Below are 144,179 nucleotides of genomic sequence, written 5' to 3'. Positions count from 1 at the left end.
TCAGACGCGATAAATTGTCTTTATCTTTGTCTTTCATTATAAAACATACCATCAAACAACGTCGTGCGCTGGAATGAAATCGCAATTATCTTCACTTTACCTCATTTGTTTGGCTCGAAATTAAAAACGGACAATGTGATCAGTGAAAACTAACATTTAAATAGGAATCTATTCTTAATGCAAATGGCACATTATTGCTTTAATACAACTAACTCCGTTAAAACCCAGCTAGTAAGCAAGAACTGCATGACGTATGTAATTAACTCAGGAACTCATCAGCAACGTCATAATTTAATATAATTATTCGACTGTGAGTAACGTGTTGGTAACAATAAAGACACAGAAATTGATTTAAGGTTAGCAACTATTTTAAACTGTTGCGATTTAGTAGTTCACAGCATCTTGCGAATGGTAGTGAGCTTTGGCAAAATTGCATTGATAATTTTATAGCGAGTGAGTAGAAGAATTAAAATATCACAGATATACTCTTGTAGGTCCTGTGGTTCTTGAGTTATGTTGTAAAGAGGGCTAAAACAACAACAATTTGTAAAAAAACCTCAGTAACAACGATAAATTACTACCAGGAACTGTTTTTGCCATCCCTGTACTTCGGAGAAATTCTTATGAACTACGATTTGCTTGATGGCCCTAATGTCATAAGTGTGGAACTAGCAATGTAAAGCTTTATTTAATGGGTCGAGTCGAGTTATTTGAACTGGGCATGCCGCTGGTGTTTCCTGTGTATCACAGACCAGCACATTGCATACGCCATGTAACTCGCTTTGCCCAAATAACACGATTGGGGTATGCGCTACTAGCGATATCTTCATCATAAGCTGTAATATCTGCGCTATACAGCCGCGCTATTGGCGTCAACAGCCGTGTTAATTGCATCATCGGTAGCGGTACTGTCATTCACAATTTCACTAGCGCCAATAACGGAGACATTAGGGGTGTTATCGTTGTTATCGGCGGCACCGCCACTGGCGTTATCAGTTGCAATATTACCATTATCGATATTTTCATTCATAATTTTACTTGCGTCACCGGCCTTGCTATTAAGAGTGACAACGGCGAAAACAGAAGCCTTATCATTATTATGGGCGACAATATCACCGGCGTTATCAGTTGCAGTATTATTATCAGCGATATTGTCATTCATGATTTACTGACGCCACCAGCTGCGCTATTGGCGCCATCAAGAGTGCTAAGGGCGACATCAACAGTTTTATCATGATTATCGGCGACACCGACACCGGCGTTATTAGTTGCAATAATATCAGTCGCGTCGATGTTGTCAGTATCGTTATTGATGTCATCAACAACCATGACAACGTTGTGGCTAGTGGCTTTTTCAGTGTCATCAGCAACGCTATGAGATCTCTTATTGGTGTTTACTTGTGACATTTCAGTGTCCATCGTCTGATAATAAATAAATTAACAATAATAATAATAATAATAATAATAATAATAATAATAATAATAATAATAATAATAATAATAATAATAATAATAATAATAATGAGATTGTGATGTTGCATACGTCTCGCGCGGTCTGTACGTTCGTACGGACGTTCATACGCACGCACATATTGCTAGTCTCGCTTCCAAGCTGGTTTGTGCTTCTTCGTCACGAGCTGAAACCGAGACCAACGCTTGTGCATGGCCGCAGGAGGACAAAAAACAAGACATTTAACGGTGTAGGGATTACACCGGGTATTATTTCTAATTTCATTTGGCATGCTTTTTGATTTTTATTGTAGTTCAGTGATCTTGCTTCTCGAGAACTATGGTTGCCAAAATAAATATTTCTGTATGTAGATTAAGGATCACAGCATACATAATATGATGACCTTATTTTCAATTATTATTGTTTTAGCATTTTTTTCTCAACGAAGTGGCACTTTAATTAAGGAGGATTTTTATCTTAAAAATGTGCCCACTTGGGATATTATGTGGGTGTATAAAAGTACACCAGGTTCTATTACACATCTTTAAAGCTAGTCGGGGAATGCCACTCGTCAGTATGTTTATCATCGCCCTGATATCTTCATGGCAGAAATCGCCATGGTCGTTTGAATCCACAGCCACGCATGGCCATTTTGTTCCGACCTGTTTAATAGTTTTGAGACGCATAATGGGCCGAGGAACATCTGACTGAGGCTATTGACAACTATTGACGAGTGGCCTACGCTGCGCTATAGTTCGGCACATATAAAATCAGAATTTTTGTCAGTTTTTGAGCTCAATACGCACGGTTCTTTCTCAATACGCAAGCTAACGACTATCATAATATTATCCTTTCAACACATATATTCAATCAAGTGCAAGCATCGAAATATGGCTTCTTTAGAATAAAAACAATTACGGAGATATTCATCATTTTCACCCCGGTATCCAAAGATTTATCGTCTGAATATCAAATCGTGCATAGCACATTCCCGTGTATTCATTTTAGTGTCTCTGTTGTACAATGTAATTATTAACCAGGCGATGTCGGTGTGCAGTGGGTCTGTGATGAGACTGATTTTCATTAATACTGGTTGCAGACACAGACCATAGGGTCTGCTCACACATTAGTCTGTTACTATTTAGTACATTGTAGTTATTGGGAAGTAGCAGATTTGACAGGGGTGTGAAAGAAATTACAATGCTTTTATAAAGTAGCGTACATGGCGCTGTGTAGTGATATTTGAGGTAGCATTTTGTCATGCTACATTAGTGGAACCAATGTTTTTTGGCATTCTTACATCTCAAATGATAAAACTAGAATTGGTTTCATTTTTGTATGCCCCCTATGCTTCACACGAGAGGTCGAAGGTCATAATGGGTTCAGCATTTAAAATGTGTTCTATTATGTTGTATCATACCTCAAATTGTTTCCCTCATTGCTAGGAATAAGAAAGTCAATTGCCATACCGTATTGCACTAGGGTGGTTAGTTCAGGAGTTATAGAGTAATATAGGTCAAACGTCAAATATCTCATGCACAGAGGCCAATTTTTTTTAAATGTACCGGTTCAATCGTAATTTGTCTAGAACTACTCTTCTCGGAAAACGAAACAGGAAAATAATTTGTTTCAGAAATGTATAACCTCAGAACCGGATGAAATAATGGGTCAAAGGTTATGCATGTACATATTTCTGTTGGACTGTGGCTGCATGTTATTGCGACAGTTATTTAGCATACTGCTTGAATTAGTCATCAGCTTAGCAATCCAGGACCTGGATACTGGCAATCCGGGACCTGGACACTGGCATTAAAATCCAAGGCAAAACCCTCAACAACCTGCGGTTTGCTGATGACATTGAATAATGCCAGATTCAGAGGAAGATCTTCAATCACTTGTTACTCTAGTCCACACTCAAAGCAAGAAATTTGGCCTCACTATAAACATGATAAACAAAGGGAAAACTGAAGTTCAGATCATCAACAAAGTCAGCCACCCAATAACCATTTTCATATAAAGTGACCAACTGAAGCAGGTCCAAACCTTCACCTATATACCTGAGAGGGGTCATTACAGAGAACTCAACTAGTAAGGAAGACATCAAACGGAGGATTGAACTGGCAATGGGAAGCATGCAAAAGTTAACCACAATATGGAAGTCAAACGAAATCAGTACTGACACAAAAATGGAACTTTACCAGGTGCTAATCTTGTCAATAGCAACATATGGCTCAGAAGCTTGGACGCTCAAGAAAAGAGAGAGAGGGGATTCAGGTTGGTGTTTGAGATGTCCTGTTTAAGATGGATCATGGGAGTCTCCAGAAGAGAGGCTAAGGAACACACAGAGAGGCAACAAACAGCAAGGTCACAATATTAGACAAAATCAAAGCCAAACAACTGTTCTACTTTGAACACATCGTGCGGATGCCACAGGACAGATTCCCTAAACATGCCCTTGAATGTAGAATACCTGGACATATAGGCCTAGAGGTAGACCCCTAAAACGCTGGCTTGCAAAGCAGCTGCCAAGAACTTGGGATTACATCAATCTATATACAATGCAAGGAGTATGGTCACAAACAGAGGCATATGGACTTCCATGGTGAAACGGCTGCTAGCTCAAAGGTTCCCAGTATCAGAGGGATGAAAGCAATAAGTCCACGTGGCTGCATGTACTCAGAAGAGGGACGTGACAATACAAATTGCGCCTAAATGTGAATTAAGTTTAATGTTCTTATGTTAAGGTTGGTCTGAACCCTGGAAATATGGAAACTTTCGGGCCTCATAACTTCTAAATTGTTGGTCCAAAGTATATAAAAGTATACATATTTAGAATGGCAAAGACTTGATAAGTTCATCTGTGAGGTAAAATTTGGGCCAAAATGGCACTTTTGGCCCAAAATCCCAAAAAATAACGGTTTTGGTCCACTTTTTTCGTGCATCGTAACAAAAAATTTCTTGGGCCAACATTTTTTTTTATTAATTTTTAAAAACTAGATCAAAATATCTAGGACCCGATTTTTCATTTTTTTGAATTTCGACCAACTTTGAGAAATTTGCACCAAAAATGGTCAAAAATGCAAAAAAATCATAAAAAAGCCCGATTTTGGCTCAAATTTCAAATATTTTTGGTGAAATTGGTCAAAATTCAAAAAAATAAAAAAACTGGTCCCAGATATTTTGATCTAATTTTTAAAAATTAAGAAATATTTTTTTTTTCTTTTCTAATACATCAGTCCCGATCAGAAAGTTTAAAGCGATATTACAAACCTCACTTTCAGCATCTGCCTGTTTCTCTATTTTACTTCTTTTTCCCACTTTTTTAATAGTGCGGCATTAGGCCGAATGCCGATTTTTAATTCGCGCAGAGCAGCCTGTGCGCGTATTAGGACTTTTGTTTCGCTGTATCTACAGAAGATAGCATGAGATTCTAAATGCTATCTTCAGAAGATAGACCCTATAGCGTAAAAAGCCCTAAAACGGGAACGGCTAATCTGCGCGATTTCAACAATCGGCATTCGGCCTAATGCCACGCTTAAAAAAAGAGGTGAAAAGGAGGTAGAAATAGAGAAACAGGCAGATGCGGAAAGTGACCGCCTGATAGGTCCTATAGCGTAAAAAACCCTAAAACGCGCACGGCTGTGCGGAAAGTTATGAATCTGTAATGTCGCTTTAAACTTTCTGATCGGGACTGATGTATTAGAAAAAAAATTCGTCGCTACACGATGAAATAAAAATTGAGAGAAATAAATGTAAACGTTACTTCTAGAGTAGAAAGATGCAATGACTAGGGATGAGATTTTAAATGCTATCTTCAGAAGAAAGGCCCTATAGCGTAAAAAAACCGTAAACTCGCATTGCTACTCTGCGCGATTTAAACAATCGGCATTCGGCCTAATACCACGCTAAAATCAAAGGGTTGGAAAAGAGGTATAAACAGAGAAACAGGCAGATGCGGAAAGTGATGAATCTGTAATGTCGCTTGAAACTTTCTGATCGGGACTGATGTATAAGAAAGAAAAAATTCGTCGCTCCACGATGAAATAAAAATTGAGAGAAATAAATGTAAAACGTTACTTCTAGAGTAGAAAGATGCAATGACTAGGGATGAGATTCTAAATGCTATCTTCAGAAGAAAGGCCCTATAGCGTAAAAAACCCTAAACTCGCACTGCTACTCTGCGCGATTTAAACAATCGGCATTCGGCCTAATGCCACGCTAAAATCAAAGGGTTGGAAAAGAGGTATAAATAGAGAAACAGGCAGAAGCGGAAAGTGATGAATCTGTAATGTCGCTTGAAACTTTCTGATCGGGATTTAACTCCACGCTAAACAAAAAGGGTAAAAAGAGGTATAAATAGAGAAACAGGCAGATGCGGAAAGTGATGAATCTGTAATGTCGCTTTAAACTTTCTGATCGGGACTGATGTATTAGAAAGAAACAATTCGTCGCTACACGATGAAGTAAAAATTTAGAGAAATAAACGTAAAACGTTACTTCTACAGTAGAAAGATGCAATGACTAGGATGAGATTCTAAATGCTATCTTCAGAAGATAGGCCCTATAGCGTAAAAAACCCTAAAACTCACACGGCTACTCTGCGCGATTTAAACAATCGGCATTCGGCCTATAGTGCCACGCTAAAAATAAAGGGTTGAAAAAGAGGTAGAAATAGAGAAACAGGCAGATGCGGAAAGTGATGAATCTGTAATGTCGCTTTAAACTTTCTGATCGGGACTGATGTATAAGAAAGAAAAAATTCGTCGCTCCACGATGAAATAAAAATTGATAGAAATAAATGTAAAACGTTACTTCTAGAGTAGAAAGATGCAATGACTAGGGATGAGATTCTAAATGATATCTTCAGAAGAAAGGCCCAATAGCGTAAAAAACCCTAAACTCGCACGGATACTCTGCATGATTTAAACAATCGGCATTCGGCCTAACTCCACGCTAAACAAAAGGGGTAAAAAGGAGGTATAAATAGAGAAACAGGCAGATGCGGAAAGTGATGAATCTGTAATGTCGCTTTAAACTTTCTGATCGGGACTGATGCATTAGAAAGAAACAATTCGTCGCTACACGAAGAAGTAAAAATTTAGAGAAATAAACGTAAAACGTTACTTCTAGAGTAGAAAGATGCAATGACTAGGGATGAGATTCTAAATGCTATCTTCAGAAGATAGGCCCTATAGCGTAAAAAACCCTAAAACTCACACGGCTACTCTGCGCGATTTTATACAATCGGCATTCGGCCTAATGCCACGCTAAAAATAAAGGGTTGAAAAAGAGGTAGAAATAGAGAAACAGGCAGATGCGGAAAGTGATGAATCTGTAATGTCGCTTTAAACTTTCTGATCAGGACTGATGTATAAGAAAGAAAAAGATGCAATGACTAGGGATGAGATTCTAAATGCTATCTTTCAGAAGATAGGCCCTATATCGTAAAAAACCCTAAAACGCGCACGGCTACTCTGCGCGATTTAAACAATCGGCATTCGGCCTAACATGCCTAACTTCACGCTAAACAAAAGGGGTAAAAAAGAGGTATAAATAGGGAAACAGGCAGATGCGGAAAGTGATGAATCTGTAATGTCGCATTAAACTTTCTAATCGGGACTGATGTATTAGAAAGAAAAAATTCGTCGCTACACGATGAAGTAAAAATTTAGAGAAATAAACGTAAAACGTTACTTCTAGAGTAGAAAGATGCAATGACTAGGGATGAGATTCTAAATGCTATCTTCAGAAGATAGGCCCTATAGCGTAAAAAACCCTAAAACTCACACGGCTACTCTGCGCGATTTTATACAATCGGCATTCGGCCTAATGCCACGCTAAAAATAAAGGGTTGAAAAAGAGGTAGAAATAGAGAAACAGGCAGATGCGGAAAGTGATGAATCTGTAATGTCGCTTTAAACTTTCTGATCGGGACTGATGTATAAGAAAGAAAAATTCGTCGCTCCACGATGAAATAAAAATTGATAGAAATAAATGTAAAACGTTACTTCTAGAGTAGAAAGATGCAATGACTAGGGATGAGATTCTAAATGATATCTTCAGAAGAAAGGCCCAATAGCGTAAAAACCCTAAACTCGCACGGATACTCTGCATGATTTAAACAATCGGCATTCGGCCTAACATGCCTAACTCCACGCTAAACAAAAGGGGTAAAAAGGAGGTATAAATAGAGAAACAGGCAGATGCGGAAAGTGATGAATCTGTAATGTCGCTTTAAACTTTCTGATCGGGACTGATGTAATAGAAAGAAAAAATTCGTCGCTACACGATGAAGTAAAAATTTAGAGAAATAAACGTAAAACGTTACTTCTAGAGTAGAAAGATGCAATGACTAGGGATAAGATTCTAAATGCTATCTTCAGAAGATAGGCACTATAGCGTAAAAAACCCTAAACTCGCACGGATACTCTTCGCGATTTAGACAATCGGCATTCGGCCTAACATGCCTAACTCCACGCTAAACAAAAGGGGTAAAAAGGAGGTATAAATAGAGAAACAGGCAGATGCGGAAAGTGATGAATCTGTAATGTCGCTTTAAACTTTCTGATCGGGACTGATGTATTAGAAAGAAACAATTCGTCGCTACACGATGAAGTAAAAATTTAGAGAAATAAACGTAAAACGTTACTTCTAGAGTAGAAAGATGCAATGACTAGGGATAAGATTCTAAATGCTATCTTCAGAAGATAGGCCCTATAGCGTAAAAAACCCTAAAACTCACACGGCTACTCTGCGCGATTTAAACAATCGGCATTCGGCCTATAATTCGGCACTATAATAGTGCCACGCTAAAAATAAAGGGTTGAAAAAGAGGTAGAAATAGAGAAACAGGCAGATGCGGAAAGTGATGAATCTGTAATGTCGCTTTAAACTTTCTGATCGGGACTGATGTATAAGAAAGAAAAATTTCGTCGCTCCACGATGAAATAAAAATTGATAGAAATAAATGTAAAACGTTACTTCTAGAGTAGAAAGATGCAATGACTAGGGATGAGATTCTAAATGATATCTTCAGAAGAAAGGCCCAATAGCGTAAAAAACCCTAAACTCGCACGGATACTCTGCATGATTTAAACAATCGGCATTCGGCCTAACTCCACGCTAAACAAAAGGGGTAAAAAGGAGGTATAAATAGAGAAACAGGCAGATGCGGAAAGTGATGAATCTGTAATGTCGCTTTAAACTTTCTGATCGGGACTGATGTAATAGAAAGAAAACATTCGTCGCTACACGATGAAATAAAAATTGAGAGAAATAAATGTAAAACGTTACTTATAGAGTAGAAAGATGCAATGACTAGGGATGAGATTTTTTAAAATGCTATCTTCAGAAGATAGGCCCTATAGCGTAAAAAACCCTAAAACTCACACGGCTACTCTGCGCGATTTAAACAATCGGCATTCGGCCTAATGCCACGCTAGAAATAAAGGGTTGAAAAGAGGTAGAAATAGAGAAACAGGCAGATGCGGAAAGTGATGAATCTGTAATGTCGCTTTAAACTTTCTGATCGGGACTGATGTATAAGAAAGAAAAAATGCGTCGCTACACGATGAAGTAAAAATTTAGAGAAATAAACGTAAAACGTTACTTCTAGAGTAGAAAGATGCAATGACTAGGGATGAGATTCTAAATGCTATCTTCAGAAGATAAGCCCTATAGCGTAAAAACTCTGAAACTCGCACGGCTACTCTGCGCGATTTAAACAATCGGCATTCGACCTAATGCCACGTTAAAAATAAAGGTTTGAAAAAGAGGTAGAAATAGAGAAACAGGCAGATGCGGAAAGTGATGAATCTGTAATGTCGCTTTAAACTTTCTGATCAGGACTGATGTATAAGAAAGAAAAATTCGTCGCTCCACGATGAAATAAAAATCGAGAGAAATAAATGTAAAACGTTACTTCTAGAGTAGAAAGATGCAATGACTAGGATGAGATTCTAAATGCTATCTTCAGAAGAAAGGCCCTATAGCGTAAAAAACCCTAAACTCGCACGGATACTCTGCATGATTTAAACAATCGGCATTCGGCCTAACATGCCCAACTCCACGCTAAACAAAAGGGGTAAAAAAGAGGTATAAATAGAGAAACAGGCAGATGCGGAAAGTGATGAATCTGTAATGTCGCTTTAAACTTTCTGATCGGGACTGATGTAATAGAAAGAAAAAAATTCGTCGCTACACGATGAAATAAAAATTGAGAGAAATAAACGTAAAACGTTACTTCTAGAGTAGAAAGATGCAATGACTAGGGATGAGATTCTAAATGCTATCTTCAGAAGATAGGCGCTATAGCGTAAAAAAACCTAAAACGCGCACGGCTACTCTGCGCGATTTAAACAATCGGCATTCGGCCTAATGCCACGTTAAAATAAAGGGTTGAAAAGAGGTATAAATAGAGAAACAGGCAGATGCGGAAAGTGATGAATCTGTAATGTCGATTTACACTTTCTGATCGGGACTGATGTATTAGGAAGAAACAATTCGTCGCTACACGATGAAGTAAAAATTTAGAGAAATAAACGTAAAACGTTACTTCTAGAGTAGAAAGATGCAATGACTAGGGATGAGATTGTAAATGCTATCTTCAGAAGATAGGCCCTATAGCGTAAAAACTCTAAAACTCGCACGGCTACTCTGCGCGATTTAAACAATCGGCATTCGACCTAATGCCACGCTAAAAATAAATGGTTGAAAAGAGGTAGAAATAGAGAAACAGGCAGATGCGGAAAGTGATGAATCTGTAATGTCGCTTTACACTTTCTGATCGGGACTAATGTATAAGAAAGAAAAAATTCGTCGCTCCACGATGAAATAAAAATTGAGAGAAATAAATGTAAAACGTTACTTATAGAGTAGAAAGATGCAATGACTAGGGATGAGATTTTAAATGCTATCTTCAGAAGAAAGGCCCTATAGCGTAAAAAACCCTAAACTCGCACTGCTACTCTGCGCGATTTAAACAATCGGCATTCGACCTAATGCCACGCTAAAATCAAAGGGTTGGAAAAGAGGTATAAATAGAGAAACAGGCAGATGCGGAAAGTGATGAATCTGTAATGTCGCTTGAAACTTTCTGATCGGGACTGACTGATGTATTAGAAAGATAAAATTCGTCGCTACACGATGAAGTAAAAATTTAGAGAAATAAATGTAAAACGTTACTTCTAGAGTGGAAAGATGCAATGACTAGGGATGAGATTCTAAATGCTATCTTCAGAAGATAGGCGCTATAGCGTAAAAACCTAAAACGCGCACGGCTACTCTGCGCGATTTAAACAATCGGCATTCGGCCTAATGCCACGTTAAAAATAAAGGATTAAAAAGAGGTATAAATAGAGAAACAGGCAGATGCGGAAATTGATGAATTTGTAATGTCGCTTTAAACTTTCTGATCGGGACTGATGTATAAGAAAGACAAAATTCGTCGCTCCACGATGAAATAAAAATTGAGAGAAATAACTGTAAAACGTTACTTCTAGAGTAGAAAGATGCAATGACTAGGGATGATATTCTAAATGCTATCTTCAGAAGATAGGCACTATAGCGTAAAAAACCCTAAAACGCGCACGGCTACTCTGCGCGATTTAAACAATCGGCATTCGGCCTAACATGCCTAACTCCACGCTAAACAAAAGGGGTAAAAAAGAAGTATAAATAGAGAAACAGGCAGATGCGGAAAGTGATGAACCTGTAATGTCGCATTAAACTTTCTGATCGGGACTGATGTATTAGAAAGAAAAATTTCGTCGTTACACGATGAAGTAAAAATTTAGAGAAATAAACGTAAAACGTTACTTCTAGAGTAGAAAGATGCAATGACTAGGGATGAGATTCTAAATGCTATCTTCAGAAGATAGGCCCTATAGCGTAAAAAACCCTAAAACTCACACGGCTACTCTGTGCGATTTAAACAATCGGCATTCGGCCTAATGCCACGCTAAAAATAAAGAGTTGAAAAAGAGGTAGAAATAGAGAAACAGGCAGATGCGGAAAGTGATGAATCTGTAATGTCGCTTTAAACTTTCTGATCGGGACTGATGTATAAGAAAGAAAAAATTCGTCGCTCCACGATGAAATAAAAATTGAGTGAAATAACTGTAAAACGTTACTTCTAGAGTAGAAAGATGCAATGACTAGGGATGAGATTCTAAATGCTATCTTCAGAAGAAGGGCCCTATAGCGTAAAAAAACCCTAAACTCGCACGGATACTCTTCGCGATTTAGACAATCGGCATTCGGCCTAACATGCCTAACTCCACGCTAAACAAAAGGGGTAAAAAGGAGGTATAAATAGAGAAACAGGCAGATGCGGAAAGTGATGAATCTGTAATGTCGCTTTAAACTTTCTGATCGGGACTGATGTAATAGAAAGAAAAAATTCGTCGCTACACGATGAAATAAAAATTGAGTGAAATAACTGTAAAACGTTACTTCTAGAGTAGAAAGATGCAATGACTAGGGATGAGATTCTAAATGCTATCTTCAGAAGAAGGGCCCTATAGCGTAAAAAACCCTAAACTCGCACGGATACTCTTCGCGATTTAGACAATCGGCATTCGGCCTAACATGCCTAACTCCACGCTAAACAAAAGGGGTAAAAAAGAGGTAGAAATAGAGAAACAGGCAGATGCGGAAAGTGATGAATCTGTAATGTCGCTTTAAACTTTCTGATCGGGACTGATGTAATAGAAAGAAAAAATTCGTCGCTACACGATGAAATAAAACTTCGGACAACTAAATCTACACCGTTACTTATGGAGTAGAAAGATGCAATGACTAGGGATGAGATTTTAAATGCTATCTCCAGAAGAAAGGCCCTATAGCGTAAAAAACCCTAAACTCGCACTGCTACTCTGCGCGATTTAAACAATCGGCATTCGGCCTAATGCCACGCTAAAAATAAAGGGTTGAAAAAGAAGTAGAAATAGAGAAACAGGCAGATGCGGAAAGTGATGAATCTGTAATGTCGCTTTACACTTTCTGATCGGGACTGATGTATTAGGAAGAAAAAATTCGTCGCTACACGATGAAGTAAAAATTTAGAGAAATAAACGTAAAACGTTACTTCTAGAGTAGAAAGATGCAATGACTAGGGATGAGATTCTAAATGCTATCTTTAGAAGAAAGGCCCTATAGCGTAAAAAACCCTAAACTCGCACGGATACTCTGCGCGATTTAAACAATCGGCATTCGGCCTAAAATGCCTAACTCCACGCTAAACAAAAGGGGTAAAAAAGAGGTATAAATAGAGAAACAGGCAGATGCGGAAAGTGATGAATCTGTAATGTCGCTTTAAACTTTCTGATCGGGACTGATGTAATAGAAAGAAAAAATTCGTCGCTACACGATGAAATCAAAATTGAGAGAAATAAATGTAAAACGTTACTTATAGAGTAGAAAGATGCAATGACTAGGGATGAGATTTTAAATGCTATCTTCAGAAGAAAGGCCCTATAGCGTAAAAACCCTAAACTCGCACTGCTACTCTGCGCGATTTAAACAATCGGCATTCGACCTAATGCCACGCTAAAATCAAAGGGTTGGAAAAGAGGTATAAATAGAGAAACAGGCAGATGCGGAAAGTGATGAATCTGTAATGTCGCTTTACACTTTCTGATCGGGACTGATGTATTAGGAAGAAAAAATTCGTCGCTACACGATGATGTAAAAATTTAGAGAAATAAACGTAAAACGTTACTTCTAGAGTAGAAAGATGCAATGACTAGGGATGAGATTGTAAATGCTATCTTCAGAAGATAGGCCCTATAGCGTAAAAAACTCTAAAACTCGCACGGCTACTCTGCGCGATTTAAACAATCGGCATTCGACCTAATGCCACGCTAAAAATAAATGGTTGAAAAAGAGGTAGAAATAGAGAAACAGGCAGATGCGGAAAGTGATGAATCTGTAATGTCGCTTTACACTTTCTGATCGGGACTAATGTATAAGAAAGAAAAAATTCGTCGCTCCACGATGAAATAAAAATTGAGAGAAATAAATGTAAAACGTTACTTCTAGAGTAGAAAGATGCAAAGACTAGGGATGAGATTCTAAATGCTATCTTCAGAAGATAGGCCCTATAGCGTAAAAAACCCTAAAACTCACACGGCTACTCTGCGCGATTTAAACAATCGGCATTCGGCCTAATGCCACGCTAAAGATAAAGGGTTGAAAAGGAGGTAGAAATAGAGAAACAGGCAGAAGCGGAAAGTGATGAATCTGTAATGTCGCTTTAAACTTTCTGATCGGGACTGATGTAATAGAAAGAAAAAAATTCGTCGCTACACGATGAAATAAAAATTGAGAGAAATAAATGTAAAACGTTACTTATAGAGTAGAAAGATGCAATGACTAGGGATGAGATTTTAAATGCTATCTTCAGAAGAAAGGCCCTATAGCGTAAAAAACCCTAAACTCGCACTGCTACTCTGCGCGATTTAAACAATCGGCATTCGACCTAATGCCACGCTAAAATCAAAGGGTTGGAAAAGAGGTATAAATAGAGAAACAGGCAGATGCGGAAAGTGATGAATCTGTAATGTCGCTTGAAACTTTCTGATCGGGACTGACTGATGTATTAGAAAGATAAAATTCGTCGCTACACGATGAAGTAAAAATTTAGAGAAATAAATGTAAAACGTTACTTCTAGAGTGGAAAGATGCAATGACTAGGGATGAGATTCTAAATGCTATCTTCAGAAGATAGGCGCTATAGCGTAAAAACCTAAAACGCGCACGGCTACTCTGCGCGATTTAAACAATCGGCATTCGGCCTAATGCCACGTTAAAAATAAAGGATTAAAAAAGAGGTATCAATAGAGAAACAGGCAGATGCGGAAATTGATGAATTTGTAATGTCGCTTTAAACTTTCTGATCGGGACTGATGTATAAGAAAGACAAAATTCGTCGCTCCACGATGAAATAAAAATTGAGAGAAATAACTGTAAAACGTTACTTCTAGAGTAGAAAGATGCAATGACTAGGATGAGATTCTAAATGCTATCTTCAGAAGATAGGCACTATAGCGTAAAAACCCTAAAACGCGCACGGCTACTCTGCGCGATTTAAACAATCGGCATTCGGCCTAACATGCCTAACTCCACGCTAAACAAAAAAAATAAAAAAGAAGTATAAATAGAGAAACAGGCAGATGCGGAAAGTGATGAATCTGTAATGTCGCATTACACTTTCTGATCGGGACTGATGTATTAGAAAGAAAAATGCGTCGTTACACGATGAAGTAAAATTTAGAGAAATAAACGTAAAACGTTACTTCTAGAGTAGAAAGATGCAATGACTAGGGATGAGATTCTAAATGCTATCTTCAGAAGATAGGCCCTATAGCGTAAAAAACCCTAAAACTCACACGGCTACTCTGTGCGATTTAAACAATCGGCATTAGGCCTAATGCCACGCTAAAAATAAAGAGTTGAAAAAGAGGTAGAAATAGAGAAACAGGCAGATGCGGAAAGTGATGAATCTGTAATGTCGCTTTAAACTTTCTGATCGGGACTGATGTATAAGAAAGAAAAATTCGTCGCTCCACGATGAAATAAAAATTGAGTGAAATAACTGTAAAACGTTACTTCTAGAGTAGAAAGATGCAATGACTAGGGATGAGATTCTAAATGCTATCTTCAGAAGAAAGGCCCTATAGCGTAAAAAACCCTAAACTCGCACGGATACTCTGCGCGATTTAGACAATCGGCATTCGGCCTAACATGCCTAACTCCACGCTAAACAAAAGGGGTAAAAAGGAGGTATAAATAGAGAAACAGGCAGATGCGGAAAGTGATGAATCTGTAATGTCGCTTTAAACTTTCTGATCGGGACTGATGTAATAGAAAGAAAAAATTCGTCGCTACACGATGAAATAAAAATTGAGAGAAATAAATGTAAAACGTTACTTATGGAGTAGAAAGATGCAATGACTAGGGATGAGATTTTAAATGCTATCTCCAGAAGAAAGGCCCTATAGCGTAAAAAACCCTAAACTCGCACTGCTACTCTGCGCGATTTAAACAATCGGCATTCGGCCTAATGCCACGCTAAAAATAAAGGGTTGAAAAAGAAGTAGAAATAGAGAAACAGGCAGATGCGGAAAGTGATGAATCTGTAATGTCGCTTTACACTTTCTGATCGGGACTGATGTATTAGGAAGAAAAAATTCGTCGCTACACGATGAAGTACAAATTTAGAGAAATAAACGTAAAACGTTACTTCTAGAGTAGAAAGATGCAATGACTAGGGATGAGATTCTAAATGCTATCTTCAGAAGAAAGGCCCTATAGCGTAAAAAACCCTAAACTCGCACGGATACTCTGCGCGATTTAAACAATCGGCATTCGGCCTAAAATGCCTAATTCCACGCTAAACAAAAGGGGTAAAAAAGAGGTATAAATAGAGAAACAGGCAGATGCGGAAAGTGATGAATCTGTAATGTCGCTTTACACTTTCTGATCGGGACTGATGTATTAGGAAGAAAAAATTCGTCGCTACACGATGAAGTAAAAATTTAGAGAAATAAACGTAAAACGTTACTTCTAGAGTAGAAAGATGCAATGACTAGGGATGAGATTGTAAATGCTATCTTCAGAAGATAGGCCCTATAGCGTAAAAACTCTAAAACTCGCACGGCTACTCTGCGCGATTTAAACAATCGGCATTCGACCTAATGCCACGCTAAAAATAAATGGTTGAAAAAGAGGTAGAAATAGAGAAACAGGCAGATGCGGAAAGTGATGAATCTGTAATGTCGCTTTACACTTTCTGATCGGGACTAATGTATAAGAAAGAAAAAATTCGTCGCTCCACGATGAAATAAAAATTGAGAGAAATAAATGTAAAACGTTACTTCTAGAGTAGAAAGATGCAAAGACTAGGGATGAGATTCTAAATGCTATCTTCAGAAGATAGGCCCTATAGCGTAAAAAACCCTAAAACTCACACGGCTACTCTGCGCGATTTAAACAATCGGCATTCGGCCTAATGCCACGCTAAAGATAAAGGGTTGAAAAGGAGGTAGAAATAGAGAAACAGGCAGAAGCGGAAAGTGATGAATCTGTAATGTCGCTTTAAACTTTCTGATCGGGACTGATGTAATAGAAAGAAAAAATTCGTCGCTACACGATGAAATAAAAATTGAGAGAAATAAATGTAAAACGTTACTTATAGAGTAGAAAGATGCAATGACTAGGGATGAGATTTTAAATGCTATCTTCAGAAGAAAGGCCCTATAGCGTAAAAAACCCTAAACTCGCACTGCTACTCTGCGCGATTTAAACAATCGGCATTCGACCTAATGCCACGCTAAAATCAAAGGGTTGGAAAAGAGGTATAAATAGAGAAACAGGCAGATGCGGAAAGTGATGAATCTGTAATGTCGCTTGAAACTTTCTGATCGGGACTGACTGATGTATTAGAAAGATAAAATTCGTCGCTACACGATGAAGTAAAAATTTAGAGAAATAAATGTAAAACGTTACTTCTAGAGTGGAAAGATGCAATGACTAGGGATGAGATTCTAAATGCTATCTTCAGAAGATAGGCGCTATAGCGTAAAAACCTAAAACGCGCACGGCTACTCTGCGAGATTTAAACAATCGGCATTCGGCCTAATGCCACGTTAAAAATAAAGGATTAAAAAAGAGGTATCAATAGAGAAACAGGCAGATGCGGAAATTGATGAATTTGTAATGTCGCTTTAAACTTTCTGATCGGGACTGATGTATAAGAAAGACAAAATTCGTCGCTCCACGATGAAATAAAAATTGAGAGAAATAACTGTAAAACGTTACTTCTAGAGTAGAAAGATGCAATGACTAGGGATGAGATTCTAAATGCTATCTTCAGAAGATAGGCACTATAGCGTAAAAAACCCTAAAACGCGCACGGCTACTCTGCGCGATTTAAACAATCGGCATTCGGCCTAACATGCCTAACTCCACGCTAAACAAAAGGGGTAAAAAAGAAGTATAAATAGAGAAACAGGCAGATGCGGAAAGTGATGAATCTGTAATGTCGCATTACACTTTCTGATCGGGACTGATGTATTAGAAAGAAAAAATGCGTCGTTACACGATGAAGTAAAAATTTAGAGAAATAAACGTAAAACGTTACTTCTAGAGTAGAAAGATGCAATGACTAGGGATGAGATTCTAAATGCTATCTTCAGAAGATAGGCCCTATAGCGTAAAAACCCTAAAACTCACACGGCTACTCTGTGCGATTTAAACAATCGGCATTAGGCCTAATGCCACGCTAAAAATAAAGAGTTGAAAAAGAGGTAGAAATAGAGAAACAGGCAGATGCGGAAAGTGATGAATCTGTAATGTCGCTTTAAACTTTCTGATCGGGACTGATGTATAAGAAAGAAAAAATTCGTCGCTCCACGATGAAATAAAAATTGAGTGAAATAACTGTAAAACGTTACTTCTAGAGTAGAAAGATGCAATGACTAGGGATGAGATTCTAAATGCTATCTTCAGAAGAAAGGCCCTATAGCGTAAAAAACCCTAAACTCGCACGGATACTCTGCGCGATTTAGACAATCGGCATTCGGCCTAACATGCCTAACTCCACGCTAAACAAAAGGGGTAAAAAAGAAGTATAAATAGAGAAACAGGCAGATGCGGAAAGTGATGAATCTGTAATGTCGCTTTAAACTTTCTGATCGGGACTGATGTAATAGAAAGAAAAAATTCGTCGCTACACGATGAAATAAAATTGAGAGAAATAAATGTAAAACGTTACTTATGGAGTAGAAAGATGCAATGACTAGGGATGAGATTTTAAATGCTATCTCCAGAAGAAAGGCCCTATAGCGTAAAAAACCCTAAACTCGCACTGCTACTCTGCGCGATTTAAACAATCGGCATTCGGCCTAATGCCACGCTAAAAATAAAGGGTTGAAAAAGAAGTAGAAATAGAGAAACAGGCAGATGCGGAAAGTGATGAATCTGTAATGTCGCTTTACACTTTCTGATCGGGACTGATGTATTAGGAAGAAAAAATTCGTCGCTACACGATGAAGTAAAAATTTAGAGAAATAAACGTAAAACGTTACTTCTAGAGTAGAAAGATGCAATGACTAGGGATGAGATTCTAAATGCTATCTTCAGAAGAAAGGCCCTATAGCGTAAAAAACCCTAAACTCGCACGGATACTCTGCGCGATTTAAACAATCGGCATTCGGCCTAAAATGCCTAATTCCACGCTAAACAAAAGGGGTAAAAAAGAGGTATAAATAGAGAAACAGGCAGATGCGGAAAGTGATGAATCTGTAATGTCGCTTTACACTTTCTGATCGGGACTGATGTATTAGGAAGAAAAAATTCGTCGCTACACGATGAAGTAAAAATTTAGAGAAATAAACGTAAAACGTTACTTCTAGAGTAGAAAGATGCAATGACTAGGGATGAGATTGTAAATGCTATCTTCAGAAGATAGGCCCTATAGCGTAAAAAACTCTAAAACTCGCACGGCTACTCTGCGCGATTTAAACAATCGGCATTCGACCTAATGCCACGCTAAAAATAAATGGTTGAAAAAGAGGTAGAAATAGAGAAACAGGCAGATGCGGAAAGTGATGAATCTGTAATGTCGCTTTACACTTTCTGATCGGGACTAATGTATAAGAAAGAAAAAATTCGTCGCTCCACGATGAAATAAAAATTGAGAGAAATAAATGTAAAACGTTACTTCTAGAGTAGAAAGATGCAAAGACTAGGGATGAGATTCTAAATGCTATCTTCAGAAGATAGGCCCTATAGCGTAAAAAACCCTAAAACTCACACGGCTACTCTGCGCGATTTAAACAATCGGCATTCGGCCTAATGCCACGCTAAAGATAAAGGGTTGAAAAAGAGGTAGAAATAGAGAAACAGGCAGATGCGGAAAGTGATGAATCTGTAATGTCGCTTTAAACTTTCTGATCGGGACTGATGTAATAGAAAGAAAAAATTCGTCGCTACACGATGAAATAAAAATTGAGAGAAATAAATGTAAAACGTTACTTATAGAGTAGAAAGATGCAATGACTAGGGATGAGATTTTAAATGCTATCTTCAGAAGAAAGGCCCTATAGCGTAAAAAACCCTAAACTCGCACTGCTACTCTGCGCGATTTAAACAATCGGCATTCGACCTAATGCCACGCTAAAATCAAAGGGTTGGAAAAGAGGTATAAATAGAGAAACAGGCAGATGCGGAAAGTGATGAATCTGTAATGTCGCTTTAAACTTTCTGATCGGGACTGATGTAATAGAAAGAAAAAATTCGTCGCTACACGATGAAATAAAAATTTAGAGAAATAAACGTAAAACGTTACTTCTAGAGTAGAAAGATGCAATGACTAGGGATGAGATTCTAAATGCTATCTTCAGAAGATAGGCGCTATAGCGTAAAAAAACCTAAAACGCGCACGGCTACTCTGCGCGATTTAAACAATCGGCATTCGGCCTAATGCCACGTTAAAAATAAAGGGTTGAAAAAGAGGTATAAATAGAGAAACAGGCAGATGCGGAAAGTGATGAATCTGTAATGTCGCTTTACACTTTCTGATCGGGACTGATGTATTAGGAAGAAACAATTCGTCGCTACACGATGAAGTAAAATTTAGAGAAATAAACGTAAAACGTTACTTCTAGAGTAGAAAGATGCAATGACTAGGGATGAGATTGTAAATGCTATCTTCAGAAGATAGGCCCAAAAAAAAAAAAAAAACTCTAAAACTCGCACGGCTACTCTGCGCGATTTAAACAATCGGCATTCGACCTAATGCCACGCTAAAAATAAATGGTTGAAAAAGAGGTAGAAATAGAGAAACAGGCAGATGCGGAAAGTGATGAATCTGTAATGTCGCTTTACACTTTCTGATCGGGACTAATGTATAAGAAAGAAAAAATTCGTCGCTCCACGATGAAATAAAAATTGAGAGAAATAAATGTAAAACGTTACTTATAGAGTAGAAAGATGAAATGACTAGGGATGAGATTTTAAATGCTATCTTCAGAAGAAAGGCCCTATAGCGTAAAAAACCCTAAACTCGCACTGCTACTCTGCGCGATTTAAACAATCGGCATTCGACCTAATGCCACGCTAAAATCAAAGGGTTGGAAAAGAGGTATAAATAGAGAAACAGGCAGATGCGGAAAGTGATGAATCTGTAATGTCGCTTGAAACTTTCTGATCGGGACTGACTGATGTATTAGAAAGATAAAATTCGTCGCTACACGATGAAGTAAAGATTAAGAGAAATAAATGTAAAACGTTACTTCTAGAGTGGAAAGATGCAATGACTAGGGATGAGATTCTAAATGCTATCTTCAGAAGATAGGCGCTATAGCGTAAAAACCTAAAACGCGCACGGCTACTCTGCGCGATTTAAACAATCGGCATTCGGCCTAATGCCACGTTAAAAATAAAGGATTAAAAAAGAGGTATAAATAGAGAAACAGGCAGATGCGGAAATTGATGAATTTGTAATGTCGCTTTAAACTTTCTGATCGGGACTGATGTATAAGAAAGACAACATTCGTCGTTCCACGATGAAATAAAAATTGAGAGAAATAAACTGTAAAACGTTACTTCTAGAGTAGAACGATGAAATGACTAGGGATGAGATTCTAAATGCTATCTTCAGAAGATAGGCACTATAGCGTAAAAACCCTAAAACGCGCACGGCTACTCTGCGCGATTTAAACAATCGGCATTCGGCCTAACATGCCTAACTCCACGCTAAACAAAAGGGGTAAAAAGAAGTATAAATAGAGAAACAGGCAGATGCGGAAAGTGATGAATCTGTAATGTCGCATTAAACTTTCTGATCGGGACTGATGTATTAGAAAGAAAAATTTCGTCGTTACACGATGAAGTAAAAATTTAGAGAAATAAACGTAAAACGTTACTTCTAGAGTAGAACGATGCACCGACTAGGGATGACATTCTAAATGCTATCTTCAGAAGATAGGCCCTATAGCGTAAAAAACCCTAAAACTCACACGGCTACTCTGTGCGATTTAAACAATCGGCATTCGGCCTAATGCCACGCTAAAAATAAAGAGTTGAAAAAGAGGTATAAATAGAGAAACAGGCAGATGCGGAAAGTGATGAATCTGTAATGTCGCTTTAAACTTTCTGATCGGGACTGATGTATAAGAAAGAAAAATTCGTCGCTCCACGATGAAATAAAAATTGAGTGAAATAACTGTAAAACGTTACTTCTAGAGTAGAAAGATGCAATGACTAGGGATGAGATTCTAAATGCTATCTTCAGAAGAAGGGCCCTATAGCGTAAAAAACCCTAAACTCGCACGGATACTCTTCGCGATTTAGACAATCGGCATTCGGCCTAACATGCCTAACTCCACGCTAAACAAAAGGGGTAAAAAGGAGGTATAAATAGAGAAACAGGCAGATGCGGAAAGTGATGAATCTGTAATGTCGCTTTAAACTTTCTGATCGGGACTGATGTAATAGAAAGAAAAAATTCGTCGCTACACGATGAAATAAAAATTGAGAGAAATAAATGTAAAACGTTACTTATGGAGTAGAAAGATGCAATGACTAGGGATGAGATTTTAAATGCTATCTCCAGAAGAAAGGCCCTATAGCGTAAAAAACCCTAAACTCGCACTGCTACTCTGCGCGATTTAAACAATCGGCATTCGGCCTAATGCCACGCTAAAAATAAAGGGTTGAAAAGAAGTAGAAATAGAGAAACAGGCAGATGCGGAAAGTGATGAATCTGTAATGTCGCTTTACACTTTCTGATCGGGACTGATGTATTAGGAAGAAAAAATTCGTCGGCTACACGATGAAGTAAAAATTTAGAGAAATAAACGTAAAACGTTACTTCTAGAGTAGAAAGATGCAATGACTAGGGATGAGATTCTAAATGCTATCTTTAGAAGAAAGGCCCTATAGCGTAAAAACCCTAAACTCGCACGGATACTCTGCGCGATTTAAACAATCGGCATTCGGCCTAAAATGCCTAACTCCACGCTAAACAAAAGGGGTAAAAAGAGGTATAAATAGAGAAACAGGCAGATGCGGAAAGTGATGAATCTGTAATGTCGCTTTAAACTTTCTGATCGGGACTGATGTAATAGAAAGAAAAAATTCGTCGCTACACGATGAAATAAAAATTGAGAGAAATAAATGTAAAACGTTACTTATAGAGTAGAAAGATGCAATGACTAGGGATGAGATTTTAAATGCTATCTTCAGAAGAAAGGCCCTATAGCGTAAAAAACCCTAAACTCGCACTGCTACTCTGCGCGATTTAAACAATCGGCATTCGACCTAATGCCACGCTAAAATCAAAGGGTTGGAAAAGAGGTATAAATAGAGAAACAGGCAGATGCGGAAAGTGATGAATCTGTAATGTCGCTTTACACTTTCTGATCGGGACTGATGTATTAGGAAGAAAAAATTCGTCGCTACACGATGAAGTAAAAATTTAGAGAAATAAACGTAAAACGTTACTTCTAGAGTAGAAAGATGCAATGACTAGGGATGAGATTGTAAATGCTATCTTCAGAAGATAGGCCCTATAGCGTAAAAAACTCTAAAACTCGCACGGCTACTCTGCGCGATTTAAACAATCGGCATTCGACCTAATGCCACGCTAAAAATAAATGGTTGAAAAAGAGGTAGAAATAGAGAAACAGGCAGATGCGGAAAGTGATGAATCTGTAATGTCGCTTTACACTTTCTGATCGGGACTAATGTATAAGAAAGAAAAAATTCGTCGCTCCACGATGAAATAAAAATTGAGAGAAATAAATGTAAACGTTACTTCTAGAGTAGAAAGATGCAAAGACTAGGGATGAGATTCTAAATGCTATCTTCAGAAGATAGGCCCTATAGCGTAAAAAACCCTAAAACTCACACGGCTACTCTGCGCGATTTAAACAATCGGCATTCGGCCTAATGCCACGCTAAAGATAAAGGGTTGAAAAAGAGGTAGAAATAGAGAAACAGGCAGAAGCGGAAAGTGATGAATCTGTAATGTCGCTTTAAACTTTGTGATCGGGACTGATGTAATAGAAAGAAAAAATTCGTCGCTACACGATGAAATAAAAATTGAGAGAAATAAATGTAAAACGTTACTTATAGAGTAGAAAGATGCAATGACTAGGGATGAGATTTTAAATGCTATCTTCAGAAGAAAGGCCCTATAGCGTAAAAAACCCTAAACTCGCACTGCTACTCTGCGCGATTTAAACAATCGGCATTCGACCTAATGCCACGCTAAAATCAAAGGGTTGGAAAAGAGGTATAAATAGAGAAACAGGCAGATGCGGAAAGTGATGAATCTGTAATGTCGCTTGAAACTTTCTGATCGGGACTGACTGATGTATTAGAAAGATAAAATTCGTCGCTACACGATGAAGTAAAAATTTAGAGAAATAAATGTAAAACGTTACTTCTAGAGTGGAAAGATGCAATGACTAGGGATGAGATTCTAAATGCTATCTTCAGAAGATAGGCGCTATAGCGTAAAAACCTAAAACGCGCACGGCTACTCTGCGCGATTTAAACAATCGGCATTCGGCCTAATGCCACGTTAAAAATAAAGGATTAAAAAAGAGGTATCAATAGAGAAACAGGCAGATGCGGAAATTGATGAATTTGTAATGTCGCTTTAAACTTTCTGATCGGGACTGATGTATAAGAAAGACAAAATTCGTCGCTCCACGATGAAATAAAATTGAGAGAAATAACTGTAAAACGTTACTTCTAGAGTAGAAAGATGCAATGACTAGGGATGAGATTCTAAATGGGGATGAGATTCTATCTTCAGAAGATAGGCGCTATAGCGTAAAACCCTAAAACGCGCACGGCTACTCTGCGCGATTTAAACAATCGGCATTCGGCCTAACATGCCTAACTCCACGCTAAACAAAAGGGTAAAAAAGAAGTATAAATAGAGAAACAGGCAGATGCGGAAAGTGATGAATCTGTAATGTCGCATTAAACTTTCTGATCGGGACTGATGTATTAGAAAGAAAAAATGCGTCGTTACACGATGAAGTAAAAATTTAGAGAAATAAACGTAAAACGTTACTTCTAGAGTAGAAAGATGCAATGACTAGGGATGAGATTCTAAATGCTATCTTCAGAAGATAGGCCCTATAGCGTAAAAAACCCTAAAACTCACACGGCTACTCTGTGCGATTTAAACAATCGGCATTAGGCCTAATGCCACGCTAAAAATAAAGAGTTGAAAAAGAGATAGAAATAGAGAAACAGGCAGATGCGGAAAGTGATGAATCTGTAATGTCTCTTTAAACTTTCTGATCGGGACTGATGTATAAGAAAGAAAAAATTCGTCGCTCCACGATGAAATAAAAATTGAGTGAAATAACTGTAAAACGTTACTTCTAGAGTAGAAAGATGCAATGACTAGGGATGAGATTCTAAATGCTATCTTCAGAAGAAAGGCCCTATAGCGTAAAAAAAACCCTAAACTCGCACGGATACTCTGCGCGATTTAGACAATCGGCATTCGGCCTAACATGCCTAACTCCACGCTAAACAAAAGGGGTAAAAAGGAGGTAAACAGGCAGATGCGGAAAGTGATGAATCTGTAATGTCGCTTTAAACTTTCTGATCGGGACTGATGTAATAGAAAGAAAAATTCGTCGCTACACGATGAAATAAAAATTGAGAGAAATAAATGTAAAACGTTACTTATGGAGTAGAAAGATGCAAAGACTAGGGATGAGATTTTAAATGCTATCTCCAGAAGAAAGGCCCTATAGCGTAAAAAACCCTAAACTCGCACTGCTACTCTGCGCGATTTAAACAATCGGCATTCGGCCTAATGCCACGCTAAAAATAAAGGGTTGAAAAAGAAGTAGAAATAGAGAAACAGGCAGATGCGGAAAGTGATGAATCTGTAATGTCGCTTTAAACTTTCTGATCGGGACTGATGTAATAGAAAGAAAAAATTCGTCGCTACACGATGAAATAAAAATTGAGAGAAATAAATGTAAAACGTTACTTATGGAGTAGAAAGATGCAATGACTAGGGATGAGATTTTAAATGCTATCTCCAGAAGAAAGGCCCTATAGCGTAAAAAACCCTAAACTCGCACTGCTACTCTGCGCGATTTAAACAATCGGCATTCGGCCTAATGCCACGCTAAAAATAAAGGGTTGAAAAGAAGTAGAAATAGAGAAACAGGCAGATGCGGAAAGTGATGAATCTGTAATGTCGCTTTAAACTTTCTGATCGGGACTGATGTAATAGAAAGAAAAAATTCGTCGCTACACGATGAAATAAAAATTGAGAGAAATAAATGTAAAACGTTACTTCTAGAGTAGAAAGATGCAATCATCATCTACATGCAACGCGTGCTAGTCAATGTTTTTTTTTAATTAGGCCTATTTCTTTTTTCTTGCTATCTTCTGAAGATGCTAGACTAAAAAAAGCTCCTGCATTGATTTACATGGGTAATATTAAAATTGAAATATCTCAAGAACCGAATACCGTAATGACGCTGAAACAAACTTTGCAATAAAGCTTTTACATATATTTCTCTAGGGCCTAGGCCTATGTGTTTTATGTCATTTTGGTGTTTGCCGGATTCATGTGATTTTGCTATCAACTGCATCGCATCTTTCTACTCTAGAAGTAATGTTTTACATTAGTTTCTCCAAATTTTGACTTCATCATGTAGCGGCTAATTTTTTTCTTTCTAATACACCAGTCCCGATCAGAAAGTTTATAGGCCTAGCAATATTACCATTGATTATAGACTCAACCCCGGGGACTCAACACTTTCCGCATCTGCATGTTTCTCTCTTTTTCCCCCTTAAAAAAAAATAATGCAGCATTAGATCGAATGCCGATTTTTTAATTCGCGCAGAGCAGCCGTGCGCGTTGAGGATTTTTTCGCTCTATCTACTGAAGATAGCAGTATAGTAGGCCTAGTAATACTTATCCAGATTCATTGCATCTTTCTTCTCTACCGTATATAGGCCTAGTAATGTTTTATTATTTTCTCTAAATTTTTACTTCATCAAGTGGCGAATAATTTTAAGGTATAAAAGTATTTCCGAAATCACTGTCCCAAAGTACCCCGTCCCAATTTACCCCAGCCTATCCTATTTGGGTGACAGAGCGTGTTCAAAAATATATGGGGTCTTTGGGAAAGAAACTTCTGACAAACCGGAGGAGGGTGAAAAAGGCAAGACGAGAACCAAAACATCAATTTTATATGGCATAAAATGCACATTTTAGTATTGAGTGTTCCTCACCGGGGTTCCTCAGGGTCAGGGGGCAGCAACCTCTAAAATTTAACAGAAAGTAGTGGACTTCCTCCAAGTTCCATTCCTCGTTTCCCCAAATCTAGTATGATTGCATCCCACCCCACCCATTCAAATATTACTCAAAAAAATTATTAAAACAGTGCCCTCACTTATTCTTGTTTTCTGTTTTGAAAAAATATTTACTAAAATATTCAGCATCCAATCAATGTTTTCCAAACCTATTCAGCAGCAAATGTACATTTTATAATACACAAAAAAAAAAACATTTAATGAAGTTTAATTTTAATATGAGTCCCTGGAAGTTTTAGTTTTAAAGCGTCAATGGAAGGAGCAAGGTTTAGAAACAATGACCCCGTCCATCTATTCCTGATCTCTGAAGTGGTGTGCATGTTTGTCGTGCGGTCGGTGGTGTGCAGCCTACCAGTGCAGTGGAATTTGTGGAAACCGGTGTTTGGTAATCGCTGATTTCCAACCGCCGGACCGACTTCATGAATAATTAATCTGATGACGTACATAACAGGTTTTCGAGTATTATCAAACGCATAGTGGGGAAATACTCTTTATTGGGGATGTGTAGCTCGTTCACGTAGCGTTTTCGTTGTCCCACTGGCCTACTTAACGTAGATTGCCTGGCGATCGGAGTGTTATCGTCAGAGCACCTCGGACTAGGGGATGTGGTGCTCGGTGGTGTTATTGCAATCATGCCCCAGGAATCATGCAATCATGATAGTCTGCTGGAGTAACTCTTAACTATTTATTTCATTAATTCTAGGGCCTAGATGTACATTAATTAATTAATTTATTTATTTATCATTTTATTTATTTATTTATCAATTTATTAATTTATTTATTAATTTATTAATCTATTTATTAATTTATTAATCTATTCATTAATTTATTAATTTATTGATTAATTTAATTAATTTATTTATTTATTTATTTATTTATTTATTAATTTATTAATTTATTTATTAAGTTATTAATTAATTAATTTATTTATTTATTTAAGTTATAGGGCCTAGGCCTATACTTATGGTACTTATGTATCTACATTTTGTATTTATTTGTTTGTGCGTGTATTTATTTATTTATTTATTTTTGTTTAATCACCTATCACATCTCGAACTATATGAATCAAGCAAGCATGTAAGCGAGCAATCAAGAAAGATCAATCAATTATAAAATCACATCTGTGAAACAAGCAAACATATTGCAAGACTCACTCATCCATCACTCACTCACTAATTCACTCACACACTCACTCGCTCACTCACTCACTAATTCATTCAATCAATCACTCAATTAATCACTCCACTATCATTCACTCACTCAATCAGTCGATCACTCAATTAATCACTCAATCAATCACTCTACCATCACTCACTCATTCACTCATTCACTCATTCACTTACCACTCACTCATTCACCACTCACACACTCACTCCCGCACCCCTCGCTCACTCACTCATTCACTCACTCACTCACTCACTCAATCAATCAATCAATCAATCAATCAATCAATCAATCAATCAATCAATCACTATTATTACACATATAATATAGTACTCACCCACTCACTCGATCACTCACTGGCACTCACTCACTCATTCACTCACTCAGTCACTCACTCACCAATCACTCACAGTCACACACTCACCCGCTCACTCGCTCACTCACTCATTCAATCACTCACTCAATAACTATTATTACACATAAAAGATAGTCCTCACTCACTCACTCACTCACCACTCACTCACCTTCTCACACCCCACACTCACTCACTCGCTCGCTCACTCACTCAATCACTCACTCACTCACTCACACCCCCCACTCACTCACTCACTCAATCAATCAATCAATCAAACAATCACTATCATTGCACATAAAAGATAGTCCTCACTCACTCACTCACACCCCCCCCCACACTCACTCACTCACTCAATCAATCATCAATCAATCACTCACTCACTCACCACTCGCTCGCTCACACACTCACCCCCCACTCACTCACTCACTCACCCCCTCACTCATTCACTCACTCGCTCGCTCACCCCTTCTCATAAATAAATAAATAAATAAATAAATAAATAAATAAATAAATAAATAAATAAATAAATAAATAAATAAATAAATAAATAAATAAATAAATAAATAAATAAATAAATAAATAAGGGGCTGTGCAATAATTATGGGCCCTGGAGGGAGGGTAAGATATTTTTGGCGAGCCAAAAGGGGGGGGCAAGCAATTTTTGACAAGCCAAGAGGGGGGGCATGCGATTTTTGGCACACATTCTTGGGGTGCCTTTCGGATATAAAACGCTCTAAAAAGGCTTAGGAAAACCGTACGGAAACGCTTAAATATGCAAATTTTCCTACTCGCTGTGCTCGCAACATGTATATAGACCATTTTAGGTTAGCAAATTGGGATCCCAAAATTTGGCATGTACAAGGGGGGGCAAATATTTTTGGCGGGCCGAGAGGAGGGGCCGGGGGGGACAAGCGATTTTGGCAGGCCGAGGGGGGGGGCAATTTATGGCGAGCCGTTTGGAAATTTTACCCTCCGGGCGGGGGCGGGCCCATAATTACTGCACAGCCCCTACATAAATAAGCAAGCAAGCAACCGTTATCAATTAATTTATTAAATAAAAACGATTTACACCACTCCAAAGTAACTATAAAGGAATAAATAAATAAACAAATTAACAAATAAACAAGCTTTACTTATAAAAAATAAACAGATAAACAAAGTAATTAACATAAAATAACAAACAAATAAACAAACTTATAAAGAAACAAATAAATAATTTAATTAACAAAAAGATAAACAAATAAACAAACAAATTAACAACAAGCTTATAAACAAACAAACAAACAATATGATTAACAAAAAATAAACAAATAAACAAACAAATTAACAAAGTTATAAAAAAAACAAATAAACAAAATAATTAACATAATATAACAAACAAATAAACAAACAAATCAACAATATAATTAACAAAAATAAATAAATAAATAAATAAACAAATGAGCAATAAACTTGCAAACAACATCTAAACAAACTTATAAAAAAACAAAATACAAACAAATAAACAAAGTCATTAACAAAACAAACATACAAGCAAACAAACAAACACACTTATAAAAAAAGTAAACATTATTAGGCCAAGTAAAAAATAAAACATGTTTCACGTCCGGGTTTTCGAAAAAAAGGAGGAGGAGGCGGCTTTTTATTTTCTATTTTTTATCGCAAAATTGGTGTAAATACCCATACTTAGAGCTGTTTTAGCGTATACAATAATGCCTGGAAAAAGAAGGAGGCCCTTTTTTATTTGTTGTTCTGAGAGTTACACCCCCTCCTATGATCACAAAACCTTCCTAAAATGTTTCTTGTATCTTAACAAGGCTATAGAAAGCATTCCAACTTCCTAGACATATTTTTTGAAAAGTTATAACTGAATTTCAAAAAATAAAAATATATTTGAGGAAACCTCAAAAAAGGAAGCGGGAGGGGACGTGAAACATGTTTATTTTTTTATTTTGCCTTAACAAAAAATAAACAAATAAATAAACAAATTAACAAACTCATAAACAAACTAATTAACAAACAAATAAACAAACTTATAAACAAATTAATAAAATCGTGTTTAAACAAACAAGTAAACAAACTTATCCAAAAAAAACACAAGTAGACAAAAAATAACAAATTATAAACAAAATACAGAAAAATAAACAAAGCCATTAACTAAAGATAAACAAACAAGCAAACAAACAAATAAATTAACAAACTTTCAAACAAACAAACAACATGATTAACAAAAAATAAACAAATAAATAAACATTTAACAAACTTATAAAAGATAAACATAATAATTAACATAAAATAATAAACCAATAAACAAAATTATAAAAAGTGAGTGAGTGATTGAGTGAGTAAAATAATTAACAAACAAATAAATAAACAATATAATTAACAAAAAGGTAAACAAATAAACAATATGATTAACAAAAAATAAACAAATTAACAAACTTATAAACAAACTAATTAACAAACAAATAAATAAACAAACTTATAAACAAATAAGTAAAGAAACGTTTCAATAAACAAGTCAATAAACTTTAAAAAATAAACAAACAAGTCAACATACACAAAAATAAACAAATAAACAAAATAATATAAAATAACAAACAAATAAACAAACTTATAAACAAACAAATAAACAATATAATTAACAACAAACAAATTAACAACAAACTTATTAACAAACAAATAAACTTATAAACAAATAAACTTTTAAACAAACAAACCAATAAATTAACAAACTTATAAACAAATAAATAAACAATATGATTAACAAAAAATAAACAAATAAATAAACAAATTAACAAACTTATAAACAAACTAATTAGGCTAACAAACAAACCAATAAATATACAAATTTTAAACAAATAAATAAAGAAACGTTGAAACAAACAAGTCAACAAAGTTATAAAAAATAAACAAACAAGTAAACAAGAATCAAACAAATAAACAAACCAAATATAAACAAATAATTAAAATAATTAATAAGTAATAACAGACCATTAAACAATCAAATAAACAATTGCCCGTGCCATGTGGTAGTTCATGCACACTGTATGTACTGGTGTACGTGTATCTCGGTATTTTAATACTGCACAGAATACCTAGAACGCTTGTGTAAACGTCATTTAATTAATTATTCATAAGTCGCTCCGGCGGTTGGAAATCAGCGATTACCCCGGTGTTTTTGCAAGAACATAGATCTTGAGGATTTGATTTGAGTGACCGCTGCCAATATTTAAGAATCTACACGAGTTCTCCGTGCTTGGATACTTGGAATATACACGCAAAGAAGTGTCACTATGTCGCTAGTTTGCTGATTTGGAGCTGTCGTTTATGGTAAGTTTAATCATGTAATGCATGAATGTGCAGTGACAGTGTGCTATGGCATACGCATAGGGTATATTGCTGATCCATTAATTATCCTTTTCTGGTGCATTGTGGGATTGAAAAGGGGGCAAATCGATCGCTAATTTGCTCCCTTTTCTATCCCACAATGCACCAGAAAAGGATAATTAATGGATCAGCAATATACCCTATGTACGGATAACAGCATGACAGTAAGCTTACACACAACCAACAGACTGACCATCATGACCATGATGTATAAAATCATGAACGACCTACAAGTTAAGCTGAATTTATACTCGATCGCTTTTGCAGAAAAGCGATTTTCACGCATGCTCAATGACAATGTTTACTTACATTTCGGATGATTTCCAGAGCGTCAAGCCGATCAATCGATTCAAATCGCCGAGGCAAAAACGACGTCGCTTTTGCAAGTTGAAGAAATCTCAACTTCCTGGCAGCGATATCGCTTGACACGTGAATGCGTTAACCAATCATAAACAACCATCTGGATTAAGGCTGGCATTTTCGGTCGGGTAAACGGGTACCGCCCGAGATTACATTACCCGGGTAGGAAATACCCTCCCCGGGTAGGGTAGGACTACCAATTATCGGACAATGCCAGTTACCGGACGATTACGTGGTTTGGACCATGTGGAGTCGTTTCTTCAAGTCAACGTGAATTTATATCGCATCAAATGAAAGAACGGATACTTGCTGCATTTAAATGGCTGCCTTGCAGCTGGTTCCGTTTATTATTATTTCGCAAATACGAACATGAATGGGATGAGTACGCCTCTTTATTATTAAAAACATGTTACTTATGAGGTAGCGTAATTTGGCGTGAAAACTTTGTAATGGTCTTGAGCTTTTCATAATTTACTAAAACTGATATATTTTCATTATTGTGTTGGTAAAACAGTGTAGTTTCTGCAGCAACATCTGATACGACCGGTTGCTAACAACGCTGCCGGCTGAATGAAGTGTCCGATAATTGGCTTGTAAAATCTGTGCATGCCCAATTACCGGACGCCCTCTGGAGTTATGTGAGCAAAGGAATTCCTCGATCTGAGAGTTGCTTTGAGAGCACTCAAATCGATGAAATGTCCAGTTTGAGAGTCTCTCAAATCCAGGAAAACCCTCATTTGAGAGTACTCACAGATCGAAGAATTGTCCAATATGAGAGTCTCAAATCCATAAAATAGCTCGTTTGAGAGTACGGTACTCTCAAATCGAGGAATTCTGCCAAATGAGAGTGACTGTGTCCAAATATAACCCAAAGTCATTAATAATAATGTGAAGGAATAGACACAAACTTAATGCATTTGAGTTGAGTTGAAAAATAGATGTGTGCCATTATTTTTGCGGGTGTCCGGTAACTGGCTGCGTAGTGTCCGATAACTGGCATAGGCGTCCGATAACTGGCAAGATGCCTCAATGTGGTTTTCAATCCATATATCTATAATGGCTTGTCTCATCAATTCAAATTTTATGTTACATTTAGGGCTGTCTTTGGTCATTACGTGGATGGTCTATGGTTGGGAAAATATTCTTCATTTTTTTAAATATTGAGCAAATTGCGTGTCCGATAATTGGTAGTCCTACCCTACCCGAATTAAAAAAAAAAAAAAAAAATTTTTTTTTTTTTTTTTTTTAAGTTTTTATTTTTTCGGTTTTGTAGTGTCCCTGGACCTAGATACATTTTGAAATCATTAATAGACTATGACATGAATACAAATTATCAATTTTCATATAAAAAATAACAAAATATCTTGAAATTTTTTTTTTTTTTTTTTTTTTTTTTTTTTTAGGTCAACCATGAATGATCCTGGCATTTAGGTCTAGGTCCAGAGACACTACAAAACCGAAAAAATAAAAACTTAAAAAAAAAAAAAAAAAATTTTTTTTATTTTTTAAAATTTTTTTATTCTTTTTCCCTCCCGTAAAATTCCCCGTTTACCCGGGTACAAAATTACCCGAAAATGCCAGGCCTAATCTGGATCTATTATTTTGCTAATAAATTTACCTTTCTCGATTATTAATTTTTGGTGATGAATTAATAAGCCAAATCGCTATTGTAACTTCCGGTTTTTTTAGGACACGTCTTTGCCCTTTGACCTATCTGGAAAATTCAGAAAAATTCGGGTTTTGTGCGTACAAAATATAATTTAAAACGTGTTACTAGAATAAAAAAAAACTTAAAAAACATTATTATTAAATGAATTAATTATTTAAATATTTTTAATGATAACATTATGACAATAATAAATAAATTATTAATAATTACAGCAATTTTCCCGATAGGTCAAAGGACAAAGTGTCCTAAAACTGCAAAAACTGTCCCACAATGCATTGCAAACTTCCAATGCCGATTGGGCTTATTCAAAGGCAAGCAATAATTATTGACAGCAACTGATGTTTTAAAATGTATTTTGTAGCATTTAGAATATTTTAATTGTCGCCTGCAATCGCTATTGCCGTGATAAGTGTAAATGCAAAAGCGATTGAGCGATGCATCAAGAAAATTCAGCGATTGCAAATCGCTTTTCAAAAGGTCATGTTTTTTATACTGGGTACCAATTATGTGGCGTGTGCATTTTTCAAGCAAATCACATGCTTTTACAGGTTTGGTGCTATAACTCAATAAGTTTACATGAGAACCCTATAAAAGTATATATATTCTGAGAGCATATACTCAAGCGATTTCAAAATGATACAATGGGAGTCATTATACAGGGTGACTCATATAATATACAGGGTGTAACAAAAAAATTAGGACAAAAATATTAATTCAGTTATGGGGGTCACCCCTGAACATACATTGATAATGTAAAGTTTTGACACATGTTTAAACATCTAACTCAATTGCCCACCCAGTCATATGGAACTTTTATCGGTCAAGTACTTTGATTGCGTAGATACAGGGCGGTCAAAAATGTGTCGATAATTTACATGAAAAATCATGGTCAAATTAACAATTCTTTGATTTTGAATATTACTAAGTAAAGATTGGCAGAAAATCATTTGGATGAAGCTTTATGCATATATTCAGATTCACAGCAACCGTATACTTTTCATATTAAACAAGAAATCTCACTTACAGGGTGGCCCAAACAACATATGTTGTATTGTTACCGTATAGTTAGAATGCAGAATTTCAAACTTAAATTGTGTGAACCACCAAATTAAAAAAAAGTTGAAATGTGTAACACTAACAATGTTGTAAGTTGAACTACTAAGTTGGCTACTAAAGATAAAGTTTTATACCTAAAATAAACATATCATACATCATACATGTGTATTGTATACAGGGTGATCCATACAGTGTAATCTTGTACACTTCGGCTATGCACTTCAACACTAATAGTGTTTATAGTCCTGTAATGGTCTACCCATATAAAAGTTAAATTCAGTGCAGTACATGTACTATGACAAGAATTTTGCGAGCTTCTTGTCAAACCAAGAATAATACAGGGAGCACCATATACATGTAGGGTGTTCCAAATAACATTTTGTTCTGGTATTGTTACCAACCTTAAGTTTTTTTTTTTAATTTCTGTTGGTTTTTAATGCATAATGCTACATTGTAAGAAGGAATTAAGAGTTCTTATGGATCACTAGACATTGTACCTGTATTTTTGATTCACTAATCAAGCTAATTAGGTAATTTAAATGTTTTTATTCTTTTACCTCAGTGATACATTTACTTGTATATTTTTTTAAAATGTATTATTTATTACTTTTGCTAATTACGGTACACCATTTCATTTCCGTAGTATCTGTATGCTGCGGTGGTTTAATTAATTTATTTAATGATTCCATTAATTAATTTGATTTAATTATAAATACTTCCAAAATATTATTTACTCATTGAACAATGTTTTAGTGTGCCACTTTAGGCTAATCATACCAATATATACTGTTCATTGTAAAATCAAACATTCAAACATCATCCTGCTCGTCTCTCCTGCTCCGCCACATCCTGGTCCGCCACCCCTGCCTAATTCCACTTAACGAGCTTTACTAATGTCAAAGTGAATTGTTCTAGTTTTTTTCCTCTGATTCTTTTAGCCTGCTAAAAAAATTAAAAAATAAGACCAAAACCAGGTCTCTGTGATGTAGGACTATACTGTTTCATTGTAAAATCAAACATCAAAACATCATCCTGCTCGTCTCTCCTGCTCCGCCACCACCTGCTCCTCCACCACAACCACCCCTGCCTAATTCCACTTAACGAGCTTTACTAATTAGTCAAAGTGAATTGTTTTAGTTTTCTCTTCTGATTCTTTTAGCCTACTAAATTGCTTACAAAATAAGACCAAAACCAGGTCTCTGTGATGTATCACTAGAAAAATATCACCATCTGAAGTGAGAAATTTTGTCTCTCACAAAACCACCATATTTGGGGTCCCAACTTAAAAAACATGACCAAAAGCGTTTTATCGCAATCGCTCGGCGATCGAGTATAAATTCAGCTTTACAGTTTCTGCCAAAGAAGTAGGGCAGAGTAGGGGTCATGGTAGCCCGAAACATCATGGCCCTGCCCCTGTTCCTTCTAGGCCATGATTGAATGCCGTAAGTACGTAAAAACGGGGCACAGTGAACTCACGTCGCGGTGATGACGTCACTCTGACGGCATCTATTTATAGGAAGAATTAAAAACACGGCGACGTAACAGTCACAAGTCTGGTCTTTTACATCCTCAAATGTGCTCAAATTTACGAACATGCACCAAATATGTTTTGTTTAAGTCTCATCTTCACGTGAGGAATGGTAGGAAGTGGTATTTATGAGAAAAAGTGGTATTTTATATGTGGTCGCATGTCATGAACTGGTCATCTTTTGTGTAACATAATGTAAAATGAGAAAAAAATCACCAATTTTGATTCACTTTAAGTTAAACACAACTTTTAATGAAAACATTTTAGACCATTAAAAGTATATATTTCTGGAAAGCTTATATTACAAGGATGCCGAATCAACAAAGTATAACATCATAATACAGGGTGGGTAAGAAATATACAGGGTGAAACAACAACAAAATTAGCATCTTTCTTGTCATGATGAACCCCATATTTTTCTTTTCTGAAAGCTATGTAGCTCAAAATAAATATGGATTCAGAAAGACATTGCATGGGCCCTTCAAGCAAATTAGGAAGAAAGAGTTTGCTATCCCTTGCGTTAAACATACAGGGTGGTCAAAAATTTTAAAATAATTTTACAATTTTAATGACATTATCAATCAAAACTTTTTAACTCCATTTCTGGCACTAAAACTAATAGCATAATTGAATTCCTCATCAAATTTCCTTAAAAATATGTGTACTTTTGAATAAGCAGGGTGACTCTCTGGCAAGAGATAAGCCACTTGGAAATGTTGGAGCGTTACATGCATACTTTGTACAGTAACATATAGGGAAAACTCTCTTAATTAGCATTTAATTAGGCAATTTATTAGTTACATCTTTTGTTACATTTGATCTACTATGAGGTAGATCTACAATCCAGGATGATATATGTGCAATTTGTGGTCCATGCTACTTGTACTTTTTAAGATACAAAGGTTTAAAGTTGGCCATATTTTCACAATTTTGTGTACAATCCTATGGGGCTCTCCCCCCGGCTCTCCCTTGGATCCTCCATTGACACATCTTACATATTGAAGTATAAATCTCAAAGTATATGTCCAATTGACTTGGGGTTTTTGTATTTGACAAAGAACATAATTATCTACAAAATGACACCAAACTTTCTACAATAGGTATTATACTTTTGGAATAAACCAAACTTGAAGTGTGAAGAAAGCGTTTTCATGTTACGGATCCTCCATTTTTGGGTGACCTATTTGTGACATGCGACCATGTGTACCCTGGACCAGATATATGCTCAGGAGTCTCAAACCTTCGTACGGAGAAGGACAAAGGAAATCGTACTGACGGAGGAGTACCTCGGGCTAGTGTCATGGTTGTTTACATGATTTACATTTTCGGCGTGCACAGGCAGTGTACGCTGAAAATGCGTACGGTAATAACATGCAACTCACTGCAGTAAAATTAAGTATTTCTTGGCCACACTGGAACATGCGTGTTGCATCCGTGTAGCATACTAAGCGTGTACACAATGTAAGATGCATGTATGCTTTCTTCTGTACCGCGCTATGTTCGTCATTCGTGCGTGTTTATCGTGGAGCGCTAGTTAGCGTTTAGTGTTCCAGTTTACATACTGTACACTAAATATTTTATAACCTCACCTCCTGGAACGTTTTCACTAGTCCGACTAGCGTCTTCAGCAGGATATCCAGACAACCTGGGTTCTCCTTCCAGCATAATTTGTGCATTGCAAAAACTGCTACAAATGCACTATTTGTTTTGTATAGCAATCCTCAAATTGTGCATGCAATCAAATTACATATGTTTGTATTGAAAATAAAATTAATAATAATTCTCAATAAAAGTACCGGTACCCAAAATAATGTGTCTGTGTCTATGCTGTGTCCTTTATTTATCAATGATTTCAGTTAACAGTTTCGCCATTTTCTCATAAATTTCACATTGATTGCATAAATTGCCCATGGGCGGAAGATTTAATCTCCAAAAGTCCAAGAAAACACTGGCAATCGCGAAAACACAGCCAGCTCTCTTCCATGTTTACAACAAACTAATTTCCGATACCAATTAATCAATAGTTAGTAAAAAGTTTCTAACCAATGCAGTGATTGGATCATCTCTACCATCCACAACACGATAATCAGCCAATCATGTTCTGGCTTTTATACATGACAGCATTTATTCTTCGTTACGTCATCGGGGGAAATTTCTTCAGGGCGCACACCAAATGTCAACATTTATTTTTAATTGCAAAAATATTCCATGTAAAATCAAGATATAGATTTAAACTGTTAGGATTTTAAAAATAGATCCCTTATACTTATTAAGATTCCTTACATTTATTCCAAATCCTTCCAATTTTTTATGTCTATTCTGTGCCATGCATTGAAGATGTCACAATAGCGCTGCGCATTGGACTCCGGCCGGCAGCCTGGCCCTGTGCACTCATTCGCATCGTGCATAATATTTGAGGGGGTGTTGCGTTATGCGAACTGATGCCGTACAATAGTAGGTTGTGTGTCTTGAGCTCGTCACCAAAAAAAGGTGGCGATGTTACATTTTGCCAAAGTCGACTCAAAACAAATGATGATATCTCTGTCAAGCAAGAAGTTATTGTCATGCTTGTGGTCTCATTTTATTGCTAAATAAAATGCACTTTCAACCCTGTAAAAAGAAATACTTGAACTTTTTTAATACCGTACTGACACTGTGCTTCATAGAATTCAGAATGGGCAGGGTGGCGGTGGTGGGGGATGTGGTGGTGGGGGATGTGGTACACACAAACTCTATGGGATTGGTACTTTTAGTGCGTACATATGTAATCTGCTTCTGTAAAGGCTGTAAATTGGATTTGGTAAAAGTTACTGTAAAATTTTAATTACTTATCCTATCATAGTCAAAGTATAGATTTTCTGAAGGGAAATTTGATGAGGAATCTAAATATGGACATATTTTTTCTGTATGGGTTAGGGGGAAAATGTTTAGGTTCAAAATATGTTGAATTGTAAACAAATCTAACATACTTTGGGACACCCTATATTCCGAGATTACCAAACAGCTGTGTGATTTTGGTTTCTTCCAAAGTCAGTTGGCTCTCCATATCCTCTAACCAAATGAATGTTGTTTACTTCCAGTTTAGTACTGTAAGTTGGTAATAAGCAATGCATTGAGCGACCCATTTTTTATCAAAATCTGTTTTATTCCACCCTGTATAACTTGCAGGTCACTCTGTATAATGAGTTGAAATGTATATTTGAATTGCTTATGCCTTCAGCTTTCCAAAAATGTATACTTTTGCTAGTTTAGGGTTGATGATTGTCGAGATAATCTAATTAGAAACCGGTTGGTGTAAAAATTCATAATATTTGTCATGTAACGCTAAGGGTGGCGAGTTCAGGACACACGGCCAGTATGGTACTTAAAAGCCATTATGAGCGATTTCTATCAAATTTTACTTTTGTACCCGAAAAGTTGTTGAAATGTTAAAATAACAGAAAGTAAAAACTGTCAGGAAAGGCTTACTGTCCATTTTAAGCTGAAATAATAAGATAAAGTCAAAGTGAAAAAAAACACCATTTTGGCCATTGAACATGGCATTATATGAATGCCAGTATGTCAAAATTGCTTTGATGAGTACATGAACAGCAACGCAATGAATTCAAAATGGCTCATAAAAGATGTAATGTAAGTTAGGATAGGCCTATGTGTACCTACAAACATACGTGTACGCCAAAAATCATCAGGCTTGAAAACATATACTCTAAAATCAAGTTTAAACCCTTAAGCACCGCATCCCTTGTGTTTAGACCCCCCTGCATCCTGGGTCCACCCTTCCTCAATTCCATAGCATACTGTAACCCTTTGCTATGTCATTTCCCATGACATTGGGTTGCCATGGCGATGGTAAACACAGGCACACAAAAGTAAACAATTTATGTAACAAAGCGTGACTATCCATGTATTTAGACAAATTGCTGTAATTGAGCCCAATTTTTGCAGCAAATGGACTGTAGCATGTATGGATGGATAGTTAGGATCTTAAACATGACAAATCTACAGTCCTGACACAGTTCCTTAAGGGGGTACTACACCCCTGGCCAATTTTGTACCTATTTTTTGCATTTTTCTCAAAAATTATAGCACATTGATGACAAGTAAGATGCATATTTTAGGGGCAAGGACTACAACTAAATTTCAGCAACTCAAAGCAAGTACATGTAGTTATTGATTTATTGATCAAATATTGGTTTTCCCTCATTTATGACTGTAACTCCACAACTGTTGTCTGTGCTGAAATAAAATTTCCAGTGCAGTAGTTGTAGTCCTTGCCCCTATAATATACATATCTTACTTGTCCCAATGCGCTATAATTGTTGAGAAAATGCAAAAATAGGCACAAAATTGGGCAGGGTGTAGTATCTTAACCCCAATATACATGTATGTCTATGTATTGTCTATGCTCAAAGAATGACCCACACACACTAGTATCACAGACTGACTTGTGACCATTGTGATGAAGGCACTAAGGCAGATAAATTCCCTGGCCGAGGGTAGCGTGGCATAAAAAAAGCCAAAAAAAAACCAACCGATACAGTTTTAAAAATTTGTTGATCCCTGGGTGTTGATCATTTGTTTTGCTGTACGACAAAATTAATTGTTTGTACAGGAAATTGGTGATAAAAGCCTTTACATTTGGCCGTGCGTCGTGAACTGGTGTTCTCAATAGGGTGGTGTTGTTTCATATTTTAGTAAAAAAATGACTTATTTGTAATAAGCAAGCACCTTTAATCCTTACTAATGCCATCAAATTTGCATTCATTTTAAAGCCTATAGTGTACTCCTTAATTTGATACCAAACATAATATTCTGATGTTTTTAATTAAAAAGTTGTAAGTAATTAAGTAAACGAAGACGCAGGGTGGTGCAATTGGGATACGGAAATTTTGGGATACGGCACCATGTAAAGTCTATGGGAGAAATGAGCACTCTGCTCATCAAGGTTTTTCTATATTACAACAATGAATAAAGTCTTTAAATAAGATACTGCCTAAAGGCCTAGAATGTACTCTTTAATTTGGTACCAAATTTGATGTTCTGAGATTTAAAATAAATAAGATTTAATTAAGTAAACGAAGACGCCGGGTGGTGCAAAATTGGCAGGCCGCGACAAATTTTATTTTTTAGCTTACCCGATCGGGCAGGCAATAGTCAAAAATTGGTTGCCCGAAATTGCCCGAAAATTAACCATATTTCCGGCAACAATTGTCAGCAAAGTCACATCATGCAGTGCATGTAACTCGTAGTTGTAAGTACGTCGAATTCGGCAGTTTCATTCTTGCGAAAAGCCGATACTTTCTCAGTTAAGTTGATACATAAATGAGTATTCATGAAACCACTATAATAATAAACATTTCATATGCATTCAATACTGTTTGTTTGTTGTGGAAAAAATTTTATGTGAAACTTTGTCAGTAAAGTCACAGCGATTTACGTATTTTGCCAACCACTAACACGTCTCAATCTCGATGTACATGCAAATACATGGCCAGCTGATGTCATTGACGTCATAAAAACTCATTATATATGCACGAAACAGTTTCTATAATTGGCTAAACTATAGTTTACTACCACTACGTCACTAACGTCATTTCATTAGCATATGTCTGGTATGGATATGTAGCATCGGAAAAATTTGAGGGCCGTTTCAAGAAGTTTTCTACTTGGTTTTGACTGTTTTTTACTTCCGTGAACACGCTAGGTTTGACAGAAATACTCTGTTTTGCATCTTCAAGCTTTAATTGGTTTTAATTTAGTCTTGCCCGATCGGGCACAGCTCTTCAGAGTTTTAGTTGCCCGACAAAAAAATTGATTGCCCCGGGCTATCGGACAGGAGATTTGTCGCGGCCTGAAAATTGGGATACGGCACCATGTAAAGTCTATGGGAGAAACAAGCATTCATCAGTTCATCATGGTTTTCTACATTACAACAATGAATGAAGTCTGTAAATCTCTACTTTTATACTAAAGATCTATTTGTTTTGTAATTAATTAATTAATTTTAATTAATTGATTAATTTTAATTAATTGATTAATTTTAATTAATTAATTACAATTAATTAAATATAATTAATTAATTAATTAATTTTATATTAACACAGATATTGGGACACCGAAATCTGAAGAAAACCATTGCAGGGTTTTTTTTAACTGCCATAAATCAATTGTAATTGATTTTAACAGGCCTGTATTAAATAGCCATTAAATGAATTCATTTAATTAATTATTAATTAATTATCTTAAAATTAATTAATTTTAAATAATAAATAAATAAATAAATAAATTTTAAAAAAAAATGCATGCTACAGACCAAAATTTAATATTTGCTCAGCCTCATTCATAATATTGGAATTTTGAAATTGGACATTTAAAATAATATGCACACATTTATATTATAAATTATTATATTTTTTATAATTGCTCACTGCATGTGAGCTAATAAAGAGTGTCAAGAGTAATAAAAATTCAGGTGAATTTGGTAGGGCTTATATAATTAGTTGATGACGCAACCTCTCTGGATAAAAACAACAGAGCCCGAAACATGCAACCTCTCTAGATAGTATATATAAGCAACAGAGCCCGAAAGTATTGCTAGAAAGAATCTGAAGTGAGTTAAACTTGTGGTTAATACCCATGATACCTGTAGTTTTTACATGTTTGAAGTCAACACAAGAGATTAGTTCTTTTAATTTTTTTAAACTGAACAAAATTTACGTCTTTTATGTCGGCATGTTTTGGTGTACTGTGACATCACACCACAGAAAGTACCCTATTTAGGTGTAACCTTATCAAAGTAAACATTTTTAGGATGGTTGTTGCTTGCACTTTACAAATGTATTAATGTTTTTAAGAATACACTAAGATTTTAGTATAAAGAGGCTCTTTTAGCAATTCAAGTATTATTTTTGTATTTTCCTCAAATTTTGATGGAAGATTTTGTAGCGTGTCATTCCGTGTATCAAAAAAGTACATCAAGTAGGGGTAACCCTATCAAAGTATACATTTTTGGGTGGGCTATTGCCTCTACTTTGCACCAATAAGGTTGTTTTTTAGATAGGTGCTATGGTTTGGATGTTACATGTTTTTGAGGAGGTGCTACTTTTTGACAACTTTTTCATGCATATTTGGATTTTTACCTGATTTAGACTTACCCCTACTGAAAATAAGATGCCATTTTTGGAAAGATTGGACTTTTTCCATTCAGAAAATGTTTACTTTTGCTATGATAGGATGTATAATTTGGAAGTTATGAATGTTTCAATGGAAAATGATGCGCGATCCTAGAAATTTACTAACGAAACGCAAAGGAACACCACTTCAAGACACACGGCCATTTACATTCATTTTGAAAATGAATAAATAAGCTGTATAACATTGCAATCAAATATAAAAGATACAAGAGGGGTGTTTTGCTTGGTTCTGGTCTTAAAGGAAGTATTGGTCAATTCAAAGGAAACTCTTCCTTTCCTGATGACCACCATACCAAATGGAAGGTGTTTAGCATGTTTAGGGCCTATAGGTTACAAAATGGTACATGGTACTGTATGTATCCATCAATTGCCATCATTAGTTTAAAAAAATTTTGCAGTATAATTGAAGAGCTTAGTTTCAAAACCCCTAATATACTGTACATCCACTTGCCCAATTTTGAGAACACATCAAAAAAATCACTGATATATGGGGGTTTACAACAAAAGCAGTTTATGGCATGATGTTTGGGTAGGATGAGCATCCTGCCAAAAACTGCTTTTGTTGAAAACCCCCATATATCAGTGATTTTTTTGATGATTTTTTGATGTGTTCTCAAAAATAGGCAAGTGGATGTAAGGGGTTTTGAAACTAAGCTCTTCATATGTTACTGATAGGAAAACTCTACATTGTGATGATGAGTGGGCGTGACAATTCAATTAGTCTTGTGACTAAAAAATATATATTGCCATTGAAAAGTGTTGTTTGTGGTTAAATTTGGTCTTTCACAATCATTCTATTTTCTATGTACAGTGTACGTATGAGAACATTATAAAATTACAGTATTACTCATGGAGGTTGTTTTTCTCCTCTTTATTTTATTGCTATTATGATGCATAGAATGTAGTTAAAATTGCAATGTGTCTTCAACTTTTTTTTTTTTTTTGGGTGCATATTTTGAAAAAGTGGTCCTTTTTCCAGGAGGGGGGGAGGGGGCAATTTTGTGAAAAGTGGATCTTTCCCAAATTTTTGACCTTTTTTGACCAAAAAAGCCTAAAAAACCTGATTTTGGTGACTGCTTTATACTTTTGCAAATTTGAGGGAGGGTGTGAGTGCGACTGCTTCCAAAGACACTTGTACTGCAATTAAAAAACAAATCCTACTTATTCATTCATATGATATTCCATTGGTGTGGGTGAGATACTGAGTGCTGTCTGGCAGATGCTCTGTGGACACACCAAGATATATCTTGTTTCGTAACGCTTTTAATTTTAAAAAGTCTCCTTCAGACATGTTCCATTTTTAATTTCTCATACATTTATGAATGCATTGAAATAGCAACCAGCAAAAACATAGCGCTGTCATCAATGCCATTTACTCGGTAGGAAGTTGGGCTGTTCCAGTTAAGATCCATCACCCCTATGGAAGACATGTCCTTTATCTTTCACATAGGGAATGTGAATTTCAAATGGGGTTATCTGAATGGGTGATTCAATTTGAAATCTACAACCCTGTGTGGGAGATAAAGGTCATGTCTTCCACAGGGGGCGTGTGGATTTCATTTGGAATAGCCCATTACATGCATCATTTGCTAGCAGTAAGCATACTAAAATATTTATGTATGGGATGCATTTAGTATAGAAAATGCATTTAACACTGTATAGTATATCCACATACATATTTTGCACAGACATTTTCAAGTAATACTTTGCCCCATGAATACTACCTGCTGATTGGCTACAATTTGATATATTGAGCCAATCAGAAACCTAGCTGGTACAGTGTATTACTATTAGTTACAGCTGAAGACCTTGAATATTTAGGGGCTGTGTAATATTGTGTAATAAACCAAGTGGTATATCACCCGCATAGAAAAAAAAAACAAGTTAAAAGGGTCTTTTTTACGTCCGGGGCACGATGCGCAAGTATCTCCTAAGTTAGGGTATCAATAATCACACAAATGTTACTCCAAAAGCGTAGCCAAACTCGTCACCAAGAAAGATGCCATAAAAATCATTAGAAATGAAGGTTTAATTATCAGTGAAATTGTACTCAAAACTTAGGAAAAGGGTAGGAAAACAATGGCATAGAAGTAGGCCTACATGTAGTACTTGCTTTGCCAAAAGTATCAGAACCAAGAAAAACAAAATTGAGTAATGCTCCAATTCACCTTGACAAATTGTTACAGTGCCCTATACCATGTATACAGGAGACAATTTGTCAGCATGCTTGTCATTGTTTTCATTGCTGTGCCCTGGACTATTGAAGCTGAAGTGACTGTGTAGGGCATAAGTAAACAACAGGTCATATGTTTCCTTTGGAAAGTGTGAGGTGAAAAAGTTTGAAATAAAGTTTGTTTCAGAAAGTTGTCACATTCATTATTTCAAAGTGAAAGAGTTGTGAAAAAAGTGTGTTTTATAAAGTTGCCATATAAAGAAGAAAAAGTTGTGAAAAAAAGTGTTTCAGAAAGTTGCCACTTTCATTTATTACCTGCCTGTACTACACAAAAGTACCAATTGCCAAAAACTGTGATACAGGCTGATTTGATTTCCCTCGAACAGACTTTTATTGCGGTAAAAAATAAATTCAAAATCACTCACAGACAAACAAAATTGAGAAGCGAGTCATTTGTCGCTAATATGGATGTTGCCAACAATTACTTATACATGTAGTATTCAACTTTCTTTGTAAATTTCATTGTTCTGAGCAATCAGTCTTTTACACTGGGAAGATTCTAGCTTGTTCCTAGTTGTTTCTGGTTATTTTAACCCTAAACCTAAACCCTGGCCCTAATAACCCTAAATCATGGCAAGGCATTAGCCAGAGGGGTGTCTTTAGGGTGTCCAAAATGGTCAAAAATACCTTATTCTACAAAATCAGGGTGTCCACTTCCTATTCACTCCATTATAAAAATCGGAATTTTAGGGTGTCCAAATTGAAAACAGGGATCCTGGCCTAATTTAACCCTAACCCTAAATTCCTATTTAAAAGTGTGTAAGAAATGAGCTGCTGTTCTTCCCTGCAATTTGACAACCAAATATACCTGGTCATTGCTCCCGGTCATTGCTGTGCCCTGATCTATTAAAGTTGATGTGTGTCGTTCTGATATTAGAGCAAGTCATATGTCATCAGCCTACTACTACGCTAATTGTGAAGTCATTTTTTGTAATTTTGAGAACAAAGTACAAAATATGGTTCAAACATGCATTTAAACATATTTATGAACCAATATTTGCACAAGAACAAATGATAATGATACAAATGAAAGGGAAAAATCCGAAATAATTAGGGTGATTTTTACATAACTGATGCATGCTTGAACCACATTTTGTACTTTAAAATAAAAATTACAAAAAAAATGACTTGGGAAAATTAGCGTAGTAGGCTGACAAGTGACAATATGTTTCCTTTTCAAAGTTGACACATTTATCAGAGTTCTTGCTTTTCATTTTTGTCATTGCTATTCCCTGGACTTTTGAAGCTGATTGAAACCGATGTGTGTCAGAATGAACTTGGATAAACAGCGGGTCATATGTTTCCTTTTAAAAGTTGACATAGTCATTCAAGGTGAAAAAGTTGTGAAAAAAAGTTTGTTTCGGTTAGAATCATAGGTCTTGCACGCAGTGTACCCTGGAGACTCTGTTACGCACCACATCAAATTTGGTCCTATAGTGCGGCGCCATCGGTGCCCCGATAGGCTCTTTCTATCGTCCCTAAACATTTTCATACAAAGTAAGGGCGTGTTTTCGTTTTTTATTTTTAAAATAAAAACGATAACACTATACAAATATGTTAATTATTAATTAGGAAGTTGTGAAAAAAAGTTTGTTTTAGTTTCAAAAGAATGAAGAATCACATACATGTACATATCCTTGAATCACCATAATACCTGCCAGTGGTGTTGCATCATAGGGGCATGTGCCCCCCCCATTGATTTGACAATAAATTAGAAAAAGGAAATTGCTGAAAAATGGCTTGCCCCCCCAGGATGACTCCTGCTAGTTACACCATTGATTTGACTGCCATTGAACAGGCTTTTAGAAATAGATTGATGCTCCAATTCATCTTTTACATATTATTGTAGCACATAAGACAATTTTGATATTTGTCTTCATGCATTTTAATATTGTCATTGCTGTACCCTGAACTATTGAAGGTGATATACCCTGAAGTAAACAACAAGTCATAGATGTTTCCTTTAAAAAAGTTGACACATTAATTCAAGGTGAAAAAGTTGTGAAAACACTTTGTTTCAGTTTGAAGGTTTAGCAGTTTGGAAAACATGCCATGCAACATAAAATAACTTTATTGCCAGTTTGTTCCAACCAACCAATATGTCTAGGGCCACTTTTCATTTGGCAAAACATGATTATATTTGTTGAATTCCGAATTTTAAAGGGGCATTTCATGATCCACAGCCTCATCCCTCATCCCCACTTTCCACAACAAAAAAAGTTAAGATTTTTATATCTGCCTCTGCCTACATTATGTTTATGTCAAAAATATTTCTTGTAGATCATTCATTCGCTTAGCAAAAATGTCATCAAATTTGTATTTATGCTCTATAACAGAACAAAATTACAACACAGTGGACTATGGAGCAGTCTAATGCACATAATCATGCATAACTCGCAACTTTTAACAAAATTGGGATCAACTGAAATTTTGGAATAAGCTTTTTTCATGGATATATAGACTACTGAAAAATGTCACAAAATGGATGCCAGGATCACAAAATACGCCTTTCAGGCTGCATTTTTCTGGAATCAGGTGTTAAATTGTCTTTTCAAATTTGGCTAAATAATGGATACATTTTCGCAGAAACATTGACATTAAGCTCTGCAATTTTATAGACTGCTCGTTGAGTCATCAATGCATAATGGACATGTCAGATAGTTTTTGGCAACCACCACAAAATAAATACTGTGAGGTACCTGTGTCTGACTATAACACTGTCAAGGTCCAATTGTGTGTAATAATAGAGACTTTTGAATACAGCGATTAATCGCTCGGTTGCGTGTGTTTGATAATGGACGTCAGGTAAATGAACTAATCAATAGCAAGTTTATTATCAATTTATACTTTTAATCAGATAAAGATTATTTTGCTTGATTAATTTGATTTACATTTTTTTTAACTTGTTATATCTAGAACCACCTGGACATTATACTCTGTATGTTTGGACTTTAAAAATACTAAAAGCAATGACAACTTGAAATTTATAAAAAGTTTTCAAACTTTTTTTCTTCACACCTGCGGGACATAAGGGGTTAAATGTCAATCTGGTGTTGACTGTAAACGTGACGTTGCGAGCAGAACTAATGCGTGATTTGAAATGGGAATCAGTTAGGACCATGCTTAAATTGGCCATGAATGCATGGATACTTGGATACCAGGCACTATTTCTTATTTTGATGGAGTATTTTAAAACAGCAGGACTACAGATTTGTTTAGAGTTTATGTTTCATCATATGTGGCGCAGATGTGGTGAGTTCATGTGTTTTCACAGTATTTGCTATATTGCATTGTAGTCGGCGCTGTCATCATGGTCATTTGTGTATACTGTAATTAGTACTGGGTTATACAACCATGATGTGCCAGATTCCTTAGGGCTCAAGCTTATTTGATGCAGGATGATCTCCTGAGCATTTTGACACCTTTTTTACTGAAATCGGCCAAAAAATGAGAAGGTGCCGGCCAAGGACAGGGGGGTCTGAGGGGGGTCTGAAAATTGTCATTTTGCATCAAAATTGTTATTCTATGCCCTATTCTATTGATATTGGTGTTGTTTTATATGTTATTGGTGCCAAGGAATCCATTTTTGAAAGTTGCATAAGATTCAGGGCATCCGTATTCTTGCTAACTACCGTTTTATGTCAAAATTGGGGTATGAGGGCACTTTGCTCTTAGCACGCACACGCTCTATCAACTGTAACATTTAGTGTTGTGGCTATGAAGATAATCATAAGTGGCACCTGATCAAGAAATTTGAACTTTTTACATAATACGGTTTGACTTTAACACCCATTTGAACATTTCATGGAAGCTGTCATTGAAATGTACAGGGTCAATGCACTTTCATACCGTGTACATTTCATTGGAGGGATTCATGAAATTACAAAAAACGGTGCCATGGTCAAACGAAAAAAAGCTTAAAGCCCAAATTTCTTGTGGAGGTTCCACCTATGATTATTTTTATAGTTATGGCAACAAAAATTTCAATTGGAAGAGCAAATTCGAATTTAATGCAAAGCGCCCTCAAACCCTAATTTTGACATAAAATGGCTGTTTCCGAGAACATGGATGCTCCAAATCTTATACAACTTTAAAAATGGATCTTTGGCACCAATAACATACAAAACAACACCAATATCAATAGAATAAGGCATAGAATAGTATTTTGATGAAAATGACAATTTTCAGACCCCCTCCCTCAGACCCCCTGTCCGAATAAGTTTTTGGCAGGCACCTTCTCATTTTTGGCCGATTTCAGTAAAAAGGTGTCAAAATGCTCAAGAGATCATCCTGCATCAAATAAGCTTGAGCCCTAAGGAATCTGGCACATCACCCTTTTTTACCCCTCTATAACCGACCCTACTGTAATGTATGAAAAACTGGTACTGTTACTGTTAGATACTTGTTCAGGATGTGGTGAATAGCACAGTGTAGATCTACATCAGCTATGTTTGTTTGTTTCTCTGGTTTTTATGGTCGCCCCTTGTGGAGACATGCTTGGGTCCTGATGGGACCAGGCTCAAACAATGTGCTTAAAGAGAAAGCCCCACCAGAGCAGTTCTTCTGGGGTGAACCAAACCTGCCTGGTTATCAAATTAATCAGTGACAAGGTTATCTCTGAATTTGACAGTTGCTAATTGATGTTATAATGTTATTGCATCAATCAGCACCTGTCAAATTCAGAGATAACCTTGTCATTGATTAATTTGATAACCAGGCAGGTTTGGTTAGGTTCACCCCAGAAGAACTGCTCTGGTGAACTTCTCTTAAGCCAGGATTTAATGCCAGATATATTGCATGCTATTTGCAATTTATGTGACACAATCTGGTTCATGGAGGCCAAAGGCAGCAAATTTGAAATTGCGATAAAGGCAAAAATGTGATGTTATTTACTTTTAAACTGTGCTAACACATTTACAACTCCTTTTATCTTTGTTAATTTTTGTAAGATGTGTAGGCCCTACAGTGCAATGTTTTTGTTCGATCTTCGTTCAGCGCAATGTGCACATACACTTAAAATTAGTTAATCAAGATTTATATATCATTGAAGGAAGAAATGTTCTAATGTGAACTGGGTCTGAGACTGTCTTTGCACTGAATGATTGTAACCTTTTGATGCCCCATTTTGTTATTTGCATCTGATGATGATGAAAGACATGATGTCAAGTTTTAAACTCATCCGTTTAATAATCAGTCATTTAGTCCATCATTGTTTTCATCACTTGTAATGTTATCATTAATGCTTTAGTATAGAGCCAGGGTTCAATTTACATTGGTTCTGTGCGTGTGCATGTAAAATTTTGCCTCCGCATTCAGAATTTTGTGATATTCAGCCCATATTCAAGAAAAACTGAAGTGGTGAATGTAACTTTTATTTTCTAAATCAACCCCTGTCTAGAGCACATCCATGTATCAAAGAGATTTCAATCGGAGGGGAGGGGGGCGGGAGGGGGGTCACTCCAAAAATCATGTGACCATGGTGACATGTGCAGCTGCATTTATCAACATGGGGGTCTTTAGCAATTGGGAGGGGAGAAAATTTGTGTGAAAAACGGTGTGTCTTTAGAAGGTAAAAATTCGTGGGCATATTATGCTACGTTGGATTCCTTTGAGGTTAAATTCCAAAAAATGGGATCTTTCAGCCTGGTCTTTCAGGGGCAGATGCTAAATAAAAACATTTTTGTCAAAGGGTTAGATTTTTCTGGGAAATACCATAAAAGAGCCCAATCTTCAAAATTTATGCAAAAAGCATTGAACAAAATGTAAATTATGTGCATATAGCAATAGTACTGTGATTTCCCGCCTTTTTCTTGTCTGGGTGACATAATTATCAAGGAAGTAATAACAAATAATGTTTGTCTAAGGAATTATAGGTTTGTTCGTCTTATTTACACATCTACTTGTGCATCTTTTTATCAGGTGCTAATCTTGTAAATAGAGGGGTATAATGGGCTATTCCAGTTGAATGCCATACACCCCTTATGGAAGGGTATGGAAGACATGACCTTAATCTTCCACACATGGAGTGTGAATTTCATTACAAATGGGTTTACCTATAAAATGGATGACTCCATTTGATATAGATACTACCCCTGTGTGAGAGATTTAAGGTCATGTGTTCCATATGGGGTGTATGGATTTCAACTGGAATAGCCCACCAATAGTTAACTTCTTGACAGCAGTATGCATTTATGTACATATTTAGTACATGTACAGTGTAACTGTGTATGAAGATCTCTCTAGTAGTAGCAAGGGAAGGGCCCGGGGGGGTCACTCCCATTGTGGCCTGTACACCATCCGCGATAATGAAAACGCGTAAAAAAGGGTGGATTTCAATTGGGTAGGCACGATCTGTAGCGATCGCATTTAGGGTGTCAAAAACATGAAAAATTGGAAAAAGGGTAGCAAAATTGCAATTTCTAAATCTGGAAATGAAATTTAGGGTATGAAATTTGATGTTAGGAATGAAATCCCTGTTTAGGGTGTCGTTTTAGCCAAGGGTTAAATCCTTGTTTAGGGTGCTTTTCAAAAGTTGATTATCGCGGATGGTGTACAGGCCACAATGGGAGTGACCCCCGGGGAAGGGGCATGGCCAAATTTTTCAAGACACCCCCTAAGTTAGTCCACTGTACCTGTAATGCTCCCTAATATTAAACAAGAAACCCTAAAATGTTGACTCATAGTCATAGCAAATTATTTTGAGTTAAAACAAATGTTGGCTGACTTGGCTCCCAACCATTTTTTTAATTTAAAAATTAAATGTATGCAATATATTTGTTGAATAACTCCTGTTAAGATTTACCTGACCATGTATAATGCTGACTGTGTAATGTTGCATCTTCTATTCAATGATTTGTCATTTGAATGTCGCTATGACAACGCGTTCTCCCAGTAAAGGTTGCTTCCGATAATTAAGAGAAAGAAGAAAAACATCACCTGCTTCAAATCATGATAAAGTCACATCATGTAAAGTCACATGATCTGATAGAATCCAACCAAAGTTAGAAATAACAAAGTTGAGATAGACACGGCTGTAGCATATATCTGTTGGTGCAGCCAGCCTAAGTTTTAGTACTGTGGAGGAGCAAAGTCAAATTTTCGTCCCCATTTGTTATATTTTGTCCCATTTTCAGTCATTTTAATGACACTTTACAGGGACTGTCTTTTGGAATTTGTAGGTGAGCATTAAATAACTCTTCTGGAACCTTCAAGGAGAGCTATTTACAGCATTTGCAACAAAATGTAAGAAGACAATGGTCAACTAAGAAGAGCTAAAAATCACTCTCCTATATCAGATTTAAGGAGAGCAGTAGAGAGCGATTGCTCTGGCTCTCCTCAAAAGGCAGTCCCTGACTTTACTCTTTGCCATCCCCATTTTATCCCTGAAAATTTTCTGCCCACCCCTACATGTACAGCTCCTCCTACATGTACAGCTTACGCCATTGGATACAGCAACATACAATGCAAAACATCAGAAAATTGATATGTTCCTAAAATTGCAACCAAGTGTATATGTTAGGGAGGGTAATTTGAACAGTAGTAACTTGCTTTTCAAAATGTCCGACTTTGGTCTTAATGGATCAGATTGTGTCACATATAATGACACCCTTCCCAGAGTCCTTTGCAACATGATATAGGCCTATCACCTTATTTCATCAAATGACACTGCCATTACTTTGTATAAGTTGCCCCTGTTTTCATGTTGAGAATATACTACTGGTTGTGTCGATAGTCAAGAAATAAACATATTTTGCAAGATCTGGATGTGCTCTGTTCGTTGAGGCACATTTCAATACTATCGACCCTCGTTGCACGAGCAAATCAGTACAGAAAATTGAAATGGAAGATGGAAGAAATGCATTATGGGAATTGTAAGATATCTTCTCTGTAATGGCATGACTTGATTATTTTCTTTGAATGCTGTAAAAGCAGGAAGTGGAATTTAAATACTGCGTAGTACATTTGTACATACATGTATGTTTAAGGTACATGCACAGTAGCCAAAGCTGGATACAGTCTAGTCTTGATCAGATATCAAATTTGATTTTTTTTCCCTGACAGATTTGGAAGTTTAAGCTAAAAGTTTTTGAAGGGTTTGAATGGCCATGGTCTTACGTCTAAACATTCCATGGTCCCTACTCCCTATCAACATTTTCAAGGGTGTACTACTACTATTGTTAGAATATCATAGATCATCATACAGGTATCAGTAGAATCACTATCAGAACATGGAAGTAATGATTACTTCCATGATCAGAAGCAAGAGTTATCAGAAGCTATCAGAGTCCAGTCACAGAGCCTGTGCTGTGAATGTGATAGCTCAACTATGGGTCACAAAGTGCCCCTTTAACACTCATTCTGTATATACATGTATGTATACATGTAAGATTTTCTATTATTGACAAGATGGTATATACATTTTGCAGAAAATGGAAATTTTGCAGAAAAGTTTCCCCCAAAAAGGTATGTGAACTAAAGTTAGCCTTGTGTTTTATAAAAATTCCTTTAAAAAGGAATAGGGCGAGCAAATGAGGAACTGTCATGATAAAGGTGTAGACGTTTCCCAATTCGTCTTTTGCATGATTGTTTTAAAAAGAAAATTAGTGCCAAAATATGAAGCAATGCATGAAGGACCCAAATTGTGTTTTTAAAAGTGTGTTTAAAAAGGGAAGAACTTTACATATTCCCTAAACTTTTTTTTAAGGAACCTGGGAGTTAACACTGAATCTGACCAATGACAAGCCCTTAGTCCGTAAAGTTCATGTATCATATGTCTGGATCACAATGCCAATTAATTACTGGAAGTACTTAGTGAATCAGGCCAGCCCTGGAGAGAGCCACGTATCGGACATAAATTTGTTCTAAAACTTGTGTGAGGACATGAACTTATGGGAACTCAGGAAATGATTGGTAGTGATGTCACCACCGGAATGAATGACGGACCAAACACAGGGCATACACATGTATACATGCATTGGACCTCTAGCACGTAGAGATCATATATTGTATGTTGATCATGTTGCATCTCTATTGATTAAGACATGCAAAACATGATGGCAAGTTTTGATTTTCTTCTACACTTCTGAACTTGGATTTTATATAGGATTTATTGTGAAGTTATTTGATTGTGAAAAATAGTTTTGGAAGTTAACACGTTTTGAGGTAAGAATTGTAAGATTGTTTCTGCACAATGTTTACTGAATGCTGTAATACATGTAGTAATGTTCTGATGACGTGGATCCTACCCCATTTTAGTTATCATTTGACTTAAGGTTAGCAACTATTTTAAACTGTTGCGATTTGGTAGTTCACAGCATCTTGCGAATGGATACAATACATCGTGTACCCCTAAGTTAATGCTCTGCGTCCTAGCCATAGGCTTCAACATAAAAAGTCAAAGTTTTGTGATATTTTCTCAAAATATCAAGAGCTATCTTAAGAACCACTGAACCAATACTAGGCTAAAATGTTTGTACTCATTTTAATGCATTTTTCATGTTGATTCCAAATATGGTCATGAAAATTTGTCTGTGAGACAAACTTTTCACCAAATTACATGTAGGAAGACACAGAGTTACCTAGCTAAATCAAATTACGTACCCAGTAGTTTTTCGGAGGAACTTGATTATTATGTTTATCTATTGTTTCTTGTTGGGTTTGGGTGTTGTCAATGTGCTGTCAATGCAATTGTCTTGCATGGTCACAAGGTATCGTATCAAGTATTGTACAGGTGGGCCAATTCTAAGATTTGCTCAGTTTCCTGGAAAATTTATTTCTCTACCCTGTTTTACCTTGATTTTGGTAGTGATGTTTTTTAATAGTGCTGTTGCGCCATTGTACGCATGTGTAAATGCTGTGCAGAATCTGAGCTAGGTTTTTATGAGCGTGGCATTGAAAATTCTCATTGGGTGGTGGAATATTCATCAGCGATTAGAGTTGAATTTTGAACTTTTCCACTCTCTCTTGCGATATTGTGGCCATGCAAGCTTGTAATTTGACTGTTGGAAAATCAAGGTCGGCATTTACTATGTCAGAATGAAACAGGACAGCAAGACTTTCTTCGCGATTGCGAATATCATTGAAGTACATATCATCGCGTGATGCTGTTGTTTAAAAAAGCTTCGCAACATCACACAATGTTCCGATGTGGAGTCTGAATCGGACTTATGCACAAATCAATTGTAGTCACGTCCCCCGGGGATGTAATTTTGGAAACTGTTACAAACATGTTACAGTCCCGGCTTAGTCCCCGCAGGGCGGGGCACTATTTCTGTGTACATCCCAGGGTACATCCCGGCGAAGTCCCCGCCCCTAGCCCCGGGCACCATGTTCGAAGTGTTTCCCCCGCATACGACCCGGCACAGTTGTGAGTACTCTTCTAAATACGTCCCGGGTACACTCCCTGGGTAGATCCTGGCCTGTTTGAGAGGCATTACATCCCCGTACACTCCCCCACTATGTCCCCGCACTGCTGGGACACATTGAGCTGTTACATCCCGGCCAAGTCGGCTCGGACCCGCTATTGCCAGGCCCCTGGGGGGGCCGGGACTACAATTGATTTGTGCATTAAGTCCTTTCAATTTTTCCAGCTTGGATTAAAGATTTCCGAGTTGGTAGGGTTGGGTGAGAGTTTGATATATCACGCCCAGGGGCCTAAATAAGGTAAATGATGAGGATAGGATGTACTTGATGCTTAGATTGTATCAGTTGCAGGGATGATGTCTTTATTTATAGATTGATGCTAGAGGCATCAGAAGTTGGAAAGATGGGAAAGTCAGGCATCATCACAGCTTCCAATGTGTTGTGATCAGATACAATATTTTAGGATCTTTGCTTTTAAAGACTTGTAATGTGTATGGTTGCCATTAACTTGTAAGCTTCTGGAATCTGTACTCCACAGCTATGTCTTGATTACCTTACATGGAATACCAATGTGGGAAAGTTAATCATCTTCATTTGCAGATGACATGTATGTTAAACATAGTTAGTCATTGGAGAAAGCTCAGATGAACTCAACATTTTGCGCAAACTCAAAGAACTTAAATACATGCACATTTAAACGTAAAATGTCAGTTTCGTAGTCATAAAGGATAATGGTTGAATGTTGTATGGTAAAAGGATTGAAAATGAATGAAAAAGAATAATAAACATCACAAAGATCTCCCATTTTTGGATCAGTAGCACTGCGCAGATCCTGGAAATTCTGTGATGGGAGCTGGATTGAGGTGGAACATATGCCTATGGGTGGAAGAATTCAATTTATACAATTTGTAATAATAGGTTATTTAAATGTAGTTTTTACTGAGATCATTGTCCCCTTTTAATTTTGAGTCATTCCAGCGCTTATAATGTGTGTGTTATAGCTCGCTGATAGTATTACATGTATTATTCAGCAGAAATTCATGCATCTCAGGGACATATAAATAAGCAGTGGCGGCGGCGCCATGGGGGGGCAAATGTCCTCCAGTCAGAACTCTTGCCCCCCCCCCCCCTGTTTCCCCCCAGAAAAAATCCAAAATTACGAAAATTTGCAAATTAAAAAAATTCCTGGCGCCGCCACTGTAAATAAGACAATGACACATGTACGCATACTTGTAGCTATTTTGGTTTAAATATTGATGGTCCTCAATTTCATGAAAATTTCGTTTAACAAAGGGGGGGGTTTCAAAATTTTATTTGAAAAAGTCAAATTTGTTATCGCTTTTTAGTAAGATTTGCCAAATTGTCCAAATTTGGTACAATTTCATGTCTTGTTTTTGTTAAATTTGATTTAAAGTCGGGTATTTTTTGGAGTCACACACCCCCACCCAAACCAAAGTTGAGACCTCCCTCCCGGACATACGAGGGGGTATCCAAAAGTTTTTGACATCACCCAGAAGCGAAGGAGCTATATCGATGAAATTTTGTCAGTGTAATTACTGGTCCTTATGGACATTATGGTCCAAAAATGGTCTCATGAGTATGTTTACTTTCTTTACAGGTGGCGCTAGATGGGCAGTAGGCGCATAACCTTTAAAATGGTGAAAATTGAGGCATGCAGCGTGATTAAGTTCCTGCATTTGAAGCGTTAGGCCTACAATGCTCAGAAAATCTATGATGAAATGAAAGCTATCTATGGTGATGATTGCCCATCATATGGTACTGTTGCTTTTTGAAAAAGGAATTTCCAAACTGGCCACATGTCCCTCACAGATGAGCCAAGAAGTGGGTGTCCATCACTTTCGGATGATGCGGCCACAGTGAAGAAATTCAAGAAAGTGGAGGATCTTATCATGAAAAGGTTATGCGCCTACTGGCCATCTAGCGCCACCTGTAAAGAAAGTAAACATACTTATGAGACCATTTTTGGACCATATTATACATAAGGACCAGTAATTACACTGACAAAATTTCATCGATGTAGCTCCTTCACTTCTTGGTGATGTCAAAAACTTTTGGATACCCCCTCGTAGCAATGTGACACTTGGACGATAGTAGGCTACAATCAAATCAAAATTAAGTATGACATAAAGATATATATATTTGTGTGTTCAGTTGTAATTAGACCTATTTAATTGAATCAAGCTGTAATGTCAACATGCTTTATTTGTTCATTCTTCACCCCCATACGTACATGTAGCAATATGATTTATATTATTACAAAGTCCATTATGATAATTAGTCTAAATGACTTGTGTCAGAGGAAATGAGTCAAGAAAGCCACTGGTCTCATTTAAATAAATTCCATGTGTATTGCAGTTCTTGAGTTATGACTAATATGAAGCCAAAACTAAAGTTTTCACTATTCTTCCTCCCTACCCCTACCCCAGGAAAGAACAAAACATGCACATGGGAACAAGTAAAACCCATTACAAATTACCACAGACACAGCTAGCTCAGATGCTGTTCCAACTTCCAAATTCCCAGATCACTTGTCATTTTGGGGCACTTGTTTACTTTAAAATATTACATAATTATAAAGTCACTGATAAGATTTTACAAATTCTAAAAATGATAAAATATGCTTTAAAAATACAATCCAGAAATGGACAAGTTGAAATTGTGTTTTAGTAATAGTTTCATTTTTATGGTGATTGTAAAAAAGATTTTGCTGGTACAGGTCTACAGTTGCACCAAAAATGGTTTTGAATTATTTTATTTCATATATTGTAGTGGATGCTTCTGTCTTCGCAGTAAGAAATGTTTATATAATAGCCATGGATTTGGAAATTCAATGGATACCAAACATGTACACTAAATTTGTTTGTTTCTTTGTTTGCTTGTTTGTTTGTATGTATGTATGCTGGTTCAAAAAAAGGGCCTTCTAAAACGAGTTCTAAAACAGAAAATAAAATTAATATGGTTAATGATATTTATACCAGTGTAAATACAAACATATATGAGTGTATTACTCATAGATAAAGTGATTCTAATTATGTACAAAGTCCATTAGAATATTACAGGATATAGTCAGCTTAGTTGTGTAGTGCAATAGAGTACCATCAGAGAAGATGTTACCCTTCCCAAAATCCTTTGCAACATGACGCATCACCTCATTACATCAAACGACACTCATATTAATTTGTACAGGTTCCCTTTGTTTTCATCTTGAGAATAGACTGGCTAAACATTGGTTGATAGTCAAGAAACATACTAGTATTTTGCAAGGCCTGGATTGTGGTCCCTTTTGTCACTGTCATGTTTATCGACCCATGCTGCACTAGATAGCAAATCAGTACAGAGAATTGAAATGGAAGAAATGCATTATGGGAAGTATCTTATGTGGAGTACCATAATCAGACTGCACAATACTTAGATTGCAGATGTTTTAGATGGATACCGGTATCCTGTCATCTGCATCACCTGATTGAGGTCATATATATGCGGAAATTGTATTTTTTACCCAACAATTCATTTTGATTGAAATGGTAAAAGTGGTGTACATTATCTGGAAGGAGGAATTGGTTTAGGGGTTTCTTATCCTTGGTTCTTGGTATGTTTGTTATCTTCTTGTAATGCATTGTACTTTTCAGGTTATGCACATGTTTTCTTTAATCAATTAATTAATTATAATTAGGCTGATTTGTTTTGTATACTATCTGTTACTATGTGTGTATACAATTGTTTCCATTGTCTTGGGCTCATCTGATGAATAATATGTTTGTTATCTTCTTGTAATGCATTGTACTTTTCAGGTATGTACATGTTTTTCTTTTTATCAATTAATTAATTTTATAAATTAGGCTGATTTGTTTTGTATACTATCTGTTACTATGTATGTATACAATTGTACCTATTGTCTTGGGCTCATCTGATGAATATATGTTTATTATCTTCTTGTAATGCATTGTACTTTTCAGGTTATGCACATGTTTTCTTTAATCAATTAATTAATTATAATTAGGCTAATTTGTTTTGTATACTATCTGTTACTATGTGTGTATACAATTGTTCCTATTGTCTTGGGCTCATCTGATGAATATATGTTTATTATCTTCTTGTAATGCATTGTACTTTTCAGGTATGTACGTGTTTTTCTTTAATCAATTAATTAATTATATAAATTAGGCTGATTTATTTTGTATACTATCTGTTACTATGTGTGTATGCGATTGTTCCTATTGTCTTGGGCTCATCTGATGAATATATGTTTATTATCTTCTTGTAATGCATTGTACTTTTCAGGTTATGCACATGTTTTCTTTAATCAATTAATTAATTATAATTAGGCTGATTTGTTTTGTATACTATCTGTTACTATGTGTGTATACAATTGTTCCTATTGTCTTGGGCTCATCTGATGAATAATATGTTTGTTATCTTCTTGTAATGCATTGTACTTTTCAGGTATGTGCATATTTTTCTTTCTTTTAAATCAATTTATTAATTATAATTATAAGCTGTTTTATTTTGTATACTATATGGCACTATGCATAGTATACATACAATTGTTCCCATTGTCTTGGGATCATCTGAATAATCATTCATATAATATACAAGTTGGGCTGTACATCTTTTAATCAAGGAAATGGGTGCAATGATGCACTCACACTTGCACTGATGTACTTACAGTACTTGTTCATTAGAATTTTAATTAGTCTTTGTTTCCAGTTTGTAAATGATGGGTATTGACTGCAGATGACAAGTTTCTATAAAAATTCAAAAATTTCAGAATTATACATTTTCATGACAGATCAAATGGAAAAGTAAACATATCTGTGAGCAGGCCCATGCACAGGATTTTTTTTTGGGGGGATAGGATTTTGAAAAAGTTGACCTTTTTTGAGGAGGGGGGCAATTTTGTGAAAAGTGGGCGTTCTTCCCAAAATTTGGACCTTTTTACCAAAAAAAAAAAGCATAGAAAATAATAGAATTTTTCTGTAGATAATACACCCGGCCTCCATATGGGCCTGTCAGTGAGTGACAGAGCATGTGTTTTTTTAAAAAAGGAAAAAAAGTTGTGCTGAAAAGCGGGCTTTTTAAAATCCCTCTCAAAACTGGCTTCATGATACATTACTTACACTAGGATCCACAACATGCTCATCTATCAGGACAAAATTCTTTAACCCCAATACATTTGTACATTCATTGAATGACCTTTGAAAATTTGGGTACAAAAACTCATACTCTGCAACTTGAGGTCAAATTTTGCACTATGATTGTTTTATTGAGGTTGCTGAACTATGCCACTAGGATGATGATATTGTGGTCCATAGTGTTACACGTATTTTCAAATGTCTATAATTACAGAATATGGATACGCAGCTGCAACATGACTTTCCTCTCTACACTTCATATAATGATAGTTTCCTTCCAACATTTCCCTAAAACCAAACCCAACCACTCTCTCCTTATAATACGCTTTACCCTTAATCCAAAATCATAATAGTTTATGGAAGTATGGATTACCAGAAACAATAATAATATAGTTCATGCACTCCTTTACACGTTCGTTGAACCAAGTGGCTGGTTTAGAGAAATAATTTGTATTAGGGGCTGTACAATACTGATCTGTAGGGGGAAAGCAATTTCTGGTAGGGCCAAAGAGGCAGAGGAGTCCGAGAAAGCAATATTTGGATGGTTAAAAGGGGGCGCAAGTGGTTCTTGGCAGGTTTAAAGGAGGAGCCAAGAGATTTTCATTCATTCATAAAATAAAACGTTGTAAAAGGGCTGAGGAAAACAATAAAGAAGTAAGAGCCTTCCAGAACTACAAAATTTCTTGCCTTGCTCACTACATGTATGTTCACATTGTATGTCCCAACCAATGCCACCATTTCAGGTTTTCAATTTGGATTCCAAAATAACTTGGCACAAATTTATAGGAGGAATTGTGTCAGACTGAATAAAGGGCTGGGGTAGAGAAATAATTTGTCAAAAGGTTTTGTCAAAGGTTTCAAATTTGCAAACAGAATTTGTCTGGCTATTGCTTACAAATTGTTAGTAGCATATTGAAACAAACTTGGCACAAAGTTTTGAAGGGTATTATGAGAGCTCTGCTGTGAAACATGGGCCAGCTAACCTTTCACACAAGGAGTGTGAATTGGGTTACCTGAATGGGTGACTGAAATTCACACCCCCTGTGTGGAAGATTAAGATCATGTCTGTCGTAGGGGGTGTATGATTTCAACTGGAATAGCCCAGTGAAACAAACTTGGCACAAATTGTGACAAGGCATTATGGGATGGTGACTTATCCAGGAAGTTGTTGCCTTTCTTGGGAAAGTTAGGAGGGGGTGGGGTAAAAGCAGGGGTTGAGTTGTGAAAATAACAGGCGTGCTACTAATCGCACTTCTGGAAATGTTTTAAGTAAGGTGGGCTGTCAGGTGTGCTATTAAATTGCACCCATAAAAAGTTTAGGAATTGAGGTGTGCTGTAAATCGCAATCGGACAGGCAATTTATGGTGTGCAATCGCACTCACATGCCTTAAAACTCAAGCCCTGCATAGGGCCCTAAATTTACACTTTCATGTATGTCCCAAGGTCCTTTAACCATATTGTCTCTCCACCTAGGTTATCAGCTTATGCTGGGAAGCATACCGACTTGTCCACTAATTTACCTTGCACTCCTATCCACGCACATTCTTTTCCATAGTCAACTAACTTTCAAACTTGTGTAACTCCCTCACCTGGTAACTCACCTTCCATCCATCCCTTAATGGCCCATTCACACTTAGGTGTCTAGTTCCGATATCAATTGACTCATACATAATTCTGCCTTGCAGGAACTGCTAAGATACAAAAGCTTGTGACAAATCCTTACATTGACTTTATCTGTACCCTAAAGGTGTTATCAGGGAAGTGAAAAATTCTGATTTTGCTTGTCTAGTGAACAGAATTTGTCACTAATTGTGTTTTTAACCAGGGTATTAGCAACTGAGCATGGTGTTTATCATGAAATATTTATAAACCAAAGGGGACAAATCAGTGTATATATCTAATCACAAAATGGGCTATTCAGTTGAAATCCACACCCCCCCTATGGAAGACATAACCTTAATCTCCCACACAGGGAGTGTAGATTTCAGATGGAGTCACTCATTCAGGTAGCTTCTTTTGAAATTCACACTCCCTGTGTGGAATATTAAGGTCATGTCTTCCACAGGGGGTGTATGGATTTCAACTGGAATAGCCCAATGGAATATATTTCTGATGGAGGTGATAAGGCACAGGTGTGGCTGTATGACTTATGAAATATTATCTCAATATCTATTATACTTGGAGGTGATTTTTACACTCTTTGAGATGACTTCATTTTCTTTCAGGTGATCTTTAAAGCAGGTACTTATATAAAGAAAAGATGATAACCAACAATTGGAGTGAGGCACTTAACCAGGGAAGATATCTTACCCTTCCCACAATACATTTCTTCCCTGTACTGATCTGTTATTCAGTGCAACGTGGGTTGACAGTGACAAGAACTACCTCAATAGCATGATCTGGATGAGCTCTGTTACACTGGCTTTCACAGAAGAACAGCAGTCCCCGGCTCAGATTGATGCAAGCGCCCTAGCCATGAGGGATTTGCTCCAACCAACGATTTGACACACAATCGGCTAATCAGATTATCGGTCTTTTGCTATGATTGTCAGACGATTCGGCCAATCAGGACCCCACTACCGTGTTTACGCTCTGCACGCTCTCAAAATGAATGTAAACAGGCGCCGTTCTTCTCTGACAAAACTGTAATTGAGGTATTTTTTGTCACTATCGAACCATGTTGCACTGAATAACAAATCAAATACAAGGGAGAATGTTTTCATTTTTGTCTGTTTCTGAATCAATCAAAAACTTTCAGTGTGTTTTGTCATGATCAATTTTTATGTCTGAATTGTTACCCTGTCTGCCAAGTTTATTTTTACTCTCCATGTGGGTGTCGACTGCAGATATCAAGCTTTTTTTTAATTCAAAAATTTCAGTAGTGTAAATTTTCATGACCATATTTGGAATCAGAATGAAAAATACATTATAATGAGTACAAACAAGCCTGGTATTCAGTGGTGTGTCCAGGGGGAGCTTTGGGGGCTTCAGACCCCCGCACTTTGTTAAAAATCATGTAAAATCGGCAGTTTTTTGGTGATTTTAGCCATTAAGCCCCCCGCATAACTCTGAAAGCCCCTCTGAGCCCCCTGCAGTGCTGAACAGATCCTGGACATGCCGGTGGTATTAGTTCATTGGTTCTTAAGATATCTCTTGATATTTTGAGATTGATATTTTGAGATGTCTCAAAACTTTTTATGTTGAAGCTTATGGCAGCATGCAGAGCATTAAATGTGTTGTTGTTGTTCTTTTCTGTTCATACAGGCTAGATGCCATCTCAGGATAGCAGCATAACCACCATGGCCGGATGGGAAACGGCCAACTCCATGCTCCTGCAACACAACACTAGCCACATGACGACGACAACATCATCAAACCATGACGACTTTGTAACCAAGTACATGACGCCCTCATACCTGTCACCTGCAATGACAACACCGACATCCACGATGAGCAACAGACTATCGGGGCTGTATACGCCACAGAGCCCCACATCAACAAGTAATAGGTTGTCTGTGTCATACGGGTCACCACCAAAGAGATTATCAGCGTCTTTCCCATCATTTTGTACCAAGGATAACATAGACCAATGCATCTCGTACCTTGATCAGGTGAGGAGAATTTTGAATTTTAGCAGAGAGCTTAGAGTCAAAGAGTATCAACTCAAAATTGCCCTGTGAGCAAAGAGATTAGGCCCAAAGAGTATCAACTCAACTGGTCAGTATGCAAGAGATAATTCTTGATCGGTTTTGACCTAAATTGCACTCCCCATATATTTCTCCATCAACCGTATTAGTTTGGCAAGATTTGGATCGAAACTGACAGAGCATTTCAGGGGCGTAACCAGCCCTGCCTTTCGGGGGGGGGGCAAGATTGAAAAATGTCCCAATTTCTGATCAAAAGTTGTAGTATTTATGTGCGAGCGAGAAGCTCCTTGCCGCGAAGCCCCTGAAGCTCCTGGTTTTTGGCATATTAGAAGCTAAAAATCAGTGTTTCAGAGTAAAAAGTTCACATTCTCTTCCACCTTCCCCTTCTCTCTTCCGTTTTTCTTCCCTCTTGTTTCTTTTCTTCTTTCCCCTTTTTTCTTCCATCTTTTTTCTCTTCTTTCCCCATTCTCTTCCCTCTTTTTCTCTCCTTCTCCCCTTTTCCCCTTGCCAATTTTTTGCTCTTCTTCCCAGTTTTTTTGTGGGGGGGGGGGGCAGCTTGATACGCCACTGGAGCCTTTCCATGGACATACCCACAAACAAAGAGCAAAGAGATTAGGCCCAAAGAGTATCAACTCAAAATTGCCCTGTGAGCAAAGAGATTAGGCCCAAAGAGTATCAACTCAACTGGTCAGTGTGCAAGAGATAATTCTGGATCGGTTTTGACCTAAATTGCACTCCCCGTATATTTCTCGATCAACCATATTAGTTTGGCAAGATTTGGATCGAAACTGACAGAGCCTTTCAGGGGCGTAACCAGCCCTGACTTTCCGGGGGGCAAGATTGAAAAATTTCCCAATTTCTGATCAAAAGTTGTAGTATTTAATGTGCGAGCGGCTTGCCGCGAAGCGTTAAACAGGTGGGGTCCAGGGCCCCCCCTTAGGGCCCCTGGTGGGATCCAGGGGCAAAGCCCCAGCGGTGGTCAAGCTCCTGGTTTTTGGCATATTAGAAGCTAAAAAATCAGTGTTTCAGAGTAAAAATTTCACAATGAAAGTAGTATAGACCTTCTACCCTTTTCTCTTCCCCCTTCCCCTTCTCCTTCCCTTTTTTCTCCCCTCTTTTTTCTTTTCTTCTTTCCCCTTTTTCTTCGTCCATCTTTTTTCTCTTCTTTCCCCTGTCTCTTCCCCCGGCCCCCTCACTGGTTACGCCACTGGAGCCTTTCCATGGACATACCCAGAAACAAACAAACACCCATACAACTTTACCCTATTTATAGTAAGATTTACAATACAAATGGCTTTGTAAATGTAAGCATTTATTTTAACATTTTAAAATACATTTGGAGCCAAAAAAAATGTAATTTACACCTCAAGTTACACAATTTTGTTTTTGTATTTTGTACACTAATGAAATGTGCATTTTATGTTAGCTATAGGCTAAATATTGCATACCTATTAAATTGTCAGTGAAAATTGAATGATGTAAATGATTGTAACCAGCGCAGTTGCCTGCATTACATGACATGTACATGCATTATTCAAAAGAGGATCGTATCATTGTCAGTGTCAGCTGTTTGCATATATTACAATCTAATATAGATATTCAATGCCTGGTAATACATGCATATTTTTTTTGGGGGGCTTTGGGGTGCGACCCCCTGAGTAAAAGCAGGGGGCAGCCAAAACGATCGGGCGACGGAAGAAGAAGGGACGGCAAAAAGAATTGGTAAAGAAAAAAGAAGGAGGAAAAAATGTGAAAAAGTATAAAAAACTGTGAAAAAATGGTACTATCCCTCAAAATGTGTTGCTTTTAGGGCGCTAGCACCTACATGTATAATCCTTATTTGAGTGATAATTAATGCCACACTTACGTAACTTTGACACTGCTACAGTATGTTTCAAAATATCAGAGTAAACTTGACACTCAGGGCTTTTGCTGAGGGAAAACTTACTAATCAAATCAGAATTTTGATTAGCATTTTTAAAAAAGATATTTCCAAAATCTTCCACAGGGGTAGTGTGGATTTTAAATGGAATAACCCATTACAGTTTGCATGTATATTTGTGACGGTCCACCACAAACCGCTCATAAAGTCGGCAAATTGTATTCTGAGCTACAGCGCAAAATGTGCATAAATGTTGTATTCATATGTACCTCAATTTGGTGCGACATGTTTCTCATTTTGTTAGTGCCAGTCAAACACCTTTCAAACAAATCATTAATCCTATTGTTGAAGAGGATAATAATCTTCTACCTATAGTATAGAATTCTTAAATAGCTCTAGTCTGTGTTTGCTTTGGCTAAATCCTTTTCAAGTGGTGGGATTTAAAAATTAACAATGAGAGGACATTCCTGAACCTTGTTGACTTGGGGATGATTTGAAGTGACCGCCAATTATGACTTTGATATTTATTACCACTACCAGCAATGTGGAAAAATAGACACCTTTTGCTGAAGGAGTAAAGTTCAACAAACCGTAACTGCACTTCTGGATATCTTTTGAAGTCAAATGATACAATGTATATTATTTTAAAGCTTATGATATATATTTTCTAAACACAAAATAAAACAAAATTGACTGGAGGCCGACTTTACGAGCGTTTCGTGGTAGACAGTCACATTTTTTCTTTTAAATTTTAGGATTCTGTGAACGGTGATTTTAACATCAAGATACTTGTTTATGTAGTACTATTATTATTTGAAAGGCCTATCCTTAGCATGCAATAATAATAGCAAGTACTTTCATAGTTAATTGAATATTATTATTCAATCTACTGGTAATTTGGGTGTCATTGACCTGCCATGCTGCAATCCCAGTCTGCAAAATATGACACTTTATCTGTAGCATCATTTTTTAAAGCAACAATGATTTATATCTTCCGTTCTTTTAAACATCTGATTTATACATGTATCTTCCGCTCTTCTCCAGTGTGCCTTTGTGGCTCAGTTGGCTCGAGCAATTGTGCTGCTGTCAGCGCCTTGTGCTGCTCACTGGTTCGAATCCGGCCTGATGCGCTGGTGTTCGCTTTTTTTCCATATTTATGTGCGCTGGCTCCTCTGGGGAAAGATTGAAATTAGTTCAACAATGAAATCTGTTTATTTTCTAATTTTGGAACAGACTTACTTTGAAAACAATCTTTCTAAAATGCTCATTGTCCATCAAACATTGAAACAGGTTCCCTACAATTAATTGTTTGAGATGTACATGTTACATGTATGTACCTAAATAACATGTGTATTTAGATCTAAGTGGATGGTTTCTGTGCTAAACAGTTATTTTAAAGTCATTCATTTGATTTTGAAACTTACTTCCCGTACACTCTGGTATATGTAAAAACTTTTGATATTTTCATTGATAATTTTTAGCGTGTTGGAGGCTTCAGGCCATATTTTTCCAGTTATGGTTATTTTGTGTAAATAATACAGTTTATTTCTGCAGGGTAATGCCACAGTAATACATTGATTGTATAGGAGAATAGCCAAGGGTCACATCTATATTTCCATTTGTATTACAGTTATTGAGCTATTTTTCCCCTCCCAGGAAAAATCATGCACATGGGGAAAAATAAAACCACCACAATGAGCCTTGGGATCTCACAAATTGAACCCATACCTTTCCCTGTGAGTGTGGGCTTTATTTTTCTCAATATTTGAGCACAAACACTGCTAACACTGCTTTTTAAAAGTGCTCAGTGAAAATTGAAAGTTACTTGTACAATTGGGTCACAAATCATAAATTAAAGGCACCCCTCCCCCTAAAGAAGACATCGGATTCCCAAAATTTTTCACAATTTTTTGCTCTGGGAATTCCCCCAAAAAGGTCATTATTTTCTATAGGGACACTGGGAATTCCCAATTTTTAAATAATTTTATTGTCAAAATGGGAATTCTCATTTTCCTTTGATAAAATTTTGGCCTGGGGATTCCCAAAAATGTATGGTACAAACTTACATATCTTCTTTATGGGGGGGTGCCATTAATTTCTGGAATAGCCCAATTTGAACCTTAAGTTGTGACAGCTTCTTGATATTAAAATTTCTATTACTAATTATTACATAGATATACACCATTCTATAAAATATAATGCATCCAGTAGCGATGATATGATTATGACAGACATCATATCCTGTGTGTCTAATGGCCATTTCCTAGCCTCAGTCTGAAGGCTATGTTCCTTAAAATAACCTAAATGTTCACATTGAACTTTGCACCTTGATCAAAAAGGGCATCAAATGCAATCCTTTGTAACCAGTGGTGACAGGAACAGCAAATAGAAAATGGACTCTGTCTTTAGGGATGATGGAACAGATATCAGGCTATTCCAGTTTAAATCCACCCCCTATGGAAGACATTAAATCTTCCACACATTTTCAAATGGGGTTACCTGAATGGGTGACTCCACTTGAAATCTACACCAAACAAAACCGTACAAAAATTAAGATATTTTATTTCGGAATTTTCTAAATTGCTGCTTGTGAATCACCCCAATTTACAGGCTCAGCGCCATCTGATACCCCAGGCTGATACCCTCTGAGATTATCCCAACTAGCTCAGCCATATACTGCGGTTAAGCCGCCTCGTAGCACCTTGCTGCACTTGCGCTATTCAAGGGGCGTCACAGTCTCTGAACTGATCTAGTTTACAAACTGTAGCAGGGTGCCTTAATATAATTTTACAAGCATATTTTGTTCAGATGGCTGCCATGTATCAGATTCTGTCCATCTGGTATGCACATTGGGATGAACAATATTGAAATGCAAATTTAATTGGTTTATTACATGTAATAACCTTTAATATTTGATTAAATTGGTGTAAATACACAATTACACATGTTAATAAAATAGTGCAAACTAATTATTAATAATTATTTGAAAGCAATTAAAATCAAACTGCATAATGAAAAAAAGAAACATGAACAATTTTGTGAGTTAGCAATTTCATTTTTGAGGGAACTTTGTCAAAATCCAAATGTCAAATTTAAATCTCAATTTACCATGTTTACAGGATTTATGTTTATTATGACTCATCAAAATTTATAAGAAAAAAATATGACTAGAGGTATGTAATTTTTTTTCATTTGCAAGCTTCTTTACTATTCCCCAAATTTAATTTGTGTGATGACAATGTCAAGATGTACATGTAGGGCACCTAATGTTGCTATACATCTAATAACAATAACAGTACAGGTAATATAAATTTGATATTAATTTAATATGTCCTTGCTTGTAATCTAATGTACATTATTATGCCTGCCTTAGCAACATTGTATCCATTGCCATGGTTACTATTAAAGGTCTTGTACACCTAAGGGATGCTCCATTAGATATTATTGGGGGGGCTAGGGAGTTTTTGAAGAAAAACATTTTCACCCACTAGTAAGATGAAAAAAAAATTGCCTCACTAATGAGTAAAAAAAATTCCCTACCCAACTCTGTATAAAAGGTATAGGCCTACATTAAAATTGAAAAAAAGAATTGAAAAAAATTTGCCCCCAAAGGCAGCGAAAAATAAATCTGTCGCCGAAACTCCCTAGCCCCCCTGATAATATCTAATGACGATGATGATGTTGCAAGCATAAAGAGCTTATTTTATAAACCACTTAAACATATTGAATATTTCATAGCCTGTTAAAATGATTATATGTTGTTCAAATATTGATATGTTTCCATGATACAACATAACAATAGCATGTTTGTCTTGTATATAATAATGTAATATTTACTTTACAAAAATGTTAATGTCAATCCATTGTGTTTTAATTGCTAGTAACATATTGTATGTTATGGGTTTGACAGGCAGGCCATACCAGATGTACATGGCTGGTTACAATTTAATTAATATTTGTTGTGTTAAGGGGGTACTACACCCCTCAATAAATTTGTGACTATTTTTGCATTTTTCTCAACAAACTAATAACACACTGGTAACAAAAGTTATGTATATTATAGGGGCAAGGAATTCAATTACTACACTGGAATTTCAGTGACCCAAGACAAGCTGTTCAATACTTATGATTGAAAACGAGGTACCGCTAGGATGTACCTCATTTCCTATCATATTTACTGAACCGCTTGTCTTGAGTCACTGAAATTTCAGTGTAGTAATTGGATTTTGCCCCAATAATATACATAACTTTTGTTACTAGTGTGTTATTCATTTTTGAGAAAAATGCAAAAATAGTCACAAATTTACTACAGGGGTGTAGTACCCCCTTAAATAGGACTCTAGGTTCTGTGGTTGTCATGATGCATTCAATGTTAGGTTTCCAAAATAGAATATGACCTACACAATGTACTTTTTAATTGTTTATTTTTTTCCCTGGTCATTCTTTTTGAAAATGGGAATGGTGAGCCCATTAGTCCGAATAGTCATTAGTACGAAAATGTTTGAAGTTTAATGCATTCACTCAGTCGGACATCTGGGAACATTGTCCCCTTTCCACAAGCGAGCGCATAGCATCCAGCTCGAAAAAAGGGGACCTGCACATGCGCACACTGGTTTAACATTTCCCCTTTGTGACGTCAGCCCGACCAAGAGAATTGTAGATCACGGTTTGGGTTAAGTTTACAGTTATGGTTAGTGTTAGGGATAGGGTTAGAATCAGTTAGGTTTAGTGTTAAGATTAGGGGTCAGCTTAGGGTTAGAGGTATCAACCTCTTTCACCAGAGCAATGCAAAACTGGAAAGAATGTGTGGAAGTTTTTTTGAGGTTGGGTTAATAACATACATCATTTTCCCTGTAATTTGCAAATTCAAAACATCTTTTCTCTCAGAAATCTTCCTGACTGAATCATGTTATTGTTAAGTGTACCTTCGGACATGATGTACACTGTAAGTTAAATAAGTAATGTCCGTACATGCATCATTTTATATTGTGGTGTTTTTTTAAATGTCAAATAAACCACCCTTCCTTAATATTTTATGAAATTTGTCAATATATTTTAGATTATGTAAACACTAATTTATAATTTATATTTAAACTGAATATTTTCTGCAATTGAATACAAGATGAGAGTTTGCTTATATCATGCAGGTATGCTATAATTACCATTGCCAATTAAAATTATCCAATGCAACCATGCTTAAGTTATATACGAAATAACGTATTGATTGTAGACTCAATTTGAGTACACTTCGCTGATGCAGAGATCTATTTGAAGAATGGACTGAAAGAAAATCAATTTTGACGAGATGAGGAATGAATGAAGATATTGGTTTTAATATTGGAAGATGTTGTCATCCTTTATTTAATAGTTTTCGTCTGTCATTGTGGTGGACTGGTGGTGATATTTTGGTTATGGTCAATTTACCAGGGTTTGCAATTTACCCCTGCTCAGTTGATGAAGACTGGGATACACCAGGATATACCTGGAAATTGATTCTAATAATTAAAATTGATAAAAAATATTGGAAGTTGACCTGTTGTTTTCATATCATCATAATAGTAATGGTCCATTTACCCATAGATTTTCATGATTTACCACCTGTTCAATATGCTCCGGCTCAGTTGGAAAATACTAATTACTATGATATAACAGGATAATATTATACTGGAAATTTATTTAAATTATAAAAATATCATGTCCATTTAAACATCTAAAGGATGTGGATATTGTGGATGAGCCTATAACTGGGCAGGAGCTAGGTAATGGTGTCGAACCTGCATTTGTTTACAGGACGGAGTGCCAATCTCTCTTTCGTTAGCGATTAGGCCAGCAGGGATGCAAATTGTGCGGGACCGGGGTGCACCGCTCCTAGGAAATGAGGAAAATTGAGGAAATAATGCCATGGGAAGAAAAAAGAAACAGAGGAAAAATGAGGGAGAGAGAAGAAAAGAAAAAAGAAGAGGAAGAGGGAAAAGAGGAAAGAAAAAGAAGAGTGAGGTACAAGATAATAGGGGAGGGCTGTGAGGAAGTGAAGCTACTGAATGGAAGAGAGGAAATCTTTAAAGACACTGGTTGTGCAAAATTTGGAGGAATTCACATTATTGTTCAAGAAATAAGAGCAAAAAAGAGGAAGGTGTTGGTGTTAGATAGAATATGGAAATGGGATATGATGAAATTTGCAATTCATCACCATGGAGGCATTCAATGTTATTTAACAGGAAAAAAATAAGTTAGATGAAGATAGGTGGAAACAGGGCTCATATCTGAGGAAATTTAGAGAGGCGGCAATCATATCTGAGGAAATTTATAGATAGGCAGCAATGAGGATTTTATGAGAACACTGAAAAGTCATGAAGGAATTTAGTGTACCGTATCAATACTAATGCCACTGAGAAGAGGACAACAGGAAAATATTGAGGAAATTTAAATTTAAGAAGAATCATAAAGCACCAGTGGCGTAGCCAAGGGGGGGGGGGCAGCTGTGAAAAGTCTTGCCTCCCTCATGGGATGGTGGCTGCCCCGACATTTCAGAATTTCTTGTGTTTCTGACCAAATTGACATTATATTTTGCCATTTTAACCTAAAAAGTGCCAATTTTTGAGCGCTTCGCACGAATTTATTCCCTTTCTGTAACATATTTCACCAGTTTAGCTTCAATATGGCAAAATTGTTCGCGAATTTGTAACATTACTGATTTTGTCGCCAAAAGGTGCCCCCTTGCCCCCCCCCCCCCCCCTGAAAAAGTGCTGGCTACGCCACTGTAAAGCACTGAACAAGTTGTGCTCTGACAAAAAATTAAAGTGGAATGGGGTAATGGAAAATAAAAGGGGAAAGGTGCCTCTGTCCGACAAAAATTGACGTAAACTAGTGTAAAATCACGAATTTTTGGCGCTACGCACGCACATTATCAACATAAAGCCTTTTTTGGAAGCTTGAAGACATATATACAGTCGCTCTAAAAATACACGCTATGTTAACATTCTCATCTTTTGAAGTACAGAATAAAGCTATTTTATGCATGGTATGATTGAGGAAATCTTGAGCCTAAAAACCTTGCTCCTGAGGAAGAAATCACAATTTGCACCCCTGTAGGCCAGACTCCACCGTGGAATGTTGCTGTGGGGGGATCACCACAGCTCCTCCACAGCAAGTCTGTTACCTTCCCAGCATTTAAGAATACCGGACCCATATACCTGGGTGGAGAGGAGTCTTGGACTTATTGCTTCCCTCCCTCGGATCCTGGGAACCTTGGAACTAGTCACATTCATATTCACTGGAAACTAATGGGTACCAATCATACCAATCATTTTAACAAATCCTGTACATGTACTACATGTAGGAATACACCAGGATATACATTAGGATCCACAACATGCTCATCTATTAGGGCTCAGTTCTTTAACCCCAATACAGTTGCACATTTATTGAATGACCTTTGAAAATTTTGGTACACAAACTCATTCTCCACAACTTGAGGACAAATTTTCTCTATGGTTGTTTAATTGAGGTTATTGAACTATGGCATTAGGATGAGGCTCTTGTGGTCCATAGTGAGGATATACCTGGCAGGAAGTGGAAATGCAGTTGACCAATTTTCAAGTGGCATATTGATTTTTGTGAAATCTCTTCCATTGCACATTTACATATTTCTTTAAATTTTACAACAAATTAATACTCACTAGAATTATGTTTCTTTCCCAATACCCTAATTGAAAACATGCACCGGAAAGTGTTTTGCTTCATAAGACAATTTGCTTCACGAGACAATTTATGTTTTTTATGAAGGTCATATACCGTATTTCGTCCAATAAACGCCCCCAGGGGCGTTACATTTTCCCAAGGGGGGGGGGGCGTTTATTAGAGGTCATTTTTAGCACGACAATTCCCGTTAAAATCATTAGGTAAGCTAAAAAGTCACGCTAAAATGACGAACTATGAACTTTTGATACTGACTTTTGGTTCACTTCCGGGTTTCCAATGCAGATTTTCGCCATTTATTGCTGCTATTATTGACCATGTGAGCAACTTGGTAAGCTTACTACACAAGATAGCATGGAAATATTGGAATTTTTGAAACATCTTGGTTAAAAAAAGTGGTGGGGCGTTTATTTGAGGGGGGGCGACTATTTGTGAAATACGGTGGTTTGCCTTTAATTACAGGTGATATCTTGAAATCCTGAAAGACATTCTGATACTGCATACATCTATTATACAATTTACTTTTTCATACACTCTTAGATGGAGAGCCGAGAACCAATCAGAGCAAAAGTTAGAAAAATGCAAACCATTCATTGATTGTGTATGTGCACAGGCGTGTACTATGCGTAGTGCTTTCAGATGCATTCATTTTTCTTGTGGGTTGATGCATTAAATATTTGCTTGTATTTTTCAACACTTTTAGTGACAATTTTGTTGTAAAACTAGTAAATTCCTCTTTACTGAATGAAATATGTTAATAATTTATGCTATCCCCTATTCGCTGCAGTAGTGCACATAATTAGTAACCATGGTTACTGGTTCAAGCCTGGGCTCATACACCTGTTCCGAATTTTGATATACATTGTACCATAGGCTTTGTGTTGTGATCATTTCGATCAGTGGTTCGTAATAAAGAAAGCGTGAGCCAGTTGGCGGTCATATTCTAACGTGCACTAAGACAGTGAAATGCTCGAGCAATTGTACAAAGCGTGGCTTGTGCATTAGGCACATCAACATCTGCATCTCAGTGTATGTGGCATTATGTTATACAATTTCACTCACAACAAATTATACCCATTTATTAACCTATAATTGATGAACTCAATTGGAAGTGTGTATTTTGTCCGTTGACCTGTCACTGGCCTTTTCAAATGATAGTAAATACAGGAACCTCCAGCTAACTTGCAACAATAGGTACCTGATGGACTTTCATGGGCAGGAAGTTATGCATGTAATTGTTATCACCAATGCTACCATCCCAATAGGCTGCTTTGTAGACCCTTTTTGAAACACAATGAATTCACCCGGGAATTCACCCAGCTTGACTGGCTTTATGAGAACCATGGCCCTTCCATAAAACACAACACATCCCTGCACAGAAAAAACGGACTCGCAGCATAGCGGTGTTCTGATGGGAGTGGTTCTTATTTTGAACTTGTGATAAGCATTGTGATATGAGTTGATATTGAAGTATGATTACTAAGAATTTTAAAAGGGGCTATCAAGATTTTTTTTTTTTACATGGGAGCAAGCGGAGTTGGAGTTATTTAAATACTTCACATTTTAACCAATTTGTTTGTTTATATTTCATTCCTCCAGGAGCTTACTACCCCAGCTCCCCCAACCTCTACATACCAGACACATCCAACAACTCATCCCAATCACCAGATGTATTTAACTTAATACAGATGGTCAACTGATTTATATGAACTCATACCGAAGCACATCAATTAAGTATAGGCAAGCAAGAAGATTTAGAAAATAATAAGTTGTACAAAATCGTAGGGCTGACAATTTCTCGTTCTGAGTGGAATTTCATGATGACAATCATCACAACAGATCTGACACATGACAACACGTTTATATGCTTTTACAAGCTTATTATATTAATATATCAATTAAGTCAAATTTATTTGGTTTAGACGATCGATGTTATGCACTTTGCATCAGCATACCCATACACCAGCATGCAGCAGCACTCGACAACGTGTGTCAATTTTCATCAATTTTTAGTTTAGCAGAATTAAAAGATCTCATACCCATGTGTTATAATCGCTACACCTCGCTATGGTGGTCGAGACTATCAACATTCTAGAAAATGAAAAAAATATGTCCCATGGTGATGATGTCTCATGTAAAACCTTTTTTCATATGTATTTGTATGGAGTTTTCTGTTTCAAACACGGATCTCTGTCTTTAAGAGAGGTTTTTTCAGATTTTCAGATATGAAAAGAAATAAATTAATAAAAACATATTTTTTTGGCAAAAAACATGAAACCCAAAAAAAAAAAAAAAAAAAAATAGCCTCATGGTCTATTTCCCAATCCCTCACTAACCCTAACACCCATAAATCTTACAAAATCTTATGTGGAAAACCATTGCATGATATGTATTGATGATGGCATTATGCGCAATCACCTAAGTCATTTTATGGGCACCAAGATAGACTAGCAATCCTACATGTATGCTATTAGGTGCTTATAAGTTATATAATGTAAATTCTTCATCATTTTCCAATTTTTTGTTTCCATCTTCATTCCTCCAAAAGCATGTTACTTGGGTTAATCCCTCTACATACCATTTTTCATTATATGGCCAACAACTCATCCCAATCACCAGATATTTAATCTTAATAAATGGTCAACTGTACAATGAACTGGCATACAGCGAATCACCCTAAGTCATAGGCAAGTTCAAGAAGATTTAGAAAATAAAGCTTAAATGAAAATGCTAGGGCTGAGCATGTGACTGAGTGGAGGTTTTTTTCTGACAGCTATCATCAATCCAAGATCTTGACATTAAAGTTGTTCGATTCAATATATCAATTAAGTCAAAATATTTAGTTTAGAGACCATGTTATGCATCTTTTATTTACATCAAAATACCCATACATAGCATCAGATATTGGGATTTATTGTAATGAAAATGAAAAAATGTCCCATGGTGATGATGTCTCATGGTAAAACCTTTTTCATATGTATTTGTATAAGTTTTCTGTTTTTTTTACAGATCTCTGTCTTTTTGGGTTTTTTTTCAGATTTTCAGATATGAAAAAGAAATAAATTAATAAAAACATATTTTAAGGACAAATCATGGAAAATTTCCCAATCCCTCCTTTTTAACACCCATAAATCTAGGACAAAATGGTACTCTGAAAACACTGCCATGCATTATTTGATGGATTCGAGGACACCCTAAGTCAATTTTGACCCATTTCAAGCGTTTCAAGGAAGGATTTTTAGACCTATGAATGTTTTTTCAGTAATTAACAAGGGCATCCCAGAATTCAAGTAGTGAAATCTTTCTTGCATATTAATCAGAACCGAGAACAATATTGATCCGGGATGAGTACAAAAAAGCAAATTATTCCTGTGATTTATTTATCTGGCACATTTTTCAGAAAATAATGAACCCTATATCAATAACATTTGTGCCTAAGCACCCATAAATCTTACAAAATCTTACAATCTGGCATTGCGCAATCACCCTAAGTCATTTATGTTCCTTGTTAGGGCTAAAGCTTAAATTTGCTCTGAGCATGTGACAAGCCCTAAAATTACCCCTTTTTCCTTGATTTTTCGATCCGTGCTTGTCAGTATTGTTGTTGTTGCCCCCATTGAATGCCATTTGCCACCCCTCCTATACCCTGGATTGAGGAAGACTAAACTTGTGCCTCTGATGCTCTACTTTTGTTAACCTTTCTTTGCATATCAGGCAAATGCGTGCAGACAGTGACTTCAACAACCTACAATCCAGCCACACACGTATCAAGGACCAATTAGAGCAGGTACAACGAGACAACATTGCCTTGGAAGAGAAAGAAAGACAACACACTATACAATATAAGGGGCTCAGTGCAAAATTCAAAAATGCCAAAGAAGAGGTAAGCTTTCCTATGTAAATAAAAATCCCCTTTAAAAGGGAAAGCCAACGTCAATTAGGACAAAAATTACAAGAGGTCTTGTAGGCCTAATTAGGACAAGAAAAAATTGTATGTATAAAATTAGATCAATGAGCCCATATTTATTGGTCGATCTACGAGTTTCAAAATATTTGATGAGGCGTAGTTGTGCGTCTCCAATATTTTCAAACTCATAGCATCAATTTATCATTATTGGATCCGATATTTTCACACACATGGATTCATCAAAACATAATAATGTAGAAAATCGGCATCAGGCGTTAATTGAGATCAGCACTTTCAGAAATCATTATTAGTGCACTTTGACTAATGCTCACCTCAATTTAATTAAATTTTCGTTTTCATTTTATTCATTTTGCTTGCAGTTGTACATTGTAGACCTGTTGTACATTGTAAACATGTATAATTACTGAATCATGTACAAACCACTCTTGACTAGTCTACCTACATTTTGTGTAGACATGACCAATACAACCAATAGTGAACGTCCCTTGTGATCAAACATGTCATATTTGGATGTAGACATTTTATGTTCTCTAATTGTTTACATGTACTTTGTACAGACCCTTTCATAGATGGTAATTACGTGCCAAGTAACAACAAAGAGCCGTGAAAAGCTCATAAAACTATATTTCTGTCAGGCACTGATTTTTATGATATAATAGTACTCATTGAAGTGAGACCTGTTAAACATAGGGTGATAAAACCAAAGGACCTGGCTCAGGACAAGTTGCTTGGTACCACTAATATTATATGATTTCTGAAAGTGATGAACTCAATTTACATCTGATGCCTATTTTCTACAATTGGCTGAGAAACTTTGTGGCTTTTGAACATTACTTGGCAAAAAATAATGAGGATAAACTTTGTTCATACTGGAGTTTCGGGTTGTTTTCATTCATATCGGCTAGTCCAATTGAAATCCATATGCCCCTTTGGAAGATACAACCCTAATCCTCCACAAAGGGAGTGTGAATTCCAAATGGGATTACCTGAATGGGTGATACGGCCCCAGGGATTTAAGGTCATGTCTGTATAGGTTTGAACTGAAATAGCTTGAGTGGTACCCCTCTACACCTCTTGTTATGGCCATTGGTGCAAACAGCTCTGCTAAAGCTCATTGAGGCTGCTGTTTCATGCGCACATCTATGTGGCATCTTTAAGCGCATGGTTATGTATGCCAGCACTTTGAGCGAATACCAGCGATTTGAAGCTGCGCCCAATGAAATGTGTACTGATGTCACTACCACATCAGTGCCATGGTATATACAGTTTGTCCACTCTGAAGTACAAAGTAACAACGCGCGCGCATATACAGCGCGTTAACAATGCGTAGTGCTGCGTCTCTGCTGCAGGTATGCGTGCCATCAAAGTCGGCATAATGTGTGCGTCCGCGTCTGTACTTTGTACTTCAGAGTAGACAGACTGTAGCAGCTCTTAACCTCATTTCAGAAATCTAACTATCTCAAAGATAGTATCTGATGTAAGATGGTTACAGCATCCCATATCATACAAATTTTACATTTTTTGCTTTTAATTATTTTATTATAGAAGTTATCAACCAAACCTACCAATTATTCAAGTACATCCTACATGCATTTTTTCAACTTTGGATTTGAACTTGCAAAATACTCTTACCCCCGTTTGGAAAACAATCCATTAGAATTGAATATGCAAAACTATATTCTAAATAGAATAATTCTGCTCTAATAACCCCCCCTCTCCAACATATACCATTCCCTAACAATAGTAACTGAAATGGTAACCTGAGCTTTATTCCTATTTACTTGAAACCAATCCTCTTACATCCCATGCAGTACGAATTTACACCTCTCCCACTGCAATAGATATGCTTTACATTTCCTAATCTTTCTTTGATTACTATATGCTAATGTTACAATTGTTTTAAAGTAGACAATTTTATCCAAAAGGTTACATTTCATCACATCACATCAAAGCTCCCATTGGGCACCCCAATCCTTTTTAAAGGAATTTTTAATTCCCCTCATAAAGTAACTATGTATCTACATGCCAGTTGCTATGCCTGATATCAGTCGCATGTTGATGTACTCATTATTTTGAGAACATCGTCATTTGAAGGAACTGAGCTAGTTTTAATATTATTTATGCAGTCAAGAAAAATTTACATTAGTTATATCTCAATAAATTCTAACAAAGACACCTGGTTTATACAGGCATGCGCTGGCTAATTGTCACATGATGCACAGAATAATAATTTTGCAGGCATGTGTTAAAATTTATGAATTCTGTGGGCGATAAAATATCAGTGTTACAATGAAAAACACTAAACAGTAATCATGCCAACATGTTTAATTTTGTACCAGTTTCACCAAATAATTATTTTGATCATAAGGCAGTTCATGATAATTATATCATAACAGATACACAAAGAGAAGAATATGGGCTGGGAGCATCATGTTCGATTGCTGAAAATATTAATATAATTATTTTTAGATTTGATGAACTGAAATTGAAATTTCCAGATGATTTCCAGATGATCGTGATGTCATATCACTTCAATTTTAATCAGCTATATCATATCATATATTATTGACTTCTAATTACTTGAATAAAAAAAAAAAAATTTTCGAAAAATGGGGTGTGGGACAATATCTCCCCGGTGTCGTCACTTAACTTAACATTACTTGGGCGATGATCCCGGTAATCAAAAATACCCCCTATTTTGGCGGCTTTCAAGAACATTTTCATTTTTACCCCTATTTTCGGGTACAAATTAGCCTTTAAAATACCCCTAATTTTTGCATTTCAAGTACACTTTTACAAAATTACCCCTTTTTTAACATTTCAAGAACACACACAAAAACACTTGTTCTGAACATTTTCTTTTCTGAGGAGAACTCTGTTGTCCTTTTAATATATAAATGAGGAAAATAACAGAAAAATATTATACAAATACATCCAATAGGATGCACCATGTGTTTTTTATGATACAGTTATCAACAATGTAATCTTTCCTCCCGTTTCTTTTTTTTTTTTTTTTTTTTTTTTGACTAAATAAAGCTTGAATAAACACACTGATATATGAAGACCAAATTAAAAAAGACTAGTTTGCGATGACATCCGTTAGCCAGACAAAAATTCGTGAATAGGTCAGCAACCAATCACGGCCGCCTTTGCCCTGATTCAGAGCAAACTAGTCTTTAAAAAAGTCCTTTAACACAAAGAACCGCCCATTTGCAACCTCAAAATCCCAAATCTAGTATCGAAAACTCAACGTCCCATCTGAAAAGTCCCATGGAATCAGGCATTTTTGGAAAAGTTGAGTTACTGTAAATTACATTATACATGAAACAAATAAAAGAAGTATTTTGCTGAATATCACCAAAGGATATTAGGAAGGCAAAAGTTTCACAAAAGTGAAATGGGAGTAAATTGAGCGAGAAATGGTAAGATTTCTTGGGATTTCAACATTATCATGATTCACAAAACTATACCCTATTTTTTAATTTATCTCAGTTTCAAAAACAACCCTATTTTTTTAAACATCATGGACATTTTATGTGTCATGAACAAAGTTTAAAAATAACCCTTTCCTGAAATTCCCATCAAAAATAACATAGTCAATGTAAAATCGACACGGGCATCTCCCATCAAAATATTGGGGTGATACAGCCCCACCCCCTGGATCTATTCCTATGAACAAGCACCAAGTCGGGCTCTCTGAGAACCACTATTTCCTTTATTCTAAATCTCTTTTCACCTTTTATAATTTTACAGGTAAAGAAACTAGAATGTTCAGTTCAAAGATGACTTGAAGAAAAATAAGAACATAAAAAGTCCAAGTTTTGAGATATTTTCTCAAGAATCACTGAATGAATACTAGGCTTGTTTGTACTCATTTTAATGCATTTTTCATGCTGATGCCAAATATGGTCATGAAAATTTATAATTTTTAAATTGTTTAATTTTTAAAAAAAATTGAAAATTTGTTGTCTGCAGTCGACAGCGCGTGGAGAGAGTTACAATACCAATAATATTCCATGTACTAAGTTTCTGTCAACCAACTTTTATACTTCTATACAGATAAAGAAACTAGAAGGTATCCTGAAGTCAAGGGATGTCCAGTTCAAACATGACTTGAAGAAAAAGGAACGGGAAATCAATAAAATGAAAGAGAGGGTACATCAGCTACTTACAGACAAAAACCAAGAAAGAAGAATAGGTGAGTGAGTGAGAATTTACAGTCAAAAGTCTGAAATCAGACTTCTGTTTACACAGAAACTCTGGCTACTTTTGTTTGGTATAATTTGCATATTCATTATTATTACAATGTGTTCATTTGCATTATTTGGTCACAAATTTTTATTTAAATTAAAATAAATATCTTTTTAAAAAATGTTTTCTTTCAAATGTTTTTTATGAAATTTTTTTCCAATTTTTTACAACAATGTGCATCAGTGTGAAGGCATTGTACTCAACGCTTTGCGCCGAGAACTGCGCTAGCTGAGTACTGCAAATTTCTATTTTTTGATAAGAATGATAATCAATGAATCTTGTTATACATGTAGGTATGGACATCCTCAACTCATTACAAAGAACTGATGGTAAAAGAGGAACATGGAAAACAGGAAAAACAGGAAGCAAGTAAGTACATTTAACTATTCTAGAAATACATACACCCCTGTGGAAGACATATCTTAATCTCCCAAACAGGGGGTGTAAATTTCAAATGGATTCACCCATTCAGGTAACCCAATTTGAAATTCACACCCCCTGTGTGGGAGATTAAGGTCCTGTCTTCCATAGGGGGTATATGGATTTCAAGTGGAATATCCCATTGTCGTGTAGCTTTAATTAGTAGGCGAGGTTGGATGGGATGTGTTTATATCTCTGGTAGAGGAAGTCACACTGTGTACGAGTTGTCAGACTCAAGATAATCCATATCCCACCCCTAATTCATGCACTCTTAGATAACAAGAACCAATCAGAGCAAGCGTTAGAAAAATGCCAGGAGTGTATTGTGAAATAATGCAGGCGCGACTCCGTGTATTGCAAGCATTGTTTACAATGCATTTATCTTTCTTATGGGTTTTCCAACACTTTTAGTGACAATTTTGTGTTATAAAAGAAATATAAGGAATTTTTTCTTGTGTATGAAATAGGTGAAGAAATGGGTATCAATTGTTACTCAAGAAATTGTACAAAATAGTGCACTTGTACTGCGGGGCTTGTGTATTAGACGTATCAGCATCTCAGTATATGTGCATTTTTGTACAATTTCACTCCCAACAAGTGATATGCATTTTTAACCTATAAATAATAGTAATAATACCAATAACAAGAATCATACAAAAGTTTGTCTATGTTTTACGGGACGTTAAAAATGTCAGGTTTGTATTTTTCATGAATGATTTTTCAGTTATTTTTGGGTTTTTGATATTTTTTTAAAACTCGAAACATGCACCATTGACCAGAGCCTAACCATAGACAGGAAATATTCAAAATTGTGGTAACATTTTTTAGTCCCTGATTGGGCTAGCAAATTGCCAAGTTGATAATCATGAACCAGACCAGCCCAAATCAAAATCATGGAGGAAATGATAGTGAAAAGAAACATGTCTACTGTGTTATCCTGTAGACACATCATTGTTCACTCAATCTCTGATGTCTACTTGTTACTTAACTTCATCACAATAGATTTTCAGTGTGCAAGGGAAATTATGATTCACAGACTCATGGCTCGAAAAAGTGGAGAATATTGGAAGCTCATTCCCAGGAAATGTTGGTGTTTGGAGGGAAATTCTGATATTTGGGAAATTGTGTCTTTTTGTAAAAAACATGCTATAACATGTGGAAAATTTAGCTTACTTCCCAGGAAATTAACATTTTTCGAGCCCTGCACAGACTTGAAAGTATAGATAAAGTCCCTGTGCTTTGTATGCTCGATTTTGAGCTCATCATCCAAACCGTCTTATTCCAAGTTTATGTTCAATTGATCCAGCGCTTTTGGATTCGAAACGAAACTAACAACTTATTTCAGGCCTTAAATTTCACTGAGGTGATGAGAAAATATGCCTGATAACAAAATCTGCATTTTGATGGGGGATAAGGCTGTCAACCGGGTCACACACAATTATTGACTACATCCGCTACCCTATAGCCATAAGTTCTCCGTTTTCTACTTTTGAAATTCAAAATAATGAAAGTGTTGGCCAAAATGAAAAACATGATATGGGCAGGTGATGGGAAACTTTGAATCTACTAATGCTGGTTTCATACTTTCTGCCACTTGCCGCTGAGCGGAGTGATGCTTCATCATGCTGCTTGCACTTGTCTGTAAGCTGAGCTACACACCGATGACTGGCAGTAGCATGACTCTGAAAGCACCACTCCAAAATCGTATTTTGTTCAGAGCGGTACCACTCTGAGTTGACTTGAATTCAACTCCAAGCGATGCTGCTGCTTGGGCAAAGCGGTGAAGTGATCGATATATCAGCTTGCCGCTAGTCACCATAAGCGTTTCTGGTGCGACTGCGCAGTGAAGTAAAATCATCTTCAGATCGGCAAGTGGCAGGAAAGTGTGAAACCAGCGTAAGTTACATTTGCCTTATGTACTTTTGATTATATCATTCTTTTGATCTTCCACCAGACACGAAGAAGAGATGTACAGGTTAATCATTACCAATTACGAAGAACGTCAGAAGGAGCTGATGCTAGAGAACCAGGTGTTAAGGGAATCCCTGAGTAATATGCAGAAAGAATTGGTAGATTTGCTAAACAGACAGGGTGATAAGTCACCGGTGAGTAGCTTACACTTGCTGGCAGAGAAGAATGGGCTATTTCATTTAAAATCGGAAATATCTTTCACAGGGGGATTATGTATTTCAAATGGAATGTACACATTAGCAGCTCTATTTGAAACTCACTCTCCCTCTGTGGAAGATTGAGGTGCTCAGAGGGTGTATGAAATTCAAATGGAGCTGCCTAATGTGCTCATTCCATTTGAAATTCATACTCCAAAATCAAAATCTGCCACTGGGATAGTGTGGATTTTCAATGGAATAACCCAATGGACCTTGATTTACCTTTTGAGCACATACACAGCATAAATACAAATGTGTTGTTCTGATTGGCTAATTCAGTCGTCCCACTATTATAATGGCAGACTGGTAATCTGCTTGGCAGATAATGAAGGGTCACAAAGGAACACAAAGCCCACCTGTGTCATTCTTTAACAGGGTGCACATGTTGATAAGGGTACGAGAGGTCTGTTCTTCCCGCAAGCTAATGTAGACATCAATGGAAAGCACAGTGCTTGTTCTCTAGTTCGAGAAAGCTGGGTGTACAAATCAATAGGGTATACAATGGAGTAAACTGCAACTTTGAATTTTGCATCTTCCTTGGGTTTTTGGATCATTGTGTCTTTTCCATGAACAATTTCAACAAATGAGAGCTATAAAATGCAGCTATTGGCTTCTGGTTTCAGTCATTGTATATCTGCCTTTGTTTAGGATATACAGGGGTAATAATAAGTGGTACCTTAATTGTTTCGTGGTCTGTATTAAGAGAGGAACACAATGTTAGAATACAGAGTTAAACAAGTGAGTTATGATGTCAGTGCCCTTGATAATTTACTCATTACATTCTGTACTTTACACCCAGGCCTACCTGATGTGAGTCACTTCCTACAGACATTACAGACACCCCCTCTGGGAGACTATTCCACACAGGAGTGTGATTTCAAATGGAGTCACCTATGCAGGTAACCCCATTTGAAATTCACACTCCCTGTGTGGAAGATTCAGGTCGTAATTAAGATAGAGGGTGTATGGATTTCAAGTGGAATAGCCCATTGGTTAGTGTCTAGTCTACATGACTAAATAACATAAAAAATGTGCAACGCCAAAGTTATAAAGAGTCATTATGATAAATGTTCCGGATTTCCTTGATAGAAATGCTAAATGTTCAATTTTTTTTCAGATAATAATTATGTATTTTGCACATTATAAGCCATGTGTGATTTGCTCCACAGCAAGGGCCTCAGTTTTGGTTGAATTTCTACTGTTTACATGATTGTGATGCCCATTGGTGTACCAAAATACCATGTGAAAGACCAAGTCTGAAGTGCTTTAATTACACAGGGTGTGATTCTTCAAGATTTATCCAGATTTCTTGGATTTTATGAAGTCACAATTTACGCAATTTTATTGATTTTCAGCCCGTTTTGGGGTATTTTAGCCCAATTTCACGCTGTTTTTCAGGATTTTCTATGACTTCCTGGATATTTCACAAGCTTTGAAACACACCCCTGAATTTTTTAATAATAAAACTGAGGATCCGCGATGTTTTTCGCCAGAGCTCCAAAGTTATGCAGCTTAGTGGCTTTCTTAATTTTACCCCATTATTTTGGCTGAAGATGATCAGAAAACCTCCTTGACAGTTGTTACTATTAATATTATGTAATAATTTTTGGCAAATAATAACAAAATTAAAATTTTATCGAAAACATACATTATGGCTTCATGTATGTGTGAATTGCATTTGGAAATGTTATGCAAAGTTGTACAGATGTTGTGCAACAATGTTATAGCGTGGGTTTGTGACTATGTTATGGCCTCATTTCAAATGCGTAGTTCAATAACCTCAATTAAACAATCATAGTGCAAAATTTGATCTCAAGTTGCAGGGTATGAGTTTTTGTCATCAAATTTTCAGAGGTCATTCAATGAATGTATAAATGTTTTTGGGTTAAAGAACAGTGCCCTGATAGATGAACATGTTGTGGATCCTAGTGTAATGTGTGTGGGTTGACATGTCATACCAGATGTTACATTATGAGTGTTGTTTTTCATTAATTTAATGTAAATTTGTACATTTGTGATATGATTTGATTTATCAGACCAAAGTCAGCCATAATGATAGTCGGATATATACATGTAGGCAAAAATAAGGAGCAGAAATACAATAAAAATTACATATAAAAAGTTAATAACTTTGCAACCAATTATACCTGGGATGTCGGGGATAAGGTATATTGCTGATGATAGCAATTGTTAGGATGCTGGGAATGAAAAGGGCTCAAAAAAGATCAAATTTGAGCCCTTTTCATTCCCAGCATGCATCATTTTTGCCCATCAATCGCTAACAGCAATATACCCTATTACAACACCAGTAAGCGTTGGTACTGAGCAAGTTAGAAATGGTAATTACTTGATTTTCAAAATGTCCAACTTTGTTCTGAGTGGATCAGATCAGGTCACAATTGAAATTATTCACACAAATATAACTTAGATTTACTACTTGGGTGTCAAAATTATTATTATGTTAAAGTTTAATACCTGACACTTGTTTCTGTTACATTTTCCAGGTCGCCATGAACAGCAACGAAAGTGACGACGATGATGCCACATCAGTCGGTTCCTCCGTCGCCGAAGAAATCTCCACAGGACATTTCCAAATGCCTTACTGAAATGGTCCATGAAGGGATCGAGCGAACATGAAACAAAAATGGCGGAAATTGAAAGAACATATAGAGAGGATGGAGAAAGAGAACAAAGAGAACAATAGAATGTCATCTCCAGAGGATGACATGATACCGAGAGGGAAAGACGAGGAGATTGAAAGTTTACGAAAGGAGATCTCCAGATTAAAATCCAAAGTGAAAACGTATAAAGAATTAGCAGAGCAACAGGAGCAAGTATTACAGGTAGGCAGGACTAGCTAGGCGTGCTTGAAGAAGCATAATGGGATACTCCGGTTGAAATCCACACACAATCCCTAATGGAAGACATTAACTTGATCTTCCACACAGGGAGTGTGAATTTCAAATGGAGTTAACTGAATGGGTGCCTCCATTTGAAATATACACCCCTTGTGGGGGCCACTATGGAAGACATTGACTTGATCTTCCACATAAGGAGTGTGAATTTCAAATGGAGTTAACTGAATGGGTGCCTCCATTTGAAATATACACCCCTTGTGTGGGAGGTTAAGATCATGTCTTCCATAGGGGGTGTATGGATTTCTAATGGAACAGCCCAATTATTATGTTTGGAATTTAGACGGCACAATTTTTTCATTGTGTGCATGGTCAAGAAAGATCACAGTAGCACAGTGTAGGCTTGAACCAGTAGCAAACTATATTGTTAGTATTTGACATATGTGACGTGTCATGTCAAAAGGAGACACTTTTGGGCATGTTATCAATTTTGAGGTTTTTACATATCTTAAATATAGAATATTTTGTTCCACAACAACGTTTTCCCCAATGAAATCAGACATTCCTAAGCGAAGATATTGAGTTCGTAAGCTATGGTATTATAAAATTGGAAATTGAGATATCGGCCTTTAAAAATATTATTGACAATGTTGTGAGTAGGAATTACCTTGAAAAATGTCTAAAAATACAAGATTCCAGTTATATTCGGTCTGAAACTATCAGACAATATTTTTAACATTAGTAACATCACAAAGCAATAACATTAAATTGTGCTAAAAACATCACCCCGGGCAGATTTTTGCCTATTTCTCCATTTACGATCCTGCCCAAAAGTGTCTCCTTTTGACATGACACGTCATCAACCAACTACATTATATTTCATATTAAATATACTCTGTTTGATATGAAGTGAAATTATTGAACTTTTTGTATTGCAGTGAGCATTCAAAAGTAAACATGAATGGCTAAAACTGGTATTTGTGTTTATGGAGTGCAATCATTGCAAATCAATCATGTCAACTTCAGATCAGATGTATAGTAGGGATATATAGATCAGAGATTATTTTTGTCCTGAATCTATGTTTAGTTTAAATCACAGAATTTATTGAGTATTTGTGTTGCATAATTATCCAATATCCATGATCAGACACAATTAATTTTAATTAACAAACAGTTACTATATAACTTCAATTAAGAATCTGCATAATTTATTCTTGCAAAAATTCTTTTAAAAACATTTTACATGAATCAGAGTAGATTCTCTCAAATTTACAAAGTATATGCTACATAGACATATATCTTTGCGAGAATCAAAGTAGATTCTCTCATATTTTCATAGTGTATACTACATATACATATATTTAAGAATCAAAGTAGATTCTCTCGAATTTTGAAGTATACACTGCGTATAGACACATCTTTGCAAGAATCAATGTAGATTCTCTCAAATTTTCAAAGTGTATGCTACATAATAGACATATATCTTTACAAGAATCAAACTTAATTCTCACACTGTTGGGTAGAATTCTGGCATTATATTGGGAACAAAACTGCAGAGTTTAGGGAGAGGGGGATACTTCTGATGAAATGCCATGTGTTTTGTTGTGTACAATATGAATTTGCAATGAATGAACACAGCGTGACAAATGCTTGCATTCCCGGTACTCAGCCATGACAACACGTCCACAGGAAGATGACCTGACTGGATGCAGTGGAAGCATGCAATGGGCTATTCCAGTTGAAATCCATACATTCATCCATGTTTTTCAAATGTAATTGGTCAAGGTTATTCATTTTGAAACCCATACTCCCCCTGTATTATGGCTTTACCTATATCTTTCACAGCTGGAGTGAGTATTTCAAATATAAGTTACCCAATTGTCTATTCTATTCAAAACTCATACTCCCTCTGTGGTAGACTTTAGCTAAATCTTCCACAGGGGTAGTGTGAATTTCAATAGGACTAGCCTAATTACATGATCGTGTAAAATGGTACACTGTGCATTCATTTGAAGTTCTTATTGTAAATGTTTGTGGGTCATAAATGGTACTTTTGTGTGGGGTACATAGCTATAAAAATGGCAAATATATTGCTTGTTATGTTTTGCCGTGAAAGCATGCATTCATTATCAGGGCTGCACATTCTCAAATACTTGCTTTATCATACTTCATTACTGCACATTGTGTGGGGTTGGCTTTTGATTGATTTGGTAAAGGTTTTAGGCCAATTACTTTAAACAAAGTAGCTCTTGTAACCTGTATTTCTACACCAGAGTTAAGGAATGGTCAGTATCAAACAGGTAGGCGTCTAGGTAGCTTCCTTTTTGAGCTTTTTGTGCACTTGCTATACAAAAGTATGTAAACTATGTCTCGTCTCTAGTTGAGAGTACCGTTGAGATCAGGCCAATCTATTACTTCCAGCTCTTTGATACTGATCAATGAAATAGAACTTGGGTAGTTCACTTATAGGCAAAAGAACTAATTCTCGATCATGAGAGCCAACTTGGGTACGCACAGATGTTTGCGTGAAGCGTACTATGCAAAGCCACATGCTTACGGCGCAAGCACATCTTTTGAGAATTGGCCAACCACAGTGTTTGGTCGTGGGATGGTGTTGTTCCATGAAAAGTACGCTGACGCAACAATTTGCAGAAGGTACATCCTCTCATGTTAGAGAATTAAATATTTTGCCTATAGTAGATAACGACTTATAGTAGATAACGACTTGCACCATTCTATACACTCTTCCCATGGTCCCCCACTTTTATCCATTTCTACACACAGTCCGTACAAGACAACCAAGTCGACGACACGTTAGTATCTTTCCTACGAGATTCGCATCTCTTGGACGAGAAAGAGACCCTTGCTGACGAGAAGAAGCTGTTCTACCAAAGCGAAAGCTACTTTTGAGAAGGAGAGGAGAAGCTTTTACGGAGGCAGCGATAAGACTTGGGCATGAGGTATACCATCAAGTAGTAGTACATGTAGTATTGGTGTTGAGCAACTAACATTTAGAATGATTTTTAGAATGATTTTGTATTTCAAGAAAGTTTCCTCATCCATGAGAGCATGTACCATGCATATTGCTCAATGCATAACCCTCATGTAAAACATAATAGTTACGTTGGACTAACAGTTAGAAATATGTATTTCTCCACCTGACTTCATTCATGCATGCCTCCAAAATGAACAGATATGTTGTAAAGGCCATTTGCTTGAAGCCCATACATAGATCTGAAATGTTTTATCATCAAAACATCTCATCAGCTGTTTATATAACACTGCAAGTTAGCCATGTTCTCAACAAACAGCCTGTTTCTATTAACAAATTTTGAAAAGAAAGCGCAGTGATTTATAGTGCGCTACGCACAGGCACAACGCCTAGACGTTGATCCACAAGCCTCAGCCCACTTTACAGGTGAAGAATATATAATATGATATGCCACCATAAATTTCTGTTGACTGCTGTCATGAGATAATATCTGTTGGAATCTTGGGGTACGGAGGAAAGCTATTGGGCTATTTCACTTGAAATCCACATTCCCCCTGTGGGAGATTTTGGAAATATCTTCCATAGGGGATGCAAATTATAAATGGAATTAGCATAACCAACTCTATTTGACACTCGCCCTCCGTCTGATTTAAGTTGAATTCTTTCTTAAAAGGTGTATGAAATTCAAACGGAGCTGCCTTATGTGATAATTCCATTCGAAATTCATACCCCCCATGGAAGATATCTTCAAAATCGTCCACGGGGGAGTGTGGATTTTAAATGGATTATCCCAATAAACTGGTTGAGTTTAGTATAAATACAGACAATGAATTATATCTGAAAAATATTTGCTACTAGAAGCATGTTTTAATATTCCTGATACCCGACTAACATAAAAATGCATGATTTATTTCACCATTCCAAGGGTTTTGTGCAAGAAAAGCCTATCTGCAATAACTGCCCTAGGCTCTAGACGAATCCAACAAGCCAAGTCATGGTCAGGATTTGGTCGGCCATATTTGGTTTCCCGCATGCACCAAACAGGTGTTGTGAGTGCCCAATTGGGTGGATTAAACCCGCTTAAAATTTGATGTTAGATTCTTTTGTGTTGTAAACTGTCATCATTCTTTTGTCTACGTGTAACACGGGTGATAGAATGCAGTTTATAATACCCTTCAAGGCCGCATCATCTCACATTTTAGGTGAGATAGTTGGATCCGTCATGGCTAATGGCTGCCATTGAGGAGTAGGAATGCATGAAATTGGATTCGTCTATAGACAATTTGTCCATTTCTGCATTATACACAATGACACCTGGCAGCTATTGCAGATAGGCCTTTATTGCACTGCATCTTTGATATCTTGTTTTCCATTGCATCCATTCATTGATTGATATCCATTCATTGATTCATTCAACCCAACTGGATTCTTTTAACATTACTCCACATATTCAATGCATGAATCTGCCTGTAAGTTCCATCAATTTTAATCATTTTAAATATTATCAAATCATGTTTAGCCATTCTTGCATTTTTTGTTTTTGCATGTATGTGTAAATTGTAATTTGATGCTTCGCTTATTTGTTTGTCATAGTGTGCCTTTAATTTATTATTTTAAAATATTATCATTATCATTAATATTATTAATATTATCAATATTATTATTATTATTATTATTATTATTATTATTATTATTATCATTATCATTGAATTGTTTCAGAATTTGTCATCAGGCTCAGAAATCCGACGCGAATCCGCTTGAATTGATTCAAGCAAAGATTCTCGTAAAACATCAACCGGGCCAATTTCGCGTAGTGCAAAATGACGAATTATAGTATAATTTACTTAAATCATTAATAATTTATACAATAATTTTACTGATTTGAGAGGACATTTTAAAAGCAAAAGGGCGGATCTTTTGTTCGCCAGAGTCGCCATCTTGGATGACTAAATCAGACTGTATGAGGGCAGTATTTTTTTCAATCCATCAAATGGATTCACCCGCACTGGCACTGCCACAGATTTCTAGGCCTGGTCATCCATATTCCCAATGTCTATTCTCATTCAATTCAATTCAAATTATGGTGGATTATGGTAACCACAACCTGAAGTATGTATCCGTACTCTCATTTCCACGAAGAACCCCCCTGTATAAAAACATTTTAAAGGAGTATTTCGTGATCCTAGCATCCTCTTTTATGACATTTTCAGTACATAGAAAAAAGCCTATTCCCAAAATTCGGTTGATTCCGATGAGTTATGCATGATTATGTGTATTACACTGCTCCATAGACAATGCGTTGTAATTTTGTTCTGAGGGAAATTCAAATTTCACGATAACTTTGCTAAACGAATTAATCTGCAAGAAATATTTTGTACATAAACAATATGTAGCCAGAGGTTTCCAGTGATATAAAAATCTCAACTTTTTTGTTTTATTTGGGGGGATGAGGCTGTGGATCACGAAATGCCCCTTTAAGTTTAAAAGTTTGAGATCAGGCCTGTCAAATTCTTGAGGGTCTTTATCATGGCTCATAATGAACAGATTCTATGAAAAATAGTCCTCGAGTGCCTGTAACTTTTTGCCATGAACAAATATTTTTCATGTGGCTATTCTGTGAAATTTGGGGGAAAAGTATCCTCATCAGCTCTTTTGTATTTTTTGAGCCATGTCCTTTATAGAATTTACTTATTCTGCACACTGGTTCTGACCCTAATCATGCTGCTAATCATAACCTAAGTTAAAGCTAAACTGTTTTGTGGTGAGCCTTGGTTGCAAAAAAGAGTACTACAGTAGTATGCTTAAATTGTTAACCCATGAAGTGGAAATTAGACCATGTTTGGCAAATTATTTGGTGTGTACTAGGCATTAGCAGCTTATATAGCTAATATGATGTTAGGTGTATTACGTATAGTCTGCTAGATCATGCGAAAGGCTTCATAGTATAGTTATCCTAGCAATGTTGTTGTAGCTCGTTTTAGGCAAAAAAAAGCATTGTTTTGTTGGGTTATCAAGAAAGAGGTAAAAGGGTGAATACAGGCTCCTAACCATAGCATAAACATGCAGATGATGCACCAACTGGCAAAGTCTAGACACTGCCTTGGATGTTGGCGCTGTTATGAATTTGATAGCTCAGTGACACAAAGACGTATGTCCATTATCTGTTGTGTGGATGATTACCTGCATTATGCATGTCACTCAATACAATGTATGTTATGCATAAATTGAACTCAAGTTATAGGCACACACATATTTGATGGCTCAGCAGCAGATAGACTTATGTCCATTTGCTGTGTCTGATTACCTGTGGTATGACTTGCGTTTACTCAATGCACAATGTATGCCCGGCATACGAGTGCATGCATCATGCATAAGTGATCTCAAGATACAGGCAAGCGCACACATATTTGATGGCTCAGCGGCAGATAGACGTATGTCCATTAGCTGTGTATGATTACCTGTGGTATGACTTGTGTTTACTCAATGCACAGTGTATGCCCGGCATACGAGTGCATGCATAAGTGATCTCAAGATACAGGCATATTTGATGGCTCAGCGGCAGATAGATGTATGTCCATTAGCTGTGTATGATTACCTGTGGTATGACTTGCGTTTACTCAATGCACAGTGTATGCCCGGCATACGAGTGCATGCATCATGCATAAGTGATCTCAAGATACAGGCAAGCACACACATATTTGATGGCTCAGCGGCAGATAGATGTATGTCCATTAGCTGTGTATGATTACCTTTGGTATGACTTGCGTTTACTCAATGCACAATGTATGCCCGGCATATGAGTGCATGCATCATACATAAGTGATCTCAAGATACAGGCAAGCACACACATATTTGATGGCTCAGCGGCAGATAGACGTATGTCCATTTGCTGTGTATGATTACCTGTGATACGACTAAGTTTACTCATGCATATAGTGTATGCTCTGTATACAAGTGCATGCACCATGTATGAGTGAACTCAAGATATAGGCAAACATATATACACACACGTGATGGCTCAGTGACAGGAATAGCCGATGTATATATGCATTGCCTGTAATAAGCATGTGATTACTCAAACATATTCAATGCACAAAATACTCTCTCATATAAGCCACATATTGTGCATAGCGTGATGAATGCGTACATATCACAGACACTCCTACACACTGCAGCTATGGAGATATGTCTTTTTGCCTCTGAGCCATTAAATATGTGTATAGACCACTTGACATCACTGTTTATCAACAAAGGCGAGGGACCCGTCTATCGATATGCTTGAACGAGCCGCTACACTGTTCAATGGCTTTCTTGTACTATATGAAATGTGGCGGGCGATGTAAAATGCACGTGCCCTTAGCAAACTACGATGCGTACGCATACTGCAGGGCAAAGAACAATTGAAATTGCCATAATTCGCGCGCATACTGCCGGGCTATGACGTCACATGCCAAGTGGTCTATATTATCTGGAGTTCACTCATATATGGTACATGCACTCTTGCAGGGCTTGCATTGTGTATTGAGTGAACCCATACATATCACAGACAATCATGTATACAGCAGCTAATGGACATACCTCTTTGTGTCGCTGAACCGTCAAATTACTCTTTCCAGAATAGTTTAAGCAGAGCCAAAGAGAGCAAGTCTTGTTTTAAAACTATACTAAACTGTAAAACAATTAACATTGCAGATACTAATAACCTTGTAGAAGAATAATTTGCATAAATCAAAGTTTTGAATTAAATCTTTCACTGGAATTAACTTTTACAAAACTTGCTACATTGCGTCTAATACCATCAGACTTCATTAGGCAACTGGCCCGCTTGGCTGGTAATATGATTTTAACTCTCTTCACGCGGGTGTCGACTGCAGACGACATGTTTCAAAAAAATTTAAAAATTCAAAAATTTCAGAAATGTAAATTTTCATAACCATATTTGGAATCAGCATGAAAAATGCATTAAAATGAGTACAAACAAGCCTAGTATTGGTTCAGTAGTTCTTAAGATAGCTCTTGATATTTTGAGAAAATATTTCAAAACTTGAACTTTTTCCGTTAAAACGCATGGCTATAGCATGCAGGGCATTAATGACTGGATGACTGAGGATATTCACCAAGTTACAAAATCATTTTCATGATTATTTTACAGAGGAGGAGATTTGAGGAGGAGCGAGCAAACTTCTTACAACAGCAGCTAATGATGGACACCAGTAGCAGTAGTTCCAGTAACTTTACATCACCCCCACTTAGACCTCCTAGGTCCATCAGCAAAGCTAATAGTAAGTTCTGCACATGTTTGTGACCTGCTACCACAAAGTGAGCGTAAAGTCGCATGTTGGAAGTTTTTCGGCTGGCTGACTGATGTTCTTTGTTTGCAGCACACCTGTACAAGCCAGCTGTATGTCTTTTGTGAATGGCCCATTGTGCCCCCATTCACAAAGGACATACAGACATACTACTGGCTTAAACAGGTGTGTGTGAAACATAAAGCACCAACCCAGTAATCAGGGCATCTCGAAACTTGCGATTTTACGCTCATTTCATGGTAGCAGGTCACAATAGTGGATTTTTATTAAATTTCATCCAATCCCGATATCAGTCTGTGCCTGTTCAAATCACACTCATGCTAAAGTTTGTTCGACTTATATAAGGTGGAAATTATGTCATATTAACCATAAAAGCGAATAAAACGGCCATCTCTCAACACGCGATATTCAAAATTCCCACGCTGAAATTGTCTAGAGCAATGACGCCCTAATAATTCAATGAAGCCTGAAGATAAATGACCACAAATAACCATGACGTCACTGCTCTAGAAAATTTTGGCGCGGGAATGAGAGATTGTTTTTATTCGTTTTTATGGTTAATATGACTTTGTTTTAAATAAAACCATGTGATTCGTGCTTGATAATTAGTTTTCTAACATATGAGACATAATGTTGTGATTGCCGGACATTTCCTTTAAGTCCCGAACTAACGTCACAGAATTCACATAAGCATGTGCCAGTCACGCATTACATAACGCACAACTAGCGTAAGCATTTTTGCCCAACTATGTGCATGCCATTCTATATCAATACACAGTGTTATGAATCTTTATTTTTTCCGCCTTATATAAACGGAACCAACTTTAAGCAGATGCTACCAAAATTATCTTATTTCATCTACATCTTTCTGGTCACTCTATCTGGAATACAGTACTTTGTTTAAATACCAACATGTATCTCATGATCATTACGATGGGATGTGTACTGTACATTAAGGACCGTCAATATATCGATAATAATCAATGAATAAAAAATAAAAAATTTAAATCATGACGTCGATGGTCCTTGTAGGCAGGGTTTACTTTAACGCACAAAACAAGCATATTTACGCTGTTCACGCACTTTGCAGACCCCTTCAAATCCAAAGTTCAAAGTCCAACCTGTACAAAATCTTGAAAACGTACACATTCAAATGTTACAAGATTTGAATATAGAAACACCCGATATTGTATAAAACGTTTTCCAAAATAATAAAATACCTCTTCGGCAATGTTTTGGACCCCTTCAGAGGAAAAATTCATAATTGAAAGGGTCCAAACAATTTGAAAATACCCCTTCAGCAAAATGCTTAAAGAAAACCCTGCTTGCATGTGTACATTGATATTACAATTTATAATCTACATTGTTTATTCCTACCACAGGTCCTCGTATACATGCAGGTGGTTCCTCGTCTGAAGCCTCCCCAGTTAGTAACCAAATCACCCCCAAGACATCCCCACAGATGCACAGAATAGCAACGCCGACTACGGTGGAATTGTACCGGGCACTCAAGCTGTTACCTGACAACGGAGAATGTCTCAACTCGTAAGTTTCTTTATCAACAATATTCAAAGTAAACAATTTATACAGAGAAACTGACCTGGTAATAATATTAAGTGAAGAAGTGGGCGCCAACATGACAAAGATTCTTTCCCTAATATGCGCCCTCTCCCTGTGGACAATTTAATGCAATACATTTTGTAAAATACAAAATGCTACATATAATAATAAATGTTGGTGATTTAGCACACACTTCACCATAAGGACTAGCACATTTAGAACAATTCATTGCACTGCCACTACGAATCAGTTGGCTTCAACAAGGGTGAAGTCTGTAGGGCAGCTCCTTTTAGCTTGTAATTACCCCCTAACAGCTCCCCCCTTACACTTTGGTTGGGTGAGGCAAACAGGTAAAGTTCCTCGGCCAATATATGGGCTAATTCAATTGCTGTTGGGAAGTGCATATATTGCAAAGTCAATTGAAAATTGGAAAATGGATGCACTTCATCATCATCATCAGTCGACTGCGGAGTAGGCGACTACTAGCTTTCTCCAACTATTGCTATCTTGGGCAAGCGAAACAAAATGGGACAAATATGAGAAGAGTGTTGCTTAAAAGTAACTGTGTGTGCTCGCATTCTGTGATTCAATGGAATCTGAAAAACAATTTGACAGAATATTGGCTTGATAACTAAGCTAAAACATTTTTATGCCTGGGCGTGTTTTGCACACACTTTATTGCATGCTTGTTTTGCCTTATATATTGAATTTGTAAATAAATTTCATATTTTTATTTTCTTCAAATGATCTTATCCTGCAGATCAAGAGAAAGCCTGCATGCCCCAAGCTTTCACTCTGACACAGACCACTCCGGATTGGACAGCCCGCCACACTCTGGCGCCACCACACCACGCCCACAAGCGGCAGAAGTTGCATAAGCCAGAGTAGCTACCGCAGCTTGGGTCAGGGGTCAAACCGTAGTCGTGGTAGCGGACAAAGTGGACGGAAGGGTGAAGGGAAGGGGTCAAGAAGAACTGAAGAACATAAACAAAACCTACGCATGGCTTTAGCGCATAAAAAAAAGTAGAAAGAATGAGATCGGGTCGAGTAAGCGTTCAGGAACCACATAGCTGGGATGGATGATATTTATAATCAGGAAAATGTTCCTTGTTTCTAGGAATATGAACATTGGGCCAGGAAGTGGATCTTTCAGAGAAAAAAAAGGATTCTGATATCTTGTCCGTTTCAGTGTTAATGCTGAAATTTCTTGTTTCCTCAAAGTAAAAGGTCAGGATGAACTATGCTGATACAGCTAGCCCACAAGATGATACAGATGTGTGTATAGGGATAAAACTGTTCCCCAAAGCGAGTGTGACCTCGCACAACCAAGAAGGAGATACGGTCGGTTTCTGTTACAGAAGCATAGAAATTATGCATTGTTGAACCCATTTATTACCGACAAAAATGGAAGAGTCATGGACCCCAGAACCCTGGAATCTGCTAACACTGTACATGGATAGGAACAATCCCAAATGACTTGGATCTGATATCAAATGTTGAAACTGATATTTATTATATTGCAGCTACATGTATGAGAATTGTATTGCAAAGATGGTGTTATTGTATAATGGACATAAATGTTGAATTCCTGGTACCCGCACTCCACGTATTTGCAGAGATGTATGCTCATTCATATTCCATTTTAACCCCATGAGAACTACCTGCCGATTGGCCAAAACAAATATTGTGTCCAATTTCGAACCAATCAAGGAGGATATTAATAAGATCATCTGCAAATGCAAGTTTGACAATATCAACCAATCAGAAATGCTGTTAAATGACCAGTAATGTCCAGGGGGTTAACATCATTTTCAACATTGTCCTCTTTTCTGCTAAAAATGCAAGATTGTTGAGATGCTCCTCTTTGTCAAAAACATTGAAACAAAAATTGTTATATAAAATATATGATAATTTTATGCATCATATATATACTTGGTGTTTCAGCTTATAGTTAAAATTCACAAAATTCACATAAGCTACTGTAACAGGTATAATTCACAAATTTTGTATTAAGGCCAAAAAAAAAGTTTGTTTCCTGTAGCGTGTGCATTTCGTTTTTGACGTCTTATTGTGCGCATTTGAATTTTTTTTTTTCACTTACAAAGAAAAAAAGAAGAAAAACCCGGAAAATCGCAAAAATAATAATATAAAACACTACTGGAGTAAACATTTACACATTACACAACAAACAAGCATAGTGAAAAACTACTGCATGTTGAAAGGGGGTCATAAATATTCTTGAATATGAAGAAATGTGATTTTTTTTTTGTATGTGTGTCGGAGAGACCCACTGTAACTTCCCATTCCTTTTTGCAGCAAAAAAGGTATTTTTTTGTAATTTTGAAGACATGGATGATAAAAAAAAATAAAAATAAAAAAACACATTTCGCATTTGAATTTTTTGACCTGCTACAGGAAACAAACATGTTTTGTTTTTTTGCCTAAGCATACATACCCATGAATACACAGAGTGCGCAGACCGGGATGATTTGCCTTTCTCTGCAAAACCTTGAAACTTGTAAAATAATTGCATTTTTGTCATAATTTATGAGTCTACCTATGATATTTGGGTCAACTTCACAAAGAGTTACAATACATCTTTATTATTGTATCTTAATAAGTTGTTTTAACCCATCATAGTTCAAACCCATCATAACTCTAACATATGTGCTGCAATCAAGCAAAATCAGTCGGAACTCGGAAATATTAAATTTTCAGTTTCTTATAAGATAGTAAAAAGCATTTAGAAAGCCGCATTTTGCAGAAAACTCTATTGGAATTGAACAACCAGTTCCAAAGATGGGAGCAATTAAACAGTTTACAAAACAACAGGAAATATTTCCTTTGTTTGGCTATATCTCAAAATCAATATTTCTGAGTTCCGACTGATTTTGCATGATCGCATCACATATATAGGCCTACCATTTTGCACCCTCATGTGGCAGTGATGTCAACATGTTGAGGCCACGTCAGTCTGAAAAATGGTATATTACGGTAATAATCCTATAGTAGAGTTATGGAGGAGTTTGTGACATATGATATGGGTTAAGGACTTGTCGTAACTCTTAGTGAAATGAGCTCTTCCATTTAAAATCAACACCCCTGTGGAAAGATTGCACTACCATCTCAATGCTAGTTGCACCTTATGGGGAATATGTTAAATTCTAGTTGAAATTTATCAAATCAAATTTGCCTAAAATTGGACAATTTCGTGTAAAAATTTCAAAATCTTCTGCCCCTTTACCACATTTTTTATAATTGAAAATGGCTGGATCTGGAATAATTTAAACTGTTAAATTTGGTTTGAATTCTAAAATTGTCCACAGGGGGTGTGTGACTTTCAAATGGAATTGCCATGTGCACCCATGGTACAGTAAAGTGTAGCTGCCAAACACGTACCAAATATTAATCATGATTTTTTTGCCTTTAAAGTTGTATCACACAATACATCGAGTTTCTAGATCGTTATAATCTCTCAGATTACAAAACAAATTTTATATCAATATACATTCCAGTAGTCTATTGAATTATAAATAAAACTATCGTCATTATGTTGTCTATAGTGTTATGTGAATGAGTAGCATAAACAAATCACAAAAATGAGTACTGTGCATGCCCACCCAATTTTTTTGGAAGACTATACACACAGCCGTCAAAATGAGATGGCAAAAAGAAACCCAATTATGTTTTGCACATGTTGATATCTCATTGCCCAAAATTGTTGAAAAGGCAACCTGTTGGATTGAAAGATATGCAGATCTATTCAAACTATTAGTTGCACTTCATGGGTTGAAAATTTGCCTGTGTGACCATGCAGCACAAAAATTAAACCCCTGCAAAAATGTCCAGCTATACAGTAATTGAGCTTCTTTTTACTATCGGTTTGAAACTTGATTGCAAAAATGTTGATTTGCAGTCTCCAACAGGAAGGGCATTTTTTGTGATTTGTTTAATGTTATGTTCTCCACACTTGTTGGTCTTAAGGGATCTGGAATGAGCGTTTCGACAGTATTTTTTGTGGGACATGAGAGCACATCAGACATATCGAATTGCATTCTGAATACGAAGAATGTCTTATTTTTTGAAATTCACGATATCATACAAATTTTATGACAAAATATTAAAATTTGATATTTTTCACATTTTTTTTGATATATAACAGTCCTCAGTAAAGTTTTTTTTATAAATCTTAACTTTATTTAATATATGCCCAATTTCAAAGATTTTCAGTATGTAGTCTCATGCCTGGTATGAAGCTGGGGAAAAGCAGGCGATCAATTGTAAAATTTTGACCTTTCATAAAGAAGATATGGATTTTTTTCCCAAAATGACCTAATTTTTTTTGTGTGTTTTGGGAAAAAAATCCATATCTTCAATACAAAAGGCAAAATTTTCAATTGATCGTCGGCTTTTCATCCCACCTACATACACTTTAAGTATAAATCATCAGATTTATAAAATTTACTTAGAATACTATTAAATATCAATTTTTAATCATTTGCCATAAAATGTGTATTACATTGCTAATTTCAAAAAATCAAAATTATTTGATATCAGAAGGACATTCTTCAGTATTCAGAATGCAATTCGATATGCCTGATGTGCTCTAATGTCCCACAATATATACTGTCCAAAGGTTCATACCCCACCCCTTAAGGAACATACATATTTCCTGTTACAACACACCAATGTATAGACTAAAATAGTGTGTAAGACACATTTCTTGTTCATTCTTCTCTAGCTTACAACTCACAAATATTATAAAGTATATTTTCATATTGTGTATTAAAAGAATGAATTTAGCAACTTGTTGAGTGTTGCGACTTGTATCATACATTATATTGTTAGAGTCACCCATTCAGGCAACCCCATTTGAAATCTACACTCCCTGTTTGAGGGATTAAGGTCATGTTGTTCCATAGGGGTGTATTGATTTCAATTGGAATCGCCCAGTGTGTCAAAATTAGTATTGAAAACCACCCTTGGTCCAATAAATGTCCACTTTTATCAGTGTGATGCATTGCAGACGCACTACAGGACCAAATTACAGGGCACCTCAACAGATTGAACTTTTAGGTAAATCCCATAATTCATTGCAGTTAGACCCCAGATGTCGTCATTTGATGTCACGGCTATGCGCACATTTTTTAGGGAACATCGCTACTGGACTTTGGAAGTCAGCGTGACATCAAATGATGACATCTAGGATCTAACGCAAGGAATGATGAGATTTACAGAAAAGGTCAATTGTCATCTAACCTTATAAAGCCATGATAAGTCCTGTTTGTTCAATTCTTTTCACGCGGCTGTTGACTGCAGACGACATGTTTCAAAACATTTTTAAAAATTCAAAAATTTCAGAAATGTCAATTTTCATGACCGTATTTGGAATCAGCATGAAAATTGCATTAAAATGAGTACAACAAAGCCTAGTATTGGTTCAGTAGTTCTTAAGATAGCTCTTAATATTTTGAGAAAATATTTCAAAACTTTTTCCGTTGAAGCGCATGGCTAGCACGCAGAGCATTAAGAACACTCTGCATTTAAGTGGAGATATATTGGATTAGGTTTAGGAACTTAAACAGATGATTTACTCCTGTTTAATAAGAAGGAACCAAGACTAATTATACACTTTGACACAAAGCATTATATCTGTGTTAAATCTGACTCAAACCACACCTTGAATAATACCACAAATAATGCTTTATATAACCCTTGCTACATGTATGTTGCTGATAGCATGTATGTTGCCATGGTGACAAATGTGTTACTATGATTACTATTTTGTTGTGGTTAAATGATCTTTTACTATCATTACAGAAATAATGCCTAATTATGCATCAATTTGAAGTCTTCCAATTGTAATAATTGTTGCCTATATATAGCAATGTAGTCATTTTTGAATATCCAGTGCCAACACATAGGCATATGATAGTCATATGAAAAGGATGCACTTATCAAAAGGATGCACTTGTCAAAAAGATGCACTTGTCAGAAGGATGCACTTGTTGGCTGCTACATGTGTCTCTTTTTATACCAGACTTGTCTCAAGTGAAGGTCACTTCAAATCATTCCCAAGTCACATGGTTTATAAATGTTCTCTGTATTCCTAAACCATGTGACACAGGGATGATTTTAAATCACCTCCACTTGAGATGAGTTTGGTTTCTATTTCTACATTGTAGCTATTAGGCCAAAAAAAAAAGGGTTTGTCTCAAAGCTCACGAGTGGTTTGAAAACAAATGCGAAATGTGATTTTTTGTTTGTTTTTTTTTTATTCCCGAGTTTTTTTACAGTATTTTCTGACTTTAATTTTTCTGGAAAAAAACTATTTGAAAAAAAAAATTTCTGCATTTCTTTTTTGTCAAATTATGCGCAAGCTTTGAGACAAACCTTTTTTTTTTTGGCCTTGCGTAGAAAGAGACGGGCACATGTAGCAGCCGACAAGTGCATCCTTTTGATACAGATGTACACATATAAGGTTAAGTTGAGGCGCAAGTAGTTGCACAATACAGATGAATGCCCGGCTCTGTTTATTAGTGGGACAATACCTTGTGACGTCATCTGCATAATAAAGCCTCTTGCCCCTCTTATTTGAAATTCATGATAGACTCTCATAGAGTCAAAGTGGAAGAATTTATAACATCGAAGGTTCAAGACTTTGAACTAGACTACAATATGCCATATAATTTATTCAGTATTTTCACAACATGTACAGATGCTTTAGTGGAAATTAGTCTTTCCAAAGTCCTCAGTTTATTTATCTATTATTTGTTACCTCTTGATTGGCAGAAAGTGAAAATGAAAAATGAAGTTACGTCGACCTGTGTTGCTAATTTATGTGTGATTTAATGTGTCAAGCCAGGCATTCACAATAAGTATATTCTAAATATTGGAGTGGAAAAGGTGAAGGCCTGTACCTATATCCATTTTTTAATGTACAATTGATTTCAGCAGATCAGATAGATCTGCTTAATTTGCATTCCATAATACCTAAGTGTGTAGGCCTATATTATTTTGTTATTGTACAGAGTGTAGTTTAATTGCTAAAAATTCCGTTTATTTTTTCATGTGTTTGAATGATTTTGATCCAAAAGTTGGACACAGATAAAAGTTATGTGAGAAAAAAAGTGTCTTAATATGGCTTATTCCATAAGGTTGGGACACACAGTGTGACATACATCCATATTATTATTGCAGCAGTTGATTCTGTTATTTTGCCCTCAACACACGGATGTCAACTGCAGACGTCAAGTTTCAATTGCAGAGAGGTCCACGGTGTGTGTCCTCATTTGTTGGCCAACACATGTTATACGCACCATTTTACCACTGCTTAACTAGGAATTCAAATCCTCAAAAAGGTGATGCGTTATCAAAAATAACCTCAGAATAACGGTGTGTGTTCACTGATCCTTGGAAGATGGTATTTGTGTGTGAACGATAGAGGATATCGTCAGCCTGCTACGCTATGTTTCTCATTTGCAATTTTGATTTTCTGAGTAATAAACCCATAATTAATCAAATTTTTAGCCGCATTAACTTGTGGAATACATCTCTTTTGAAATGACCTAGGCAATTAGCGTAGCAGGCTGACGATATGCCATGCCTCCCCCAACATTATGTTACACTAGAGGTTTCTTGTTAGCACATTATGTGAAAGCTCCTTGGAAAACCAGTGTGCTTTCAAGTTTAAGTCCTCGGATGTATAGCAATACCAACGCACCCCCACACATTCTAATGAGTGTTTGGTCATTACAACTTCATGAGTCTATATGGTAACATGCATGCATTTATATCATAATATTATGTGAAAAAATTATATTTTTCAGGCAAGGCTTAGCTGATTGCTTTCTATTTTGTTTACTGCTTAAAATTCCACTCACATACCTCGGTGTATTTAAAATGTTAATGTGTATCACAGATATGTTGAAGATAACATCACATTTGTTTGTGTCATATAGTATACCCATGGACGAAAAAGATAACAGACCGTGTACAAGCAGTCAAAATCTCAGCATCACCGGCTAATGAGGGCCGATTGTTCCATGAAATGCAACAGGCAAAACTGTTACGCACTTACTGCGTATTTTTACAGTCAATCGCGAAGGCACGCAATGTTCTAACTTGTATACGCTGGAAGGCACACAACGCTGGCACGATTTTTAGACACTGCAAGATTGGCTCTCATGAATATGCGAGAATTCACAGCATACAATGCACGGGGACTTTGACTGTTGATACATGGTCTGTAGTAGTCTGTGAGTATACCACATCCAAAGTGTGTGGACCCAAGAGAACAGACTCTGCCATGTTTGTGTGTGGAGGGCAAAGACATTGGACCCAAGGAGTATCGACTCCATCATGTTTGTGTGTTGCTCATGGAGGGCAAAGACACAAGGAGTTTCGACTCCACTGTGTTTGTGTGTCACTTATGGAGGGCAATGATATTAGACCCAAGAAGTATTGACTCCACCACGTTTGTATGTCACTCATGGAGGGCAAAATAGTGTACCTCCAGAATATTTTGCTATATGCCCGGCAATTTTTTATTTAAAGTGCATGCATGTTTGCATTCTACATACATGCATTGTGCTGATAATGTGCACTAAGTGTAATACTCAAGGCACAAATTATTGTTTGTTGCTGGTAAATGGCAGAAGCAATTTTGGCCTCCATGTGTGACCAGCCAATATGGGGGATTTACGCATGCGGTAATTGAGAGTCTGTTCTCTCTGGTCTGATATCTTTGACCAACTATAGCAAATTGCATTATGGGACATACTAAAAAGATTATGTGGTTGCACATGCTGAATGACTTTTAAAAAAAACATGTTTATATTACCTCCTTATTTGTCCAGCTGGTAGAGTAAGTAATGAAAGAATTAATTTCATTTCTCTGTATTTTTTGAAATCACACAAAATGAAAACTATGCCATATTTAAGTGCAAAGTAGCACTTGTACATTTTGGCTGGTGGGAGCACAAACATGTTAAGTGCATATTTAAATGGGTTAGTGTCAGGAAGGGGTTCTGCCCATTTTAAGCAGAAATAAATAACAAGGTAAAGTGAAATAGACTCCATTTTGGATGTGTACAAGTGCCCGATTTGAAAATGCAGTTAACAGGTTTTTGCACCAAGCAGTCAATGTAGTACTGTGGTGTTGCATACATTAATATTGCCACCTCTTGAGTTTGTAGATATTCTATTACTAGAGTTTATGATTTATTGATAAAAGCAACAGTGCAATTTTCAGTTACCAAGAAAAAGAGAGAGAGAGAGTACAGGGCTGTTCCAGTTGAAATCCATACACCCCCGTGGAAGAAATTACTTAAATCTCCACAGAGGTGTGGTAGATTTTAAATTCAGATAACCCCATTTGAAATTCACACTGTAATACCTGTGTGGAAGATTAAGGCCATCCTGTGTCTTACATGGGGGTGTATGGATTTCAACAGGAATAGCCCAATATTTGAAGATAATACCTTGTAGAGCACATAGTGTATATAAGAATCTATTAAAAAATTATGAATTTATAGAAAATATGGGAAATAGTTGCAAGATTGTTAGAGGGCTAAGTCTTATGTATAGTGTGAGAGTAATCAATAGAATTGTGTGACATGATTTAATCCAATCAGACCAAAGTCAGACATGTTTGAAAATTGAGTTATTATCATTTGTAACTTCCTCAGTACCTACATGTATGCTTACTGATTTGAAATCCCAATAATATTATATCTGGCATAATTGATTTTCAAAGTTTTATGTTCATCAGGCATGAAAATTGTCAGGCTTTTGCCTGAATTCAAGCAGTTTTGTTGTCCAAATTTACGCTTTTTTTTTTTTTTTTTTTTCAGCCTGTTTTGGACCTTGCAGAATTCACACACTTTTTCAGACAGTTTTCAAAAAGTCATTCTCATGCCTGTATGTTAATTTTCTTATATTTCTAGTTCCTTATTTGTCTGTACTGTATTGTCTCTATTAAACGCGCCAGGGGCGTTGTATTTTCCAAAAGGATGGGGCGTTTATTAGAGGTTTTTTTTACAACAATAATTCCTGAAAAAATTGTAAGGTAAGCTTAAAAAATCATGTCGAACTGTGAACTTAGGAACAATGACTTCTGGTTTGCGATGTCATTTTCGGCAATTACCAGTCGGGTGTGGACAGTGGTAAGCTTACTTGTACAAGATAGCATGGACATTTCAGGATTTTTTCAAACATTTTGGTTGAAAAGAAACGATTGGGGGCATTTATTAGAGGGAGCACCTAATAGGGACAAAATGAAATATCTCAATTTCATTATTTGCAGACTTTGATCTAATTGGCTGAAGTCATGTCACATGATATGCGAAGTGCAGCTTGTATTATGCCTTGTTAGAGTGTATGGAATGTATGATATAAGAGTTTCATTTATACAATGCCTTGTTAGAGTGTATATGGAATGTATGATATAAAAGTTTCAAATATACACTGCCTTGTTAGAGTGTATATGGAATGTATGATATAAAAGTTTCAAATATACACTGCCTTGTTAGAGTGAACAGTGTTAGAGTGTATAATGTATGATGTAAGAGTTTCATTTATTTACAAGTTCAACATATTTTTTGTAAAATATGCATACTACCTATAATTTGACAACATCTTAGCTCACAGAAGTTTAATTCTAAATTTAAGTAAAGGAAAATTCCACATGTGTGGGTAAATTTTAATTATTACTTGGACAAACCCCAAGTAAAATCAGACAAAATGTATATGAACTTAAAGGTGTATGGCCAGTTTGTGGTCCAATTGTGTCCCATCCACCAAACATTCTTAATCCCAGCTTTGAGTTAAATTGCTCAAGCAATTTTGAATTCTTGAAGTAAAAAATGTATATCGTATGGCGCATAGAACAGCACACAGCTTCCAACGTGGTAACAACCAAATTACTGTGTTTTTCGCGAAAGCAGGCGAGACTTGTGGTTCGAGAAATACCTTCGGTTCGAGATTCGCCTTGTTGTTCATACTGCCTGAACGAAACACATTCCTGGTTTAAAATTTCACCAAGGTTATGAGAAAAATATGAACATTCTCCTGATACCTAAAAGGTAAATTTGGGGGATGAGGCTGTCATTCTGGTCAAACATCTTTACTTCATATTAGGGTGGTCTCTTTAATTTTTCCCCTTGTAAAAATATTGCACCATGTCTGAAGAAAAATAGTAATCTGACATCATTTTGCAGTTGTATTATTTTCAGTGATATAAGCATTCCAAAATGAAAATTTCATGTTTTGGTCTTTTACATTTGAAATATGCAATTGCTAATAAGTCAGGTGTTTGATTTTGACAAAATTCTGTCCATAATATAAAAATTTAACTTCCTTAATAACTTTTTTTGTTCAGATTTGGTGCATTATACACATGTCAAGTCTTCAAAAACGTAACACAGCCATTATAAATACGCATATAGCCTCAGAGCTCACAATATTTTAACATAGAAAGGGGAGTTTATTTATGTGCATTTTGATACCCCATTTGTTCAGTGTCAGTCAATACTAACAAGACCTTAATGTTTTCAAAGAAAAATACCCAAATTTAAATGTTGCAGATGACAGCGATCGATGGTATATTTAATGCAAGCAAGCATTGTTGCATAGAAAACTGCCATCATCTTTGCTGAATTTAAATCAATACAAGTAAATGCAACTTTTAAATTTGGGTTTTTTAAAAACACTGCTGAGTTGTTAATATTGAATGACATTGGAATAATGGGGTATAGTTGAAATGCAAGTAAGTAACCAATCCTCCTTTCTATGTTGAAATATTGTGAATATGATAAATATTTCTGAAGCTACAGTCTGTCCACATAGAAGTACAAAGTAAGTAGACCTCGGAAACTGGAGGTATGAGAATAATTATTTCAGTGCAATGCATGTGTAAATGCTTCTTTCACACGCCAACTGCTGCGTGTTTTGTATTTGCCAAGTGTACCACACTCTTTACGCGTCACTTTTTTTTTTATCAACCAGTGCGTGTGACGCAAAGCACCAACCCCCGATGCCACAGATTTGGTTTGTACTTCTGTATGGACAGACTGTATAGGCGTATTTATAATGGCTGCATAATTTTTTGCGAAATCTGTAAAACTAATTGCAGTATGCTGCTCCAACCTTAAAAATACAAATGTTGCAGGTTGGTGGGACACCCTGTAATATTTAAGGCCACATCATGCAATTCATCCAATTTTATTATTAACAGCTAACTCATTCATATAGTTTCTTTGATTGTTAAGTGATACAATGAATTTTGGCATGAGAGGTGAGAAAGTTTTGGAAATCAATACATTTCCAATAAACGGGTATTCTGTGAAATATCTGCTTGATATGTGAATAAAAATAAAGAATGAATTATGAATTCAATAATTGATAACTGTCTATGTTTTGTGTCCTAATACTTGTCGTATATGTAGTAGTAACATGTATGCCTAAACTCATATTTTGGTTGTGTTTACTGCCCTAAAACAGTAATTATTTTGCAAGATTTGGATATCATTTTTCCTGATTTTTGACACCCTAAGGCTGCGATCACATAAAAGTATACTATTCGGGTATACGGTGCACGTTTTGCAGGTGCACGCGTATAGCTTAAATCGAGCAAGGTAATTTCATAGTACCGGGTCACATAAGAGGGCACTATTTGGAAAGGCCGTACAATGTATACCTGCGTATAGTATAGTATAGTGGGAATCATGTGTGTTCGATTTTAGTGCAGCGTATACCGTCCTAATTTTAAAACTAAAACATATGTGGGTAAAAACTCTTTGTTTTTAATTGATGCACTATCTAATTCTGCACATTATGACACCTCATTGAATGCAATGTGACCTCAAGAAGTAAAGTTACAAGCATTTGATTAGACAAAGAAAATTGGTAAACTGACCTACTCGCTATAGGCTGAGTTCACATACTCCTATATGAACTCAGCCTGGTCGAATGAGCGTATTTCGTATAGCGAATACCATATACGTGATCGCAGCCTAATGCCCTAAACTATAGATAACTTCACTATCTATGCTTGAACTCATATTTTGGTTGTGTTTACTGCCCTAAAACAGTTATTATTTTGCAAGATTTGGATATCATTTTTCCTGATTTTTGACACCCTAATGATGTACTTTTTGATGTTTCATTTTCGAGGTCCTGTAAAATCCAAGATCTGTGGTCAAATATACCATTTGTTCTGATTTATGATGTTTGTGACAACCTAAACGATATACACACATACAGGGAAAAGTTACCCATTTTATGTGTTTTTTTACACAAGCATGATATCCACCTCAAAATGGGCTATTCCAGTTGAAATGTATACTGACACTCCCTATGGAAGACATTATCTTAATCTCCCATACAGGGGGTGTAGCTTTCAAATAGTCACCCATGCTGGTAACCCCATTTGAAATTCACACTCCTGGAGCGGCTGAGGAGCTGGAGCTGGAGCGGCTGAGCCCTTAATATTAACCCTAACACCCAAAAATCTTACAAAATCTTACGATGAAAAATTCTGCGCATGCATGAATCCCAGGGTCTGCGATGACGCAATCAGCCTAAGTGTTATATGAGCACGGAATTGCTGGCCGGGCAGCAATAACCCGTGTAGCTACCGGTCCGTGGTCATGCGGTTGGCATGCGAGGGGTCATAGGTTCGAATCCCGGGGGTGCCAAGTCAAAAATTCTTCTTCTCCTTGACTTTTTCGGATCTTCTTTGACTTCCGATCCCAAAAAGCAGGGTCCAGTGTTAGGGTTAAATGACTGTTTTATTTATTCATGTAGAATACATGTTTGGTACCAAAAACTTGGAACATAGGCGGGCGAGTTGGGTGAAATTACAGGGCTTTGAATCCTTCAAGATCTGGAAAAAGGTGCTATATATAAATCCGAAATTTATTATTTATTTATTTACATGGGGCAGCTATTGCAGATATGGCCTTCTGGCTCTAATCCCTCAATTTGCAGGATAGTCAAACCTGGACAAACTCAGTTCACAGACCACATCACTACAGCAGTGGTTGTTTGTTTTGTGGCTAAGGGTATCAAACCAGGGATATATGAGACAAATTTCCTGATCACCCTGTATCAGACAGCAAACAGCCTGTAGGATGGTGCTCCATGTAAAAGAGGAATATTCTTTTTCTTTCATTCCATGGTTTCAAATAAGGAAGAGCATGTGCTCATGCCATGTTAAGGTAAGTTAAGTTTTAGTTTGATAGTATTGTATGCACGTGGTATTCTGCTGCCTACTATAGTACTGAGATTTTTAATTTACTAAATTGGACTTGTGGCGAGGGATGCTGTGAATTTGTTTTGAATTTCATTTTATATGTAATATGCCTTTCAGGGCACGTGGTTTATAAGCTTACTGAAATGAGAGGGTTCCAAATTATGCAGCCTGGATAAACTAAATTATTGCAATGAGGTTGTGTTCTGAAAATTTATCAAGTCATTCAGGTGTACTTTTATTATCCATTCATTTGACCATGGCAGGCCAGCTAGGGTAGAGTTTTGAGCTTTCCAATGAGTTACAGGGCATAACTCACGCAAGATTGAACACAGTAATACAATTGATTTTCGGACGCAGAAAAATTCGGCCACTTTTTTAAGGAAGAAAATCATGTTTATAATAGGCATACAGGGCCTACACACAGACTTTTTGTGGATGCACTATTTCACTGAATCATAGGCCTCAATCCACTGATACCAAACATTTTGATGTTGATGGGGGGGAGTGGGGATGAGCTGGGGAATGAGGTTGTTGACCTACATGTAATCCAAAATCCAAAATACTAACAAAATTAAAATTTGACCAATGATCATACATTTATGGCTTTAAACTATAATTAAAGACAGAGATAAATGCAATTTATCGCGTCTGATGTCACTGTCAATTACGATCCTTGATTGGTTTACACAGGTTAATCAGCTGCAGTAAAAAGGAAGACCGATCTATCTGGTGCTGATCGGAGAAAAGGAATAGCAGCAAATGGCGAAAAAGTCCATACTTTTACAAGGCAAAAAGCAGCTTTTCTAGGCATTGTGGACATGGTGTATTCACCAAAGAAAGTTTCCAACTATAAATACCCAACTTTTGAGATGGTTTGCATGTCGAAAGGTGCAAAATTAACAATAAGACGCCCGGTTATAAATCCGCGTTCAGCAAGTCATCATCACGACACTTGTAAACAAACCGTGCTCGAGTTTGATTGACAGGTGACGTCAGACGCGATAAATTGTCTTTATCTTTGTCTTTCATTATACATGTAGGCTTTAGGCCTACCCCGGTATATAAAATCAGTTTGCAAACATTCGGGCCCTTGAGTTTAAAATCTCAACAATTTCCATGGGCTCAAGGTCAAATTAAGGGGGCTATCATTTTTCTTTGGAAGGGGTCCCATGGAAAGATAAATAGAGGGGGTCATAACATTTTTGATGATCAAAATGTATAGGGAGTCACAAGATGCAACAGATAGTGTGTTTATTATGTTCAAGAAGAGTGATTTCAATACAATTTTAGCCTGTTTATCGGTGGTGGGGGAGTCATAAAATATTTGTTGCCAAAATAGGGGGGTCACAATTTTATTGATGCCGACTTTTGGAAAATTTGGGACCCCCTTCCGAAGAAAATGATAGCCCCATAAAAGGTGTTTATGTTACCCTGGTCCACATTCTGTGACACTTTGTATGCTTTGCAAATCAACAACAGCAAGAAGCTGTGAGCTACTAAATTGCAACAGTTTACAATAGTTACTAACCTTAAACCCATATTATAACATTTCTGTAAAAATAGATTAGTATTTATTTTCCATAAAATGTTAGCTTTTACTGTTAGATATGTCCCTTTTAATTTTGAGCAGAACAAGTGAGGTACAGTACGACGGCAACTTCGTGACCTCTTTTGTTCGATAGAAAATTTTTACGGGTTGGTGAACACGGGTTACGTAACTAAATGTTGGAAATTTGGCCGGCAAACATGTTTTGGCGAAATAGCTCCAGAAATGGGAGACACAGGTCGTTTTTTGCTTAAATTGCGTACCATGATCACGGATAAGATACCAAACATTTGTGCAAAGAAAAAAAAACGAGTAAAAGTTGATCGTATGCTTTTCTGTAATGATAGATATTAACTAACGTTAGCTTGTATTAAATTTTCAGCGAAAATGGTTGGTGGAATAATCGAGTCGTAGGTTGGAAAGTTACTCTCAAAACGGCCTGTGTCTCAATCGCGCGTGTCCCGTTAGTGACAAGTGTCACTAGCAAAATAGCAGCCGGCCTTGTCATTATATCGAATAATAATCGTCAAAATCGTCCAGTTGACTCCAGTGATATTTATTTATTCAAGCTAAATACTGCATTGACTTACAAAATATTGAAGTCAATATAAAAAGTAATATCACCTCATTTGACTGAACTTAAAAGCAGTTTTAAAAATATTATTGTTGATCGAGTCCCTGAATGAGAAATAAGATTGCAAAAGATACGAGTATGGTACAGCAGGTTGTGACCAGAGGTTGTGACGGTCTAGTGGTTGACGCCGTGGTTTGAAGTGCGAGAGGTCGAGGGTTCGAATCCTACAGCATGTTGATTTTTTTCTCTCTTGTTCTGTTAGGCCTATGGTGTATGTGTGTATAATAGGTCCGTCAGTATTATGATCAATTGAAAATATTTCTATACAACACGTTTGCAATGTTTTTCTTTGTGCGTAGGCCTACATATTAAAAAATAAGATAGCGTCAGCCATAATTTACGAATTTCAAACCCGATATTTTGGCATAATATTATTTGTAATTTTTACACCGTTCTTACACCCTACCCAGACATACACATAATTGGAATCAGCGTTTCATTGTCTAGAGTAACTTTAATTATCTTCAATAGAACACCATAAGCGGTCAAGATAAAAAAAATGCTTTCTTTCATTTTACCTCATTATTTCTGCTTCAAATGATCAGAAACCCTTCCTGAAAGTTGTTTACTAATATCATAAATATTTTTAAAAAAACAAAACGCTATGGTAGGGTTCGAACTTCCAACCTTTCGCACTTCAGGCACGGCCTTGCCCACTAGACCATCACAACCTGCTAACTTATTCTCGTACCTTTTGCAATGTTATTTCTAATTCAGTGTCTCGTTCAACAATAATCTTTTTATAAACTGTTTGTAAGTTCAGTCAAATGGCTTGAAATTACGTTTTATATTGACTTCGATATTTTGGAAGACAGGGCAGTATTTTGTATGAATAAATAAATATCACTGTAGTCAACTGGACGATCCTGACAATTATTAATCGATTATATGGACAAGGACGGCTGTTAATTTTTCTGCTGACACTGGTCACTAATGGTCACGCACGATTGTGAGAGGAAGCTGTTTTGAAAGCAACTTTCCAACCTACGACTCGATTATTCCACCAATCATTTTCGCTGAAAATTTAATACAAGCTCAAGTTAGCTAATATCTATCATTACAGAAAAGCATACGACCGGCGTTGGCTCAAAGTTGCAGATATATCCATTTTGGTGATCGTGACATGCATTTTTTCTCATTTTTTAGGCTACTTCGCGCACAATAAACATTCATTTTCTCCACAATAATTGGACTTTTACACGTAAATGTTTGCCTTATACTCATGTTTCATATCTTATCTATGGGCTCAATATGGAAATGAAGGGAGAAACGACTTGTGTATTCCATTTTTTTGATGTTTTCTGAAAAACTGTATTTGCCACCTGATTTTCAACATTACACCGGTAAAAATTACCGGAAGTGAAGTTGCTGTCGTACTGGTAAAGCATAGATAATTGGAATTACTACTAGCGCCCATGCATGTTACTCCCGCGGTTGTAATACGGTATGATCCTCGGGTGTGTGTATGTGTATCCCACACGCAGTGTAACGTACTGAGCATACATGTTCAACTAATATTTCCATTGTAATAATAAAACGCCGGTTCCATCGTTTTATTCAAAATCTCGGATTTTGACAAAACTACAGCACAAGTCTTGATTTTTGCAGGATATCTTTATTGACTAAAGTATGTACATTACAATCGTGTAAAAAACAGAATTTAAATTTTTTTTTTTTTTTTGAGGGCGTTCTCCTCAGCAAATGTTATAATATGGCTTTAATACATTATTATCATGATTATGTAGGGCCTATTGTTTCCATAAGTTCAGGTTTAAGTGCAGGTTTAGAAGGGTTGAGGTTGCTTACAACTCAGAATTTTAGGATTGTTGTTACATTTTGTTGCGAGAAATAAGATTTCTGATGATAAATAAAAGATTAAAGGTCTATGAAGTCTACCATTTAAAATTAATTAGTCAACATGAAGTCTTAAAATTTTAGCAAAATAGGCATATTTTGAGGTGTATGCATTTTTGTTATGCATGCCTTTAACACTCATACGCTGTCGCCAATTCTGATGAAGGCTATTTGCATCCATCTTTTCTTTAATACAATTTTATACACAGGCCTGAGAGTGTGTCTTTGAAAAATATCTGTTTTTAGCTAAAAATTCTGAAATTATTTAAACCATACATACTTTTGTACACAACAAGTGTAGAAAAATATCTGGAATAAAAAAACCCTGAATTTAACAGTATAAATATTTTCATTTTTACAGACTTCCGATCATCATTCATACTACAAAGCTACATTGCTATATTTGAATCAATAAACACATGTCAGCACATCCAAAATGGCTCAACTTCAAGCAGCTCTCCAGAAAAGACGTAAAATGGAAGAAGGAGCAATCTGGGCGTCCGAAATTGCTCCGCGTCTATACCTCGGTCGAGGACAAGATGCAAAGAACCTCCATCAGCTTCAACATCACGGCATCACACATATTTTGAACGTAGCAGACGACGTTGGAAACTTTCATCCAAACTATTTTTCATACGCAAACTTGAATGTGACTGATTTTGGTGGAGATAAGGGCATTGGTAGAGTTTTCCCTCTAGCGCGAGATTTTGTGAAATCAGCGTTAGAGGTGGACAGATGTAAAGTCCTTGTACACTGTGCTAATGGCTCTAATAGAAGTGCTACTGTTGTAATTGCTCTGTTGATGATGCTACCACTAACTTATACTGAAGGAAGGCTTTTGTCAGAGACGGAGACTGGAATGAGTCTGAAGGAAGCTTACGATCATGTCAAGATACGACATGCAGCAACGGCACCATTAAGAGACAACAGGGCACAACTGATTTTGTTTGAAAAAGATTTAAGAGGATCATGTAGTATGAGTGAAGAGGATTTTAAATAAACACAACACAAACATCTGGAAAATTTTACTAAAAATGGGCAATTTTCGCCCCAAAAGGGTGATTTAGGGAGGACAGTTTTTATGGTCTACTAAGCTCAGCAATGCTTTGCTGTCTTCGATAATGGTTCATGTATCGCTAGAGCGCTCGATAGGAACAAGCAAACAGTATACTGAGTTTGCTGATATCTATCGGAGCGTTCAGCAGAGCAGCAGGATTAAAACTACGGTGGATGGTAAAACCATAATCAATTTCATTTGTGTTCAGTAAGTACATAACGACCCACTTATCAACTACTCAAGTGGTCATTAAATAAGCATGTCTGGGGTCGTGTTTTTGCGGTCAATAGAAAGTCAATAGTGCAATTAGGTTTCAAGGGTTGTTAATTCAAGCATGGTCGTAAAATAGATTCAATCGATATTTGGTCAAAGCGTGGTATCGAGCGCTGTGTACAATTGAGCGGAGCCTGACAGAGTTTGCTATAGGCTTTTATGTGTTTGGGCTCTGATAAAAGCCAGATACCTCTCCGATACAATGCGCTATCGAAGACAGCAAAGCATTGCTGAGCTAAGTAGACCATAAAAACTGTCCTCCCTTACGTCCTAAACAGGGCAAATTTACCCAAAATAGGTTGTTTTTGCTCTAAAATAGAGCAATTTTGTCCCATGTGGACATATCGGGGGGATGTCGCCACTACAAACGTTTGAGTGGTCAAAATTCAAAATATGATCGATCAAGAACTAATTTTCTCAAGCCGTTAGAAATAAAGTTGTTGATTCACAAAGATTCCGTCAATATTGTTTTTCTTGTTCTTTATTTCACAACAGGCTGTGAACATACTGCAGTGCATTCGGTCACATTTCAGATACATGTTATACCATACTGGACTGGGATGGATTCAGTAAGGGATGAAATTAAAACTTGACCGGCGGTTGACCGCCAGTTCCGTCCGGTTGTTATTGTTCTAAACAATGGCAACCGAACGGAACCACTGGTCGAGTTTCGATTTCATCCCTAAGCCTTTAACCCATTGCATTTTGTCTGAAAATTGTTTCTTAGTTCCAAAAGTTTGGCGCAGAGTGCCGCACACCCCTACCAAAATTTAAGTTGAGTGAACTCCCCTCCTGACACTCACTAAATGGATACCCACCAACCTGCATTTTCACATAAGTTTAAAATGTACATTTTAATGTGGGATCTGTTCCAAAGCTGGGTGTGGAAGGGAATCATGCAATCATTTACGAGAAGTACTTTGACACATTCTTATTGTACATGTACATGCATGTCCAGTGTTCGATTTACCACCTGCACATGCAGGTGACTGATTCTGTTCAGGCAATTTTTCACATGTACCTGCACAAGTGCCTGTAGCATTTTAGTCGTAAATTACACAGTTGGAATCAAAAACATACAATGTGCCTCTAAATCAAAGAAGTATAAATATCCCTTACTTAAATGACACCAAATTTAACTTTTCATCTGTAAAAAAGATCATCGGCAAGATGATTAGTTTCACTTCTTATTTTATTTGGTTAAATTGTGTGCAAGTTACTTTCACTTTGTGCAGGTAGATTTTCTATGTTACCTACACAAATCTGGTAATTCGAACACTGTATGTCCCACAATTTCTTCTTCATTTGGTGTTTATACAAGCTCATCAGTAATTTACCCTTACGTTGTAAATAAGGAAGAAATTCAGGCACAAACAGTATCATTTACATGCAACATCAACACCCTTCTATGCAATACTTCAGACTTGGAAAAAATAAATACCCTATTAACAGTCTCTATGAAATTATATACACATGATGAAATGGATAGTATACAAATATTAACTGTCTATGAGTGTGATGGCCGAAATATAATCATGAGGTGAAAGATGGATATTGTTCCATTCCACGAGCCGGAACGGCGAGTGGAATGGAACAATACATCTTTCACCGAGTGATTATATTTTGACCATTACACAAATTTAAGACAGTTAATATTTGTTTTATATCACTCATGCATAAATTCTATTACTAAAATACTATTTAAGGTAGGAAATACATTTTTTCATCAACATAACACCATGTTTTGCCATGATATATTTCACATTTTGGGGTCCACCCCATAACTAAATCGGCGAGTCCAAGAGTCAGCGCACGGCTTGGTGCAGGCGCACTACGGCAGAGCACTATGATGGTAAAGACTATCACACGGAGAGGGTGATGGTAAAAATGATAAATGGTAATCAACCAATGAACTGTCTAGAATTTATGTATGAGTGATATAATACATACTGTAAAATCTTTACAACATTTCAGTTAAAGTGACATGATGACAGGCAGTGTTCCCTCCAAGGCTAAGTGTTATTCCAGATGAAATCCACACATGACCTGAACTTCCATACAGGGAGTATGAATTTCAAATGGGGTTACCTGAATGGGCGACTCCATTTGAAATCTACACCCCTGTGTGGGAGATTAAGGTTATGTTTTCCATAGGGGTGTATGGGTTTCAACTAGAATAGCCCATTGCATTGGAACATTCAACATGTTTAGCTGTACAGCTGTTTAGATGAGCAATACTGAAAACACCCAGAAAATTGATCTTGCCCCAAAATTAATCATTTTGCTTGATTGTGTCACAAACAGGCATGAGAGTGGCTTTGCTTGAAAAAAAGCTGAAGTAGAACAAAAAAAAGCTAAAAAACAGTGTGAAATTGGCAAAAAAGACCCCAAATTGGGCTGAAAATAAATAAAATGTCTAAATTTGAATAGTCAAAAAAGCTGAATTCAGCTGATCAGCTGAAAAATCTCATGCCTGCACAAATGAAAATATTAAAGAGATTTCTTGGGCATTTAATTTTGCAAAATGCCAAGACCTAACTAGCATTAATTCAAAATTAAATATTACTGCCACACAAGGTATGATGCAGCAGTGCTAAAAAGTTAAAATGTCTCAGATTAACAACAAAATATTTCTCAAAGCTTATTTCAATGTCATACTCATCATATTCCTTTTAGACCTTTCAACACAAAAAAAAACCTATGTTTTCTAAAAACTGCTAGGTGCATCTTGCAGCTGTCTATCGTGTGTTTGCCACTGCATCCATACAGTGGCAACACCAAAATTAATTAATATAAGAGAACAAAGAACAAAGCCCCAAACAATGCTAATTCTTTTAGCAGCTGCAGCAGACAGACTATATGTGAACATCCACTACTACAAACCCAGTGTAAAGTAATTGCTTAGGAAATAGGTGCCCCAAAACAACTTTGTTCTTGAAATCCTTGTTTTCGATTGATTTCTGTCATGCTTATTTGTCCATATCTCTCACACTGATGACTTTACACTGGATTCACGGTTCATATGGTCACATTATTTGGAAAGGACATCTGATACAAAATTCTGATATTGGTGAAATCCATGCATCACCTATGGAAGACATGACCTTAATCTCTCACACAGGGAGTGCATATGTGTACATCCATATCAAAAGGGTCCACTTGTCGGCTGCTACATGTGACTCATTTCACACAATAACTGGGAATAAATACCAGACTCATTTCAAGTCACTTTATATCAACCCCAAGTCACATGGCTTATTAAAATACAGAGAACATTTCATAACCATGTCAATTGGGGATGATTTGAAGTGACCTCCACTTGAGATGAGTCGGTATTTACTCCTAGCTATTATGTAAAATGAATCACATGTAGCAGCCGACTAGTGCATCGTTTTGATATGGATGTACACATATTTGAAATGGGAGTCAGTGTCACTTATTCAGATAACCCAATTTGCATGAGCAATCATACAACGGGTCTTTTGATTATGGGACTATACAGGCAAAAAAGGCCCACGCAAAAATAGAGTCTGATGAGTGCCCCAAGCGGCTCATGTCAAGCGGGTTAGATTGATCTACTGTGCAGAAATTCAACCAGAATTGCAATAAGCATCTTCTTTTTGACCCGTTTTACACCAAAATTCACCTAGATTATGGCTGGGCCAAAATAGAGTGAAATTGCAAAACTAAGAGCAGTGTCTTCTGAATACCATAGAAACTGTGCAAAAAAAGTATATTTTATGTGCTACCTTTCAAACTGCTAATGTAAATAATCTGAAAATAACATAACCTGAGAGAGCCGTAACCAGGGTCAGAATTTTATTTTGCAGTGCAAGAATCAATCTTGATTCTTGCAGAATAAATTTGCGGAATTCATTTAATTCTTGCAAAATCAACTTCTGTGTAAACTACAAAAGTTTGCGAGAATCAACTTGGATTCACACAAATCTGTTTACGAGAATCTTTGGGAGAATCAATTCTCAGATTCTTACCAACATTCTGACGCTGCCTTAAGGGTTGGGGTATGAGCGTTTGGACAGTATTTATTTTGGGACATTAGAGCACATCAGACATATCGAATTGCATTCTGAATACGAAGAATGTCATTCTGATATCAAATAATTTTGATTTTTTGAAATTCGCAATTTAATACACATTTTATGGCAAATCATTAAAATTGATATTTTTGATATTTAACAGTACTTGAAGTAAACTTTATAAATCTGATGATTTATACTTAAAGTGTATGTAGGTGGGATGAAAAGCCGACGATCAATTGAAAATTTTGACCTTTCAGATTAAAGATATGGATTTTTTTTCCCAAAAAAACAAAAAAAATTAGGTCTTTTTGGGAAAAAAATCCATATCTTCAATATGAAAGGTCAAAATTTTCAATTGACCGTCGGCTTTTCCTCCCTGCTACATACACTCTAAGAATATATCATTAGATTTATATAATTTACTTCAAGGACTGTTATATATCAAAAATTTGAAAAATATCAAATTTTTATAATTTGTCATAAAATTTGTATTAAATTGTGATTTTAAAAAATGAAAATTATTTGATATCAGAAAGACATGCTTCAGATTCAGAATGCAATTCGATAGGTCTGAGGTGCTCTCATGTCCCACAAAAAATACTGTCGAAACGCATAATAAACGATCATTTTGGATCCCTTAACCATTAGCATGTTCTGAAACACAGGATTGAATACATAAATAATATAATGTGTATAATACAGTGCTATAGCATAAAACACTTGCACCCTTGCTTCTTACTTTGACTGTACATTGGGCTGTTCAAGTTGAAATCCATACACCCTCTATCGAAGACATGACCTTAATCCCCCACACATGGGGTGTAGATTTCAAATTTAGTTAGGCATCAGAAACACATTTGTTCGATCTTTGGATCGACCATCGGTGCTGCTTCGATGCTTGTTATCAATCACTGACAAGTGACAACTATTTAATCAGAATCAATGCTAAATTTATATTGGTTAATATCAAAACAAACAAAGATTCTTATGTTATCACAATTAACAGTTGTCAATTAATTGATTTCATAAATAATAAGGATCGACCAAGCATTGATGGTCGATCGAAAGATCGAACTAATTTGTTTCTATAGCCTTACCCATTGGTAACCCCATTTGAAATTCACACAGACTGTGATTGCGTGAATTCCAAATAGGGTTACCTGAATGGGTGACTCCATTTGAAATCTACACCCCATGTACTGTGTGGGCAAGTCGTATCTTCCATTAGGGGTGTAAGGATTTCAAGTGGAATATCCCATTTTGCACCATAATATCACAACTGCATTAGTTCAATTAAAAGGGCATTTCGTGATCCACAGCCTCATCCCCCACTTTTCTCAAAAACATTTGAGATTTTTATATCACTGGAAACCTCTGGCTACATATTGTTTATGTACCAAATATTTCTTGCAGATTAATCCGTTCAGCAAAAATATTGTGAAATTTGAATTTGGTTCTGGTATACCAGAACGAAATTACAACACATTGTCTATGGAGCAGTGTAATACACAAAACCATGCATAACTCACAAACGCAAAATCGGAATCAACTGAAATTTTGGGAATAAGTTTTTTTCGTGGATATCTACTGAAAAATGGCATAAAAGGAGGATGCTAGGATCACGAAATACTCCTTTAAGAGTGAATATTCCAACATCATTTGAGCATGGTAACCATCATGTGTCATAGCTGCAAATTAAGGTTTGCTTGTCAATTAAATAAAATGGCCCATTCTAAATTTTGCCCTTCTGGTCTCAAGTTGAAAGTAACGCCATGTTGAAGAGCATGAGTGCTAACCTAATCCCACAGGGCATATAAGCATGTGTAGAAGGAAAAATTGTCCATACACTGGCGATGCAACCACATAAATGCACTGATTCTGCCACTGCAAAATCCAACATGGCGTTACTCTCAACTTGAGATGAGACACACTATTAACAGCCTGTTGGATGGGTCATTGAGTATGTTTTTGTACGCTTTGCTTTATGACCTTTATTAATGAGCTTGTCAGCACTATTTGTCCCAGCAGCACTCAACGACTAAAGTGGAGGTGCTTAGCAGATTTATGGAGCTCACACTCACTCAAAATAACTTTGAACTTGCTGGAAAACATTATATCCAGGTTCTTGGCACAGCCATTGGTACCCGCATGGCTCCTTCTGGGGCCTGTCTATTTATGGGTCGCTTAGAGGAGAACTTCCTCTCTGTTGCTACCAAAAAGCCTCTTATTTGGCTGAGGTACATCGATGATGTATTCTTGATTTGGACACATGGAGAAGAAGAACTTGACAATTTCATCGCTCACTGCAACACAAGACATCCGACCATCAAATTTACGGCTGAACGATCTTGCAACTCCATTTCATTTTTGGATGTAATGGTTGGCCTTCAAAATGGATTTCTTGAAACAGACCTCTACTCCAAACCAACTGACACACACCAGTATCTTCTATGGTCGTCTTGTCATCCTAAACATACAAAGCAGAGCCTCCCCTATACACCTATCCGACTTCGCCATTACTGCGGTGTCCCCGATGTAAAACTGCGGTGTCCCGAGGTCGGGGGTTCCATCCATTATTTATTGTGTGCTATACAGAATTGTACCCGGAATTGTACACAACAGTGATATTCAATACACAATCATGAGTATTGAATTACTTAATTAAATCTCCCGCTCTGGTACATCTGTGTTGCCGTCAATAGAGGGCCAAATACAGTAAACGCTTCTCGGATTGGTGTATAGTCTTGTTTTTAGATTACGTCGCATTTGTTCTTCTGATGATGTTCTCGCCACAAGAGTTGACCAACTGAAACAACACCTACTTGATAGAGGATACCCAGCAAAGGTCATTCAGAAGCAAATCCAGAAAGCCATTGATGTTCCCAGATCAGAAGCGTTGGAACCTCGTCAAACTAGTGAGAGCAAGGGTGATGAACGATACCATTCGTGATGACATATGACCCTTCGTGATTCTTCAATTGCTTCTATCATCAAGAAGTACCTCCCCATTCTTCATTCTTCAAATCGTTTGCAAAGCAGCTATCTCTGAACCGCCTATGGTAGCATTTAGACGGCCACGGAACATCAAAGATGCCATAGTCAGATCGGCCATGAAACCAACCTCACAGGTCCAGTCGAGAGGGTTCCAGCCATGTAACAAGTGTGCGGCATGCTAACATAAACACAATACATGCTGTACACAGCACACAGTCTCAAGTCAAGATTTTTCGAGCTATATTACTGGTCAACATTTCAACATCAATCACCCCCTAAATTGTCTTCCGACTAACGTGATTTATCTCATCAATTGCAAGAAGTGCGGGCAACAATATGTTGGCGAGACCAAACGTGCCTTGAAAACTAGATTACTGGAGCATTGTGGGGACACGAAACATAACAGAGACAAACCGTGGCCAGACATTTCAACAGGCCAAACCACACTTGTGATGACATACAGATCATGGCCATTGATAGACCCAGTAGCACTAACTATTTCCACAGACTAGCTCTTGAGTCTAAATGGATCAACATTTTACAGACTTCTGCTCTTCTGGGTATGAATGTTAAAAGTCATCGTTAAACAGATTTTCTTTGGTCAGTTATTCTGGTCCTCCCTCATTGCTTTTCTTCAATCTTTTGTTTGTTGCAAAATCGGACCACCTTGGTATCTCTGGTACCCCGCTGTATGGTCTGGGAGGCGGAGCCGACGCGTGGAGACGTTGGTACGTCCTGGATGTCCCACCTAGGCGGGCTGTACAGTTTCGGGTATCGGATGGTACCAACAGTGGTATTTATTTTTTGTTAGGCCTTTGGCTTTTCAAAATTTTCACTTCCCTTTGATATATTACTGTTTGTTTATCTTTTGACTAGAATGGCTGACCATAGATTTGATTTTTTCCCTTTTTGACCTGGTTGGCCTGCTATACTTGCACATGCCTGTTTTTCTCACCTAATTGATTTTTCCCTTGTATGTTCTTATTATCATTCTAATTTCTTTTCATTCTATGCTTGTCACTTTCTTTTGCTGTCTTTCTCATTTAATCTCATGCAGTGCTAGCTACTAGTGCTACTTTTTTAACCTTGTAAAAGGGATGTTTTTATGCTCCCGAAACGTCGGTTGTTTTGTCTTTTTAACCCTAAATTTTGGATGTTGTTGTACATATTAAACAGTTTTTAACCTTTATTAATGAATTGGATCTACTTCCAAGTTCATCAAAAGTTTTTCAACAGGTATTTGTGTAAACATAATTTAACATCTTCCACAGGCATATATTTTCTAAACCATGATTTTTTTACAATACACAATGGTGATAAAAATTCCTAAACAATTTGTGTCACCTGGCTACTATAATATTAACCATGAACTCCTGCACACATAATATACAAATATTGACTGCTATGAGGGGCACAGTTAAAATTATAGGCCCGAGGTGATGCTTCGGGCATAGTCATGGTTTTGACATCACCGAGGGCCTATAATTTTAAACTGTGCCCCGAATTAAGCAGTCAATATTTGTTTTATATACCGAATAATATAGATTCTTCTCATTTGATTGGTTAAAAGATTTCCTGACTGACAAGGCCTACAAGCTTTTAACTGCATAGGCCTAAGTAGGCTAAATGCACACACAGTCATGACAGTGCATGCAAGAGCAAGGCCAAGGGTGCAGAATTTGGACCGATATCTACCGATTTCATATCTAAAACAACCCTACCGTTTCTGTGCTAACATCACACACTGCCGAGTCTCCAGCCGGTCTCCAGGTCGTAGTAATTTGTCTAAAAAGTGACATTTGGCAGGTATAAATCCTTGACATGTAACATAACAATCACTGCACTCACGGCGGCCGGTGAAAGATCGTCGTCAAGGAGAGGTCAAATTCATTGCGAACTGTGACCGCGATAGTCTCAACACTAGTAATCAACGCCGCCGTATAGTGGGTGCGCAATGTATACTGAGCGATCTGTGTATTCGGGTTGCGAATATCCAATTATTTTCCGAGCATAGAATCAACTGTGCCCGGGGCACAGTTGTTGTATGACGTCATCTTGATAGAAAAAGGGGGCACAGCTATTTTAATGACTCCACTTTTAACCAATCAGATGAGAGGAATCTATATATGAGGTATATAATCCACTTTACTCTTCGGGTACTATTATTATGCATGTATATGCTGGTACCCATTTATACACATTGGTAGAGACTCAATACAGGTTAACGTAATAGGTGCACACTGGGGTTTGAACTCACAATCTTATGATCATGAGTCAAAGCTTGTACTAGTATACCACCATGGCCTCTTATTACACACATCAGGGACCGTATTCTATTATACGGTCCCTGCACACATTCACTTTATAATGTACCTAACACAAACTGATACATGCTGAGAAATCTCTATTCTTCAGTGTAACACAATGTGGATACTTATCAGAATAAAGTACTGTATAAGCTGAAATTTTCACAGTGATTTTATTTTGGCGCAATTCATGATTTGACAGAGGTCCGCGAATTCAACACCCCGCGAATATGCTCGATGATGCGGTCATTTTATTTTGGCGCAATTCACAATTTGACATCTAGGTGAAATGTGCTCGATGATGAAGCTTAATTACTAAGCTCCATTATAAAGAAATCTACAACCCGAAATCATCACCCCGAAAATGTTAGGGAAGCTCGCAACCGAGAAAATATCTGTGCACAAAAATATTGGCTTATACAGTAACTTGTTCCTCAATATTTCCACAATATAGTAGGCCTATGTCCAATGCCTGCCTTGTGTATTTTAAGCAATTGACCTTTTCGGTAAATCCCATAAGCCTTTGCGAGTTCACCTGAGATGTCGTCATTTGACGTCACACCGATCTGCGCCAATGCGCACATTGTTTATCAAACATCGCCACTGTGCATTACAAGTCGGTGTGATGTCAAATGACGACATCCCAGGTGTAGTAGCAAAGGCTAATATGGGATTTACCGAAAAGGTCAATGAAATAAATAGTTTGCTGCCCTCATTCACCAACTGTCTGGTTGACGAATGAGAAACTTATATGTTAAAAACGTGGCGGACTTGCTCGAAATTGACCAACTTTGTTATTTTTAGAACTTCAGAGCACGCTGTTACCACAACGCGAGGTACACGGGAGCTGATAGGCAGTCGCACTGTGGCGCAAAACCATGGTTGTGCGAAAATATTTTCATGAGTCCGACACGATACGAGTGGTAAGTTATTCAGTTGTCACTACAAGTATAACACAAATACATATGCAGTGTAGACGACTGATGGGTTTAGTCTATGAGATAACTCCGCAATTGCTAATAACAAAATACCGTATTTCGTCAAATAAACGCCCCCGGAGGCATTACATTTTCCTAGGGGGGGGGGGGCGTTTATTTGAGGTCATTTTTAGCACGACAATTCCTGTTAAAATCATTAGGTAAGCTTAAAAGTCACGCTAAATGACGAACTATGAACTTTTGATACTGACTTTTGGTTCACTTCCGGGTTGCCGATGCAGATTTTCGCCATTTACTGCTGCTATTATCAACCATGTGAGCAACTTGGTAAGCTTACTACACAAGATAGCATGGAAATATCGGAATTTTTGAAACATCTTGGTTGAAAAAAAGTGGTGGGGGCGTTTATTTGAGGGGGGGGCGACTATTTGACTAAATACGGTAGGTGCTAATTAACATAGTTTTAAAAGCTTGTGTCCATTCAAAGAATGAAATACATTGTATGCTAAATAAAGAATGAAACTTTCAATAACAAGAAAATTATTGATAAAAAACTGTATGGCAGCACAAAGCATCTACATACCTGCCAACCCCAAAACCTCACAAATAGGGACAAATAGGAGAAAAAATAGGGACATTATTTACTATACATTACTATAGTCATATTTTTGCAAAAAAGGGACACATGGTAAAATCGCTCTCTTTTAGGCTTTTTTGTCTCAGTAAAAATAGGGACAATTCCTATTAAATAGGGACAGTTGGCAGGTATGCTTATTTTGTTTTTGTGCACGACTCTTCATTCTTTACACTGACACGTCATGATTCAACCACAAGTCTAATTAAAAGCTGCTTCATTTCAAATCTAGAATCATGGTAGCTGGTGTTTCTAGATACGATTTCCAGAGATTTGAAAACCTTGCCATGGTTGCGCCATCGATGACCCTGTGATCAGCTGACCAGCTCACATTGAGGACATGTGCCTTGTATAATTCGTCGTCTGCATCAAAACGAGGTACCGCCTGAAGTGAGAAATGCAAAGTAAGCAAGTCAGAATTTTAAATTAAAGTAACGAGTGTGTCTTTCCTACCTCTGGGCTTAATAAATTTTAACCCGCTTAATGGCATAGTTTTGCAATTAATTATAATTTTTAAGGGGTACTACACCCTGGCCAATTTTGAGCCTATTTTGCATTTTCTCAAAATTTATTAGCATTGGTGACAAGTAAGATATGTATATTATAGGGGCAAGGACTACAACTACTGCACTGAAAATTCAGCAACTCAAGGCAAGTAGTTATTGATTTATTGATCAAATATTGGTTTTCCTCATTTTTGACTGTAACTCCACAACTGTTGTCTGTGCTGAAATAAAATTTCCAGGGCAGTAGTTGTAGTCCTTGCCCCTATAATACATAATACCGTACTTGTCACCAATGCGCTATAATTTTTGAGAAAAATGCAAAAATAGGCACAAATTTGGGCAGGGGTATAGTACCCCCTTAAACCCATCATAAACCTAACCTATGGTAGTAACATATAAATCCTATAGAAGAGTTACGATGTATTAGATCCCATGGTCCTGTTGATTTTCTTGTGGCCCTGTGGATTACAGTCTGCACTTGCATAACCAGCCTGAATCCTGAATATTATTTTCTGCAGAGGACTGAGCCTACTGCCCCCAACCTGTCTTCATGTTCAATCAGAAAAAACACCCCAATTCTCTCATCCATGAAATGGATCAAACATGTCTAACATTGCTAGCTGCTTCTTTCTGAATGGACATTCAGATCTAACTTTAATACCTGCTAACAAACTAGTTGATAAATTAGAGCTACCGATAGCTCGTATAGTGACTCGAAGTGACATTAATACTGGCTTAAACCAGACTCAGCCTATAGATCACACAATAATATATAAGAAATTACCTGAATTCTACCGATAGCTCCTATAGCAACTTGTACTGGCTTATATCAGACTCAGCCTATAGAGCACACAATAATATATAAGAAATTACCTGAATTCTACCGATAGCTCCTATAGCAACTTGTACTGGCTTATATCAGACTCAGCCTATAGAGCACACAATAATATATAAGAAATTACCTGAATTCTACCGATAGCTCCTATAGCAACTTGTACTGGCTTATATCAGACTCAGCCTATAGAGCACACAATAATATATAAGAAATTACCTGAATTCTACCGATAGCTCCTATAGCAACTTGTACTGGCTTATATCAGACTCAGCCTATAGAGCACACAATAATATATAAGAAATTACCTGAATTCTACCGATAGCTCCTATAGCAACTTGTACTGGCTTATATCAGACTCAGCCTATAGAGCACACAATAATATATAAGAAATTACCTGAATTCTACCGATAGCTCCTATAGCAACTTGTACTGGCTTATATCAGACTCAGCCTATAGAGCACACAATAATATATAAGAAATTACCTGAATTCTACCGATAGCTCCTATAGCAACTTGTACTGGCTTATATCAGACTCAGCCTATAGAGCACACAATAATATATAAGAAATTACCTGAATTCTACCGATAGCTCCTATAGCAACTTGTACTGGCTTATATCAGACTCAGCCTATAGAGCACACAATAATATATAAGAAATTACCTGAATTCTACCGATAGCTCCTATAGCAACTTGTACTGGCTTATATCAGACTCAGCCTATAGAGCACACAATAATATATAAGAAATTACCTGAATTCTACCGATAGCTCCTATAGCAACTTGTACTGGCTTATATCAGACTCAGCCTATAGAGCACACAATAATATATAAGAAATTACCTGAATTCTACCGATAGCTCCTATAGCAACTTGTACTGGCTTATATCAGACTCAGCCTATAGAGCACACAATAATATATAAGAAATTACCTGAATTCTACCGATAGCTCCTATAGCAACTTGTACTGGCTTATATCAGACTCAGCCTATAGAGCACACAATAATATATAAGAAATTACCTGAATTCTACCGATAGCTCCTATAGCAACTTGTACTGGCTTATATCAGACTCAGCCTATAGAGCACACAATAATATATAAGAAATTACCTGAATTCTACCGATAGCTCCTATAGCAACTTGTACTGGCTTATATCAGACTCAGCCTATAGAGCACACAATAATATATAAGAAATTACCTGAATTCTACCGATAGCTCCTATAGCAACTTGTACTGGCTTATATCAGACTCAGCCTATAGAGCACACAATAATATATAAGAAATTACCTGAATTCTACCGATAGCTCCTATAGCAACTTGTACTGGCTTATATCAGACTCAGCCTATAGAGCACACAATAATATATAAGAAATTACCTGAATTCTACCGATAGCTCCTATAGCAACTTGTACTGGCTTATATCAGACTCAGCCTATAGAGCACACAATAATATATAAGAAATTACCTGAATTCTACCGATAGCTCCTATAGCAACTTGTACTGGCTTATATCAGACTCAGCCTATAGAGCACACAATAATATATAAGAAATTACCTGAATTCTACCGATAGCTCCTATAGCAACTTGTACTGGCTTATACCAGACTCAGCCTATAGAGCACACAATAATATATAAGAAATTACCTGAATTCTACCGATAGCTCCTATAGCAACTTGTACTGGCTTATATCAGACTCAGCCTATAGAGCACACAATAATATATAAGAAATTACCTGAATTCTACCGATAGCTCCTATAGCAACTTGTACTGGCTTATATCAGACTCAGCCTATAGAGCACACAATAATATATAAGAAATTACCTGAATTCTACCGATAGCTCCTATAGCAACTTGTACTGGCTTATATCAGACTCAGCCTATAGAGCACACAATAATATATAAGAAATTACCTGAATTCTACCGATAGCTCCTATAGCAACTTGTACTGGCTTATATCAGACTCAGCCTATAGAGCACACAATAATATATAAGAAATTACCTGAATTCTACCGATAGCTCCTATAGCAACTTGTACTGGCTTATATCAGACTCAGCCTATAGAGCACACAATAATATATCAGAAATTACCTGAATTCTACCGATAGCTCCTATAGCAACTTGTACTGGCTTATACCAGACTCAGCCTATAGAGCACACAATAATATATAAGAAATTACCTGAATTCTACCGATAGCTCCTATAGCAACTTGTACTGGCTTATATCAGACTCAGCCTATAGAGCACACAATAATATATAAGAAATTACCTGAATTCTACCGATAGCTCCTATAGCAACTTGTACTGGCTTATACCAGACTCAGCCTATAGAGCACACAATAATATATAAGAAATTACCTGAATTCTACCGATAGCTCCTATAGCAACTTGTACTGGCTTATACCAGACTCAGCCTATAGAGCACACAATAATATATAAGAAATTACCTGAATTCTACCGATAGCTCCTATAGCAACTTGTACTGGCTTATATCAGACTCAGCCTATAGAGCACACAATAATATATAAGAAATTACCTGAATTCTACCGATAGCTCCTATAGCAACTTGTACTGGCTTATACCAGACTCAGCCTATAGAGCACACAATAATATATAAGAAATTACCTGAATTCTACCGATAGCTCCTATAGCAACTTGTACTGGCTTATATCAGACTCAGCCTATAGAGCACACAATAATATATAAGAAATTACCTGAATTCTACCGATAGCTCCTATAGCAACTTGTACTGGCTTATATCAGACTCAGCCTATAGAGCACACAATAATATATAAGAAATTACCTGAATTCTACCGATAGCTCCTATAGCAACTTGTACTGGCTTATATCAGACTCAGCCTATAGAGCACACAATAATATATAAGAAATTACCTGAATTCTACCGATAGCTCCTATAGCAACTTGTACTGGCTTATATCAGACTCAGCCTATAGAGCACACAATAATATATAAGAAATTACCTGAATTCTACCGATAGCTCCTATAGCAACCTGAGGTGGCATTAAGACTGGCTTATACCAGACTCAGCCTATAGAGCACACAATAATATATAAGAAATTACCTGAATTCTACCGATAGCTCCTATAGCAACTTGTACTGGCTTATATCAGACTCAGCCTATAGAGCACACAATAATATATAAGAAATTACCTGAATTCTACCGATAGCTCCTATAGCAACTTGTACTGGCTTATATCAGACTCAGCCTATAGAGCACACAATAATATATAAGAAATTACCTGAATTCTACCGATAGCTCCTATAGCAACTTGTACTGGCTTATATCAGACTCAGCCTATAGAGCACACAATAATATATAAGAAATTACCTGAATTCTACCGATAGCTCCTATAGCAACTTGTACTGGCTTATATCAGACTCAGCCTATAGAACACACAATAATATATAAGAAATTACCTGAATTCTACCGATAGCTCCTATAGCAACTTGTACTGGCTTATATCAGACTCAGCCTATAGAGCACACAATAATATATAAGAAATTACCTGAATTCTACCGATAGCTCCTATAGCAACTTGTACTGGCTTATATCAGACTCAGCCTATAGAGCACACAATAATATATAAGAAATTACCTGAATTCTACCGATAGCTCCTATAGCAACTTGTACTGGCTTATATCAGACTCAGCCTATAGAGCACACAATAATATATAAGAAATTACCTGAATTCTACCGATAGCTCCTATAGCAACTTGTACTGGCTTATATCAGACTCAGCCTATAGAGCACACAATAATATATAAGAAATTACCTGAATTCTACCGATAGCTCCTATAGCAACTTGTACTGGCTTATATCAGACTCAGCCTATAGAGCACACAATAATATATAAGAAATTACCTGAATTCTACCGATAGCTCCTATAGCAACTTGTACTGGCTTATATCAGACTCAGCCTATAGAGCACACAATAATATATAAGAAATTACCTGAATTCTACCAATAGCTCCTATAGCAACTTGTACTGGCTTATATCAGACTCAGCCTATAGAGCACACAATAATATATAAGAAATTACCTGAATTCTACCGATAGCTCCTATAGCAACTTGTACTGGCTTATACCAGACTCAGCCTATAGAGCACACAATAATATATAAGAAATTACCTGAATTCTGCCGATAGCTCCTATAGCAACTTGTACTGGCTTATATCAGACTCAGCCTATAGAGCACACAATAATATATAAGAAATTACCTGAATTCTACCGATAGCTCCTATAGCAACTTGTACTGGCTTATATCAGACTCAGCCTATAGAACACACAATAATATATAAGAAATTACCTGAATTCTACCAATAGCTCCTATAGCAACTTGTACTGGCTTATATCAGACTCAGCCTATAGAGCACACAATAATATATAAGAAATTACCTGAATTCTACCAATAGCTCCTATAGCAACTTGTACTGGCTTATATCAGACTCAGCCTATAGAGCACACAATAATATATAAGAAATTACCTGAATTCTACCGATAGCTCCTATAGCAACTTGTACTGGCTTATATCAGACTCAGCCTATAGAGCACACAATAATATATAAGAAATTACCTGAATTCTACCGATAGCTCCTATAGCAACTTGTACTGGCTTATATCAGACTCAGCCTATAGAGCACACAATAATATATAAGAAATTACCTGAATTCTACCGATAGCTCCTATAGCAACTTGTACTGGCTTATACCAGACTCAGCCTATAGAGCACACAATAATATATAAGAAATTACCTGAATTCTACCAATAGCTCCTATAGCAACTTGTACTGGCTTATATCAGACTCAGCCTATAGAGCACACAATAATATATAAGAAATTACCTGAATTCTACCGATAGCTCCTATAGCAACTTGTACTGGCTTATACCAGACTCAGCCTATAGAGCACACAATAATATATAAGAAATTACCTGAATTCTACCGATAGCTCCTATAGCAACTTGTACTGGCTTATACCAGACTCAGCCTATAGAGCACACAATAATATATAAGAAATTACCTGAATTCTACCAATAGCTCCTATAGCAACTTGTACTGGCTTATATCAGACTCAGCCTATAGAGCACACAATAATATATAAGAAATTACCTGAATTCTACCGATAGCTCCTATAGCAACTTGTACTGGCTTATATCAGACTCAGCCTATAGAGCACACAATAATATATAAGAAATTACCTGAATTCTACCGATAGCTCCTATAGCAACTTGTACTGGCTTATATCAGACTCAGCCTATAGAGCACACAATAATATATAAGAAATTACCTGAATTCTACCGATAGCTCCTATAGCAACTTGTACTGGCTTATATCAGACTCAGCCTATAGAGCACACAATAATATATAAGAAATTACCTGAATTCTACCGATAGCTCCTATAGCAACTTGTACTGGCTTATACCAGACTCAGCCTATAGAGCACACAATAATATATAAGAAATTACCTGAATTCTACCAATAGCTCCTATAGCAACTTGTACTGGCTTATATCAGACTCAGCCTATAGAGCACACAATAATATATAAGAAATTACCTGAATTCTACCGATAGCTCCTATAGCAACTTGTACTGGCTTATACCAGACTCAGCCTATAGAGCACACAATAATATATAAGAAATTACCTGAATTCTACCGATAGCTCCTATAGCAACTTGTACTGGCTTATACCAGACTCAGCCTATAGAGCACACAATAATATATAAGAAATTACCTGAATTCTACCAATAGCTCCTATAGCAACTTGTACTGGCTTATATCAGACTCAGCCTATAGAGCACACAATAATATATAAGAAATTACCTGAATTCTACCGATAGCTCCTATAGCAACTTGTACTGGCTTATATCAGACTCAGCCTATAGAGCACACAATAATATATAAGAAATTACCTGAATTCTACCGATAGCTCCTATAGCAACTTGTACTGGCTTATACCAGACTCAGCCTATAGAGCACACAATAATATATAAGAAATTACCTGAATTCTACCGATAGCTCCTATAGCAACTTGTACTGGCTTATATCAGACTCAGCCTATAGAGCACACAATAATATATAAAAAATTACCTGAATTCTACCGATAGCTCCTATAGCAACTTGTACTGGCTTATATCAGACTCAGCCTATAGAGCACACAATAATATATAAGAAATTACCTGAATTCTACCAATAGCTCCTATAGCAACTTGTACTGGCTTATATCAGACTCAGCCTATAGAGCACACAATAATATATAAGAAATTACCTGAATTCTACCGATAGCTCCTATAGCAACTTGTACTGGCTTATACCAGACTCAGCCTATAGAGCACACAATAATATATAAGAAATTACCTGAATTCTACCAATAGCTCCTATAGCAACTTGAGGTGGCATTAATACTGGCTTATACCAGACTCAGCCTATAGAGCACACAATAATATATAAGAAATTACCTGAATTCTACCGATAGCTCCTATGGCAACTTGAGGTGGCATTAATACTGGCTTATACCAGACTCAGCCTATAGATCACACAATAATATATAAGAAATTACCTGAATTCTACCGATAGCTCCTATAGCAACTTGAGGTGGCATTAATACTGGCTTATACCAGACTCAGCCTATAGAGCACACAATAATATATAAGAAATTACCTGAATTCTACCGATAGCTCCTATAGCAACTTGTACTGGCTTATATCAGACTCAGCCTATAGAGCACACAATAATATATAAGAAATTACCTGAATTCTACCGATAGCTCCTATAGCAACTTGTACTGGCTTATACCAGACTCAGCCTATAGAGCACACAATAATATATAAGAAATTACCTGAATTCTACCGATAGCTCCTATAGCAACTTGAGGTGGCATTAATACTGGCTTATACCAGACTCAGCCTATAGATCACACAATAATATATAAGAAATTACCTGAATTCTACCGATAGCTCCTATAGCAACTTGAGGTGGCATTAATACTGGCTTATACCAGACTCAGCCTATAGAGCACACAATAATATATAAGAAATTACCTGAATTCTACCAATAGCTCCTATAGCAACTTGAGGTGGCATTAAGACTGGCTTATACCAGACTCAGCCTATAGAGCACACAATAATATATAAGAAATTACCTGAATTCTACCAATAGCTCCTATAGCAACTTGAGGTGGCATTAATACTGGCTTATACCAGACTCAGCCTATAGAGCACACAATAATATATAAGAAATTACCTGAATTCTACCAATAGCTCCTATAGCAACTTGAGGTGGCATTAATACTGGCTTATACCAGACTCAGCCTATAGAGCACACAATAATATATAAGAAATTACCTGAATTCTACCAATAGCTCCTATAGCAACTTGAGGTGGCATTAATACTGGCTTATACCAGACTCAGCCTATAGATCACACAATAATATATAAGAAATTACCTGAATTCTACCAATAGCTCCTATAGCAACTTGAGGTGGCATTAAGACTGGCTTATACCAGACTCAGCCTATAGATCACACAATAATATATAAGAAATTACCTGAATTCTACCGATAGCTCCTATAGCAACTTGTACTGGCTTATATCAGACTCAGCCTATAGAACACACAATAATATATAAGAAATTACCTGAATTCTACCGATAGCTCCTATAGCAACTTGAGGTGGCATTAAGACTGGCTTAGCATAAGTCCCACCAACCTGTAAAAGGATCAAATAACACACTGGGTTTTAAAATCAAATACAATTCTGATGACATCCTAAAAGATATCAGCTAGAGAATTTTACTTGGTTTGGGTAAAAAAATAATTACATCTTATACACAACTCTTATAGATATTTGCACCCCACACTTTCAAAAGTCTTACAGATATTGCTGATTTTAGCATGGACAAAATCAGCATTACAATTTAATAAATCAACACTTTACAAAGGGTGTGCTACTACTCAATCTCCACACTTACAACTCAATCTCCACGCTTATAATATTGCTGATTTTAGCATGGACAAAATCAGCATTACAATTTAATAAATCAACACTATACAAAGGGCGTGCTACTACTCAATCTCCACAACAGTTTGCAAGTTAGTTGCATGCCCATGTCACTTTGGACAGGCAGTTTTCACTTGAGGCATGCAAAATTATAACTATGGCTGATTTATAGGTTTGATTAAATTCAGAAGTAGATCAAATTCCCAATTGACATATCTGAACTCCCTCTTCTACTTCTTCCTTATTAGTGCAGGCCTCTTATGTATGAGTATTATCATACTGCGTACAGACAAGCTGGAACCTAGAGTAGATGAGTGTATTTTTGAAGTACAGTCAACAGAACTGGGATGATCCCCTGCTTTTTTTCGAATAGCCTGTGATGTTCTTTAAAGTACACACTGCATTAATGTCAGAAATACATGTACACAGGACCGACAGCTTAAAGTGGCCTCCGAAGCACTAAGCAAGCAGAATGAAGTGCCTTGCTCAAGGACACAAAGAGCCAGCTGAGCTCAAGCGGACCTACTCAGATTTCAAACCCAGGACCCTGGGATTCACAGTCCAACGCCTTAACCACTCAGCTACACTTCAATTTTTAGCTACATAAGACATGGTGCAATGTTTCTCAAATCTGGAGTAGTTTTCTAGGGGTCTAAAATAACTTATCTGCACAACAAAATGAGCATGAAGAACAGATCCGCATACATTTTAAAATTATTAACACAGCGGGATCAGTGATGTAGCTTGCGACACCATCATGGCGTCTTCTTTCAGCGTAGTGTTTACACTCCTCCGGTCACATGACCACCTGGTGGGTGGTTAAGTATAACAGCAGATCATCATAGATGAAGATGCCATGATGGTGTTGCAAGCTACGTCTCTGCTTAATACAGACTTTGAAAAGGTCTCTTTTTCAGATAATGTCAATATGAGAGAGTTCAAAATCAATGTGCATGCTGCCGGCACTTTAAATGCTCTACTTACAGTTCCAATGTTAGATAAAGTAAAGGTTCCACCACTTAGATCATCCTGTCCCAGCTTCCCCACCTTGCCCAGCTCCATTAACCTGCTCAAATCTTGTGCTATTTCAAATATGCTTAATGATTCACAATTCTTGATGTTGGGAACCAGCAGACCATGTGGTGTGTCCATTGCAAAACCAATATTATGTACTGCCTGTCAGGAGGAAACAAAAGCAACATAACTTTTACAAATAATTACTAATTAAGGCGAGTCAGAGCCTTCAGGATATATTTGTCCAGTTTTAGTCATTTCGCTTCAGTCCATTTCTGCAGGGTAAAACATTGATATTTGAGGAAATGAGTCAAAGAAGCCACTGGTTACATTTATATTTCCATATGTATTGCAGTTATTGAGTTATGACAAATAAAAGGCCTAAATGAAAATTTTTGTTATTTCCTCCCTCCAAGAAAAATCATGCACATGGGGGCACTGAAACCTATTACAAAAAAATTAATTTACAATGAGCCTTGGGGTCTCACATATTGAACCCATACCTTTCCTATGAGTGCGGGCTTTATTTTTCTCAATATTTGAGCACAAACAATGCTAGCTCAGGTACTGCTCCGAGTAATGTCCCAACTACGTTACTTGTCATTAATGTTAATGTGCAGTGCCTGCCCTGGGTACAGATTAAAATTTGTTCAACATGTGAAACTGTTGAAAATTAGCTAAGTACCAGCACACACACACAAAAGAATTCTGCATGAAAATGTCCCCTTTCCACTTTGCCTGATTTTTTTTCTGCTGAAAATGTTAATGCATACTACCTCACATCACCCTTGAACCCCAGAAGATATCTTACATTTCCCACAATGCATTTCTTCAATTTCATGGTGACAAAAAATACCTCAATGAACAGAGCAATTCCGGATCTTGCAAAATGTGTTTATTTCTTGACTATCGACCCATGTTTAGCCAGTCAATTCTGAATATGAAAACAAAGGGAACCTGTACAAAGTAATAGGAGTGTCATTTGATGAAATGAGGTGATGCATCATGCAGCAAAGGATTCTGGGAAGGGTAAGATATCTTCTCAGTATACACTGATTACATTACAGGCCAGACCTACCTTATACGTCATACTTTCACACTTTTCATCCACATATGCATTTAGTATAGGGAAACTGAACAGCGCTGTCGATGCAGCCTTAATAAACAACGGCATGAAGGAAAATTTCACTCCCCTATCCGCAGCCGCCTTTTGCAATGTCGGTTTCAGCTCCACTAGCCGGCTGACCTCAATTTCATCACAATATCCAAAGTGTGGGATCTCATTGGCGATTTTCATTGTTTTTACCATGGCCATCTGGATGCCTGTTAATAAGAACATTTAAAAAAGAACTACAGTGATTTATAGTGAACTATGCACATAAACCTACACAACTCAGCACACTTTACAGGAACTTTCTGACAACTGTGGCTCAAGATACACCATATATTTCAAAAACCTAAACATTATTATGATCTGAAAAGCTTATTTTGTTGATAAAACAATCAATCGATCAAGTATACAATAAAGTAATTACACAAGCACTCAATCAATCAATAAAAAAAAATTGTTGATCAAATATTCAACAAATCTTCCTGTACCTTTGTACAGGAGCCAACCGTTGTTAATCTGCGATGAATCCACAGTACTTTCACAGCAGCGTATACATTTTGTATGCGAACACAAGTTAAATGAATGTGTACAATTTGTCATGCCTGAAACTTGTGGGATGCGGCGCTTACACATTGAATTCATTATTTTGGAGGAAGCTGCTCAACATTGCCATTTTATTCAGTAGTTTAATTGCTGATATCAACAGATAAATCATCAATCTTCTTGTAATGTTGAATGGCAATGACTAACTGACATTCCTCATGAAATAATAAAATAAGACAATCTTTAGCTTGTTTTCATTGTTGAATTCTGGCGCATTTGCATGATTTGCTTCACTTGGGCAGCTAAAGCTAAAGTAACCCACGAGAAATAAACAATGCATGCAGACGATGCGGATGCATCATTTAGAGGTTAATGACTGCGCATCAGTTGTATTGAGGGTATTGTGAAATATCTAAATATTGTGCTTTGGACCTTGGAATATCCCATGTTTAGATATTTCACAATACCCAAAAAATAACTGATGCGCAGTCATTAACCTCATTCATAACTGTCACTTTTCACTTTTGTAATTCAATTATCGTCACATTTTCTTCTTTTAAATTTGAAAACAAAATACAATTTTAACTGCATGTTTCGTTTTCCCTGTAAAAAATCGAATATGCGAATAAGCAAATCCCACTAGCAACAAATCACACTAGCGCACAATCATTGGATGTCCAAAGATGGTGGTCAGCGCCCGCGTAATATTTTTTGAATGCATAACACGTCACGTAACGCGGTCATTGTAAAGCGTAATTCTAGCTATGTCATGAGACGAGGTCATTATACTTTTTCAATAACCTGCATTTGCGTTCGCGTTTTTAAAAGTTATTATCTGTGATTGGATAAAACACATCGCGTATATTAATGAGGTTATGAATGTTAAAAGGTGATGAACAACAGTGAAACATAATTAAATCCCTACATAAACAAATCAATCCAACAATTACATACCTTTAATAGGTTCTTTCCTATCTTCGCTGATATACACTGGAGCAGGACGACGGACTGGAGGTAAGACTGGTGATGGGGGCGTTGCTGGTTGTGGAACGGGAGGAGTTGTTATAGGCTTAGTCGGTGCTGCTTTTGCTGTAGGGTATTTGAACAATTGAACATATATAGTAAAATGTTGGTACATACATACATACATACATAAAGGTGATTTAAGGCGCTTATGCAAAAAAATTGATCTAAACAGGTTTAGACACATATGTGACATGATTAAGGGGAACGAGTCACATGTCGACCATGATCTAAAATGAGTTTACATATGTTTCTAAAGAGGACATTTAGAGCTTTCAGAAACTGAAGACCTCATGTTGATACGACTTTTCTTAGCGAAGTTAAATCAATTTTTCAATTGCTAAAAACAATATAAAAACATAAGAATTTGAACACTTTCTTTGCCAATATCTCAAAATCAGTATTAGCAACGAGACAGACTATAATCTATCCTCTATATCCTACCTGGTTTAGCTGGTGTCTGACCACTGGCTAACATCTCTATATGTTTTAACATGTCTTCTTTTAATACACGTCTATCTTTGCCAGTGCCAACTACATCAATTAATTTGATCTGAAATAATGGAGGAAAAGAAATAGTTTTACAATATAATAAACTTTATGAAAAACTATTATGCTTCCATCATGTTTATACACTTGCAAGCTTACATGTGACATGATTAAGGGGAATGAGTCACATGTCGACCATGGTCGAAAATGAGTTTTACATTTGTTTCTAAAGAGGACATTAAGAGCTTTCAGAAACTGAAAACCCCATGTTGATACAGCTTTTCTTTACAAAGTTACGTCAATTTATCAAGCGCTGAAAACAATATAAAACAAAAGAATATAAACACTTTATTTGCCAATATCTCAAAATCAGTATTAGCGACATCCGACTCATTTCCCTTGATCGTGTCACATATGGTGTTTACATTTTGCTCTACAGCAAAACGATTTAAAGACTAAATCGCGTCTGACGCCAGGGCAAAGGCGTGCCATGATTGGTTGCCGACCAGTGCAGTACGGTAATTTCTGTCTAGTTGTTAGAATTTCAGACCCGAACTAGTCTTTTTTTATCTCTGTCTTTCATAATAGCTAGCACCAAGCCCCGGACAGGAAGTGGCTGGTACCATTTGCATAATCTGAAGTGTGAATAAAAAGAAACAACCAGGAACCAAAAGTTTGACATGCATAATAGTACTGATTTGTTCCAGCATTCCCTTCCAGTTTTTCAATGTAAAGCACCCCTGGCCTTAGTTACAGTAAGAATGGTTACTATGGCCAGAGTTCTAGGGCTAGACTACCCAGTTCCAAAGTTGGCACCACAAAAGAACCCCACTAGCTATGACTTCTGTAAGACCTTAACTTACACATTTCTAACCTTAATCTTATGGACACCAAATCATCAGCCTCTAATTAGTAAGAACTATTTTGATTGGTTACAATGAGGGTTATGTTATGTATTGAGCCAATCAGAGATGTGGTATAAGAATATTAATCAGTAAGTCTGATCTAAGAGATCTAAAAACTCAATTTTGACTGGTTACTCTGCTGATTATACAGGCTGTATCAAAATGATTGGTATCCATCAGTTTTGTTTGTTATTGAAAATCCTACTTCTTCCAAATGCAACAAAGGATATAGCAATTACCATGATTTATGCAGATCCTATGTTGCATTCTGATGTGGTAGTCATGTCCATATATCACTGGAAACCGATGGGCACCAATCATTTTGATACAGCCTGTATACATGTAATGTAATTACCCAATCAGAGGCTCTGTAAGAATGGCAGTATTACAAATTATCTACTTCTAAGAACTTTTTTTGATTGGTTACAAACAGTTATATCATGATAGAGCCAATCAGAGGTATGGTAAGGACAGTCAGTAGGGCTGTAGGGGATTAAGCTTGCTGAGAGATCTAAAACCTCTATTTTAATTGGTTACTCAGATGATTATATCATGTAATTAACCAATCAGAGACTCTGTTAGAAAGACATGGTACCCAGGGGTGTTAAATACTAACATCATGTTCCATAGCTAAACGTTTTACTGCTGGTGTAGCGAGTACCCTAACCCTCTCCTGCACAGGAGTTAACCCGACAGAAGCGCCCCCGCTTGTCGCTGTCGCTGCAACAGGTGCAACTTCTTCATCACTGTCACTTGAACTTGACGAGCTATCTTCAATATCTTCATCCACTGGAAAAAAAAATTATAAAAATACTCAAAGTTATTGAGGTTTTATTGAATAATAAATACTGTCTTCCATAAACAGATGCATCAGTAAAATTGTACATAATATTAGATAGATTATTGTATGTCAAATCCAATAAATATTTAAACACTGATCCAGGCTGATGGCTTGATCACAAATGATCTGGTCCACTGCATTTCCTGCGGTGTTTGGATGCAATCTCACTCCTTGGGATGATTGCTTTGGCCCCCTTCTTGCACGAAAAACAGGAAGGCAATTCGGCGTACATTTAAAATATGGCATACCTTTTGGATAAGGGCAGTTAAAGTGTTAGGGTTAGGATGTGTTTACAGGCTAGGTTTAGGCTACTGTTAAAATTGTATGTACGCATTGTACGGTCTAGGCATAGGTTATGCTGTAGTTTAGTATTGGGGTA

General features: G+C 36.7%; 3 protein-coding genes across 3 annotated transcripts in view; 2 read left to right on the top strand and 1 right to left on the bottom strand.

Moving 5' to 3' along the window:
* The first annotated feature begins 31,518 nt into the window (after nucleotides 1-31,518).
* On the top strand, nucleotides 31,519-99,934 carry LOC140140274 (afadin- and alpha-actinin-binding protein A-like). The gene is given in 14 exon segments (XM_072162065.1): nucleotides 31,519-31,673; nucleotides 64,549-64,895; nucleotides 76,111-76,181; nucleotides 78,226-78,394; nucleotides 82,499-82,637; nucleotides 82,984-83,059; nucleotides 85,065-85,215; nucleotides 87,783-88,121; nucleotides 90,918-91,028; nucleotides 91,030-91,059; nucleotides 91,061-91,093; nucleotides 96,278-96,407; nucleotides 97,817-97,979; nucleotides 98,755-99,934. Coding segments are annotated over 13 exon segments (1,872 nt in total). The 5' UTR covers nucleotides 31,519-31,673; nucleotides 64,549-64,553; the 3' UTR covers nucleotides 98,873-99,934.
* Nucleotides 99,935-116,718: 16,784 nt separating this feature from the next.
* LOC140140264 (dual specificity protein phosphatase 9-like) lies at nucleotides 116,719-117,282 on the top strand. The gene has a single exon (XM_072162057.1). The coding sequence runs from the start codon at nucleotides 116,719-116,721 to the stop codon at nucleotides 117,280-117,282; it is 564 nt and encodes a 187-aa protein (XP_072018158.1).
* Nucleotides 117,283-128,312: 11,030 nt separating this feature from the next.
* The window catches only part of LOC140146142 (lipoamide acyltransferase component of branched-chain alpha-keto acid dehydrogenase complex, mitochondrial-like), a 23,772-nt gene continuing 7,905 nt past the window's right edge, over nucleotides 128,313-144,179 (bottom strand). The window contains exons 5-11 of the mRNA XM_072167900.1: nucleotides 143,576-143,748; nucleotides 142,010-142,118; nucleotides 141,497-141,631; nucleotides 139,967-140,211; nucleotides 138,859-139,050; nucleotides 137,512-137,583; nucleotides 128,313-128,909 (exon numbers count right to left, since the gene is read on the bottom strand). Coding sequence (XP_072024001.1) covers nucleotides 128,742-128,909; nucleotides 137,512-137,583; nucleotides 138,859-139,050; nucleotides 139,967-140,211; nucleotides 141,497-141,631; nucleotides 142,010-142,118; nucleotides 143,576-143,748 — 1,094 coding nt within the window. The 3' untranslated portion in view covers nucleotides 128,313-128,741. The remainder of the gene's footprint in view (nucleotides 128,910-137,511; nucleotides 137,584-138,858; nucleotides 139,051-139,966; nucleotides 140,212-141,496; nucleotides 141,632-142,009; nucleotides 142,119-143,575; nucleotides 143,749-144,179) is intronic.

This window comes from Amphiura filiformis, chromosome 2, assembly GCF_039555335.1.
Source record: "Amphiura filiformis chromosome 2, Afil_fr2py, whole genome shotgun sequence".
Classification (NCBI taxonomy): Eukaryota; Metazoa; Echinodermata; class Ophiuroidea; order Amphilepidida; family Amphiuridae; genus Amphiura; species Amphiura filiformis.
The sequence above is the reverse complement of the archived record's forward strand: the minus strand, read 5'-3'. Positions and strand labels throughout refer to the sequence as shown.

Excerpts from the sequence above, each read along its gene's own strand:
- LOC140140264 (XM_072162057.1), top strand. The coding sequence starts at position 116,719 with ATGGCTCAACTTCAAGCAGCTCTCCAGAAAAGACGTAAAATGGAAGAA.